The sequence below is a fragment of the Zootoca vivipara genome, chromosome 8 (assembly GCF_965207765.1).
Source record: "Zootoca vivipara chromosome 8, rZooViv2.hap1.1, whole genome shotgun sequence".
Classification (NCBI taxonomy): domain Eukaryota; kingdom Metazoa; phylum Chordata; class Lepidosauria; order Squamata; family Lacertidae; genus Zootoca; species Zootoca vivipara.
Genome location: NC_142591.1, coordinates 46,054,207 through 46,198,385, shown reverse-complemented (window position 1 = coordinate 46,198,385; position 144,179 = coordinate 46,054,207). Strand labels below are relative to the sequence as shown.

Sequence of the window (144,179 nt, the reverse complement as noted above, 5' to 3'; positions counted from 1 at the left end):
CTGAAATATGGTGAATACACTGAACTTCTTTATTATTCTGTAACATTTATTCACCTAAGGTGATGTTATGTTAACAGTTAGGCAATTTCAGAGAATAAAGCAATGTTTAATAAACCATTCATTTGGAGATTGATTACATATCAAAAGTGGAAACATGAATATTCATCTGACGACTGTCCATCTTCTTAGCAGAATTTCACAGTATACCTGACCCAGAGCTCCACATGTGCCCCATTGCACAACCTAAGTGCCTCCTGTACATGCATCCTGCATTACATCTGTGGAGAGGTAGTAGTTCTATGTGTGCAAAGGAATGCTATCTGGATTAACTTCTTCCACTTAAATGAATGGGAAATGTTTTGTGGGCCACAGAGCTGCATGCACATCTCAAAACTCCCACGCCTGCACTGGAACAGAATGCTGGCTTTGATATCCTTGACAATCTCACTCCTAATGACTCACCAGGATGTACTCAGGTAGAAATTTAATCTTAGCTGGAATCATAAAGAATGAGTGTTCCGTGCTTTTGCATCCCAATTTGACAGTTAAGGATAAGAATCTACTAGTCGTAGTTCCTTACAAAGTAAAACTGCCCTGTAAACCTACCTGCTACACATTTTATTATGCATGTTTTTTTAAAATAATAATGATTAGTTCCCTCCTAAAATAAAGTGGATTTTTATTGGGGGGCCCCCTCACATTATAATTGCAACAAAAGAAAGTTTCATATTTAGAAAATGAAGAAATGCCTCCAGTATTTTATTCCTCTGAATTTCTATATTTGAATTAAACATTATTCACAATTTGGGTAGCATTATTCTATGAACTGGTTTGCCCATCATGCTAAACCATACTATGGATTAGTCCAAGTGCACAAATATGCAGGTTCCTGGAGAGGAAACCATGGCCATTGCAGTTCGTTCTTGCCTTCTTTGGTTTACAGCTTGTCAGGAAGAGACAAACCATAAGCCTGGGTTTGGACTACACGCTAAGGGCTCAGCCACACCACAGCTGAACAACCACATTTCCCATGCCCTCTATGCCTCCCTACTGATCCAGTTTGTTTGCTGTTCCCACATGCTGTTGTAGAAGGACCACACATCTGTTTGTTATTATTGTGCAGTTTGTGAAACATTGCCCATTTTGAATACCCTATAACAGGGCTTTTTCCCAGCCACAACTCACCGAAGTTCCACCACCTCTTTGGTGTGTTCCGGCACCTCTTTTTTGTTAGGTATCATTCATCAAGAAACAAGAAAAGGGTGCAGACAAATGTAAGGACGTTTTCTATGAGTTCTGGGTGCGGTTTTCCGGGCTATATTAGGCACACAGGTGAGGTGTATAAAGAGAGAAGAAGTTGCAGTTTGCAACTGCCTGCAGAAAGAGAACACCCACATGCTTTGTGTCTGTTGTTTGTATAGCCGCAATAAAGCTCTTGTTTCAATATTTTACACCAGTCTTGTGCTTCTGTTGTCCGCCACCAGGGAAAATTCACCTCCAATATTTTTAGGGTACTGGCAGCTGTATAGTGGCATGGTGCCCAGAGCTGCATGTTGGAGGCATACCACTTGTGGCTTTGTGTTGTCCCCCCCCCTAAAAAAACCCTCAACATTGGGTTCTCCATAAAAATAAAAATAAATGGGAGTTCCTGCACCTCTTTTTCTAGAAAAAAAAAGCACTGCCCTATGACTTTGTGTAAGCAGCCCACAACCCCACCCCAAACATGCACTTCTTCCAAGGGAAAGAAGGGAAATATGTGCACTACAGTGGTACCTTGGTTTATGAACACAATTGGAAGTCTGTTCCGGAAGTCTGTTCATAAACTGAAACGTTCATAAACTGAAACGAACTTTCCCATTGGAAGTAATGGAAAGTGGATTAATCTGTTCCAGACGGTCCGCAGAGTACTTAAACTGAGGCGTTCATAAACTGAAGCGAACTTTCCCATTGAAAGTAATGGAAAGTGGATTAATCCGTTCCAGACGGGTCCGCAGAGTACTCAACCTGAAGCGTACTTAACCCGAAGAATGGGTGTAATTGGTTCCGGAAGTCTGTTCATAAACTGAAGCATTCATAAACTGATGCGAACTTTCCCATTGAAAGTAATGGAAAGTGAATTAATCCGTTCCAGATGGGTCCGCGGCGTTCGTAAACCGAAAATTCGTAAACCGAGGTGTTCGTAAACCGAGGTTGCACTGTATTCGCGCTCACCCCCAATATTTCCAGTCTTCCTCATCCCCATGTGCATCCTTCACTGCTACCTTGCCTCTTCCATGAAGGCACCTGCACGTCTGGGGAAGGTGGAGGCCACCAACACATCTCTCAGTAAGAGAAAGAACCTTCCGCCGCCCACTGGAGAGGAAGGAAGGAAGGAAGGAAGGAAGGAAACATCTGTCACACGCACACACCTTCCCCATTTCCTGCTTAGAAGGGGCACTCAAAGCTTCCTCAGAGCTGTTGGTGAGAGCCTGGAGATTGTGGGGTGCTAGGGGCTGACCCCACGTTCTCCTCCCCATATTCACAGGTATGTAATGTGAACAGAGTTACAGAAGATCATATATCATAGCCCAAGCTGTATTCCCTGCTAAGGTTTTGTATTCTCCACCCAAAGCCTTGTCCTTGTCACTAGTTTCTTCCTCTTTATAGTTATTCGAGGTAGAGGCATCCTTGTCCTTAGATTCCAGTGTACATAACTAGAAGAAAAATCATTTATTCATTTCCAGCTGTTCACATTTTCCTTTGAACATCTGCACAATGTAGTGCTGTCAGAATCCTGTAACTGCAGTGGGAAAGTTGGCTTTAAAAGAGGTTAAGATTTGTTCATGTTGAGCCTGGGGAAAAATACTGAACAGTGTGAATTGCTCTCCATTTGATTTTTTTTTACCTTCAAAACCCCCCATTTGTAAAAAGCCTGGTGCTTATGCTTTCTTCTTCTTCTCCGCCATCAGTCACGCTGACAAATTGATCGGTGCAATGCAGATTTCAGAAACACAATGCTAAAACACAATACAATGTGTTTGTTTTGTTTTCTTGCTTAACTTGAACATCAGGTGAGTGTCCATTTGATAGAAGCAGGCAACCAAACAGTTCTAGATGTTGAATCAAATAAATCATTGTAAGGCTTGGGTAAGATATACTTTCACCTGAAAATGTTGAATATTTTACAAATGCTCTCCGCTATATTAGATTTTCCATTGGCGTATGCATCCAGAGAGATTAGTCTTGTTGACACAACACATCCTTTTGAAAAAGCAACATAATTTCAAAAGATATACTGTGTTGGTTCATGCATATATTTGCAATGCTCTCCAGGTACTGCCTCTTATTTCAAATGCCATAGGTTCTTGTTACCTGCAGTGCCATTGACCAATCTGATTACAATTACACATCAAAGGAAGAGTGAGATGTTTTAAAATAAGTTAAACATACATTTCATATCCATGTTTTTCTTCTCTTTTTATTTTACTGTTTATTATTATATTTATATCCCACCATCTCTCCAAAGGGCTTGATGCTGTGGCACCTCTGGTTGTGGACACAATCCGTTCTGTCCGCAACCAGAGTGGCTCTTCTGCGCATGCGTGAACCGCAATAGAGCACTTCTGTGCATGCGTGAAGCGCACAGAATGCTTCTGTGCATGCGCGCATGGCGAAAACTGGAAGTAAACACTTCCAGATTTGCTGCATTGGCAAGATGAAAAGACGCATCCTGAAGCGGACGCAACATGAGGTATGACTGTACACACTTCTTTTCCTCACCATTTTATCTTCACAACAACCCTGTGAGGTAGGTTAGGCTGAGAGATGGTGACTGGCCCAAAGTCACCCAGTGAGCTTCATGGCTGAATTAGGGCTTGAATTTTCATTACAAAGGTTTGAATATTGTAACAACACAAATTTCTTATTTTTCCATTTATGGGATCACTTGATTCTAGTTTAATAAAATGGTGTAAGGTCCCACCTTAATATTACCATAAACAGGAACCTCACCACTTATTGCATTTATTTGTTTAAATATTTATAAACCACACTTTTATTCAAAATAAAATAAAATAGAACGAGGCAGTGTGCCTTATACAAAAATGCAATAAGAGCAATAAAAATACAAACAGAAACATAAGTAAAAATATCAATAATTACTGGCTGGTGAAAAGAAAACTTTTCAAAGGCATGGCTGAAAAACTGTTTTTAGGCAATACCTAAAAGAAGGTAAGGATGATTCCTGCTCAGTTTCCATTGGCAGAGAGTTCCACAGGACACGGCCTTAAGGATCAGTCCCTAGCAAAGGTCAACTGAATTTCAGTGAAACAAAAAAGTGCCCTATCAGAGGATCTCAGGGCTCAAGGAGTAAAATATATGCTCCTTTGGGCACATGTTGTTTACAGCTTCGTGAATTAATAAAAGAACCTTGAATCTGGCCTGGTAGCTAGTTGGCTCTTATACCTTATTGAAGGCACCTGCTGCCCTTATGCTTTTATCTTTCACTGCCACTAATTCAATCTAATATTTCCTTCAGGTGCAATCTTAACCCTGGCTGCTGCCCAGCAGGACTTAGTGGAGTGGTAGGCCACTGTTGCATCCACAGCCCTGGCGAACATGGGAACAGGGAAATCTCTGTGCCAGCTTAGAGTTAATCCAGAGGTCAGGCCAACAGTGGGGACAGTCAGGGATCCAAAAGATCCCTGCTGGGTCAGCACCTCCCTGCACCCAGAACATCCCACTTGGGAGGTTTCCATTGGCTGTCACCAGCACTTCCATTTCCACTCAATCAAGCACACACGCACGTCCATTTTTGCAGACCCTCCAAGGGTCCCTATTTTCCAGGGATGTCCCTATTTAGAGAAGCCATCCCAGTTTCTGATTTGATCTCGGAATGTCCTGCTTTTCCTTTGGATGTCCCTATTTTCATTGGAGAAATGTCAATGTGGGAGGAGTTATGAGGGCAATCCTGTATAGGGAAGTTTTTTTAAAAAAAATAATAATAATTTGTAAATGTTTTATTATGTTTTTTTATATATGTTGGAAGCTGCCCAGAGTACTGGGGCAACCCAACAAGATGTGTGGGGATGTTGTTGTTTAGTCGTTTAGTCGTGTCCGACTCTTCATGACCCCATGGACCAGAGCATGCCAGGCACTCCTGTCTTCCACTGCCTCCCGCAATTTGGTCAAACTCATGTTGGTAGCTTCGAGAACACTGTCCAACCATCTCGTCCTCTGTCGTCTCCTTCTCCTTGTGCCCTCCATCTTTCCCAACATCAGGGTCTTTTCCAGGGAGTCTTCTCTTCTCATGAGGTGGCCAAAGTATTGGAGCCTCAGCTTCAGGATTTGTCCTTCCAGTGAGCACTCAGGGCTGATTTCCTTCAGAATGGATAGGTTTGATCTTCTTGCAGTCCATGGGACTCTCAAGAGTCTCCTCCAGCAGGGGTATAAATAGTAAAATTATCATTATGGAATGGGGCGTCCCTATTTTCACTGGAGAAATGTTGGAGGTTATGTTATGGAGTGTGTGTGTTGCATTTAAAATAAACAAATAATCACCAACTTGCATGTTAGGGGGCTCCAAATTATTTTTCAATGTGAGCAGCCTTCTTCCCCCCCCCCCATCTTATTAGAAAATATACCAGTGGCTGTATCCAGAATACAGCAGTTTCACATGTTCATGGCGAATGTAGCTTGAAACTATATTCATTGTCTTGAAAAAAAGATATAAAGTACCTGAGGCTGGTGCATGTGTGTTCGAGTGTCAATTGTACTTGCACACTGTGTGAGCTTTTCAACTTTTTTTATTACATTGTAGATTATGTATCAGAAGGATTAGGACTGCTGTTATTAAAATGAATTTCACTTGCAATTTGCAGGACTTCAGTACCAAATAAAAGCATGCGTAATAAATGCTTTTATGCTTATCCTAGCACAGCTTAGATAAGGAAATTGTAGTTGAAACGGATGTGAGTGGGTGGGACAGAGACTGATTTAAAAAGAGCTATTTGGTGGGAATTTTCCCCTGGGACTTTTGGAAACCAGCAGGCTGCATGAGTCTGTGGGAAAAGACCACATTCACCTGAGAGGATATCGCAGCAAGCCAGTTGGCCAAGAAGTATGTCCAACAGAGGCAAAATAAGCCAAAGGAAAGTTTTCAAGGAGAAAGAAAAACTAATCAAGAGGTTAATCAAAAAGGTTCAACAGTGTGAATGCCAGCTATAAAAAACAAATATCTTAGTTTAATTTAGTTCTTATATGCTTTGTAAACGGAGGTTAAAGCAGTTGTAGCTCACAGTAATAGATTTCATTTTCAATTGCAAGAGAAATAATAATACTTGGCACTTCTCAAACTGCAATGCAAGAAGTCGAAGCATTTACTTATTTGGAACAGGCATTATTAAAAGGTGCACTTTTGTGGCATTGTTCCTGTACATTTGAGGCAATGTACAGAAAACCAATTTCATAGGCGCTTGTTTGGGGTAGACGACTGGGGACTCAACTCAGCCTCTAGGAACTTTTTATCTTACCTCTTCTACCTGTCCAGTTCCAGAAACCTTTTCCCTTTATGCATCTGGATTATTGCTGCAGCATATTTAAATCCACAAACACTTCAAGGAGGAAAAAATGCATTTGTGTGAATGATTTTGTACAGTTGTCCACATGAGGGGTTGTATCCAGGGGATACTCAGGGGAATGCAGTACAGACACCTCTTTCTGTTGTTGTTCTAAAGTGCGGCACTTATGTCATGGTGAGTGCCGGCACCTCTTTTTCTAGAAAAAAAAAGCCTTGGCTGTATCTGAAATGTAATGACAACAAAGCACAAGAAACCAATCAGATTAGGCCAGGGGCGAACGAAGGCTTACCAACACCAGGGGTGGGGCAAACCACCAGCCGCGCATGCGTATGACGCATGCGTGGCGTCACTACGTACAGTGCATGTGTGAGACACTGTGCATGCATTGTACATAGCGGTTTGCCGCCGGCACTGCTTGAGCACCGTACAGACAGTGGCAGTATCCTCTGCTTGCAGTTGCAGCAGCAGTGGCAGAGGGACCCTCCGCTTGCAGCTGTAGAGGTGGCGGACGGATCCCACCACCATCCGCATGGCACTTGAGTGGCGCCGGCGGCAAACCGCTACGTACAGCGCATGCATTGTATGTAGTGGCTTGCTGCCAGCGCCACTTGAGTGCTGTACGGATGGTAGCGGGATCCTCTGCTTGTGGCTGCGGCAGAGCGATGGCTGCTCGTGCCGCTGTGCCCAGGGGCGGTGGGGTGAGCACCCCGTGGGGTACCTTCTTGTCACACACCCCCGACATGGCATCCGGGGCATACCACCCCCTCGCCCCCCATTGCGACTCCACTGGATTAGGCGACATGATGGTGCCAGTAAGGTTCCTTTGCTCTGAATGGTTGGTGGGAGAGACCAAATTATCACTATTAAGGCAACCAGGCTGATGGTTCCAGAATGCTGAACTGCAGCAATGCAGGTGTGGATCCAATTGTTAAGAAGCTTGCTTCTTCCCTTGGGGCCAGTACCCGTGATCTAGTCTATCACCAAGTCATATGTCTCTGAAGAAAAGTCTACTGCCGCAATATACTGTCTCCCATTATATTCTCTTGGTGGACTGGTAAAATGTGGACTAGATTGTGTGGTAATTCTAAGTGAATTTGTAGCTGCTCAGTGAACTGTATCCCAAAATGCTGATCACTGACTTGTTGTCAACCTGGAAAGAAGTGGAGTGATGCAGGGTGCATTTTTGAGTGTTTTCCAGGACCCAAAGTTTTTACAAAGGGCTGGAAGAAATGCTCATCAGATTTGCAGATGACACAAAAATGGATGGGGTAGCAGATAATCTAGAAGACAGAAATAGGATTTAAGATGAGCTTGACAGGATGGAGAAAGGGGCCAAATCTAACAAAATAAATTCTAACAGAGATAAATATAAAGTTCTGCAAGACTCGGGGCTGGTATATTTCCTATCCCTTATTTAGGAACTGGGATGGATCCTTATCTCATTTGATTTGTTCTTAGTAGGCCTCTTTCTCCCATTACCACTTCTGTCAAAGCACTTACGGCAGCACTCCTGGCCAGATCTCCTCCGCTCACAGACCTGCAATATGTATAATATTCCAGGAACCATAAGTTGGAGGTCTGCAATATCACAGGAACCATAAGTTTTCACCATTCATTTCAGTGGGGAATGGAAAATAAACATTATATATTTGTGGGAATAATTCCCATGGCCATTCCATTATGTCCACCATATGTGAAGATATTTTTCTAAAATGTGGAATAAAAACTCCTAAAAATTAAATATTAAACTATATGCTTTTCTAGTTTCTCTTGTTCCTTATCGGTACTGCTGGTTTTATTCAGAAGGGTTTGTGATAGCAGTATTTCTTTTACCAGAGTATTGACAACATTCTGCTCACTTGAATCCTTTCAAATTTGAAACCCCATTTAAAAAAGAACAAAGATACCTTGCAATTATCCAGATACTTTGTATTCTGAAAAAAAAGAAGATGACTACGACAAGCAAATACCAAGAAATTTCGTTAGCAAATAAATTCCTATACCATGGTCATGGCTGTCAGTATTCAACACAGCTGATTGGCATTTGAAGTGCAATTTATTTGAATCACTTATACTGGACACATGAAAGAGTTATTTATCATTATTCTGTGTTAGTGCTTAATTTACTACTCTAACAAGAGGCTGTTGATCAGCTCCTCAGCTGCTACTACAGAATGGAACAATGCTACTATAAGCACACATCAACTAAAGATATGACCTCATAATTTCATATGACTTTTCCAGATGCATGATAGCAGATTCATAGATTTGACAATCAGCTGTCATTTTCAAGCATTCATGATAGCTGTGTCAAGAAGAACTTCAATAGATCTGAAAATACCCTGGAGTTCTTTTGTGGTTGTTGGAACCGCTTAAAATCACATTGTCAGAAAATACATTGCAGGTGTACAACACAATACAACACAAAGCTTTTAGTTTATTTAGTTTATTAACTCCAACAGAAACTACCGTGTTTCTCATATTTTAAGGCATCCCTACAAAATAAGGCACGGCAGGATTTTCCTGAGGTGGAAAAATATAAGGCATACCTTGAAAATAAGCCGTACCGGGTGGTGGAAGAAGGTCTGTGGCAAAGAAGGGTTGCTGCTGCCGCGTTAACCCCCAAGACTTGGCTGCAGCCTCAGCGCGCAGCGCGTGCAGCCCCAGAACCCGGCTGTAGCCTTTGCGCACCGCGCGCAGACACCCGGGACCTGGCTGTAGCCTCAGCGCGCAGCCCCAGGACCCGGCTGCAGCCTTTGCGCGCAGACAACCGGGACCCGGCTGCAGCTTCTGCCTTCCGCGCGCGCAGCCCCAGGACCCGGCTGCAGCCTCTGCCTGCCGCGCGCGCAGCCCCAGGACCCGGCTGCAGCCTTTGCCTGCCGCGCGCGCAGCCCCAGGACCCGGCTGCAGCCTCTGCCTGCCACGCGCGCAGCCCCAGGACCCGGCTGCAGCCTTTGCCTGCTGCGCGCGCAGCCCCAGGACCCGGCTGCAGCCTCTGCCTGCCGCGCGCGAAGACCCGGTGGGAGCAGGTCTGTGGTCTGTACAGGTACCGGTACTTAATTAAAAAATAAGACATCCCTTGAAAATAAACCATGCTGTGTTTTTTTCAGGGAAAAAATAATATAAGACATGTCTTATAATATGAGAAACACGGTAGATGAATAACCATTATTTCAAATTTGGCAATATCAGATAATACCTTTGGGGCCTATATAATAGCAACACAATCACATACATGTTTACTCTGAAATAGGTTCCACTCTGTGCAGTGGGAATTATTCCCAAGTAAGAGTGGATAGGGTTGCAGCCAAAGATATGTACATAGCATTTGCAATAAAGAATATATCCTTTGTCCATCCAATTCAATGTGGACAGAAAACTTCCTTGGAGTGTGGAGAATGAGGGTCTCTCCCAGACATCAAAGAAATGACTGAGTGTGCCCTTGTCACACTTCCATCTCTCTTTATTGCAAGGAGTCCCACATGTGAATGATTCAAGGAGCTGTGATGGGCTCTGGATCCTTGCAGCATCTGTAGAAAGGACTCTATGAACTGAAAACAGAGATGTGGTATGTACCTTTGTTATCCATGAAAATCTTTCAATAAAAGCACACACACACACATTTATATTATATTATATTATATTATATTATATTATATTATATTATTATATACAGGGGGAATACCATGGGCACACACAGAGGCTTGTTGCAGGAACAGGGTTACCATCTCATATGTGAATGTCACGCAACTCCAAATTCAAAATGGGTATACACTGTTTTCACATACATGCTGTTTTGCTCAATGAGCATTTGGTAGCTTCTATTGCTTTTTCATGAACGACTTTATGTATATTATGGGATATATAATTTTTTCTTCTTGTTGTTCTTCTTCTCTGGTGATCATTCATAGCTCAAGATTGTCTTCCATGAACACGGTTTTAAAAGTGAGTCTGTAAGTGACTGTGGAGGCCAATTCTAGTTCCCCACATAATTCCACGGGCGGGAGTTGATCACAGTGAGGGTTTGCCAAACATGCCTTCCTCTTCGCATGTTTCTCTCTTTCTCCCTGCGTCTGAGTGTCTTCAAAGTCCTTGACACCTTTGGTAAAGGCTGTTCTCCAATCAGAGCTCTCACAGGCCAGTGTTTCCCAATTGCTGGTGTTTATGTGTTATATGTGTTATATTTATTATGTGAATCGTTCATATATCTATTCATCAATTCACTTTTTGACAAACCATTGCTCTTTTATGTCTGCATATGAACACTCTTTCTCTCTCTCTTCATGTAGCATTAACACAACCCTATAATATACTCAGAATCTCGGGGGGGGGGGCAGGAGGAAAAGCCAGATTTATTTGATCTAACTCTTTGTCCTTTGCATTTGACCTAACAACTGTCAAACTCTCTGTGTTGTTTCAAACTCTTTTATTACACTCACATATCTTTTTTCTTCTTGTTGTTGTTACAAAGAGAAACAGAAACTCCTGATGATGAAGCTGTGTTTGATCATGTGCACTCATGTAACTGCTCAACCCCAAAATGAAGCATTCAAGTTTGGATGAGACACTGTCACTGGGCAAAACAGAGCAGAGTAAAAGGATTGACAATTTAGTCTCAAAATGCTCAGCTGACACCTTGTCCTTCACTCTGACTTGCTAAAATACAACGGAGAGAGGGGATGGAAAGAGCCAGCATGAATTCCTTCACCATGCTGGTGAACTTGGCCTCCAAGGACTAAAATACAAGAAAGGTTTCAGAAGCGAGGGTTTCTTTGCAAAATGTCTGAGTGGTACCATTATTTCATGTGGTTAACCCATTCAGAGTTTGGAAACCTCAACCATATACAGTTTGCTTCCACTATTACTGAGGGCAAAAGTATATTGACAGAGGTGCAGCTGTGTCTTCAGACATGGTTCGCTCACCAACAAACACCTGAAAAGTGTGAGTGGGGTCATTTCAATTAGAAAAATGTCAAGAAGGAACGGATGCTGAACACTGCTTCAGGTTTTACCAACATTTACCCTGCAATCTTCCAGCTTCAGCTTTAAAAAAATCTGGCCACCTAAATATTTTTTAGAGAAGGCATATTATTTAAATTGTAAGCTCCTCTTTTGTATGTCTGTTACTCTGCAGAGTGCAGAGCAGGGATGAAGAATATGGCTATATTGTTGTTTAGTCATGTCCAACTCTTTGTGACCCCATGGACCAGAGCACGCCAGACACCCCTGTCTTCCACTGCCTCCCACAGTTTGGTCAAACTCATGTTCGTAGCTTCGAGAACACTGTCCAACCATCTCATCCTCTGTTGTTCCCTTCTCCTTGTGCCCTCAATCTTTCCCAGCATCAGGGTCTTTTCCAGGGAGTCTTCTCTTCTCATGAGGTGGCCAAAGTACTGGAGCCTCAGCTTTAGGATCTGTCCTTCCAGTGAGCACTCAGGGCTGACTTCCTTAAGAATGGATAGGTTTGATCTTCTTGCAGTATATTATATATATAATTTCTGGCTCTCTAGACTCTCTCTAAGCCACATACTCTCCCCAGCCAAACTCAGAGGTCCTATATTTTGCACCTTCCTGGAGTACTTTTGCCTGGCTGGAGAATGTCCTTGAATGCTGATAATGCCTCTTGGTTGCCTGGGTAAAGGTAATATGGGGATATGGGAGTGTGAAGAAACCACCCTACTATACAAGGGTAAAAAATCACATGGATTGCTCTGCTCACTTTTATCTGTGTGACTGGCACGAGGCCCCTGGAAGGTTACCCAGGTGGAAATGCAATCCTCAAGCTGAAAAAGGTGCCCCAACTTTTTCCACTGCTGTGGGACATTGCATGCAAGGTTGGAGGTAGTAAAGTTTTTTTAAAAAACAAAACAAAATAAAACCCCAAACCAAAACATAAAATCTCAAAGACTGATTTTATGGTAGATTTTGCAAAGACCAGTAGTACAAAAATGAATCAGTAGAAGCCTTTGATCCTGACATCTGCCCAATGCTAAGGGCAAACTATTTTGTAAATTTGCTTTTCATGTTCAAGGGTTAAAACCTGACAGTGGCTATGCAGCAAGGGTGGCCATCTGCCCTTCTTTACAGAGAACAGCCTTCTTCTGTTTGAAGGGTGACCAGCCCAACTTCAGGTTCAAGACAAATAATTGTATGAAGGGAGAACAGAAGCCTTGAAGTTGTTCTTCAACTGTCCACACCTGTGCAATGGACTGGCCGGGAAGAAAAGGCCCCTTGTTCACAACCTTTCCCACTGTGGAGATATGAATGTATTTCTGTGAAAAATATAGTTATTATTTTTAAATCTGCATCTCAGCATATAGATTGGCATAAACAAATGTTACAGCCTCTTATCTCTGGGGGAGAGACATCTCTGCATTGACTTAGCTTTAATTCCAGCATTGCAAGTGGGGGAATAGATGACTCTTGGGGATACCTCCTAACTCTTTAATTCTTCTATGACTTGCAGATGGAAAAGGGGTGGGAAAACGGAATAGATTCATATGAAAAGCACACACAGTTTTTAATGTTTCCTTCAACACGCCCTTCTCCTAGTCATGTTGATTGGAGTACGCTGGGTAAATAACTGTGATTAATATCCAGAACTGTCAGACAAAACAAAATATTTCCCCTCCTTTCCATCCTCTGCCCATTCCAGTTCATGGTGTTTCCCTAGTCAGGTTGCTTTTGATTTTTTATGCCGTAGTCACTTTAAAAATGCTGTAGTTTTGGGGGCCCTGAATCCACAGAGTGACTTTAGGGAGTCTCTGATCCAACTCAATATGCCTTCCTAAGAGCACAATCTGCAATATGAGCACCTCAACCAAATGACCCCCTTTTGTCTCGTAGTTCAGGAAGTACACAGCCCTGATTTGTGAAGCATCTCAGACTTGTTATACTCCCAATTTGGAATTTCCAAAAGCATGTCCTTTCAACCTCTCACCTCCAAAAGCATGTTTCATATTCTCAGCAGGGAACTTAATATTATCTTCCCTCTCATCGCGATTATTGTTGACTAATGCAAATTTATTCATAGGAGGTACACGAACTTCGGAACGTGAGTGAATTTTCTGTGAAGATGAATGAAAAATGAGCCAGAGTCTTACACTCGGGAGATTCTGAAAGCTATTTTATTTGAGAAACTAGGGTGTTGTTGCTGTGCCCCCCCTCCCTTTACTCCTGAAGCTTAATGAGACCAATAGGCTTGGCAAGCTCTCTCCTGGCTCATGTAGCTAGAGGGAAGCATAGCTGTTACTGGAGCCCATCCATTCTTGCTTCCACTCTCAAAGTTAACAGCTCCACCAGATGTGCTAAAAGAAGAGCTCTGCCAGCCCATCTGATAAGCTTTTTAAAATACTGAATTATTCCTGTTTTCCTTTTAAAATAATAACTTATTGATTTTCAAGAGGGTTACTTTAAAGCCCAGTGGATCTCACAGTGTTAAAAAGCTATTTGCTTATCCTCTACAAATCCCAGTTCAAGCCACACTCTTTATTAAACTTGGTACCAAGGGGAAAAAGGAGGAGTAACTCTCTCCAGCAAAAAGCTCACGAGCGATCCTTTTCATATTAAAGCTATGTTTCTAAATTCTCTAGGTTCGTTGGCCACTCGTAGACAGCAACAATAATATAAATGAGGATCAGTGTTGACATTTTCCTCCTAAGTCTATTGTCCCTTGAACCATTTCACTGACACAGCAGGTAACCTTTAAAAAAACTAAAGACTCGTAAATGGCCTTGTATCCTAACAAGCCCACTTAGGGACTGTTTCCAAGTTGGATTTTAAAAAAGTTTTAAAAAAGGTACTATAAAGCTTAATCCCTATGTAAAATACCTTGAAAGTAGGAGCTGTATAAACTATAACAATTCTGTTATAGTTCACTGGCACCTCCAGGTGAGTTTGGAAAATATTTGTGTCTGAAACTCAAGGGAAACTCTTCATCACTTTAGGCCAGGATAGTCAACTTGTTGCCCTCCAGATGTTGTGAACTACAACTCCCATCTTCCCTAGCCAGAAGGATCAATAGCCAGGGTTGATGAGAGTCATAATCCGCATACACCTGGAAGGCACCACACTGCCTATTCCTGCTGTAGGCAATACTTAGCTAGATTCCAATGGAATAAGGCAGCTACCTACATTGCTGTGTATTTTAATCTCACAAGCTATGTCGCAGCATGTTTAATGTCCAGTAAGTTGCACAGAAGATATGTAGGGTACAATCCTATTCATCCTTACATAGAAGTAAGTCTTAAAAACAGTTATGAGTCTAACATCTGGGTACATATTTTAAGGATAGGGTTGTTATATGTTAAATTTCTTTTCTTTTTTTATCTCAGAAATATTTGCAAAGTTTTGACAGATCTGATAGTAAATCAATCCTGAACTGGAGTTTATGCTTGCAAAGTGAAAGTAACAGTTGGCTAATATCAACATGATATTCTGATATGTGGTGCAGTACTGTATTTCCTGTCCTCCAAAACAGTTGTTTTCTTGTGCGGCAAACTTTAGAACTTAGTTTTTTTGAAATTTCAGTGTCAAAAATCCCAAGTCTGAAAACTTGGATGGAATGCTGATCTAACTCTGTATTGATCTATCTGTATTTCTAAGCAGTAGAAGGGAAAAACAAATGCAACACAGTTTTATCCAGCCAGTTTTCACCAGCATACCTCATGTCTTTTCATGTTAAATTGTGCTTTATAAGATATGACTTGACATGTCTTAACACAATCCTGGAGAATATGACATTAAATGATGTGACATGGTGGAAATTTGCAAATGACAACCAGAAGATCCACTTTGCCTGGAGGACCTGGGTAATCTCATTGTATTTCTTCTAAACCATTTACTACATCTTTAACTCTCAGAACCAATGGTGCATCTTTCCAACATCAGTTGTCATGTTGTGCCTTGACCTTCACGCAACCATGACAGACTCAACAGGTCAACCTCATCAGTTTCTTCTGTATGATAAACATATATATCCCGTATAGTTTGTGTGTAAGAAATATCTAGACTAAAGAAAAAGGTTATGTTTGAATAATCACCTTATTTTGATCTTAACAGATGATAAGACAAGACATGACATGCTTATGGAGACAGCAACCCAATAGCTGAGATAATCATTATATTTTTACTTGATATCAAAGCTACAATGTCCTATTTTCCTAACCAGAGCTTACAGAGTTACAAAATATTCTGTAATGGACAGGGTGGTGGGATGATACTGCTCACCTGACCTCTGGTCAGCATACCTGCCAAGTCTCCCGCTGAAAAATGCAGGATCAGCAGCGGTGCGGCACTGGAAGTTGCATAGAAGCAACTTCCGGGGCCGCTCTTCCCATGTGTGGGCACCGGAAATCGGGCAGAGCGGCACCGGAAGTCGCTTCTATGCATGCTCAGCAGCCATCTTGGTGGTGGCCGCATGGTGACAGCCATCTTGGTAACGGACGCCGCCATGCGGCCACCACCAAGATGGCCGCCGGGCATAGGTAGAAGCGACTTCCGGTGCCGCTCTGCCTGATTTCCAGTGCCCACACATGGGAAGAGCAGCACCCAAAATGGAGGCTCCCTGGCAGGTAGGAAATCCGGGGGATTTCCGGGGTTTTTCTCCATTCGGGAGAACAGCAGGAAACGGATTAAAATCCAGGGGTCTCCCGCGAAAAACGGGATACTTGGCAGCTAAGCTGGTCAGTCATGTTGCTGCTGTTTACTGGATAGTAGCAGGTGAACAGTAAGGTGGTGGCAAGATCAGGGCGGAGCAAATGCACCAATGGAGCAAATCTGACACACCTGCCTCATGTTTGCACCACACCAACCTTCCTACTTCCTCCTCTCCATCCCTTCTATCTGGCAGTAAGCAGCAGCAACACAACCAACGGGATGTCAGGTGAGTGGTTGTGCCCCACCATCCTGTCCTCTACTGAAAAAGTTGTTACGGTGATGCAGACTGGAGGACAACTTTATAATAAATGTAAGGCCTATGATACATTCATGCTCTGATAAGGTAGGTACTAACACTTCCCCCCCCAAAGTGCAACTGGATTATTCACCAAAATCATCTCCATTTTTAAAACCTCATTCCCGCAACTACAGCTGCTAGGTTTAGGTATGAGAGAACCACTTCTGGATGTACAAAGTAAAGAAACACACAGCTGGGTGTCATCAACCAGGTGTTTCAGGTGGAAAAACAGCTGTGCTTGTAAAATATTTATGAGTGAATCTGTTTAGGGTCAGGATGGAATGAACCATTTCACAAAGGCCATGGCATTCACATTTACGGAGTTAGTGAACAGCATGGTTTTTTGCATCCTGATTCACAACGTTGTTTAAGGTGTGGAAGTGTTGACTTTAGTCCTTGACTTCACTTAAAATTGTGGACCAGGCTACAGGCAGGCTATTTATGATTACACTGGAAATTGCATTTCAGATACTTTTCTTTTTAAAATTTATAGCTTAGTTAATTTTGCCAATTTCTTCTTTCTTGCCCTCCCTCCCTCATTCCTGTTGTTGTCTTAGTGGAAATTGGACCAAGACCTGGATTAATATGTTCCTGTATATTATATTATCCCACACACTCTAATTGATGAATTGCTGGGATTCTTAGAAAGGGAAACATAAAACCAGCTTTCCTAAACATAAAACAGCTTTGTCAGGCCTTCATTTGAAGGTGGAAATTAGATCAAAAGTTGCTGTTGAGATGTTAGCAAAAAATCTGAAAATGATACACACACACACACACACACACACACACATATTCATATAAATGTAAAATAGCACTGCTTCTCTTTTGTCAGTCAGTGTTTTCTCCACCCCAAAAATTCTGTATTTATTCTTGTAAAAATACATCTGGAATTTTTTTTTTTGGCTTTTCAATATTCATTTAATTTGCTGTACTATCTTGGAGTGAGTAAGAAAGGCAGGTTTTGTTTTTTCTCTAAATGCATCATTTTAAGCTTTACAGCTTGGTGCAGGAAGCAGAAAGCGGATGGAGAATAACAAAGAATGCAAATAATATGAGGTTTGCTATACACAAAAGTGAAGGTCTAATTAAGAAGAGCACAAAGGTGTATCAAGGTTAGAAAGGAATACTTTTTCTATATGCTGCATGCAGGTGAGAAAACATGTATTTATCTGTTAGAATACAAAGCAATGTTCATTACATTTTTTAAATGTTCGAAAACAGTCTCTGTTTTCTATGTGGTGGCAAATTCAGTTAACATGATTTGTTTCATCAGTGCATTTTTATAATTTGCTTTCTGCATAATTTGTTGGAAAAGTGAGAAAGAAAAGACTGGAGTGAAAGGATGGTTACTTGCAGAAAGCCCAATTGTAAGGATGAGAGCAGCTGAGAGAATGCAGGGTGATATGATGCTGGGACAGAGCTTTAAATAAAGAACAAAATTAGATTGTAAGTGTGTGTTTCTGTGTTTGGCCATTTTGGCTAAGCCACACCCACCTGCCCATCATATGACATCAGGGGTGTCAGGGACTGGACTGAACAGGAGGAATGGGAAATGAAAAGGAATTGGTTCCTTTCAGAAGAGGAGGAGAAGGAGGGGAGTTTTGCAACGCCTGTCTCCAGCAGTTTCAGAAGGAGAGGGAGACAGGGATGGTGTACAGCTGAATAAGGAGTTGCCTAGTTATGAGATACAGGAGGAGGAGGAGGAGGAGGAGGAGGAGGAGGAGGAGGAGGAAGTTAGAGAGCAGACAGCAGAGACCTCCCTGGAGAGTTCGGGGGACCCTCCTAGTCCAAGGGCTCAAGAACAGAGAATGCAGAAGGATGTGACTCCTGTGACTTCCAGGTTTCCAGGATGTTGTGGGAGACGGAAGAGGAGGGACTCAGAGTAGCCAATGTCTCCTATGCGTGGAGACATTGATCTTTTGTCTTGCAACAAGATGACTGAATAAAAAGTCATAAAACACAAACTGTTTGTTCTTCTTGCCTCTGAGGCTACTGGGGGAGAAGAAGATACTCCATGCCTGACCGGGGGGGGGGGGGCAGCTAAAACCTTGCTGTGCTGAAAGAGAGTTTTCAGGCACCTGAAAACCCCAATGTAACGCTATGAAAGGTGACACTTTGGAAAGGGGATTTGCAAGAACCAGCATTCATATTAAGACTTGCTGAGGACAATGAAAACAGACATGATAATGTTTTACATTTGCTTACATACAGTTACATAGGCAAGAATACCACAACCAACAATCTAACTAAAACATATATCTTGCAATAAGACTGCTTGCATCTGAAATATCTTTAAATGAAAAATACTTTATATCTTATTTAGCATATATGAAAAAAAATATTGTACAGCAAGGCAAGAGCAGTTGCAGGGTTTAGCATTTACAAAATAGATTTATAAACACATTATGACTAATTGTGGTGCTATGAAGTATATTTTTGTCCTATCAGAACAATAATGTCTGTTTTTTCCTGTTTCCTTTATTTTAAAAAACTGATCAAGTATATTTTTTTATAACCAGGGCCCCTCACAATCTGTGGCCCCATGTGCATAAATCCATCACTGAATTAGCTAGTGGTTATCTCTTGCTAAGCCCCTTTTGAAGTGCTGCCTGGTGGAGTGCTTGAAAAAGAGCTTCTCAACAATGTCTTGCAAAGCACTTTGCAAAATGCTCAGATAGATGCATGCAGGGCAAAAAAAAAAAAAGTTACCTGGCACCACTGTGACATCAGGTGACTAACAGGTGGGTGGCCCTGCCCACCAGTCTAACTTGGCCCACGAGGAGTGAAGGAAAATAACAATCTGGTGTGCCAGCTGGATCCTGCCTGTGTCCTTGTCCCCATTGTAGGACTCCCCATCCTATTAAGGATGGAATAAAGCAAGCCAGGTTACGTATGGAGTAGAAACAACATAGGAAGCACTGTGAAGACACCAAATCTGTATTAGAGCACATAATCACACCTACTACATGGCACTTAAGGCAGTGAAGAAGGCATATGCTGCTTCCTTCCTTGTTGGATCCTGGATAATGTGTGGACCCTGCTGCTTTCACGTGTTGACAGCAGGTTCGATCTGGACTTCTAACTGTACCAGTATGGGAGATGGTGCAGTAAAGGTCCATTTCCTTGCCACCTCCCTGCCCCATATCTTCTGCTCTTCCAGTGTGAGCACTGGAGCTGTGGGTGCAGTGCTAGCTGCACTACTTCAGCAAACTCCACTGCTGTTGGTCAGGAGTTAGGACTGCAGTCTACATAAATAAAAAATGCAAATGGGGGGAAATGATTGTCGGAGGAGGTAAGGTAAAGGTAAAGGCACCCCTGACAATTAAGTCCAGTCACGAATGACTCTGAGGTTGCGGCGCTCATCTCGCCAAGGGAGCCGGCGTTTGTCCGCTCCGTAGACAGTTTTTCCGAGTCATGGGGCCAGTATGACTAAGCTGCTTCTGGCAAAACCAGACCAAACAGAGCAGTGCACAGAAATGGCGTTTACCTTCCTGCCGGAGCGGTACCTATTTATCTACTTGCACTTTTTGGCATGCTTTCGAACTGCTAGGTTGGCAGGAGCAGGGACCGAGCATCGGGAGCTCACCCCATCTCAGGGATTCGAACCACTGACCTTCTGATCGGCAAGCCCTAGGCTCAGTGGCTTAGACCCCAGCGTCACCCATGTCCCCCTTGTAGGAGGAGGTAGGAGGAGATAAAACCACAAGCTACCACTCTCCTTTTTTTGTTTTGCCTTTACTGAAATAAAAGTGTGCAATCCATTAAAAGGTGCCTTCCAAGAAAGCTTTCCTTGTAAAATTATTATGTTGAAAGTGAATATAGATCTGAGAGTATTAAATATTCCAACAGAAGGGGAAGAATCACTTGGCAATATGTCTATCGAAAGACATTAGGTGGAAATGTTTTGACAGTGTTCCTGTGTGTGTGTGTGTGTGTGTGTGTGTGTGTGTGTGTGTGTATTTAAATAAAGCATTTCCAATTAAAATTCATGGAGGAAAAGATGATTTAAACATGGCATATCTGACTAGTCCCTATAGTGCCTTTCTGAACCTCTCCAAACACTTTCAATACACTTCTGGCAAACAAAGCAACCTGGGTAAGTAGTATTGCAGGTAGGGATGGGCGAAAATTTCTATTCAGTTTGCCTTTAAAGGTGAAACTGTCAAATTTGCATTTTCAAAAACAGTATGAGGACCGAAACACAGCCATGCTTTGAAATTTGTACTTATCTGAATTTTGTGATGCAATTCTCCAACCATATAACGTTTACAAAAAGGCATATAATAGGGAGTAGTACCCATACAAATGCATAATTGGCAAAAATAACATGCAGGAATTCATTATATTCAGATAACTTGCTTGCAAGAATGTGTAGCCAAAACAGCACCCCAAAATATGTTTATTAGTAGAAATTCTCACTAAAATGTGATGGATTTTCATGAGGATTTTTTAAAACAGCCAATAGCTGTAAAAAATATGGAGAACTGGATTTAAGATTGGATTAATGAGAAACTGAGAGAACCAAAATTAACAAAATCTCCCATGCCTAGTTTACGGAGCTCCAGATATGCATAATCACAGGCAACCCTGTTTAGGGAAGTTTTTAATGTGTGGCATTTTTTTTATCTTTGTTGGAAGCCGCCCAGAGTGGTTGGGGAAACCCAGCCAGATGGGTGGGGTACAAATAATAAGTTATTATTATTGTATTACATTCTTACTTAAAATGTTTGCTGGAGGTCTATACAGGGGCAAATTCAATAGCATTTTCTATAAGTAGGAATAGGCAAGTACATTGACACACAAGTACATTGACACATATAGTAAGCCTGAGTTTTAGATTGGAATCTACTGTGGTCAGCCTTGAGATTCACAGTGATAGGTCAGACATTACAAAATCTCAGCTGGCACCATGCATATGACAATGAGATAAGTGTTTATGCCAGGGTGGAGACCTAATAACTCCTTTCACAGATACTGGCCACTTTACACTAGATAACTATTTATTTCCTTATCTGGTTGGAGTGATAGCTTTGGGGAAGTGAAGTGAAATGAAATATATGTGTTGGGTATCTTCTCTCTGAGCTTCATCTTGAGGTGAGCAGGATAAGTTTCTATCTTTTCTGTTACAGATATGCTTTTCAAATAAAAGCTCATTGATCATTATTCCTACTGTGTTGATTGAGTAATTACAAAAGGGCTCCTCTACTCTTCACGAGACCTAGCATTTAAGTTTCTCAGGGTGGTCTGGAAGGAGCCACTTGTGACAGGAGTTAATAAATAAATCCAGCCAAATCAGGTACTCCATTAGGAGATAAAACCATAAATTATCCTTCACTGTTTTAGACGTCATGATTCAAAGGAACTATAGTGCATGTGGGTCTTAAGAACAATTGAGAAGACTTGTTCCACTCTTCAGTTACCATCCTATTTCCAAGCTTTTCACCAACATAAACTTTATATATTTGTTTAAGCAAGTTAATGCTATAATTGCTGCAGTGGTATAAAGCACAAGAGGTTTTGTCATTTATTTTAAGAGAGGGCACAGTAACAAAGGTTCTGAGAGATACAGCTAAGAATGTGTGTGTCTATGCAAACAGAGCAATCTTAAATATTTACATTTTAAAGTGCATATAGGGAAGTGGCTTCGAACTATTTTTTTTTATTTAAATGGCAAAAGGATCATACGCAAGTATGTCACTAGCACCTTGTATCCCCCATTCCCGCATACAGAGTTCCAGAAGCTTTGCCTCTCATTCTAACCTCTGCCCTTTCAAATTTCAGAAATGCATTTAGAAATGGAACATCAGAGGCAGCCCTGCCAGACAATTCCAATCAAAACAAAAATGGGGGGGAGGGGCAGAAATTGCTATTGTTCGCATATGCATTCATTGTCAGGACCAGATTAACTTCATGCAAATGCAAGTGGCAATTGTAGACTACAATCCTAAACCTGCTTACTTCGGAGCAGACACGGTTCGGATTGCAAACTTTGCAATACTGCAGGGACACCTGAGGTTGGGACTTAAAAGGTAAAGGACCCCTGACAGTTAAGTCCAGTCGCAGACGACTCTGAGGTTGCGGCACTCACTTCGCTTTACAGGCCGAGGGAGCCGGCGTTTGTCTGCAGACAATTTTTCTGGGTCATGTGGCCAGCATGACCGAGCCGCTTCTGGCGAAAGTAGAGCAGTGCACGGAAACGCCGTTTATCTTCCTGCCGGAGCGGTACCTATTTATCTACTTGCACGTTTTGGCATGCTTTCAAACTGCTAGATTGCCAGGAGCTCACCCCGTCACGGGGATTCGAACCGCTGACCTTCTGATTGGCAAGCCCAAGAGGCTCAGTGGTTTAGTTCACCACCCGTGTCCTGAGGTTGGGCATCCAAGTGTTGAAGCAGCAGCCTATCGTAGCATAAAGAAAAACAACATTTGGCCCTTAGAAAGATGTGCATTTCTCTTAACAAATGATTAGTACAAGCAAGTTATTTCATTGGTCTCAGAAAACATTTGGAAGAATATGCTTGGCATATACTTGGCATTTTATTTGGGGGTTCCATCTAGCAAATAGGGGTTATTGGACCTTTGTAGAAAATGAAATAAAGGCAGATTACGTTTGATCTTTAGAGTATATAATTGTGACTTCTGGAGGAATGCTAAATTACTTTTTTTTTTTTTTGGCAACATGCAAGTAATCACTTCTTTCTTTAAATCGATATATGGTGACAGCTGTTAAGTACATTTTGCCAACAAGTTTGCCTCCAATATTTTAGATGTAAATGGGATTTTCCACTTCATAAATTGGTTGAGAACCAAGATGTAAATCCAGACCATTCATAAATATGAATGATACATGGCTATTTCATAACAAGAGATGGAGTGACTCAAATAAAAAGTTGCTTTTCCATTAGGTCACAGTGCTTAACATTTGCATATTATTTTCTGTCAGGGCTCTTGTGTCTGAAACATACATATGTCAACAGGCTGAAATTCAAAATAGGCAGCTTTCCCCACCACTGCTTTGCCATCAGACTGTATGCCACTATGTTATAATTAGTCACAGGAACCGTGTCACACCAAAAATACAACAAACCTACACAACTCAAGTGTAGCCCACTGGACATTTAATGCAGACTCGGGTCAGCTATTGACAAGGCATGTGTTAGTGCTATTGCAGTGGCTAGCAAAGCTTCGCTCCACCCACAGCAGCTGGTATAATCTGACCAGTATCCAAAGGATTAAGGTTACAACACCAACCAAGGAGATTCCATCCTTCCCAAAATGTAAGCAAAAGCACACCTCCTCCTCTCTCTTTAGTGTGCACATTAAGGATGGCCCACACTGGTTCAGAACCAAAGCACATGGCACTGTCACATTCCAAAGCTGCATTCAGACAGCACTTTATTCCCTTTCCCGGCTGTTTCCTGACCTGATATTTTCCACATTTTATGTGATCTTTCACACAATGTAGAAGCTGCTTCTGGAAATTCAGTGAAATCCAGCAAACATTTAGAGCTTGTTTCTGTGTTCATTGCTTCCATTAAAAAAATATGTTAGCCTGGGAAAGTGTGGGAGTTGTCCTCTGTAATTTTTCAATAGCTTACATGGGATGCGGGGTTAGCTTTGCAGCCTAACACACAAAGGCAGAATTGGTCAAGTAAGTGTGTATACTTACTGATGAGCATAGTAGTCCCTTTTTATATTTGGAATATCTGCAACAAAATGTACTCCTGGACTTAACCCCTTTTTCTTCACTTCACAACCAACTGAAAAGAACAGACGTTCTCGTATTAAATACTTGCTACTTATGCCTTTCTCTCTCCCATTGCAGACATATAAATTGAAACATCATTGGGACAAAGGCTTGTTCTTTCTGCAGAAAAAGGTTTTAGCTTCAGACCTAACAAAATGTAAATGGAAAGAAGCATTTCCCTCTCCCTTCGCATTAGAATTAGAAAGATACTCAGTTACTACGTTTTAAAAAAAACAAATGCAGAATATGCTAGTTGTGGCTGCAATTTATTAAGTGTGTGTGTGTGTGTGTAATATGTATCCTAGCATTGGTTACTTGGCCAAAAATAGTGGAGTGATATGCCAAGCTGACAAGAGGCGATTGTGTGTGATTGCCTAAGTAACACTTACTGTGTGTGCCTTGGTTTCCCATCTGTTTAACTAGGGGGAAATGTAGATTTTTGCTGTCAGTAAACTCTGGCTTCTCAAATCAACTGTAAAAAGGAGAGCGATTTGAACATTAAAATGACAATGTTTTTAATTGATTAATTTTGGTCGGAAGCCAGTTAACAGTAAATTAATAACCAAGGGAGAGAGAATACTTCACCTTGAAATGTGGTCTGGTGGCATAAAAAGCATTCTTAAAAATGAACCCAGTCTTCCTCATGACTCTGAAATCTACTAGATGCAATTTAAATTCCAAATGGCCATAATCTGTGGCCGTCCATTGAACCCAGAGTCATTCAATGAAGCTGAATGCTGGTATATTCAAGGCAGATTAAAGGAGATACTTATTCACACAGAGCACAGTTAAACTATGGCATCTTCTCGCACAAGACGTAATGATGGCCACTAGCTCAGGTGGATTTAGAAAGAGTTTAAATTCAAGGTGTAGACAGCTAACAGTGGCTACTAGTCATGATGACTGTATACTACCTTCACCAATGGTGGCCTCTGAATACCAGTTGCTGGGAACCACATCATTGCACTCTGGTTCTGCTCATGAGCCTCTTGTTGGCAAGTGTAGGAACAGGGTGTTGGATTAGATGGGTCCATGGTCTGATCCAGCAGGGATCATCTTGCTTTTTAAATCATGTATGTCCAATACTCAGATTCTCCCTCTCTTCCAGTGCTGCAGTTGCAGAATGGAGTAGCCTGGAGGAGATAGGAAAAGAGGGGACTCCCAGATAATGCCATGCCTGCTGTTGATAGCGCAGGTTGGGTTGGAGGAAAGGAAGAGCTGCTGTGCTATGAGTCACAGAAGTAAACGAAAAGTTGCAAGAACTCGGGCCAGAAAGGATAATTTCAAAAAGGCCCTGATGTTGATATTTACTGGAAGTTATCCTGAATAAAACTTTGTGAATATTTTTTGAAATTATCCTTTCTGGCCCGAGTTCTTGCAACTTTTCGTTTACTTCTGGACTTTACCAAGAACTCCAATTTCTACTGTGCTATGAGTCACAGGCACAGTGCAGGTTGGAAGAAAGAGCATTGGACGGTTCTCCATATACTTCAGTTTGGCTTGTTTTGTGATTTCCTTCCCTGCCCTCAGAACAATGGGTGAACACCACCTTTCTTTGAAGACTGTGAATCTAAACCTGGGGGTTCAGCTCAGCCCTTTTTAATAACAGACATGCACAATTTGTGACCCATCAAGCCAAATGCATCCCAGTAGCCATGTACTGTGATCCACAGTACCTCTTGTTTTGCTTCTTGACTGGAACTATACAACTCAGGAGAGGGGACTGTAAAGTACCAGTGAGGCCGAGTCACATGTGGTGCAGGCTTAAGCTACAACAATAATTGATTACCCAAAATACACCTCTCTCTCTCTCTCTCTCTCTCTCTCTCTCTCTCTCTCTCTCTCTCTCTCTCTCTCTCTCTCGCACAAACACACACACACACACACACACATTGCAGCATGGGAGGGATGTTGATCTTGTGGGAAGAATCCATGTTAATGATTCTAGTCAGGGAATGCATCCTCCTTGAATGCTTTTGCTTTGCTTAAAATTGTCCTTGAACTGAGATTATGCTTTTTGCTCGCCTACATGGAATCATAACATTTTAGTGTTGGAAGGGATGTTTGTGTGTGTCTTTTGTCTCCAGGCCTGCCCAACACTGGGATGCAACTTCTGGAATGTTTTCCATAAGGAAATGTGTTGCTTGTCTTGATTGCTAGTGGGAGACTACCAAATCTAGATACTACCTCTGATTTACAGTAATAGCACTTACTATTGGTGTGCCTAAGTATTTCCTGTGGCAAAATGGATGTTTGCGCTATTCCAGACCTTGAAAAACTGTTTGGAGTGATGGCTTGTCAAACCATAATCTACTATCATAAAGTCTCACAAGTCTTCATCACCCAGAGAGAACTGGGATTCCCCCCCCCATCATTAAATATTCACACACAGCCCTGATATTGGTTTAAATGGTTCTCCATTGATTTGAGCTGCATCAAACATGCACCAGGAGCTGTGGCCATTAGTCATGATTTTCCCTGACAAAAGAAAGGGATTCTTGTCAGTTTCTGAAATTAAGACATTTGTTCAATTATAACTCTGCCTTCATGTTCTGTTGCAAAGTGATAATAAGAGGAGAAGTACAATTCTACAAGAATGGAAAAGGGCAAGTGGTCGTGGATTTGGCAAAGTAACCATTTCTGCCTGCTTTTGATCAAAGGGCAGCTCCCAAAAGGTACTTTACGGGTTCCCCACTTCTTTTTGTCCAGCAGGGAGACATTCCAGGGTTAGCACTATTTTGATTTCCTTTGAATGACAGAGTGTCACTTTAATATATGCTTACTGTACAAATATGCAAGCAGAAAAGCAACAGATCAGCCAACTCACAGCAGATTTTCACAGAAACATCCACACCACTAAAGTCCACCCCGGTTTCAGCAATCTTCAACTATCTCTCAGTCTGACTTTGTTCCGGAATTCCACATTGCTGTTTCTTCACAACACACCTAACACCAGCTGATCCCCATCGCTAAAGGCAACAAGGGATAGACTGAGCAGCTTAATCCCTTCCCTTTTCAGTCACTCTACAACTCTCTCCCATCTCATTTTGTGCCAATTTTTTGAGAGTGCACAAAAAGTCCACATTTAAATTGTATGTCTTTTGTATGTGCTTCTTATATGAAATACCGGTAGGCACTTTTGGTCATAAGATAGTTACTGTTCAATGCTTTTTAAATTCACTTATCCATAAAATTCACATTCCCATTTCACATAAATTAATATTTTTGTGTGCACTTTTGTATACCAAAACTGAATTGCGAAATCTAGAGAAGTGCAAAATCTGACAGAGTTCTGTCCTGATTTGCAAGTGAGCTCAGTAAGGTCCAATCAGCTTGGTGCGCTGTGAAAGGTGGACTGAATAACTCCTCCCCTGTTTCTAAAGGTAACTTTCTTCAACCACTGATGGCTGCTTCATTCAAACACCCAGGAAGGCTGCCAACTATCACTCAGCCTCAGCACCCATCAGTCAAACTATGTGGGTTATTAGCCAAGATAACAACCGAAAAGTTGCTCAACAGTATAACAATATAACAGCAAACATGCCTGAACAACTTGTATTTTCCTATTTTGCATTTGCTAAGCAGAACTTTTGTCTCTTTGCCATTGTTTTGTAAGCCTTTCGAAGCCACAGTGGTAGCACAAAGTTAACTGGGAAACTCAATGATTAAGAATTTAACTGGGTGAAAATTAGGAATACAACACAGTTCATTAAGAAGGTGTCATATCGGAGCTGTACTGTATTTAGACTAATTTGTATATTTGGCAAATGTGGATAATGGATTATCATCTGTTGTGCTTACTCATTTACATCATTATTATGTTCTTTATGGTATCAAAATGAAACACATCAAATATAAGCTGGAGGGGATGGTTTACTAGTCAAAACATCCATATGTGTTTTCTGGAATGGGAGCTTGTAATTCCATACACAAGAAGTTCAGGCTATAATCCTTCCAGTGACAACTCAGACATGTAGGATGGTTCTACCACTTAGTATTTATTCAAACCAGAACTCCCAATATATATGGTGGCATTATGATGTAATTAAGATCATAGCTATGACTGTCCAACCCCCCCCCCATATATTGGAATAATATGCGAGGGGGATGTGGGGTATTCAGCCAGCATGTGAAGAGGTTTTAAGTATATACTGACAAACATATGGTGGGTGGTAGCATTTATGAACTACTAGCTGACCTGGCCACGCGTTGCTGTGGTTCTTTCCTGTGATTCCCCCCCCCGGTCCCGATCCATTACGTATCCTGCCCCTCCTCCCTGGCTCATCCCTGTGTTTTGGTAGGATACCCTTCCCTCTGCTGCCCCTGGGGAGTGTTAGCCCCTCCCCCATGTATCTCCATACCTTGGCCCCCACCCTTGGAGAAGGAACTGTCAGCTTCTAGGTTCTATTTCCCAGCATGCACTTTTGTCTGAGCCTTCTGTTGTCCCTGGGGAGTGTTGGCCCCTCCCCCATGTATCTCCATACCTTGGCCCCCACCCTTGGAGAAGGAACTGTCAGCTTCTAGGTTCTATTTCCCAGCATGCACTTTTGTCTGAGCCTTCTGTTGTCCCTGGGGACTGTTGGCCCCTACCCCCGGTATCTTCCTACATTTGCCCCCACCCTTGGAGAAGTAGCTGTCAGTTTCTGGGTTCCATTTCCCAGTATTTACTTTTGTCTGAGCCCTCTGTTGTCCCCCCCCCCTGTATCTCCATACATTGGCCCCTGCGCATGCATCGTGAACATTTCTATATATTTAGATTAAGGATCGGGGGTGATGATGTGCCCTGGGACCCAGAGAACTATTTAAAGAATCCCGATGGGGGGGGTCAAATAGCGAAGCCCCACAGCCCCGTAGCAAGAGACAGGCCAAGAGGGGGGCCATATGGGCCACTTGGCACGGGCCTCCGAATCCAAAGGGGGCCTCGGTCAGCATATTCACAATCAGTAAAGTGAAAAAAGTAACAAAAGGGTTAAAAACCCTTGCAAGGGCCTGGCAACAGAAGACGAGTTCTGAAGCACCCGAATTGTTCAGTTCCATAAAAAACCCAGGAAGTGGCAAGAGGAAGGTAGGGGATTGTAAATGGGGTGGGGGGTGGGGTGGCCACTGCAAATATCTGAGGACTTAAACTGGGGAGAGAAAGTGCATGATTGTTGTTTTTTTTATTAAAAAAAGACACAGAGGGTTGCAATCAGTTGTAGTATATAATAATAATAATAATAATAATAATAATAATAATAATAATAATAATAATTTATTATTTATACCCTGTTTCTCCTAAAATACGACATACCCATAAAATAAGCCATAGCAGGATTTCTAAGCATTTGCGCAATATAAGCCATACCCCGAAAATAAGACATAGTGATAGGCGCAGTTCTGGAGGGCCCCAAGGAAGAGGCGGGGCTGGACGCGTAATAAAAAAAATAAGACATCCCCTGAAAATAAGCCACTTTGGTGTTGTTGTTTTTTTGAAAAATAAATATAAGACGGTGTCTTATTTCCAGAGAAACATGGTAAAGCCCTCGCTGTGCCCACAAGTGCGTGTTAGGAGAAATGATGAATGACTGCCTAATGCTGCCAAGCGTTTATTAATGCAGCCGCCGGGAGAGGCTTTGGGCTTGGGCTTTGGGGGTGGAATGGCTGTTTTGGTGGTTGTTGGACAGTTGCTCCCCCCACCCTATGTCAGCCCATAACCTATTTGGGCTCCTCCTCCCCCCACCTCCCACCCAGGGCTCCATTCAGGATAGTATTTAAAGGGCTGTAGAGCTGAGGCCTAGTCTGTAAAATGGAGCCGAGGGAGTGGGGGACTGGCAGGGGCCTACATAAAACAGAAGCCGTGCTGCGGTCTGTGATCCATGTGCTTGTCCTCTCCCCCCCCCCCGGGCCTAGTGGGGGCCTGGCAGGGGGCCGCCTTGGTGGTTTCAGTTGCTTGGTTGATGATGTCATTTGGTTTGTGGCTGTGGCTTAGATTTCACAGGAAGGGAGGGGGTGGAGGAGGGTTTAACACCACTTGAGGGCGCTGTTTGACTTGGTGGAAAACCAGGTCTATACCTGGCCAGGTGTGTGGTTTGAGGAATTTTTGTCCCCAGCAAAGCTCAGGGAGTGGCCTGGATTGTTGTGTCAAAATTTCAGGATGATCGGTCAAGCGGTTACGGAGAAAAGTGGAACACACACTTTCACGATTTTTACATTTATATATATATATAGATTGTGTCCTGATGAGAGCCTGTGAGGTGCATTTCTTGAATTGCTATACCTGAATTTCTAGGGGGATGCCCCTGATTGAGAAGTATGGCAATGTGGAGCATCTCAAGGTGGTGGGCATGGTCCTAGACCTGCCTTACCTGCGACCTATATATTGAGATGAGACAGCCCCTCAGTATGGCAACATGCTGTCTTCATGCTTCCTCACCTTTATAGCAGTATGATATTGTCAGGAATCAGGGACAGGCCAACAATAAAGCACCCAGTGTCAGTGAAATTAACTCTTCAAAAAAACCAAACAACCCCAAAACAACATAGGCCTAGTGATTACAGCAACTCTTCCTGGTAGGTCTTGCCCCAATGAAACAGTTGTGAAGACTGAAAGTCCCAGCCTTCCCACCACTCTCTGTGGCTCCTCCCCTGGTTCCTCCCCCAGCAGCCTTAGGTTCCTTCATCTTGTCTCTCTTTGTTCTGCCCTCTTTATTTATCGGCATCTTCTGGGAGACTAGCAGGCATAGCTGCCAAGTTTTCACTTTTCTAGCGAGGAAGCCTATTCAGCATAAGGGAAAATCCCTGTAAAAAAGGGATAACTTGGCAGTTATGCTAGCAGGGAGGCGAGCTGGTCATAGCAGGAGGGAGTGACTCCTTGGCTTCTTCAGCAGCCTGCCTCCACTCTGCCTCTTGACTCCAATCTGCTTCTGCTTCTGAGCCTGAACTGTTCTGTGCCCCAGCCTCTTCCTGTTCACTAAATTCTGTTGCCTCTTCAGCTGCCGACACCCCATTCTCCCAGTCTGCTCCCTCTTCTCCCTCTGACACTCATCATTATCCCACAACCTATCTCCTAGTTCTGAGCCTTCTCCTGGGGTTCCCTTGAAGGTTCCCCAGCTTGTGCCTCCCACCACTCCTCAGCATCCAGCTAGTCAATGACTTTACCCTTTTACCTTAGTCCATGACAGATGTGCTGCTTTCCTGCTTTGTCCTAGACTTCATGCCTTATAGATTCACACATCGAGGATATACTGTAGAATGGAAAATCACTTCATGGAAGTACTGAGGCATTGATTACCACCTTCACTGCATCCTCTCCACACCTACCTTTATCCACATATGGTTACATTTTGCAAATGACATCCTCTAGCCACTAGATTGATATTTTCTTGCTTTTCAATAGCAATTTTAATGAATTTATCCTTTCTGACATTTGCATTTGTCTTTAAATGCCACCAGATAACAGGGTTTTAATCATTCCAAATAGCTTTTTAATTATAGACCTAATTACTTTTGCAGAAGGTTAAGCTGCACAAACAAGAATAAAACTGTTTGCTTGCGCTGTGTGTGGAGAATGATGTAGTGTTTTCACATTAGGTATTCTGTAAACTTCCTCGGTCAGTTTTACGTGACATTTTAAAAAATCCCCCCTGTACTTCAGAAGGAAAGAATTAGATTTCAGGACAGTTTAACATTCAACTATGTGCAGAGCCCATTAATCTTTTAATTAATTATGAAATCAAAGCCAGCCATTCATTTCAATTGAAGTCAATGTGCATCTGTGTATGTGTGCATTTCTGTGTCCGTGCATAGGGAGATACTCATTTAGTGAAAAAAGAAATTTAGTCTGTAGATTCTATTTTTTCCTCATTTATTTTCCTCTTACACTTTCCCAAACGTCTGGGGTGTATCCCCCCCCCCTTGGAGAACATGTTACACTGAACCACTGTAACACACCTTACTAATGGAATGGTAAAATTATTATTATAATGGCATTATTGGAATTAAGATACTCTGCATAGTCCGTTAGCATGGGAAACACAAAGTTAATTTATGCACCATTTCCCTCTTTAATAATATACTCTATATGGGCTGCTTGTGGAGTGTGAAAATGAGGGCAGATTAGACCCATGTGGGTTGGCTCATTCCTTCCTGTTGAAAAACACTTCAGGTGAATTTATATTTTATGACATTATTATTATACCAGAACAGCTGCCTAACAGCATGGCTTACTTGCATCTATTTCTACAAATAGTATTTCTAAAATGTACGTTACTAATTTTATCTCAGAACAGACCAAGATACTTATAAAAAAATGCAGCACAGATCCAAACATGCCCATCAAAATGTAAAAGCAAACTCTTCACTTCAAATCTGTAGGATACATCAACCTTCCCAAATGTGGTGCCCTCTAGAGTTCCTCAAACTCGGCCCTCTAGATGTTTTACAACTCCCATGATCCATAGCTAGCAGGACCAGTGGTCAAGGATGCTGGGAATTGTAGTCTCAAAACATCTGGAGGGCCGAGTTTGAGGAAGCCTGCTCTAAAGGCTTTGGACTACAATTTCCATCAGTTCGAGTCAACATGGCCGGTGGTGGGGGTAATGTGAGTTATATTCTATAACATATGGAGGTGCCAGGTGGGAAAGGCTAGGTTATATTGTGCTAAGTTAGAGGGGAATTTTCAATATAATCTTCTTGCTGTAGCAATTTTTTATTAAAGTTTTTTTAAAAAAAATAAAAATAAAACAATAAGATAAAAGAAACTAAATAAAAAGGGGGGAGCAGAAAAAGATAAGGGGGAATTAACAAATCAATCTGCAATTAACAGAAAGTGGATCTGCCCTCAGTCCCCAGCAGGCAACTGACTAACCCCACACCGTCAGATCCTGGGGTCAGTGGGTGGGATTTCCACTGTGTGAAAAATGGTGGAGGAGCAGGAGGAAAGGCCTCCTTTCGGAGACAAGCTATTTCTTACTCCTGATTGAAACACACCTTAAAGGGTGAAAGGTAAAGGACCCCTTGGACGGTTAAGTCTAGTCAAAGGCGACTATGGAGTTGTGATGCTCATCTCACTTTCAGGCCAAGGGAGCCTGCATTTGTCCACAGAAAGCTTTCTAGGTCATGTGGCCAGCATGATGAAACTTCTTCTGGTGCAATGGAACACCATGACAGAAACCAGGGCGCCCAGAAATGCTGTTTACCTTTCCTCTGCAGCGGTACCTATTTATCTACTTACATTGGTGTGCTTTTGTACTGCTAGGTTGGCAGGAGCTGGGACAGAGCAACAGGAGCTCACCCTGTTGCGGGGATTCGAACTGCCAGCCTTCTGATCAGTGAGCCCAAGAGGCTCAGTGGTTTAGACCACAGCACCACCCGAGTCCCTGTAGAACACACCTTATCCAGCAGTTGGAAGGGGCAAATCTGCCTCTTATGCCAGCCGTCGACTGAAGGAGCACCATTACTTGCTATAACACTTTTCAGACAATGGAAATGATAAAACAAACAGGTAATTTTTATAACACATTCAATTGATTAAAGGGCTATAGGGTCGGACGAGCAACATTTTCAGGATCCGTGCCAATTATGGAATCTTAGGGTGCTTGCAGACATGCTTCTGAAAAGCTGGCTTCAAGCAAGGCTGAGTAATGTTGAGCAGACCTAAATGAACCCCAGACCAAGAAGATAATGAAGTGACATGTTAGGGAACACTCTTTGTAAATAACCTCAATTAATTTCCCTGATGTTTTTCTGAGTTTGAGGTTTCGTCTTGATGGGCAAATTGCAGGTTGCATGGAGGCTATTTATGGTTCTGCCAACTTGTTATGTTTTAATTGAAGTAGGATGTACTTGTCCTTGCTTATGCAGCACTGTTGCCCTTTCAAGGGTGAAGGCAGGGTGGCATGTGACTTCAGAATGTGCAGTCTGAGGAACACAATATTAAGTGACACCCCCCCTTCCATTAAAATATGTAACTGAGGAAGAAGACCAAAGAAAGGCATACATTGCTGTTAGCCTGGGGGTAAGCAGCAGGGTTCTTATTAATTCAGCAGCGTTGCCATCGGCTTCAAAATCCTGTTGTTTCTAACATTCTGCATAAATACATTACTGTAACTTTTTTAAAAAAAGGTAAAGTCTCTGAATCTTTGCTAGTTTTGTTTATCCATGAAAAGTAAGTTGACAGCACATGAGAAATGTGTTGAAACCAAAATATCAACAAGAGAGCAGGATGTCCTTTTTCAGAGGGATCCACAGGAGGAGAGAACACTCTCTCATTTGGGACCTGCTTGCAGAATTCCCACAAGCATCTGGGTGGCCACTGTGAGAACAGGACGCCAGACAAGATGAACCGTTGGCGTGATCCAGAAGGACTCACTTCTTATGTTCTCACAGAGTTGCGACTAAGTGCCATATGCAATGTATTTATTCAAAGATGTGGGTGGCACTGTGGTCTAAACCACTGAGACTCTTGGGCTTGCCGATCAGAAGGTTGGTAGTTTGAATTCCTGCAATGGGGTGATCTCCCGTTGTTCTGCCCCAGCTCCTGCCATCCTAGCAGCTCGAAAGCATACCAGTTGAAGTAGATAAATAGGTACCACTTCTGCGGGAAGGTAAATGCCATTTCCGTGCACTCTAGTTTCCGTCACGGTGTTCCGTCACACCAGAAGCAGTTTCATCATGCTGGCTACATGACCTAGAAAGCTGTCTGTAGACAAACACCGGCTCCCTTGACCTGAAAGCGAGATAAGCGCCACAACCCCATGGTCTCCTTTGACTGGACTTAACCATCCAGGGGTCCTTTACCTTTTTTTTTTACCTTATGCAAAATTTGATGTGCAAATGCTGCTAAGGCAATGTATCCAAGGAAATCTGAAAAAGTTCCAAATTTCAATAAGGTATTAGTCAGAGAGAGGAGGGCGAGCAAGAAAAGTCTCTTCCATAAATTCTCTGTAATCCTGCTTTGGGGTTAGGGTGAGGTACTTGGAATTTTATTGTCTGAGATAATGATAAAGGTAAAGGTAAAGGGACCCCTGACCATTAGGTCCAGTCGTGACCGACTCTGGGGTTGCACGCTCATCTCGCATTATTGGCCGAGGGAGCTGGCGTATAGCTTCCAGGTCATGTGGCCAGCATGACAAAGCTGCTTCTGGCAAACCAGAGCAGCACATGGAAACACCATTTACCTTCCCGCTGTAGCGGTTCCTATTTATCTACTTGCATTTTGACATGCTTTCGAACTGCTAGGTTGGCAGGAGCTGGGACCAAGCAACGGGAGCTCACCCCGTCACAGGGATTCGAACCGCCGACCTTCTGATCAGCAAGCCCTAGGCTCACTGGTTTAACCCACAGCGCCACCTGGGTCCCTACGGCTGCATTTCTGCTTGCTTACTAGGACCTGCATTTGAATAAGCATGTATAGGATTACACTATAATAGGGGCAGATAGTCTTGTTCGGGTCTTTGCGAAAGAAAAAAAATAGATTCCTTCAATGAGTCAATCCTGATGAAGCATATGGCATAGCAAAGGGATGCAGCTCAGTGGTGGAACATTTGCTTTGCCTGCAGAAGGTCTCACTTTCAATCCCCAGCATCTCCAGGTAGGAATGAGGGAAAATTGGACTCAGTTCACATTTAAAGATGAGCTTCACCAATTCGCACTTCCCAAAACATTATGTGAACTGAAACACTGTATCCTAAATAGCGTACAGAAATTCTTACAATTGGGGGAAATTGCTTTGCAAAAGTGTGCAAATTAGGAGAAAAGCACACTAAAATGCTGAAGTATTTTCATGAGGACTTTTAAACAAAATTCACAAACTGATGTAGAAATGTGGGGAATTGAATTTAAGACTTAAAAAAACCCAAAACACTGAGAAAGCATAATTGACATATTTGCTCATCTCTATCTCCAGGCAGGGCTGGGAAAGACCCCTGCCTAAAATCTGGAGGGCCTCTGCCAATTAATGTAGACAATACTGAGTTAGAGGGACCAGTCTTTTGGCTCAATATAAGGCAACTGCAGACTGTACTGTTTGAAAGTGCCCCTGCATCAGAAGGTGACCACACAGGGAATGATAACACTAGGCCTTTCTAAATAAAACACCAGTTTTAAATGCAGCTTTGTTTTCCGAGAACCAACATACCATCTGAAATTGAAAAATTCCCTCATAGGATTGTACCAATATATATAAACTGGGTCACGGTACCTTTCACACTTTGGGGAAGTGGGATCCTTACAGTTTAGAATGCCACTAAAATATGGTATGTGTGTTCAACCTGGCAGAAATTTCTAGAACTATTTCCGGCGTGGACTGCTGCCATCATACTTTGCATCTCACGTCAACACACTGCTGATAGTAGCTGCCTGTGGGGGGCACAAGAATGCCTGAAATTATAGTAACAGTCCATATTACTAGCTGTAGAATGTATAGCCAGGACAGGAATTACACATGGAGGCCCATTTGGGTGATAAATGTAACCACTTGCAGTTCTATTCTGGTTGCATGTAACACTCGTAAAATAGAGGTACTATCTCAACAAGGAAATCAAACCCAGGTATTTTATCAGCATTCACTATGCTGAATGCAGTTTTTTAAAAAGAAAATTAACTAAAGTCAAACAACAAAACTATGCTGGAAATACTGGTGTCTGTGCCTCTGGGTTTCTTCCAAAGTATTTGCAAAGCAGTTATCGAAACTGTAGCGGCATCTGAAATATGGCAATAATCATGGAAGAGGTGGCTGCATGAATTGCTTTTGCAACATTATGATTTTGCCTTAAAGATGAAATAAGTATTGCTTTGAGAAATTGCATTTTGTGTGGAGTTCTTTGCAGCTCACATTTCCTCTTTTAAAGATTGCAAGAGAAAGGAAGAGGAACAGAGAGCAGGAAATGGAGCCGACATGTAATACATCTTTCCCCAAGCTGATGCTCTCCAGAGGTTGTGGTACTCCAATTCCCATCAGCTCTGATGGTCAGGAACTGTAGGCCAACACACAGTTGGGAAGGCTGATGCAGAGAATTGAGACATCATTTCCATTTCCAACTTGGGAAGATGCTATATTATGTTATATGCTAAATCCACACTAAAACATTTGCTGTAACAACAACAAAATTGTGTAGAGTATGAGCAGTCATTTATTATTGTATTTCATTTCAATAAATAAAACACTGCTAGCAGCATGAGAACATGGAATAGGAAGAGCTTTTAATAGCCAATCCCACACATATTTCTTCAGAAGTAAGCCCCACTTCTGCTCCTTGTGGCATGGTCAGGCAAATGCTGGGGCACACATCGCATACCTTCCAACTTTTTCCAATGCAAAACCGGGATGCATGTCTTCTGGGATGTGCTTCTAGATGAGTCATGTGACCCATGTCTCACTTCCCCCTGAAAAAAACAACACTTTTGGTGGGTGAGATCTCACACACTTCCCAAAAACATGTGTTGTGGGTGCTGTGCAAGATAATAGCCCCCCCCAAAAAAAACATGCTTTTTCAGGGTGAAAGCTTAGCACGAGACCACAAGAGACCACCAACATGGCCACCAACATCTTGCAAGAAAAAACAGGATGTTCTCTTTTTTCCAGTACACTTGGAAGGTACTGTATAACTGATACTTATTATTACTGCCCACGACTCTCTACTTTGGTCTTTTCAATGGCCACAATTGTGACTACCAACTTTATTTTCCCAGAATACAATGTGCCATGTGTTCCAGTTAACTCTTTTGGCTTTATCAGATTAATATTTTATTTTTTCATGGTCATTATTTTCTAATGCCTGTGGTATAAAAAGGACCTGAAATCTAAATGGATTTGTATACCATTTTAAAAATGCATTACAATTGCTTCTACCAAGAATCCCTATAAAGTTTTTTCTATGACATCATACATTCCACTCAATTTTGACACATTTTTAGGTTGGGGTGATCATCTGTCAGTTTCCTGAACCATGCTGATGTCACAAATTCAATACTTGAAAGAGGTCTACAGGGCATCAAGATATTGCAAAATCCAACAAGCATGCTTTTGTAGCTGTTAGTGTTGGAGATTTGTAGGGACTCTTTAAATGGCTCCTGGCTTAAAATATAGTAGTACTTTTGTGGTAAGATGTTCCAGATCAGTCCTTGGCACCTTCCCACAAGCCAGAATTTGACACAAGGAGGTTCCTCTGAAGCTTCCGAGGCAGATGATGCAATTATTTGGCCTGATGCAACTAATGCAGAAGTCGAGCAGCAACCATGGCTCAGGAGGCAGAGAGGGGACAGAGCTTCTAGGAGATAAGAGACATGACTTCTAAATAATGTAATTTGCTTCTGATTAGGTACTTCAGCTGCAGTCGGTATTCCCTAAAACTTAGCACCAATTATTCACAGGTACCCAAAGCCTGAAGCACCTTGTAGCCCTGAAGAAACATGTAATCTAATGAATATGGACCTTTTTTTTAAAGAGTTGAACACATGACATTTCTCCTGTGGAATAATAGAAGTGACATATTTCATGTTAAGAGGCAACTTATCCATTGCTTCTATCCCAAAGAGATGAGGACTAATTTACACTTCATAAAAGTGTCTTGCAATTAGCAACACCTACATTACATTTCTATGAAGGAATCTTCACATTCTGTAGGGAACGCCAGCTGCTAGAGAGCTTCTCTTGAAAAGCCTGCTATAGAGCGTAAAAGATCAACATTCCCAGGGATATTGCACAGAGGGCAATGATAAAGAAGCCCCACTCCCATGCTGTAGAAGAGTGCTGGGAGAATTTATGGTCCTCTAGATGTTGTTGGATTCCACCTTCCATCAGTCTTATCAACATGGTCATCCAGTGGCCAGAGAGGGTGTGAATTGTATTTTCTCCTTCCATCTGGTTTTCTGTTCCTCTCTCTCCACAGTTAGTTGTGGCCATTCAATGTTCTCAATCCTCACTGGAATATTTTTTTGGTTCTCCCCATTGTTCCCCTACCAATATGTCTTTATAGTTTTCCAAACCTTGGGGTTCCCACAAACCTCTCTTCTTCGTGGTTGGTGCTGTTTTGGCTACATAAGCAACAGCATCAGCAATAGAGGGAATAATGACTAGATGCAGCAACGCAGATGAAACATTTCCTCCTCTGGGAATTTCTCTGATCCTTGAGGAAATGTTGCAGAGGACCTAGCTGACGCTACCTTGGTCCGAAGAAAGAAGATGCAGCCATGCCTGAGGCAAGGTTTTCTCTGTAGCAACACCACTGTCATGAAATAGCTTCTCTAGGGAAGAGGAGCATCAGCTCAGCTCATTCTTAATTTAAATGGAGAGCTACAATGTGTTATACACACAAGCATTCAAACTGGGACTTATTTGGGATGCTACCTCTTTTCTATCTATCAAATCTATCTATCTACATTCACAGTGAAACAAAGGCAATAATACAAAAGTATAAAATATAAATAAATCAGGGCAAGAGCAGACGTCCAGCAGTGGACGATCAGTGGATGCAAAGAGGTAGCAAAATCAAAAGGAGCACAGAGTGAATGAACAGATAATGAACAAAGGGAGGTGGGAGGATGAGAGGCAGTTGAAATTTGATGGAATATGCTGAATTAGCAAGATTAACTAGTAAAATGAGAGAGCAGGAAGAGACTGTCTTCCAGGAGGATTAGAAAATGTTTGTAGATTTTTTTTTAAAAAATATTGTAAACGTTAAAATGCTAGCAGGTTTGGAGTAAGCTTAGCAGTAAAAGAATAAAGTGGGTAAAAGAATGTACAGTTTAACTATAATATGCAGCAGCAATAGATAATCTGAGGAATCTGTGGAAGGGTGGATGTAGGGTTGCCATATTTCAAACAGTGAAAATCAGGACAGAACTTTTTAACATAGTTGTGTGTGTTTGGGGGGGGGGAGGGTTGGGCCAAAGTTGTTGAGTGTTTCTTAGTTTTGCCCAAAGTTGTTATGCCTTGGGGGGGGGGGCGAAAATACATAAGACATTGCCGTCTTTGAGCTTTTAGGGGGGCAGGGGGGAGAGATTGCCAAAAATAGCACTGCTGCCATGAACTGCCGTACGTCCAGATTTTCTAAGACATTTTGCCGATTTCCGCCTGGACACTGCTGCCGACTACAGTGTTCCAGATATGTCTGGGAAATTCAGGACATAAGGCAGCCCTGGTGGAAGAGAAGTTGACTATCAAGGAAATGTTTATTGGAAAATGTTTGACCAATTGTATTGTATTTTTGGAAAATTTATAAATAAAATAAGGAGGAGAGGTGGGAAGTTTTTCAGCCTTTCTTCCGCAGTTCATCATTCACTGATAGATTACTTCTGTAAATACTAAATACTAAGTAATTGAATAGAGAGTCTAAAGGTTCAGGTCATAGTTTATTCCCTGTTAGAAGATGCAACATTATCTAGATCAGCTGTTGCCAACCTAGGTGGTATCTAGACACATATAAAAAGCACTGTGAAAATGCTTTTAAAAAAATATTTTTTAAAATATTGAATTTGCCATAAGCTTACAATCACCATCTAGTGTCACATTTGTATAAAGCACACTCAAAACATTATATTTGCAGCTGTATAGCTGAGTCCCTAGTGTAGTCCAGATATTTTGTACTATAGCTCTCATCAGCCCCACCCATCACAGCCTATGTTGGCCGGGGCTGATGGGAGTTGGTCCCAAACATCTGGAGAGCATCGATTGGCAAAGGCTGAATAGAAATTCTCTGCAACTTCTCTTGGAACCATAGAATACTACTATTGTTATTTTAAGTACTGTAGTGCAATGACCGAACACATCATGGAAAGTCACAGGAAAAACATAACTTTGGCACACTCCTTCATATTTTCCATTCCTAACATTGTGGGATATGGGACAGGTATTTTGATCCTTCATACAAGGATATGCAATGCATTCTGAGCCAAGGCCTCAGAGAGATTTGGGGCTTGTCAAAGGCAAAGGAGAAACTATATGTGGCAGCATGAGTCCCTGAAGCACTTTATGGCATCTTAAATATTCCAGATCCCCCCCCCAAGATGCAGACAAGCAACTACTCAAACAAAACTAAAAGGGTAGATTCCAGCATTTGGCATACGAACTTTGGTTTGCACCATGACTTCACCACTACCTTCCTGAAGTCACACATGCACCCCTTCAAATCTACTTCAGAGAGTCCCCCAAATTCTTCAGAGAAGATTTTGAGGGTGTGCTGGAGACTGGGGAGTGGGGAAGAGAAGCTGTAGTAGTAGTTTATTAATTAAATTTCTATACTGCCCCTTATAGGAGCCATCTCCTAAGGGCTGAGGTGGCTCTGGTTCCCCCAATAAAATATCTGTGAGGGTCAGGCCCTCCCAAAGTTGATAGGTATTGTGATCAATTATGTGGGGTTGGGCTTACCCAGCCCCCCCCCCCCAATATTTTATGCAAGTTGGCACTCCTGCTGCCCTTTATCCGAGGGTCACAGGGTGGTTTACAATATAAAAACTCAAAAATGCATGCCATTTTTGTTGTTGTTGTTGTTCCTGCTGCTGCTGCTGCTGCTGCTGTTGTTTAGTCGTTTAGTCATGTCCGACTCTTCGTGACCCCATGGACCAGAGCACGCCAGGCACTCCTGTCTTCCACTGCCTCCCGCAGTTTGGTCAAACTCGTGTTCGTAGCTTCGAGAACACTGTCCAACCATCTCATCCTCTGTCGTCCCCTTCTCCTTGTGCCCCCCATCTTTCCCAACATCAGGGTCTTCTCGACTCATGAGGTGGCCAAAGTATTGGAGCCTCAGCTTCAGGGTCTGTCCTTCCAGTGAGCACTCAGGGCTGATTTCCTCCAGAATGGATAGGTTTGATCTTTTTGCAGTCCATTGGATAGTAACAAACAAATTCCCTACCACAGTTTAAAAGGCCATAAATTGTTTAATTAGCTAAAGACCTAGGAGAAGAGGAATGTTTTTTTCCTAGCACCTAAGGATATGCAACAAAGACACCAGACAAGCCTCTCTGAGGGGAACATTCAACAAGTTGGGATCCACAAGAGATAAGGCCCGTTCTCCTGTTGCTACTCTCTGGTCTTCTCACAGTCGGGGTACATGAAGAAGGACCTCAATGTCGGAGATTCATTCCCCATGTTTGCATTATATTGGATTGTTGTCTATCACATGGTGATACATGTTTTCATTCCACAGTGGGAAGTGACGAAGACAGGATGTTTGTGTTACTGTGTTTCCTGAAGTGGGACTGTTGTCCTTTGTTCTTTCTCTTTGTTGTCTGATGCTAGAGAGAGAGGGAGCCATATTGCAGTGCTCCGTGTGTTTATATGGAAATAAACATAGATTAGCCAAATGCTGAGTTGCTGTGGTCTGTTATGCAATTGTGCAAACTCTGCGGATCCTTAAGTGTGCTGATGTCAGTTGGCATCAGTCGCTGTGATGTTCAGGCTGGAGAAAGCTTTTGAAGCTCCCAAATGATCGACCAGGAGGGAGAGAACATGCCAGTCAGGCATGTGTCTCTGCCAGGGTCCTACTTGTGAGTAAGAGCTCCTAACATCGATTATGGGCCCAGGGATCGGGGGCACAGACCCAGTGCCAACAGAGGAAGCACCGGGGGCTAATTTTGTCCTGTTTGGGGTCTCCTGGAACCAGCAGCGTGAGGCAAGCCTCTTCAGAGACGAAGGGAAGAAAAGCTGCAAGGAGACAGACAGTGAGTAAACTGAGCTGCCTAAAAGTGAAAGTAAATAAAGCAGGCCAGACTGTTTGAAGTACTTGCCTGGCAATTTGGCCAGCAGAGGACAGCTTGATTTATGGCCGTCTGATAAGGACAGAAAAAGGTTCCGGCTTGAACTAAGCTGTGGAACGGACCTTTTGGGAGTCCCCTGAGGTATGAGAATGTGGGGGAGCAGTGCTTTTGTTCCTGAAACTGCAGTTTGATGCTGTGACTTAGGTGAACAGCCAGAGTGTGTGTTGGCAACCAGTGAACTCAGGCCAGGATTGGCATTATATACTAAAAAAAAGTCACAGAAATAATAATAATAATAATAATAATAATAATAATAATAATAATAATAATATTCATTTCAGCCCCTTCTATTCTCATTTGCAAGTGAGAAGTGAATAATAAAAGCCTCATCAAAATACTAAATGACAAAGTAAAGACAATATCAGAGATGGCCCTCCAGAGGTTGATCAACTCCCATTAGCTCCAGCCAGCATGGCTAGTGGTTGGAGATGATGGGAGTTGCAGTACAACATCTGGAGAGCCACAGGTTCCTCATTCGTAGACCAGAGGGAGAAAAAGACATGGAAATGTCAAATTGTCAGCTTAGTAGTACTAGTAACAGTTCGAGCACGTTTTCAGGTGATCTTTGCTCATATTTTGTGGCTTTAACACTGTGGAAAGATAAAAGCCGGAAGAAAAGTCTGCTGATTTTCAAGTTCATTTGAATGCTCTTAGCACCTGTTCTTTGGTTTCTTCTCATTATGTATTTACCTTGGGAAATGTAACATTTCATTCTTGGGAAGAGAGCGAGCGAGAGGAGAAAGAATTGTATGAGAGGCAGAGGGAGGTAGAGATAGCCTTGAGGAAACAGCTGTATCCACTGAATATTTTCCCTTATAATATCAACTTTCTTATAATGTCACGTTCCATTTCATCATCCTCAGGTAAGAGTTGTCATAAAAGCTTTATATAACCTGAAACTGCAGTAGTTTCACTTTATGCACATCTTCTCTTTGTACCCATCCTCAATGGTTAAATGCTGTCAAGGTTGCTTCTAGTGTAGCCCATATAGGTGCATCTTGAAAGACGAGCTCTCTCACACAATAGCTTGCACATTCATTTCATTGCATGTCTGTGCATTCAGTGGATTAGGGTTCATAGAGGCCTGCACACACAGAGCTGTATCCATATGACAGAGAACTCGGATTGTGCAGAATTCCTGCCCTTGTGGAAGCTGCTGCATGTGTACAGTTGCATACATGTCAGGACTTTTTCTCATGTGTTCAGCTGAAAGCATGGGCATCAGGGGACATGGCAAAAGGAGCAAACTATACATTAACCTGATGGTGGTTGTGCATGGTTAGTAGATTTATTTTGTTTTAAATTGTACTTGTTTTTTTATATATATTCTGCCCTGGGATCTTATGGTAAAGAGTGGGTTAGAAATCTAATACAGTGGTACCTCGGGTTACAAACGCTTCGGGTTACAAACGCTTCAGGTTACAGACTCCACTAACCTGGAAGTAGTACCTCAGGTTAAGAATTTTACCTCAGGATAAGAACAGAAATTGTGCAGCAGCAGCAGCAGCCGGAGGCCCCATTAGCTAAAGTGGTACCTCAGGTTAAAAACAGTTTCAGGTTAAGAATGGAACTCCGGAACGAATTAAGTTCTTAACCAGAGGTACCACTGTAAATAACAAACAGCAGCAGCAACAACATTGTTTCTGAATTTTATAGCAGTGCAATGCTATACTCAGAATTAAGTCTCATTGAGTTCCGTTGAACATATTCCAGGCTGTGTACATAAGATTGTTGCCTAAGGCTATAATCATAGCCAGGCCCATCCTAGCCATAGAGGTTAGTGGCGTGGAGAACCACGGTGCCTGGCCGGACTGCGCTCCACTAGCTGAGAGGCTGTGCCACATCTCTCTCCTTCTCCGAGGACTCCGTGCTGCGCCTCCTTTCCGTTTCCCCAGCACTGGGTTCCGCTCAGTCGAGCTTCGTCACCAGCGCGCGCACAGCGCCCAAGCAGCTCTTGCTGGTCCCGCGGTGCGCGCGCTGGTGGCGAAGCTTGACTGAGCGGAACCCAGCGCTGGGGAAACGAGAAGGAGGCGCAGCGCGGAGTCCTCAGAGGTGGCCTCCCGCTGCTGCCATGGTCCGCTTGGCACTCCCGGGTCCTTGGAGGGGCTCTGGAGGGGGGCTCTGGAGGGACCTTAGCGCCAGGGCGCTGGATGGGCTTAAGACGGCCCTGATCATAGCTATACTTACCTGGGACATAAGCCCCATTGAAGTCAATAGGACTCCTGGGTAGATGTAGATAGGTTTGTGCTATAAAGCAGGTAACCATTGGAGTAACAAATACATTTTATTTGCCTGCTTTATTTTATAAAGTAGATGGGATAATGATACGTCCAATTCCATGACTCCATTCATAAACCTTTGACTCTCTATGTGAAGGACCCAGTGCACTTACTGAAAGCTTAGCAGATGCTTGATGTGCTTTCTTATCTGTAGATGACCTTATAAATGAATTTGAAACCAAAGATTAATATGTCTTCATCTAGCAAATGCTGTAAATCGTCACTGGATTACACTGGATTGAGACCGAGGAAATGGATAGTGTAATACATTTCATTCTTGGTGAAACATTGTTTACTAATTATATTATGATTCCATCAACTGCCTACTCACTTTCTTGGAAACTCCTCAGGCAGAACACTATAGCAGGCATAGGCAAACCCGGCCCTCCTGACCACTGGTCCTGTTAGCTACTGATCATGGGAGTTGTAGTCCCAAAACATCTGTAGGGCTGAGTTTGCCTATGCCTGCACTATAGTCTGCCAATTTTGTTTTATTTTGAGTGGTCTTCTATGGTCTAAAAATCAGCAAAATCACCTTTTACAGATTTTATGTTTTAGAGCTATGTTACAACAAGCCCCCAGTAGATTTATAGAAGAAAATAAACAGGCCACTAGTTTATCAGTTTATCAGGCTGCTGTTAGGGTTGCTTTGGACAAATGGTTAGATAGCAGAAAGTAAATGAATTTTTATTCCTCTTTCACACAACAATGGCATATCTGCCATAGCTGCCAAGTTTTCCCTTTTCTCACGAGGAAGCCTATTCAGCATAAGGGAATTTCCCTTAAAAAAAAAGGGAGAACTTGGCAGCTATGATATCTGCATGGGAATCTTGCCCTCTCTCATTCCAGTATTTTATATGTGATATTTTGAAGTATGGGAAGAGTAAGGGTGAGGGAATCTGTTGATTTTGGTTTCTCTAAAAATTCACGAGTGTTTTAGTGCATATTTATCTTAATATACCCATTTCAAATGCAATTTTGCCTAATATAATACATTTTACATGCCATTTTCACTAAAATATGGGTTTATATGCACACATTAGCCTAGTACAGTGGTACCTCAGGTTAAGAACTTAATTCATTCTGGAGGTCCATTCTTAACCTGAAACTGTTCTTAACCTGAGGTACCACTTTAGCTAATGGGGCCTCCTGCTGCCGCTGTGCCGTTGCCGCACAATTTCTGTTCTCATCCTGAAGCAAAGTTCTTAACCCAAGGTACTATTTCTGGGTTAGCGGAGTCTGTAACATGAAGTGCCTGTAACCCGAGGTACCACTGTATGTGCATTTTTGTACATGGTACTTGGCTGGAGCACTGCATTGCAAAATTCAGAGAAATGTGAATTTGTAGTTCATGTACAGAAAGTTCACCTTTAAATGTGAACTGAATCAAAAATTTCCACCAAGGGGAAGAGTCACTCCAGAAGATTCAAAACACAACAGCAGAACTCAAAGCGATAATTGTGCCTTGGGTCACTTATACAGGACAGCTTGTGCTAGCTCTGTTGTCATCCCCATCTACTATGAAAATATGAGAGCGCCTGCATGGTTTGTAAGGTAGCAGGTTCTTTGAAAACCTTATCTGAAACCTGGGAGCATGCCATGATGGAATGACATATTGGGCTGCAGTCCATGAGGTTGTGGATAGTCATAGGAAGTTATTACAATCCCTGAAGCACAGGTGAACAATTTTCAGGGTTCTGCAAAATCTAGAAATTTAATTGCTGGGAATTAGCTTAGCTGGGTGATCGGGACATGGGTGGTGCTGTGGTCTAAACCACTGAGCCTAGGGCTTGCTGATCGGAAGGTCAGCGGTTCGCATCCCCGCGACGGGTTGAGCTCCCTTTGCTTGGTCCCAGCTCCTGCCAACCTAGCAGTTTGAAAGTGCGTCAAAGTGCAAGTAGATAAATAGGTACCGCTCCGGTGGGAAGGTAAACAGTGTTTCCATGCGCTGCTCTGGTTTTGTTTTGCCAGAAGCAGCTTAGTCATGCTGGCCACATGACCTGGAAAAACTCCGTGCGGACAAATGTCGGCTCCCTCGGCCTATAAAGCGAGATGAGCACCGCAACCCAGAGTCATTCGCGACTGGACTTAACTGTCAGGGGTCCTTTACATTTACCTTTTTAGCTGGGTGGTCAGGAAAGGGCCAACAACCATGGGCCAGTCTTTCATGTAACCAAGAGCTGACTATATTCCCCTCACAAAGCCACAATTCCCGGTGTTCCCTGGGAAGATGGATTGATTGTTAATCCATCCTGGGGATTGTAGCTCTGTGAGGGAAATAGGGAGCCCATAACAACACTTATACCCTTAACAACCTCCCAAAATTCTTTGGAAGAAGCCATGACTCTTCAAAGTTATATCAGAGTGTGAATGTATGGTGTGAATGCGGCTAGTGACCACAGGTAAGGAGCTTCATGATGGAGTGGGGATTTGAACCTTGGTTTCCTCAGGTATGGTTACTGACCACATTTCTCATTCTTATGTTATTGACAAGGCCGTGTGTGTGTGTGCTGGCTACACATATTTTCTGTGTGGCTTCTTGTGCCAGATAAAAACTGGGCCCTAGTGAGTAATACAACATTACCTGATAGAAATAAAAATAAAATAAAATAAGGAAATCCAGGGTGTATTCATCTCAGGAAAAACAGTGGAGGTCTTTCATTTCCTCATGCACAAGAGGCCTCAGGCAGGCATCTTGCCATTTACTGTTAACGGATGTTCATAAATGGCAAATATACATCCTACAATCCCAGATCAGAAGTAGCCCCAGACATATTCTGGGAAATGTTTTATTTTCCCTGCACATCTCTCACAACAATAGACCCTTTACAGCTCTTCCTCTATTTTGGAATGACATGCAACACCACAATCACTTGTTCTATCTACTGCCTGTATGAAATTATTTATTTTGCTTTTCCTTCAGTGCTGAATAATGCCTGAAGTTTTCAATAACAACTAATAAATCTTGTATTTATATCAGCATGAAAGGTCACACTGGTAGATTTGTTTCCTATAACTGCTCTTGAATAAATAAAATAATAAACAGTGACACTGTATGGAGTTTTATAATGCAATTTGTACATGTTTTCAATTCTCTTGCTCATCCTTGTTTTACAGATTAAATTACTGGAATAAGCTGGCCATCCTCCAGCTATTAATAAAATCCCTCCAGACACTCCACTTTATAAACCTTGAAAACAGCATCTGTAGCAAGCTGTAAAATATTAATCCAGAGCTCAGGAACAAAAGATACTGGTGCTGTTCTGAAAATTAAAGTGCTAAGAACAAATAAAAGCATATTCACAACATCATATTGAATAGCACTGGCAGGCATGTACACAAGTTCATGCACACATCCTCAGAAGGTCTTGCTCAGTAGAATTATAGACCAAGTTTTTGTTATTATTGCTATTACAAGCAAGCAGCTTCTACAGAGTCATCTCAAGGCGTGGTACAGTAAAAACAGCAAAAAAAGTTTCAAAATGGTAAACCTTTACTGATCCAAATGGACCAGAAAAACACATTAGGGCGAAAAAAGTAGATGCCCAGAGGCACATCCATTGAGGAGCATGCTCAAGGGTTGGGTTGCTTGAGAAATTTGATCTTGTGGAGTGGCCTGATTTGCACCCCTGTGGAAATCTGTGGGTCAGAAGGTAGTTATCCTTTGGATTCATTGGAATCTTTACTTTATTAAGGGTGCTGAGAGTTGTTATGAAATCCCTATCCCCCTACAATTCCCAGAGTAGTTTAAAAAATCAATCCTCCTTCCCAGGGAACTCTGGGAATTGTATCTCTCAGCACTCTCCGCACTCAAAACCACCTGGGAGGAAATGAGTAGAACCCACATCCATTTTACTTATTCTCGCTAGATGCTTGAGGAAGTTGATCTTTGCAGAATTGGATAAGGACAGGCTGGCCCTCCACCCTCCATGACTAATGTGCAGGTTGGAACATAGCCATCCATTGGAGTTTATGCTTAACAGATGTAGTGACACAATTCCCGGCTCAAAATGCACATCAATGTGCATTTTAAAATACACTTAGAAATGAATATATCTAGTCATTTGTATTCTAAGAGAAAATGTGTTTCAATGTGTATTTAAATATATATTTAAATATGTTTTGTGCAGGGTTTTTTATTTAAAAAAACCACGTTGCAAATTATTGCAGACATGGTGTAGAACCAATTTACAAGTGACATATATGAAAGTGGTATTAAACAGAAATAAACTGATGTACCTGTCCCTACTATTCTCCCTGGCCATTGCAAGAGGAAACAATTTTGTCACTTTCCTTGCTTAGGGTCCAATGCCTGGTCAGCCAACATGGCCAGAAGCTGAATATTCCCCTGCTGAGGGGAACCACATTTGGATAAGAGGCAGTTCTGCTTTATTTTCTCCATCTTTCAGTATTTACTATTCACAGGAAAGCCATTTGTAGAAAGTGTGTTTTCACTTTCAACCATGAATCACTTGAGGGGGGGGGGGAATGTTTGGAGAAATGTCTCTTCCTGAGAAGTCTACATTTTAAGCATTTAAGAAAGAAAAGCTCTTCTGTCAAAATGGCAGGGAAGTGGCTGCTCATTTTCCCTTGTTATCTTTTATAAATTGTGCTTTTCACATGCTTGTACTGACAAAGAAGGATGGGGAGGGAAAGGAGACAGAAAGGCAAGCAGGTAGATTGAGGACATCTGTTGGAAATCTTGTTTACTCTGCCCACTTACTTGGTGCCTTGCATTCCTCAGAAAAGGCAGCACTTTAATTGCCCATTTCCTACTGACATTAGATGTGCTTAATTGGCCTAGAAGTGATTCTCTGGGAGTGCTGAGACAGGGGAAAAAGCCACCATCCTCTGGGATAAGAGCAGGCCTGTTTTTCCCCCTTTTTCCTCTTTCTTCACTGTAATGGGACTGCAAAATAGCATTTTTGATCCTGACACGCGTGTTTGATGTCTGCTTCAATCGTGAACAAAGGCTTCTTCTCAGTAGATCTAGTTTTCAGAAGCTGTCTTTACTAGCTGGAGGGGGAGGATGTGGATTTTTTTTTCTTTACAAAAAGAAGGAAACATTTCGATTTTGGGCTTCATAGAGTGTGATTATTGTCAGGCCTCGATGAACTGTGTCATTTCCAATGAGCTGACTAAGAGGTTTTTCCTCTGCAAAGAGTCGCTGAACGAAAAGTTTGTTCTGGCAACTGCTGGCTGTTGTTGCTTTCCTAATGTATTGTTTGAACACTCGCATGCATGTGACACTTTGACAATGCAGCGGAACATCACGCTTGGCATGGCGAGGCAACTCAAAGCTTTGTAGTCCCCCCTCCCCTGGTGTGTGGATCCTTCGCAAAGGGATTAGAAGTTGAAATGTTCTTTCACAGCCCAATGATTGCAGGCAATCTGTAAATACAGAACTCTGCAATGCCAAAGCAGAAAAATTAATGGGAACAAACACACACAAACAAACAAAACACACACACACACACACAAGCACAGTTTCTGTAGATTTCTCACTCCATTCCTATTTGCCCTCAGACTACCGTGGCCTGGAAAAGGGGGCAAACCAATTTTATTCAATACAAATTACAATTGAAATTTGGATATGTTTTCCCCTACCAAGATTTCCCAGCAAGTATACATTGCTTTGTTATGAGGAGTTGGGAACTTTGCTGTGAGATGGGGTCTGATGCATGAATTGGGTCAAAAATTCATGTGATGCATGAATTGGGTCAAAAATTAAGGATATGGCTGCTGATCTTGGTCTAGCTAAGCTACAGCCAGGGATGGCTCTACCATTAGGCAGACTGAAGTAGTTACCTCAGACAGAAGTTTTTGAGTGTCGGTAAAGGGAAACATACTGTTATTGATTTATTATTTTTGCATATTTACTGTCAGGGAGAAGTGTCTGTTGGATTACGTTCCTCTGGTGTGAAAATCAGTCTGTCAGAAAGGGTGCCATTTGCTCAGTGCCAGATCTACAAATTTTACTGTAGGGGACAAAAGTCTGCCCTGCTGCCCTGCTTTTCTCAAGTTTGTGTTCATCCTGCCACCCTCTTGGTGGCAGTGGTGGAGGGAACATGAAGGGGAGAAGGTATTTCCCCCTTTATGTCCCATGCAGGATTCTTTCTCTCAGTTCACCCACTGTCACCACCACCACAGATAGAAAGAAGCCTTCAGGTTCATATCAAATTCCACTATTGTTGCTTTGTTGCCTTCCTCTTCCTGGAATGGCCAAGCAGGTGGGTTTTTCTACAGCCACCCACCTCATCTATGAAGCTTATTAGAAGAGGTAGATGGGCTGTAGCAAGTCATTAGGGCCTGTCTCCTTCTTTATGTTCCTGCTGGTTCAGGTGCGGACAGCAGTGCAGCATGGGAAAGAGAAGACAGAGGCATGACATAGCCATGGCTGCAGCGCATGCTTGGTGACTCCTGGCTTTGTTCCACTTACCAAGAGAAATGGGTGGCAATCTATTCACCTCTTCCAAGAAGCGGAATCTGGCCAGAACGTAAGGAGTCACAAGAAAAGGTGATCAGAATCGAAAAGGTGTATGTAACTGAAGAAAAAAGGATATAAAAGATGGTGGGATATAAAAGATGGTGACATACATTTTCTTGTCAAGTATGACCCACACATTTAGCTGAAAGATGGAGACTCAAGTTACCTATACAATGTCCTATATGATGTCAGCATCGTAGAAATATTGCTACCCTGATGCCTACTGAAGAAAAAATGACATGCATTGTACTGTGTAACATGACAAACAGTTTGTGATTTGATCAGACTGTTCCTGTAGTCTTAAAAGAGGAGCAGTACGGTAGTTAAGAAGTGATGTGTCACGGGGGGGGGGGGGTTACTGGCTACTCCAGAGTAACGGCACCTCAGACATCCGTGTCTTTTGGATTTTTATTGTGCATATTATTTACAGTGCAGCAGAGCCTCATATCATCACGTCTAGCTACTGTCTCCAGATTCACCCAATGCCTGCTTCCGGGATCTTTGCCAACATAACAGTCTTGGAGCTCCACCTCTCCTTTCCTTGTGTTTGCATGATGCAAACCTCCTGAGTTCTGGTAGGAACTTGAAGGGACGCCCCTTGGCTTGCCCTCCGCTGGAGTCGCCCGAACTCTCTTTCCCCTCCCTGCCAGCCTTGGCAGCAGGACTGACTCTCTGATGCTGTCAGAGCCCCGGCACCCTCTGCTTCCCAGCTTCTCTCTGTCCTCCTCTATCTCACTGGAGCCTCCCTCCTTCCAGGCACCTTGCTGTAAGGGAGGTGGTCGGCTTCTGCCCGACCCCTCCGGTACATTCTACTATGGTGGCCAGTTTATATCACAGCAAGGCCTTTGGGAAGTAATCTCCCAGTACGGTATATGCAGTGCAAAAGTTGTAATCTGTTTAGTAAATGGGCTATTTTTTTCATGTTGCCTTGTTTTGCTTTCTAGAATTTACACACACACACACACACACACACACACACACACAATCTACATATATTTAAATATGCAAAACAATTTTTTGGAACTATCTGTAAGGTCATGGGCGTAGGCAGGGGGGGCAGGAGGGGGCAGCTGCCCCCCCCCTAGAAGCAAAAAATTATTGTATTTTACAGACCATAACCAGCACTTTTCCCCTCCAAAAACTGAAGTGGAAAGGGCTTTGCTTTAGCGAGAGCAGCTCTCCACTTGCTGGGGGGGGGGCGGGAACACAGCTGTAACAAAAACACATCAAATAAATAAAGCAAAGTGGCTACCGGTACTTAAGCAGTTAAGACAATGGAGCAGAAAATCCCTAATCCCTTCAGGCAAGGTTTGATAGCTGACCAATTCACCCTATTGTTCTTCAGTGGTAGTTGTTAATGAGCATTCAGGGATCGCATTAAGAGTTCTATTGGCGATTTAATGAGGGTGCATTGACTAAGGTGGCTCTGCAAGGCTAAAAGGAAATGAATAAGAAAAGGGGGGGGGCTGTAGCTTTTGATAGACACAGTGATGTTTATAAAAAGCAGAGGTGTTCCAGTCTGCCCCTCCTCCTGCATCTGTATACTGTAAATCAGGGGTGGCCACCTCCCAAGAGACTCTGATCTACTCACAGAGTTAAAAACTGGGAGTGATCTACCCCCTTTTGGGGGGTTCAGGTCAAAGCTGTTGAGTTTTTTTAAGGAAGGGAAGCCCTGTTTTTTTGAGTTTAGGTCAAACTTGTTGAGCTTCTTTTAGGAGGAAGGGAGGCCCATTTTTGTTTAGGGCTTCAGGTCATAGTTCAGCTTTTTTTAGGGAGGAGGAAAATTTTGGGTGAGCTTTTTTTAGGGGTGCCAGTGATCTAGCAGTGATCTACCACAGACATCCAGTGATCTACTGGTAGATCACAATCTACCTGTTGGACGTGCCTGCTGTAAATCAAGCAGAGAGAAAGCTGCTTGCAAGGCTCCTGTACAGGCGTACCAGTATCTTCCTCTTGCTGCAGAGTTCCAGCATCACAGCGTCACCCAGAGGCACCCACAAATGTGAGTTATCCCTCTCTCTATTTCTTCCTTCCTTCCCTCCCTCTTCCGTCCTTAATACAATACGGGGGGGGGCAGATAAGCCCCACATAGAAAGCCCATCAACATGGGGGGGTGACTCTTTAAAATACAGTATTTACCAGTAATTGGGGGGGGCGGCACCTAGGCCTCTAGGAGTTGGCTGCTATGCCTAGGACAATTCAAGAAAGCAGATTGATGCATATGCTATGGTAATATATCAATAGAATCATGGAATTGTAGTCGGAAGGGACCACAAGGGTCATCTAGTCCAACCCCCTGCAATGCAGGATCTTTTTCCCAAGATGGAGCTTGAACCCACGACATGGTTGAAATATTATGCTGATATGCAAGAACACCTCGGAGCTGTCGTGACTGCGGCCGTGCCTTCCCTCGCCCTCGTCCGCCCTGCCACCCCCTCTCGCCTGCCTGACCCTCCCGTCCTCTTACTGCAGAGTTCCAGCATCACAGCATCACCCAGAGGCACCCACAAATATGAGTTATCCCTCTCTCTATTTCTTCCTTCCTTCCCTCTTCCATCCTTAATAAAATACGGGGGGGGGCAGAAAAGCCCCACATAGAAATCCCATCAACATGGGGGGGGGTGACTCTTTAAAATACAGTACAGTCGTACCTCGGGTTGCGAACACCTCGGGTTACGAACAACCCGGGTTACGAACTTCGCAAACCCGGAAGTATTCTCGCCGTGCGCGCGTGCGCAGAAGCGCCGCATGCCTTTGCGCATGTGCAAAGCGCAAAAATAGCGGAAATAGTGCTTTGCGCATGCGCAAAGCGGCGGTTCGGGCCCTTTTCGGGTTACGAACTTTTCGGGTTACGAACTGCGACCCGGAACGGGCCTCTAGGAGTTGGCTGCTATGCCTAGGAGTAGGACAATTCAAGAAAGCAGAATGATGCATATGCTATGGCTATATATCAATAGAATCATAGAATTGTAGTCGGAAGGGACCACAAGGGTCATCTAGTCCAACCCCCTGCAATGCAGTAATTTTTTCCTAAGGTGGGGCTTGAACCCACAACATGGTTGAAATATTATGCTGATATGCAGCAACGCCTTGGAGCCGCCATGTCTGTGGCCGTGCCTTGCTTCGCCCTCGCCCGCCCTGTCACCCCCTCTCGCCTGCCCGACCCTCCCGTCCTCTCCAGCCAAGCAGGGTAGCCGCCGATGCTGCCAGCCCCAGAAGCACAAGGTGGCCGCTGCCGCTGCCGCCGCCACGATCTCATCAGGCCAGCTGGCCCTGTAGCCCCGCCCACATTCCCACTTCGGGGCCCCGCCCCTGAACGACCATGGCTTGCCCCCCCCCCCCCTAGTTTTGATCCTGGCTATGCCCCTGTGTAAGGTTTATAATCAGCTGCACAAATTTAACTGATCTTTCCCTTTCTGCTTCCTTGTCTGCCAGCTGTAGCTTATCCGTAGTTGTAGAAAGAGTCAAACAATGTACAAGCATGAGTTATGTGTGCATAATGGATTCTGATTGCAGATGCACATCGTAAAGTAAAATAGCAAAAACCTCTGTAAAAAGGTTTGTGGGCTTCAACATAATATATGCTTTAATATGGAATAAATATTCATGCATGCTGTGTATAGATGAGATGCTCCAAGCTCTGCTAATTATACATTTTATTAGTCTCCTTGTTTCACCTTTTTCCTGAAAGCTGTGACCTTAACAAATCCAGCAGAATAGAAAAATAGATGGACTTGTGGGGACAGGGAATGTGTTCTTAACCATTCCTGTTTAAATTTCTTTTGTACATTTTGTCAAGGTAATACTGGAAGCCAACAACAAGAGCTAAATTCAGTATTCTGACTGCCTGCTTTTAATAATCATTTTAACTGTGCAATGGATTTTATCTTGTTTCAAGCATCATATTTTTTTGCAATGGCTTCGGCTATGCAACTTATAATATTCTTAATTCGTATTATTCCCAAAACAGATTACTGTCAATATTACCCTGACAAAATAATAATAATCAGTGGGCCACAGAGCACATGAGTAAACATAGGTGTATGTAAAGGTAAAGGGACCCCTGGCCATTAGGTTCAGTCGTGACCGACTCTGGGGTTGCGGCGCTCATCTCGCGTTATTGGCCAAGGAAGCCAGCGTACAGCTTCCAGGAAATGTGGCCAGCATGACAAAGCCGCTTCTAGCGAACCAGAGCAGCACATGGAAACGCCGTTTAACTTCTGACTGTAGCGATACCTATTTATCTACTTGCACTTTGATGTGCTTTCAAACTGCTAGGTTGGCAGGAGCAGGGACCGAGCAATGGGAGCTCACCCCATCGTGGGGATTCGAACCGCCGACCTTCTGATCGGCAAGCCCTAGGCTCTGTGGAGAGCACTAAATCAAGGTGGGGGGGGGGTTGTGGCCTTTAAATGTTGCTTGACTCCAACTCCATGCAATCCCAGGCACCATGGCCAATGGGTTGAGATGATTGGAGTCCAGCAACTTTTGGAGGATCACAATTTCCTGATCCCTGCTGTAGATGATAGAAGCAACAATGCCAGGCTGCTTACTGCAGATGGGCTTCTACTGTTCCTGAAATATTAATTTAGGAAAGGATTGCACATGCTGAAGGATTTTAGGAGCCTGATAGTGGTGATGATTTCACTATCTGTGGGGGAGGTACAAAAATACATACCAGTTCTGTGGTCTTGTAGAAGAAGTAACAATAAGGATTTTTCAAACAGAATTATTACTGGACCTTTTCATATGCTTACTGCATTCTGTTAAGTAGAAATTACCACATGCCTTTGGAACATGGATCCTGCATATATTAGCAACCACAACCCAGATACCACATGTACTGTACTAACCATTTCAACAATTATGTATGCTAAGGCATAGAGGAATATGCAATTGTGTGGCAATAGCCCTCCTTCCCATGTAATAAAGACTCATGACACAGTGATTAAGATTTAATTGGGTGGTTAAGGCCACAACTTTATTAATTATGCATGTTGAGCGGAATTGGCTTAGGCGTTGGAACCTAACAGACTATATCCGACTCCAACCCGTGTGTTGAAGTCTGTGAGAAGTTAACCACCAGAAAGGAGCCCCGCGACGTAGATCTACTAGAGCTCCTCCTGTGGCCACCGAAGGGGCGTGCCTTACGGCCCAGGCAACTCCAGGCTCAGGACCAAGCCTCGCCCCCGGAATCCTTTAACGGAATTACTTCTCCAAATTTGGGCAGCTGATGACGTAGCCTGCCCCTCCTCCATCTAATTGTTATGCAAATTTCCAACGCCTAACCGCCTAACCTAAGTTGTGACGACATGCTACGAGGTAGGCGAAAAACCCATCATGGCTAGCCCAGTATGGGAAAAATCCTACCCAGCCCCCTGGCCAACCAGGGCGACCAACTGACGTCCACAGCAGCGTCCCCTTACCTCTTTTTAAGGGGTGGGCGGGCGGGTGAATTGTTCGCTCCGGCGAAGAGGGACAAAAGAGGGAGCTTTTCCCGCCTGCAGAGTGCTTAAAGTTGGTGGCCCCGCCCCGACCGACCTCATTGGCTGGTCGGGGGGTGACGCAGGCGGGAACCTACCATTGCGTAGGGGCTGAGCTTGCAGCCCCTACGCGATGGTACAGTCGGGCAGCCCACAACCCCACCTCCGTCGCAGGCGCGGAAGTGGCTTTGTGTGGCAATAGCCCTCCTTCCCATGTAATAAAGACTCATGACACAGTGATTAAGATTTAATTGGGTGGTTAAGGCCACAACTTTATTAATTATGCATGTTGAGCGGAATTGGCTTAGGCGTTGGAACCTAACAGACTATATCCGACTCCAACCCGTGTGTTGAAGTCTGTGAGAAGTTAACCACCAGAAAGGAGCCCCGCGACGTAGATCTACTAGAGCTCCTCCTGTGGCCACCGAAGGGGCGTGCCTTACGGCCCAGGCAACTCCAGGCTCAGGACCAAGCCTCGCCCCCGGAATCCTTTAACGGAATTACTTCTCCAAATTTGGGCAGCTGATGACGTAGCCTGCCCCTCCTCCATCTAATTGTTATGCAAATTTCCAACGCCTAACCGCCACTCGAGCCCCCCCAGGCTCGCCGCCAATCCGCTCACATGTAATACCACCCTAATTTCCTAATTCGAAAATTAATTATTTAATTATTCAAGCACTTCTAAATTATTAAGGGGCCGTGATCCTAATCTCTTATTCGCCTAGTTAAGCTCTCTAACACGTAACCAATCTGTCATTCCCGTAATTACGTTCTCCAGCCAGATATCATTCCCCATAGGCGACAGATGTACACCGTCATAGCGATAGAGGGCTGCTTCACTCTGTTTCAAACTGGGATGCGAGATAACTTGGCCATTCAAAGATAACACTCTGTGGATCACAAAGGAATTCAGGAGCCGCCTGGTTCCGTTCAAAGCGATAGGGTAACATCCATCGCGCCAAGAGCGCCTCTCCAGCAAGGAGGACCAAAGCAGCGTCATCCCCGGGCAGGTGTCCATGAGGATATCAAAGTCACTGAATATTTTCAATTTTAAATCCACTGCATTACGGCAAGCAAGGTCATTCTCACCGAGCTGCACCACCAGCAGGTCAGGGTAGCCGAGTGAAGCAGCCCGGTTTTGGATGGTCGGCAGCAACATCATGCCTCTCCTTGCAATCCAAGACACTTTCACAGATTCTGGGAGGCCCCAGACTGCTCCCCAGGCCCGCCACTATCGCCCTTTCCCGGGCCCAATGGACTATGCTGTGCCCGGATGGTCGGCAGCAACATCATGCCTCTCCTTGCGATCCAAGACACTTTCACAGATTCTGGGAGGCCCCAGACTGCTCCCCAGGCCCGCCACTATCGCCCTTTCCCGGGCCCAATGGACTATGCTGTGCCTGGCTATTCAAACGCGCACAATCTGGCCACCTGGAAAACAAAGAATGACAACTGGGGATCAGCGATGGTGACCCGGTCGACGCTACGCACGGATGTACTTATTTGTACGCGTTCAATTTCCACCTCCCCAAGTCCTGAATTCTCTCGGATGAAAGGCTCAAGTGCATGGCTGAAGTAGCTGCGCCAAACCTGAAAGAGTGGGCAGAGAATTCGCTGGGGCTATAACCGCAGGAGGCAATGGCCTTGCGCAGGACCATGGCGAATTGGTGGACATGGACCTGCAGTGCCTGTTGCCGGGAGGCGTATAATAATGCCTTTTCCTTTCTGGTCAGTCTTAGAGCATCGGATGTGCACCATAGCTTGGGAGTCGGACAGTGGCACATCCCCTATTATAATGCCCCGTGTGATGCCATCAGGGTGGTCCTCGCAGACCACTTCACCTACTCTGAGCGCCCTAAAGTAGGCTATCGAGAACGCTGCTGAAAATAAACGCGCTTTGAACTTTGTCCAGCAAAGGGTCCTCAGCTGCTTGTGTATCTGAACCAACATGTCAAACGTAATAGGCCGCCTAGTATCACTGGCAGGTGGCTGGAGCCGACGCCAGCCCTCCATAGCACTGCGTAAGTGGAAGTTATCACGCGGGTCTGTGAAATAGAGTGATTTAGAGAAAAAAGTTATGGCTGCTGGGTGGATGTTAGGGGTCTTTGCGGCTCGCCCAAGATTCCTTAAATGCACTATGTATTGCATGACCTCTTCCTGAGTAGGCAGGCCAGGGACGAGTCAGCAGTTCCTTTTTTCTGAAGTTAGTGAAATCCGACCAAGCCCGTTTATAAGAGCTAAGGGTGGAAGGGGCAACCGACGCAAATACTCCCTTTAGGATTTCATGCTCCCAAGGCTCCATAGGTGTTCCGGGAACGGCTCTGGCCACTGGCGCGCCTCTGGTGCCAACAAGCGGAAGTGGTCCATCTGGAAGCGAGACAAAGCATCTGCGATGTTATTATTAAACCCCAGCACAAATTTGGTCGAAAAATGCATGTTGAATTGCAAGCTCAGTAAGACAAAATGGCGTAAGAGGGTGACACTCTTGCAGATCTTGAAGATTGCAGAGTTAGGACGCTGACCACCGCTTGATTGTCGGTTCTGAAGCAGACTCGTTGATTCCTGAATTCCTCGGACCACAAATGCACGGTTACCACTATAGGGAAGAATTCTAAGAATGTTAAGTCGCGTGTAATGTCTGTACCCTCCTAGCTGGCCGGCCAACGCTGTGCACACCATTCTTCTTTGAAATAGACTCCAAAACCCAACGTACTTGCCGCGTCCGACTGCACCTGAAAGTCGGAACGCAAGACCACGTTGTCCTGCCACAGAGATACCCCATTGTAATTTGCCAGGATTCTAGGTCGGCCTTTACCCCGTGAGGGAGTCGCTTCCTGTGGAACGGTTTAGTTAGACCTACCATGAGTCTGGCTAATCGCAGGCAGAAAGGGCGGCCCAGTGATATTACCCTACAAGCGAAATTCAGGTGACCCAGGAGTGATTGGATTTGTCTAAGGGTGAGTTTTTTACAGGGGATGAGCTGTCTAATAGTCTCCTTGAGGCCGTTAAGTTTGTCCACAGGCAAACGTCAGCACATGCTCCAGGAAGCCATACTAGCCATCAACACTTCATTGTTTTGGAACATCGTATGGTAGTAGCAGCCAGGCTCTATTTTTTTTTTTTTTTGGAACTCAAATGTTTCCTGATTAATCTGGTATGCATGTGCATGAAATGGCATACAGGCATTCTAGCCATCAACTGGGTGCCATAAGAATGATGCATAATAGCCTACTATGCTAACCTAATCAGGGATCTCATACTGATAAGCTGGAGAGGTCGTACAGTATAACCGAGGCCAATACCTGACTCTTTCAGGAAACCCCAGAGATTGAAAATACCTAAGAGTTGAAGTATTATTATAATTATTATAGCAGTTATTATCATTATAGTTGATATTATACTTGTTGTATATATTATTCTTATTATTGCTATTATTATTAGTGTGGGGGGGAAATAAAGCCCCCTGCCACCTTGAAAGGACTGCTTACCCCTGAAACAAGAGGACGCCGGATGGTTCCCTAAATGCTTCTCACAATCATGCACATTCTGATATACTATACAAGATAAATTTCATACCTCAATAAGCTGCTAGTGGTTCCGGAACCTTTATAACTGATACCTCTGGTCACCTAGCTTTTGAAGCAGCATGAAATATGATGTCCCAGTTACAAATATATACTGTTAGAGAGCACTTAGAAACAAAAGGCATAGCTTGGAAACAAAAAAAAAAAAAAAAACATTAGACCCCCTAGGATATGCAGCTGCCCCGCATGGGGATCAAATTGCAACCTTGGCATTATAGGCACCATGCAACAGAGCATTCAAGATGGGGGGGTCTGGTACAGTACAGTGTACACTGGCCTAGGCAAGCCTGACTGAGGGCCTTCTCGGTAGTGGCACCCGCCCTGTGGAACGCCCTCGCAGCAGATGTCAAGGCAATAAGCAATTATTATACTTTTGGAGTGGAAGACAGGAGTGCCTGGCGCGCTATGGTCCATGGGGTCACGAAGAGTCGGACACGACTAAACGACTAAACAACAACAACATACTTTTGGAAGACAACTGAAGGCGGCCCTGTTTAGGGAAGTTTGTAATGTTTGATGCTGTACTGTTTTTAATATTTGGTCGGAAGCCGCCCAGAGTGGCTGGGGAAACCCGGACAGATGGGCGGGGTATAAATAATAAATTATTAATATTATTATTATATAAATTATGCAAATATTACCACAATAGCAATGCATTAAAGGGCGGCGCCCTAACTCAGTATTGTTTATACTGAACCGCAGCCGAAAATAGGGAAGCGTACATATAAGCAAAAGAGAACATATGATTAAAATTAATGCCATTAGGACAATTAAGCTAAAGTGAATTTCATTTAAATATTCATTTATTATTATTATTATATGTCAATATGGATAGTAGTGGATCCGAAAATGTATCCCACAGGAGCAACAAACGCTTAAATAAATTCAGTTATTTTAAAGAAAGCGACACTAATGAATGCAATGAGAGTGTCAGGCTTAATGCTAAAACAGGCCGAAACAGTTAATGCAATTAGGACAATTTAAACTAGAGTGAGTTTTATTTAAGTATTCATTCATTTATTTTATTTTATTATTATTATTGTTATTATTGTTATTATTATTATTATTATGTCAGGAACAATATAGGTAGTAGTGGATCCGAAAAATGTATCCCACCGAAGCAATGAAAGCTTAAATTCAGTTATTTGAAAAAGCAAATAGATAGCCTTCAACTGAACGTAATGAATTCCATGTAAATTAAGTTGTGGAAAATTGGTTCCACCAGCCCCTTTCAAAATGTCTATTAACTTATAGTAACTGCAGAAAAATCAAACGGAATAATGCCCACTGTGTGAACAGGCAACACCAATTAGCCAAAACATAATTGAAGTAATAAAGGTATTTATCCCAAGGTCATGAGTTCGGATAGGCAGCAGGTGAACAGGATGACTCAAGATTAAATGGCATGGTCACCAGTAGAATAGAATATTTTACTCACGCACCTCCTGCGCTGGCTAGGCTAGCCCTTAAGTGTTAAAAATTAAAAACCCTGACCCTGTACCATTAAATTCTTTCACCAAAAATATATTTCTTTAATTACAAAGAGGACAATACAGACCTCCAGCATAGTTCAGTATTGTTTATATTCCCTATAATCAGGACTGAAATGATTTCAGAGTGTCCTACTTAAAGACACAGTTACAGTTATTTAGTTTCCACATAAAGACAATCCAATAAATTAAATACACCTATTATAAATCTGGTTATTGTAAGATCAAATTATGTTAGTTTAATCTTAAGGTTGGCAGATCTAGGCTACATGTGCAGGTCACCGTGGTAAAGCAGCACCAATAAATGCAATATATAAATCTTATGAAGTAAATTTGAAGGTATCCCCCCCTTTTTTAATGCAAGGGACAACTAAAGATAATGAATGGTTATACGTAAGGATGCTAGCTATAAATCTATAGCAGCCTGCTGTCTACGTTTCACAACCACAGCTTGCAAACTTTCAGCAGCATAACACTTGTAGCAGTCACAGATAAGAGAAACACAAAGTAGCAATGAAGTAGCCTGCTGAGTTACGGGGACAATGTAACATTGTTACAACTACCGCTGCTGGCTCGGAAAATGCCCAGAGAGAAAAGGCATCCTCTGGTGCAGCAACAAGGTTGCAGCCCTCGAAAATAGAGCAATTAAAGGCTCACGAAGCCACCAGAAAGGCAGAGTGGAAAGTGCCGGTCCTAACGACCCCTCTGCCTCAAAGTTATAGCTGCAGAAAATGCGGGGGTGGGGGTTGTGAGATAAGTGTAAAGATAGTAAAGGGGAACATGAAAATAAATCCCTTCTTACTTCCAACGGGCATGCAAAACTTGCCAATAAGCAAATGAACTGAAGGCAAAGCCCGCTTGTAGATTGCAGCTTCTTTAATTGCAATTTGTTATTAGTAATCCCCAAACAGCCCTGCAGTACTGGAGGGACAGTGCGTGCCTCTCCTAAGATGGCCGCTGCTGCCAGGCCACGTGGCCACACTTAAAATGGAGACCGGCAAGGAGTTGTAACCATGACAACGATACAAACACCAGGAACCATGCTCCAGCGCCCGGGAGTAAATAAACTGAACGCAGGAATTAAAGGAAACGATGGGGGAATTAAGAAGAGGGCTCCCAAAGAGGCTGAAAGGCAGCAGCGGATGAATGAGTTGGGGGGAAAGGTGGGTTAGGAAGGGAAGCTATGGGCAGCAAGCACAGGCAGGAGCTAGCTGCAGTGCTCAGTAATGCTGAAAAAATATAAACCAAGCATTAAAGATAATCAAGCACAATCATGCAATTAAAGGGAGCTTGGGGGGAGGGAAAGAAGCTGAAATCTCAGCAGCCCAGTCAGACACTCTGCAGGAAAGGGAAGGGGAGCACTGTCGGAGGGGATTAACAGCCGATCGGAAAGGTTAGATAAGAGAACGAGCCTGTAAACAACAGAACTTTTACCCGAGCACTGCAATATAAAAAAGGGGGCAGCCACCAAGCCTGCACACCCACAGAGGGGAGAGCTCTGAAATTCGCCCCCCACGCACGCTCCATGCAGAACACGCTCCCCTACAGTAACGAGGACCCGCCTCCCAGCTGATTGGGGGTAACAATCGCGGCCCTTTTAAAAACCCAGCAAAAATGCCCCTTTTCCAAAACTTTGCAACCCATTTCCCAGGTGGGCAGTGGAGAGCGCACAGCCACATAACAATACGATACCGCGTTATTAGTGGCAAAGAGCGAAGCGGGAGCAAGTGGCAGCAGCGGTGATCCCAACAAAGGCAAGGAACGCTAGCGGGGGAACGGAGGCCAGCGAAAACGATGATCCGAGGCGTGAATTGTTCGCTCCGGCGAAGAGGGACAAAAGAGGGAGCTTTTCCCGCCTGCAGAGTGCTTAAAGTTGGTGGCCCCGCCCCGACCGACCTCATTGGCTGGTCGGGGGGTGACGCAGGCGGGAACCTACCATTGCGTAGGGGCTGAGCTTGCAGCCCCTACGCGATGGTACAGTCGGGCAGCCCACAACCCCACCTCCGTCGCAGGCGCGGAAGTGGCTGAATCAAACAAGTTAGATAAAATTAGAAAGTTATGGGAGCTATAGTAAGATAAAATCAGAAAGTTATGGGAGCTATAGCAAGAATATATTATTTATTGGGAATATGATTAAATGAACAACTATGTTGCAGAATAAGGATATGTTGGATAAAAAGAGTTTAGTAACTAGATATGTCAAAAAGGATTTGGGAATACTGAGAGGAACGCTGAACTTTTTGTTGTAAAACGGAAAAGGAATTATAAAAATGCTATTTATGGTATATTATAGCAGAAATTGTGCTAAGTGCATATTTTTTAAAAATGAACATCCTTCCTAACTTTTTATACTCACAGCGTGGTGAGCCTTTTGAAGCCATCAGCTGATTTGTGGGAGGGCATGTTGGTTAGCATGGTGGGGGACAGAAAGGGTTGGATCTTGTGGGCTCCAATCTCTTACAAGATACAGAGGGATTTCTTGGTGCAGTGGTACCTTTAAATAGGCTGGGCCACGTCTCATCTGGCCTCCTTCGTCCTTCCATTGTGTAGAGGGGGAAATTCCCAGCATCCCTCCCCTCACTTGGTTTACTGGGGTTTTTTTTAATAGTGAGAAGATGTGGATGCATTCACCAGTCTTCATCATTGTCTTGAGTAATTGAATAACACCACCTATCAAAAGCCTTATTTTTAACAGGTAGTGCTCTGGGCATGGAACAGCTCTACATAAATATGCTGAAAGGTATTTGTTTTCCTCTTTAAAAATTGAATTTTAATAGTGATAAAAGGTTGCCGGAAGGAATTGCTTACTCCATCTACCTGTCTGATTGCTCAACTGCTTTTTCCCTAGGTTTGAGGTGTGTCACAATAATGTGTCAATTGAGCTAGACAGATATTGTTTTAAAAGAGAATTAAAATGGACATCAATATTTGAGAGTCTGACGAAAATGCAAACTCCAGAGATAATAGAAAAATGAAAACAAGAAAATAGGCCAACACAGAGTGTCTAGAGAATTAGTCTGTCAGCAACTGGGAACTTTACCATCTATATTCAGATGCAATAAAGATCATTGGTGTCTTACTCTTTTCTACCGGAAATATAACAATAAGAAATGAAATCACATGGCGGGGGGGAGGGGAGCAGGGAGAAGAGCATCTATTGAAAAAGTCACAAGGCTAATGATTTGGACATGCTGAACCCAATATTACACAGAAAGAGAACCAAAGACCAATTTATGACATTAGGTAGATTTCTGCTTGTAGGCTATTCTGCTTTCAATGTGCCTTAGAGCAGGAGTATCAAATGAAAATGGGATGCATCAGCAAATACAGGGTTGTCAGCTCTTGAAACAACAGCAACCGCAACAACCAACCTGATATGTGGATGGCCAGGAGTGAGTCCAGGGAGGAGCACAGCACTTTGGCATTAGTTTGAGGTGAAGCCCAATACAAAAACAGTCCACCTGTCAGGCTTCAGGAAATCGGTTTCCTCCCCTGTGGCAGTAAATAAGAAGATCAAATGAAAGGAATGTCTTACCAGTTAGATTCTATAATAATCACAGTGAGAGACAAAAGAACATGTCTACCTAGAATGGTGGTGGTCTCAATTAAGGCTCACCCCCTCTGTCCCTATTAATTTATGTCACTGCTACATCTTGTAATTTGAGCTTGTAACCTCTGTGCTTTCTGTTTTAACACTCTATGAGCTCTCCGTGTCTTTGAGGATAGAGGTTGAATGCTGCCCAGAGACTCTGAATCTGTTAACCCTCTCTCTACCAGTGTTTCTTCCCCTAGCTGTTCCCCATCCAGTATTTCCCAGCCTCTGCCTTCTGAACTATGCCCCTCTGCAAACCACTGTTCCAAATCTATACTGTCCTCCTGCTCCTGGGATGATTCAGGATCAGGGAGAAGGAGTGGCTCCCACCAATCTTCTTCAGTGCAGCCCTCCTCAGCATGGTCCCTGACATCACCTCATGCAAAACTTAAAAGAGGCCCCCACCCACACCTTTCTTTCCCTTCCTTCAGGAAATGCAATCTTGCATTCTACACATCATCTAGTTTGCCCCTTACCCATCAATTCCCTTTTGATAGCCTCTCAATCCCATGTGACACTCCTTACATGCCATCCAAACTGCTTCAGATGAGCACTACTGTTGCCATCTTCATATCCTGAACTCTACAGTCCTGAGCAGTATCCTGCATTTCCTAACTCCCCATTACCTATGGCCTGTTATAATGTGGCTACAAGCACGTCAATGCAGCATGGGTGTGCCTGTTATTGACTGTGCTTCAACTGGGGGGAGGGACACCCAAATCATCCTGATTAACCTCATTATTCAACCCACCCCCTGGTGCTCCTGCAAAGCCCTAATACAGTCTCTATATTTACCTCTCTTAGGGTGTGGACCAAAGATTATAAGAGCATATTACTGTATCACGCATATATGTCTGGTGCTACAAAGTACAACAGGAGATGTACCCAAGATTGGACTTGAAATAAGAGAATCAATTCTTCAACCTATAAAGTGAGAATTTCACCTTGAAAAATGCAAATCCCATACTTTTTTCTTTTCTTCTATAGTTTCATTCAATGCCTTTAAGACTTTTCAGCAACTGATAGAAAAGAATTAAAATGATGCATTGCCTTTGCATTCATTTTTTCCAACAGCCACCTTAAAAAGAAAAAGTAATAAAGCATAATACAATTAAAATCAAATAAAGGAGTACCTGATCCTTGACAAGTCTGTGAAATGGAGGAGTTGCACCAGAGAAAGAAAAACAGAGACTCAATAGCCCACCAGCTCCCACTTTTCGTTGTGATACACACAGAGCAAACAAATCCCAAAGCAAGAAGTGAAAGCTGCACTGGCATAAAATTGACCAATTGCTCAGCAGGTGAATGACTCATATCTTTTGAGTACGAGTAATGCCCAGGGCAAGGCAAAACTAACAAAATGAAAGTGCTGCCTGATATACCAGCTTGCCATCATGGGCTTTGTTTGGCCTGCATTAAAATCAAGGGAAATTTTTATTAGAAAGTTAGGCTGGACTCCTTTGAACAATTATTTAGGAATAAATCCCACTGATGTCTGTGGACTTAGTCCCAAACAAACATGCATATGATTGTGCTGCACACCCTTCTAAGGCACTCACTTCTGAGTGAAAACGCTTAGAATTGTGCTGCGTGCAAAATTCAAGAAGATACTGGAAATGTTCTGAATGCTTGTTTGAAATCATGAAATCGAAAGTTCAGTTAGTCTGGCAAGGTTTCCCTGAAATATTGCATCTTTTGTTAATAAGGAAAGCATGAAAAATGGCGAAGCTCAGAATTTGGATTACACAATGTTTACTGGAAAACTAAATTCCACTGAGTAGAAATTTTATCACTGTCTGTTAAAATTAGGAAATATGGAAAACAATTGTTAATGGCATCATCACCATCCTCTAAGTTAGACCATATGAATAGCAGAGTTGACATCCCACTCTGGTTGAAATTCATCTTAGATCATATGCTTATTATGCTTAATAAAGTTATGTTGCCCGTTCTTTGTTCAGTTCCTTTTTTTCCTCTTTAAATGTATTTACTTCTTTTTTATTCTTTGTGACTGTTAAACAAACAAATAAATGCCAGTCCTCATAGTTAGTTGCAGTCATGTAAACATAAAGATCTTTGATTCTGCCCTACTTGCCGAGAATGTACCCAACTGCTTTTAAACACACGTTTGCAATCATGCACTGGTCCCTTGTCTTTTCTAACAACAGGCTTATAGAATAAAAAAACACATTGGGCAGACATGGATCTTTGATACCACTCTTTCTATGCTCCAGCAAGTCCCACTTCCCACTTCATAGAACAGTGGGCCATCTTTGCCAGGTGGGTGGGACATCTAATCCAGACATAGCCTATGTGGTGGCCTCCAAATATTGTTTTTCTACAACTCCTATCATCCATGCTGACTGGGGCTACCCCTTTATGTAAAATCCTGTGCTTTAATGCTCTCTGACAGAAGGTCATCCAGCCCCTCCTTAAATGCTTTCAGTGAAGGAGAGCCCTCCACCTCTGAAGGCAGTAGGTTCTACTGTCAAGCAGCTCATACTGTTTGAAATGTCCTCCTAAAATTTTGTCAATATCTGACACCTTGACATTTCCACGCTTGGGCTGTTTTACTCTTGCCCTCTGAGCTATCTATGGGGGTGGGGGGGGTGAAGGGAGTTTTGTAATTGGTGCTTAGAATACGGGTCATGCAATCTCAAGAACACATCGTGAACTTTGATAGCCAATTGGTTACTAATTCCCCCCATTTACAAGCTTCACTTTCCCCCCTGTTCTTCTGTTTGGGGAGCTAGGGCTTTTATGAAACTATTCTTAACAGTGTTACCATTTTCTGCAGTTCTCTATCCTCTTGTGCCACTTTTGATTTTCATAACAGCACAGACTCCCTGACTTCAGAGGTGAGTAAATAAATATTGTTTCAGCACTAACAACCCTCCAATCCAGGCTAAGTAGTCACTTTCTTGAAATCATTTTGATTGTTTTTGAATGACTTTACCTGCAGCCAATAAATTGGTTCTGTGGTTAACAACACACTTCAATCTTCAGAGCTGTCAATTTGGCACTTTTTATTAAAATTAAATTCATTGCAAAGGAAGAAAATTTTTTTGTTCCTTGTTTTTTTTAAAAAAAAAATTGAAGTGCTACTGGATTTGGACATCTGAAATTGATGGCTGTGTCTAAATGACGTATAGCACAGTTTTCTTTTCTTTTTTCCTCTTCAGAGGGAGTCATCTTGTGAATCTCTTCTAAAAAAATTGTAATTTTTAATCAAAGATATTCTGTTAAAACCAACAGGATTATTGAGATGAGTAGCTGTGATCACGGGATGATTTTAGCCCAACCATTTCTCATAGCTAATGTTTCTTACGAATAACCCCCCATTGGGTGGCAGCCTGTGTTTAGTATGTCAAGGCACCTATTAAACTTTCAAGTCTTTCAGGTGGCATCGTAAATACCAGCTGTCACTAGAATAACCAACAAGGAGAAAAAGGTATTCCCAATAGACACTACAATGCACCAGCAGTGATTAGATATAGATAAAGAAACCAAAATATTTTTCAGATTGCTTTGCTTTCTGCCAACCCACCCACCCCAATCAAAAAGATCTACCTTCAGCAGTGATACTTCCGCATATCTCCCACTCTTATAATCTTGTTCTTATGATCAGCAATCATGGTTTTAAGGGCTATGTCCTCCCCCCCCCCCAGCGAGCGTAAAATAAATCACACAGAGATACAGCAAATGCAGAATCAGGTTACTTACTGATTTTATATAACCACAATCACCACCTGCCATGTTCCATTTTCAAAGTCCAATTTACCTTGCAGGCATAAACACCTGCATGCATGCAAATAGCCATATGTTTGAAATTTCCAAAACTAATCCACCAAATATGGATGTCAGGAGTAGAATTTGACTCACCCCACATGTTTCAATATGACTTCCATGAGACCACTGGGTAATCTTAATCCAGGATTACAGTCACAGAAACCTACTGCAAATGTACAGTGTGTGTGTGCGTGTGTGTGTCAATTTTTAACTCTCCACCCTCTGTCTCTCTGACATTAGATTATTTAAATGGTATGTATGTGGATCCTCCACAGCTCTTGGGATGCAAGTAAAATTATGAATGATACCAAAATGGAATTCATACCATAGTATAGAGAGAGAGCTATACAAAATGAATATATGATGCAATATATGATGCAATGGAGTAAACAAATGTGTTTACTGCACATGGAACATCTTTTCTACTTCTGAATTGGAGCCCGGACATTAATAGAGCCTCTACAGACTGGCATTTTATTGCAGGTGTATCTGCAACATATTCTTGAGAAAACTATAAAGCATTAATGGTGGTTTTATTCTGCTTTAGTTTGTGGAATGAAAAGTTGCAGCATTTCAGCAGCAAATTATGGATATGCACAGATTGAAGCAGCATGACTGCCCCAAAACTTTTGCAGCTGCCAACATTATTGAAAGCAAGATTACATGTGACTGTCTCAATAACTTAAATCACCATGAATGTACAGTAACAAGAATGTCTGCCACAACAGGTTTCAAACTACAGAATTTTAACCAATCTATATACCCAACACCTGTCCCGATACATACTTGTTCTCTCCTTGGATTCTATAATAATATTCTGTCTCAGTGTTTGTTGTAAAAGTTAAAATCACTTGATGTTTTGACAGTGAATATATTTGTTCTTTTGTGAAGAAGTGAACTGACAAGCCTATCATATCCATCTCTGGCTACTTTGAAGTTAGATGGTGTTCATCATGTGAAGAAATTCTTTTCATCAGCCACAATATTAGAGTGAACTGGAGTGACACATGTCACTAACAAAGAGTTGCATAAGAAGACAAGCATCTTAAAAAGTACTGTATTGGGTCAGCATCCTCCTTCTGAACGCAGCACATATATGTTGTGTTCATCAACAAGAAATAGTTTGGAAGAACTCAGAGTCCTTACAGCGAATAAAAGGGAGAGAGGGAGAAATAGAGGGGAATTATATGATTAATACTCTAATGGCACAATCTTGTAATGTCTACTTAGGAGTTTGGTGGGGCTTATTTCCTTGTAAATGGGAATAGGATTGAAGCCTAATAGCGATATCTGAAACCTTCATGGAAGAGGGAAACAGTATGGACCATTCTCATAATGATGTCTCCTAATCTTCCTCATGTGGAATATGAAAATGGTCACATAAGAGATGAAATCATAGCAAGGAAACATAAAGCCCTAGGATTCCACAAACATTTCTCTTGTGGCTACTTCTATTCTGGTGAAGACCTAAAAGCCACTGGGATACTAATAGATTGTGGAATATTTTCCTTCTGGTGAATTCTCCTGGCATTATACTGAAGGCAATAGGGAGAATGGGCCATTATCGACTTTCAGGAGGAAGGGAAAAGCATTCTTATTTAGCCAGGTATTTTATAGCTGGAAGATACTGTGCCTGACGACCCCGAAATCATTGGCTGAGACTTTTAAAAAACTGTTTTTATAACATTTTAAACTGTCTTGGAACATCTTTAAGTGTTTTTAGAATGTTTTAATGGTATGATTACTGTTGTGTTTGCCTCCCTGGGCTCCTTTGGCACGAAGGGTAGGAGATAAATTGAATTAATAAAGTAAGTCTACATTTCTCAAATGTAGAAGCAGAAGACATCAAGAAGAGGTGGCAAGAATACACAGAGGAATTATACCAGAAAGATATGGAGGTCTCGTACACCCCAGGTAGTGTGGTTGCTGACCTTGAGCCAGACATCTTGGAGAGTGAAGTCAAATGGGCCTTAGAAAGCACTGCTAATAACAAGGCCAGTGGAAGTGATGATATTCCAGCTGAACTATTTAAAATTTTAAAAGATGATGCTGTTAAGGTGCTACACCCAATATGCCAGCAAGTTTGGAAAACTCAGCAATGGCCAGAGGATTGGAGAAGATCAGTCTACATCCCAATTCCAAAGAAGGGCAGTGCCAAAGAATGCTCCAACTACCGCACAATTGCGCTCATTTCACACGCTAGCAAGGTTATGCTTAAAATTCTACAAGGCAGGCTTAGGCAGTATGTGGACCGAGAACTCCCAGAAGTGCAAGCTGGATTTCGAAAGGGCAGAGGAACCAGAGACCAAATAGCAAACATGCGCTGGATTATGGAGAAAGCTAGAGAGTTCCAGAAAAACGTCTACTTCTGCTTCATAGACTATGCAAAAGCCTTTGACTGTGTCGACCACAGCAAACTATGGCAAGTTCTTAAAGAAATGGGAGTGCCTGATCACCTCATCTGTCTCCTGAGAAATCTTTATGTGGGACAAGAAGCTACAGTTAGAACTGGATATGGAACAACTGATTGGTTCAAAATTGGGAAAGGAGTACGACAAGGTTGTATATTGTCTCCCTGCTTATTTAACTTATATGCAGAATTCATCATGCGAAAGGCTGGACTAGATGAATCCCAAGCCGGAATTAAGATTGCCGGAAGAAATATCAACAACCTCAGATATGCAGATGACACAACCTTGATGGCAGAAAGCGAGGAGGAATTAAAGAACCTTTTAATGAGGGTGAAAGAGGAGAGCGCAAAATATGGTCTGAAGCTCAACATCAAAAAAACCAAGATCATGGCCACTGGTCCCATCACCTCCTGGCAAATAGAAGGGGAAGAAATGGAGGCAGTGAGAGATTTTACTTTCTTGGGCTCCTTGATCACTGCAGATGGTGACAGCAGTCACGAAATTAAAAGACGCCTGCTTCTTGGGAGAAAAGCAATGACAAACCTAGACAGCATCTTAAAAAGCAGAGACATCACTTTGCCGACAAAGGTCCGTATAGTTAAAGCTATGGTTTTCCCAGTAGCGATGTATGGAAGTGAGAGCTGGACCATAAAGAAGGCTGATCGTCGAAGAATTGATGCTTTTGAATTATGGTGCTGGAGGAGACTCTTGAGAGTCCCATGGACTGCTAGAAGATCAAACCTATCCATTCTTAAGGAAATCAGCCCTGAGTGCTCCCTGGAAGGACAGATCGTGAAGCTGAGGCTCCAATACTTTGGCCACCTCATGAGAAGAGAAGAATCCTTGGAAAAGACCCTGATGTTGGGAAAGATGGAGGGCACTAGGAGAAGGGGACGACAGAGGACGAGATGGTTGGACAGTGTTCTCGAAGCTACGAACATGAGTTTGACCAAACTGCGGGAGGCAGTGCAAGACAGGAGTGCCTGGCGTGCTATGGTCCATGGGGTCACGAAGAGTCGGACACGACTAAACGACTAAACAACAACAACAACATTTCTCAAATACTATCAAAAGTAAGATCACACATATCTTAGCACTACTTGTACACCACCTAGATTTATTTAGTGGTTATTGGTTGATATATAAATATTATCGATATATCAATAAGACACAGCTGAGTGTATTTGATTTGTTTCCTCTGGAGAGATTAGGTCAATTCCTTTGATTCCAAATGCATAAAGTTTTGCCCATTCCCGCCCAGTGCTGTAGTGAGGCCCCAGCTCAGATGTGATGTACAAGATACTACCACCAAGATCCATCTATAGTCATACCTCAGTTTAAGTATGCCTCGGTATGAGTACTTTCAGTTTAAGTACTCCGTGGACCCGTCTGGAATGGATTAATCCACTTTCCATTACTTTCAATGGGAAAGTTCACTTCAGGTTAATTGTGTGGCGATACCCCGATCCCTCCCAGAGTAAATAAAGACACTGGACAAATTGCATAAGGTTAATGGGCGTTAAAAGGCCACAACTTTATTGATTATGGATGTAGAGAGGTATTGGATCTAACCGTCTATATCCGACTCCAGCCTGTTCTGCTGGCAGTCTGTGAAGGGTTAACCACCGTTGGGTGAGTCCTGCGATGCACATCAACCAGGACTCACCCTGGGGCCGCCGCTGGAGGTGTGCCTTTTGGCCCTCACCTACCACAGCTTCGGACTTGGCCACGCCCCGGACTCCTTAAGGGAGTACCCTTCAGCATTTTGGGGAGGTGATGGCAGCAACCTCCCCCCACCACCTGTAACCTTTCGGAGATAATCCAATGCCTACTGCCAAAAACCAAAGTTGTGACGAGTTGCTATGAGGTAGGCGCAAACCACCAGGCCACAGCCAATTTGCCAAGTGGGAAAATTCCTACCAGGCCCCTCAACGGCGACCAACCGAGGTGCATAGCAATGTCAAAAAGAAGGGCCCTGCCTAAAGGGAGGGTGGGCGGGAAAAATGAAGCGGCTGGGGGTCAGGAAAGAGACTGAATCCCAGCCATGTGCGCGCTTAAATTAGCGAGCCACGCCCCCTGGAGCATCCTGATTGGACATGCCAAGGGAGCGCCGCGCCTGGGAGCCAGCCAACGGGCTAGGAGAATGGCAGCCATTCTCCCAGCACGGGCTCGGCCTCGTGGCCCGCCCACAATCTCACCTCCTTCTACATCAGAAGTGACTGTACGCTTCAGGTTAAGTACGGACTTCCGGAACCAATTACACTCATACCTCGGGTTAAGTACGCTTCAGGTTGAGTACTCCGCGGACCCGTCTGGAACAGATTAATCCACTTTCCATTACTTTCAATGGGAAAGTTCGCTTCAGGTTAAGTATGCTTCAGGTTAAGTACAGACTTCGGGAACCAACTGTGTACTTAAACAGAGGTACCACTGTACTTCCAAGTAAACATGATGTTACAGTACATATTCTGCATCCAGAAGGTTCCAGGCTCAATCCCTGAAGGAGATGGTCATGATCTTGATGGACAAATCTTCTGACTTGATTGGTATAAGACAAATTCCTACATTTGCTAAGCCTTCTGAAATCCATTGGTGAAAAGTTTACAATAATCAAATGACAATTGGTACCAGTATTTGGATGAATGGCAAGTAGCATTGAAGTATAGTATGACAAAATAACTTCCACATTGCAGTAGATGTATATGAATACGGCTAAATGTCTCAGCAGCTTGGGATAATAGGTTCTAAGCTATAAAAAAGGTAATAGTCAAAATTAGCAGTACCTACCTTGAAGCCTCCCTTAAAGTTTCACCAAACTTGTCTTATATGGTATTAGGTAAAGGTAAGGTAAAGGGCCCCCTGACCATCAGGTCCAGTCGTGTCCGACTCTGCGGTTGCGGTGCTTATATGGTATTATTTCACTATAATAAGCATTGGCATATAGAAAAGTAAGCAGAAATGTCATATATGTTGTCTATGTCACCCTTAAATTCAGAATGTTAGTTTACAATAAATGAACAAATACAGAAATAAGATATATACGCATGCTGCTATCTAGCTGGGCCACCATATATTTAGCGAGGTAGCTTGGTGGAAAGCCAAAGTCTTTTATTTCCACAGCATATAAATAACCGCATGTCCCTAATTCCTTAATGAAAAGAAAGCATACAAAATACATCTCCATGCTTACCTGGTAATACCCATTGCATTCAATGGAGCTTTTTTCTAAGAAGAGATGCATATGATTCCATTGTTAGAGTCTTTTGTATGTCCCTCTTGATGGGCTACTCTCAGACCTTTTTCCATTCTAGGAACATATGCTTTTGAGTGTAATGTGACTCAGACTGGAAAGAGTAACCCATTCATTTTAAATTGCCTCCTCCCTTGAAGGTCAAACAGTTCTGGTGCTGACTTGTAAACCTTGTTGTTTGGACCTTCTATACCTTATCATTCAAATTCCCATACTTCCTCTTTCTTTTCACATTTTTTGTTTTCAACCCCACCCCACCCCCACCTGCTCCCTGCTCTTAGATAGCTTACTGTATGGAGTATTTTAGTATTTCTGAGACAATATTTCCAACTGCACTGAAAGTATTGAAGTAAAAGAACAAGTTTATCTGTAGCTGTTAAATACAGAGCGAACTGGCACAAGTCCTTAAGGATTACGCCAGTTCAATTTCTGCTCCTTCATCTCTCAAAATAATTCCCAGTAAAGCACAGATATGAACAAAAGCCAGTCCTTCTTATGAATTTTTATTCCCAGCAGAGACTTGTGGTGCTATAAACCAACCCTACTATCAAGAAGATAGCATCATCTCCCTCTCTTATTAATAAGACCAAGAGGCAAGAGAACCTCCTCATCTGCTCGTCATGATATGAGCAGTTATTGGTACAGGTAGGTATTGTTCATTCCAGGTCATTCCAATAGGGACTTTGATTATCTATGTCATCACAAAATAATGATATTCATTACTCTTCACAATCTGTGTCAGGGTGACAATAGCAGACTGTAAAATATACAGCGGTGCCAGTGTAAACAGAGTACAAGCAATCTCAATGCCATATTCAAGGGCTGTATGGCAACACTCCAGAGAATCAACAAAATAAGAAGCTGAACTTGTAAAACTAAGCCCTTAATCTTTTGAATTAGAGCAAGCAAAGGTGGACAAATCAGATAGGTTCTCTTTCTCTCCCCACCTACATTTTTTTTTGTCATCTCACCTTACCCAATGAGATCTTATTTTTAGGATTAAAAAGAGAAGCATAGAGGAAATATTAAGGTCATGGCCTCTCTGTGTGATATTGCCATTATATGCAGAACATAATACCAAACTTCAAAATAAGAGCTATATTGCTTGAGAAGAGAGAAAAAAGAAGAAGCTCTTATTATTGTTCAGTTTGCAAACAGAACCTCAAAGCTATTTAAGCTGATTGGAGGTTTACCCTTCTGCTGATTCCCCCCACCCAACTAGAAAGGAACCGCTGTCAGCTAAACACACATGAAAAATGGCTTCTGTTTCCCATTTCTCTAACAACCTTTTAAAAATATATTTAAGTATATCAGTTCTTGACTCATAATAACTAAAACTGCAGCTGCAACAGTTATTATACCACCTTACCATTAAACTGTGGCACAAAATATACTAATAATTATACCTCCATTCTTAATTTGTACGGTTGGCTCCTTGAAAATGGTGACCGAGGTTTCTCTGGTGACTGACAAGACACCTGCGTCAACAAGATGGATGGCAACAATTGAAAAACTCAGAAAGAGATACCCCCAAGACCTCAACCAGACTGTGACTGCAACACAATAATTCTAGTGAATGACACGGATGACTTTCAGGTAGCCTTGACTGTATCCCCATGGCAACCTGAGCCTCAGAAGTCAATGCTACATTCTTCACTTATTGTTTGTTCTCCAGCAGAAGCATCCACCCTCCCAGCAAGAAAGAGAAACTATTCCCACCTGGTATCATCTGTGTCTAGATAGACATGCCATATAACATCATCTAGGAAATAGCTCTGTTTGATAATAAGAGAGCACAATACACCGGAAGGAACACCGGCAGATTTTTCTTTTGCACTCTTACTGTTCAGAGTACCCAAAAGTGATCTTCAGGGTCCTGAAATGGGATTCAATGGGGGAAATGAATGCTAGGAAAGAAAAGAAAGAAAGAAAGAAAGAAAGAAAGAAAGAAAGAAAGAAAGAAAGAAAATGTAGCAGGTAAGGGTGTACAAAGAACCATGGTGTGTGTGTGTGTGTGTGTGTACATATGAGAGTGAGAGTGAGAGAGTGAGAGTGAGAGAGAGAGAGAGAGAGTCTAAATAACAACAACCTATAGTCAATTAATTACACAGCAGACTTAAAGTGGTGGTGGGAAAATACCAGGGCAGATGAATCACCAATTTGAGAGGCTTGCTGGTTCACACCAGTCAGGGCAGAAGGTGGTGTGGGGTGGGGGCTTTTCTTGTTCTCCCCTGTCGTCCCCCCCCCCCCAAAAATACTCTCCCACTGACATTAATTTAGAACTCATTCCCACCCCACTACACCTACACTGCTCTCTATATTCACAAATTCCTTCAGTAGCACCTTAAAGACCAACTAAGTTTATATTTTGGTATGAGCTTTCGTGTGCATGCACACTTCTTCAGATACAACTCTATCTTTTTCAACTCTATATTCACGTTTGTGACACCCATTTTCTTTTTCTCCATTGTCTTCCCTCCCTCTCTCCACCTCCATTCTAAAGGTAGATTCTGGGAACATAGGAGTCAGGCCATCCAGCTCACAACTATCAACCCTGATTTGTAGTGGGTCTCCAGGATTTCAAACAGGGTACATTGCCAGCATTATCTGGAGATTGATCCTGGGACCTTCTGCATGCAAAGCAGATGTCCTACTTCTAAGCTACACCCTTCCCTTCAATGTAACACCATTAAGGCAGAAAGCATTCTTTTTACCATAGGGGACTTTCCAAAAATTACTTCTGCTTGAAAATATATATGAGGAGAGTTATGTAGCCAAATGCACACTCATGTACACAATAGAGTTCCTTGCCAGTTATATATTGTTACTTTATTTAAATATTTTACAGCACACTTTTCATGAAAACACTAAAGTGCACAGCGTACAAAATTACAGTAACTTTGATAAAACATCAATAAATGCAGACCCTCCAAGTGTCCCCATTTTCCAGGGACAGTCCCGGATTTACAGAAGCCATCCCAAAATTTGGTTTGATCCCAGAATGTCCCGCTTTTCCTTAGGATGTCCCTATTTTCATTGGATAAATGTTGGAGGCTATGGAGTTATCTGACCCCCCAAGTCATCTGAAGGCAATCACTGAGCATGCAAGTAGCAAAGCTGCTTCCTGGAGGGATTGGTTGTACCCTTAAGTCTCCAGCAGTCTTGAAGTCACCACTCATCAAGACTGCTTTCTGTAGGACCAGCTGTGTGATTGAGTGCCTCATGGGGAATTCAGTCATGCAGCTGATCTAGATGTGTTTTTACCAATCTCATGTCTGGCATCAGGTGTGAGGCAAGAGGCCATGGTTTGGGGAAAGTAGCCTTGTGGGCTACACCAGTCTTCCCTCCCTCTCTCCACCTCCATAGGCAGGAGTTTTCCCACTCCTGGGATAAACTGAGATTATAGCCCTTCTCCCATGATCATCCAACTGCCTACAATGAAAATGTGGAGTAAAAGTGGGGTTATATCCAGTGAATTGTCCCTAACCTCCACAAGGTGATTGTAGCTGTATGTACAAAGCCTACATCCATCCATAGCTTAGCCTCTAACATGAGTGATTACAAACCTTGCAAAAGCATGGGAGGACCATTTGAAAATGATTATCACCAATCCCTAAATCCAGGTATTTACAGTTGCCATCAGGCTGCTGTTTTACACCAGCTAAGAGGAGGCCACAGTCACGGAACCAAGGCAGGGAATCTAGACTGACCATTGTTACTATAAAGCTAGAAACTATAATATCTTCAAACAACTTATCTCCTTAAACGCTAATAGCACGGTGCTAGTCTTATTTTAGGACTTAAGGGAATATAAAGTAGTTATCCCCTGGGAAAATGGCTATATTTTACCAAGAAAAGAGAAATAGAGGCACAGAATTAAGCCCCAGGAAATGAAAAGGAGCACATGGGTGGTCAGAACATTAGAGACCTGCTGTATCTGATCAAATGCCTGTCAGGTCCATCATCCCTTTCTCACAGTGGCCAATCAGATGCCTTTGGGAAGCCTGCAAGCAAGCAAAAATGCAACTACTCTGTTATGTACTGAGCTGAATCCTAGAACAATAGGATTCAGAATCAGCGGGAGCTACCCAATCCAACTCCAGGTGGAAGTGAATCCGCAACCTGATTGGCCTGCTGGAGCAGCCAATCAGGCGGCTGGCAGAAGTGAATCTGCTACCTGATTGGCCTGTAGGAGCAGCCAATCAGGCTGCAGGCAGAAGTCAATCCACAATATAATTGGCCCACAGGTGTAGCCCTGAAGTAGCCAATCACGCAAGGCCCATTGTGTAAATAATGTATATAAGCAGATGGTTTGGGGAAAAGAGCCATTCGTCTTCTCTTCTCCTCCTTGATGACTATGAGCTGAATAAAGAGCATGAAATTCACTCTAGACTCCGAGTATATTTCATACTCTATCTTTCCTTGTGCTCCCCAGCAACTGATATTCAGAGGTATTTGATCTCTGATACCTGAGGTAGTTACACAGCCAGGATGATTAGTAGCAACTGATAGTCTCATCCTTCATGAATTTGTTTAATTTTCTTTGAAAGTCAAACAAGCTGGTGGCCATCATTGCATCTTGTGGCAGCAAATCCCATCGTTTAATTATCCACCCTGTGAAGAAACACTTCCTTTTGTCTGCCCTGAATCTTGCAACATTCAGCTTCATTGGATGTTTTAGTATTGCGAAGGAGAAAAACACCTCTTTCTTCACGTCATACATATTTTAAAGTCCCTCAATCAAGCTTCCCCTTCCTTCTCTTTATTGACCTTATAAGACCAGAGACCATAGCAGTAGGCTTTGACAAGCAATGGCTGGACTCATCAAGGCACTTAACTTTTGCTTCCAGTTTACCCTTCAAATTAGCCATTAGTGATTTTTTGCTCAACAAAGAATGAGATTTCCTATTAACATCTCTCAAGGATCACAACCCAGATGTCAGGTTTCTTCCATTATGGACAGAGTAACCATCAGTGGGGGCATGGAGATTCTGCTCCAGGTTGTTAGGGTGGCGAGATATAAATCTATTGAAATAGGTTCCTCACTACTACTTGGTGTTCAGTGATTATGAGCAACATTGCTGCCAGAGAAAATATTTCACATTCTGTAACATTGGATTCAAGTCCATTCCCTTTGATTTGCTGGAGGTTTAATTCTTTTCAAGGTCAAATGTTTTCAGAATGCAACATACAACATTCTTCTAGATATACATTTAAAATGTCAACCTGCTTATAGTTTACTATAAGCAGAAGCAATCTCCTAGTGAAGTGTTTTGGTACCTCTACTTATAGGAACATCAAAAATGTTGACTTAAGGTGACCTAGAAGCAAAGTAACCGGCCAGCGGTGAAGACTGGATAGCAATTAGAAGAAGATGCCAGATGGTATGTGAGCATAGGACTGGCACTGGAAATGAGAAGAGTAGGCAGCCGTGCTTTCTTTGATGACAGATTTACTGCCTGGAAAAGGTTTGAATGCTCTTGTGGCATTCTCCCCAGTGCTCCAATGGGAAGCAAAGAAAGTTCTTATTAAAAACTTCCCATCCACCACAACCTGAAGAACTATAATCCATGTGAAAAGCAACCTTGTTTTTCTCCCAATATCTGGTATTTCTGTCAGGCAAAGTTAAACCTTTTGTTTCCTAAACTCCAATTCGGCAGAAGAATTGAGAGTTTGAAAAAAAAATTACAGAAGGCAACTATTGGCTGAATGATAATGCGGGTTTACCATCATGGTGAGCACGATTTGCAGTGGGGGCTTAACAAACCACTCCTGAGTTGCAAAGGTGGGGGAATGAGTAGTCACCGTTTGATAGGTCCCTGGCTGCTGTTGGGCAAATTAGTATGTTGGAAGTTGGTGGGTCAGCCCCTTGGGTATTTAAGCCAAAGAGAAAGGTTCCTCTTTCTCTTTGGCTGCATTTTCGGATCCCCACCCTCCCTCCGCTGTTTTTAGGCCTCTGTGTTGACATTGCTGTGCCTCTCAAGGGGTCGCCTGTATTCAGGGGCCTGGTAGGATTTTTTCCATTTGGCTGATTGGCTGGTGCCACCTGGTTTTTGCCTACTGCATAGCAAATAGTCACAACTTGTAAGGTTGGCGGTTAGGCATTGGTTATTGGTTGTATATGGGGTCTTGTTGACTGTGTTGGCCCTTTAAGTTAATGTCTGCGTGTTGGGGAAATTCCGGTCAGGAATGCAGGGGCTCTATGCAGTGTCCATAACCCCAGTCGGGGGCCAGGACCGCGCAGGAGCCCCTGGGAGCCTGAGGGGAGAGGGGAGGGCCAATGCACCCGGCTCCCTGTGTCTCCCTGTAGGATTTTTGATGGCTTTCTGCTAGCTGTATTTGCCTGCTAGCAGAAAGCCATCAAAAAGGGATGCAGTCAAACATCCTTTGTCAATAACAGCTGGGGAGATTCCCCCCAAGAAAGTGCCTGGACCAAGCCCATGAGTTATGTTGGTCTTGAAATAAAGTACAATTGATCCATTTTAAAACTTCTACACCATCTTTGGCCGGCCAACACTGGAATCACACTCAGATTCTTCTGCACTTTTGCTACAAAATATCCTCCAATGCAAATACTCAGTTTAACAAATCTTATTGCACTGTGGAGGATAGCACATTATTATAATCAGCAAAATATTGCTTTTGGAATCACTAATGTTGTTTCCGCCATCGCTCTGCACTGAACACGGTCCCCACATTTAATTATTATTCCTTTTTCATAACAGCAACCTTCACAGAAGAGCTATATGACTTTCACTGGTGGGTAATCACTGGATTTTCAGAGGAAATGTACTTGGGCTCATGACAGAATATAAATATGTATAATTTTCCTCAGGAATCCGAGCCTCAGATTACAAAAGACACAGAGTAAACAGCAAAATTCCCCTTTGTCATTTAGTTTTGGTTCTTCGGGGGAAGCTGTGACTATTAAAGGGGCATGATGGCACTTTAAGTTTACGGTGCAGATGCAATTGATGTAATAATAGTGCAGTAGTGGGGGATTTATACTAGATCATTCCACTTTGTTGGTTTTTGTTCTGCTCAGTGCACTACGTCATAGATGCTCAGCAGCGCCCCCTAGTCTTGGTGCCCAGCAACTTGACAACTAAAAACGGTTTCCTACCCATGCTATGGAAAAACCTTCCGTATAAGATAAGGCAGGCAACAATGGTGTTTTGTGTTAGTGCCTGCTAGAAAATGATTTATTCACCCAGAGACCTTTGCTGGCCATATTTAGAAATCAGTTTATGGGTCAAAGACCTGTCCTTCAAAGACCTGTTTTGCACTTGTTGCTGCATTTACTGCTTCCTTGTACCTTAATGGATTTTCTCTTGTTCCTGTGAAGCACCTTGAGTTTGTTTTGTTTTTTTAAAAGGAAAGGCAGTATGGAAATGTTTTAAATAAATGAAATAGATGATAAACAAAGCACACAAGAAATCCCCCTAACAAATCTTGTAATGAAAGCAATTTGATGAAGTGTAGAATGTGAAATACAAAAGCCAAGAAGTCTCATGTATATTAACTCTCCACTGATTCTGAGAATCATTTATGTCATCCAAAATGTACTGCAGTGAGACAGCACTCCCAATTTCGAAGCACTCCCAGAGCCTACCCCCCCCTTTTAAAATATCAATTGAACAACTATTTTCCTTTCATCCATTCCAACCAACTTTCATAGCTCAGTTATAGTAGGCCAGACCCAGTGAAGTGGATCGTATTATACCAGTGCTCTTCAGTTAAATGGGATTAAATCAGCATGAATGATCTTTGAATTATACTCTCAAAGATTGCAAATGTGAACATTTAACCTGGGAATAAGTGAAATTTATTTCAAGTGAGACAGGTTAAGAACTGGTATGTAAATAAGTAACTTTTTCTAAAAGTTTTAAAGGATATTACAAAAAACAGCTAGTTTCTCTACCAGAAATTTTCACCTTGGAAATGTCTCCAAGTTACAAGACAACCACTCTAGCTCAAAAGGACAAACTCCGAGAATCCCTGCCCTGCACTTTAACTTAGTGTGTGACAGGACATGGTGAAAGAAAGTCATAATGTATTGAAGTTGCATTTTAGTACCGTAGCAATTCCATTATCAACATTCAAGTCTAAAATTCATTTCCAAGGCACCATCATCCCTAACAATTTCTGTGGCTGATGTCCAATGACATCTGGAGGACCACAGTTCCACATTCCTCTCTTAATAAATAGTCATAGGCACCTCAGTAATTTTCAGACAGAACTGAGTATATTTTAAAATGAGGTTGAATAGTGAATCCTCATTTGGTGCATCTTATGACCTATAAAATCAGGAAGGATTTAGGGTTGTTTTTTTCTCAGAAGAACAGCATAGGAACATAGGAAGCTGCCTTACTCTTGGTCTATCTAGATCAGTATTGTCTAGTCGTTTGTGGCGATACTATTGGGGATTGAATGTGGGACTTTCTGCATGCAAGGCCGATGCTCTGTCACTGAGCTATGCCCCAATCTATTTGTTCACAGTAAAAACAACAACAACATTTATATGCCAATCATCTGTCTGGGTTGCCCCAGCCACTCTGGGTGGCTTACAACAAAATATGAAAACACAAAAAAACCCTCAAACATGGCTGCCTTCAGATGCCTTCTAAAAGTCAGATGGATGTTTATTTCTTTGACACCTGATGAGAGGGCATTCTGCTGAGAAATAGAAAGAGTTATTTTTAGATGTCTCAATAAACCCAATTTTACTTTCACCTACAGGACCTAATTCATGGATAGGGACCCGGCTGGGGTTGGCAGGAGTTGTCAAATCCATTTCTGTTAAATAAGGAAATAATATATTTCAATTTGATTTTCACTCCTTATCAAACGACAGAGTGGTGCCTCAACTGCTTTGGCAATGCTCCCATAGAAGTGCAATGTGACCATTTTAAAAAGTGTTATATTCATAGTTTAAACTTGCTAGGGATTTAAAGAGCAAGCCAATAGATTTGGATTTCGAAGCTGCAGCCAGGGAATTTGTATTGATCAGTTCCAAATGAGCAACTCTTAAGAGTAAAACAGCAACCCCTCCCAAAAAAGCACTTCTTCTGTTCATAATTAACCTGATACCACCACACAGCTTTGCTGTTGTAGTTTCTTGGCATGCAGCCTCCTAGCATATATGGGTTTTGGCTGCTTTTATGTTTAAATTTGCATCTGAAACACAACATCTGCCTTGAAATATTAATTATCTATAAGTCCTTTATGAAATACGTCAATACAGAAAGTCTTGATTAAGCTTTGTTAATTTATTATCCCTCTGATGTTTATTTAGTACAGCAGTAATGCTTCACTATCGCACAGCATTCACCATTTGATGGCAGTTGCCAAGACTGAGTTCTTTAGCTGCATGGGGCTTCACATTAGAATAATCAGGTCTATATGTCTGATTAGAATTCCTCACATCATGTCCATTCTCCTACAGAGTTCAAGGAGCGCACTAATCAGACATGTTCCTATGCTGTTGGTCATGGAGAATTCATCACGAGAGACTGGACAAATGCCAGAATCTGTCTACAAGCATCCCAAAAACTCATGCTGCGATTATTCTAAAGACATTTGTGCTGAAACTTTGGACAAGGATTTTAACATTGTGTAATATGTGCAAAGGGAGCAGAGGAGGCAATGAGACAAACAAGACCCATGTATGGATTAAACAAGACCACGACTTCATTGAGTGTGGTATGCAAGCATGGTTAGCATGGCGTACCGTAGAGCAATGATCCTGATTCAAACAACATGCCTGTTGTTCTAAGCCACACCCAACCCACCTGTTGGGCACACTCTTGGGAACTGCCTGAATAACATTTCCCATTGTGGCATGGGCAAAACATTTGAGAACCTGAGGTGAGTGAAGCCAGGTCTGTCCTTCCACCTTGGACCACATTGTATGCTATCTCCACAGGAGCGGGTGGCGCTGTGATCTAAACTACTGAGCCTCTTGGGCTTGGTGATCAGAAGGTCAGCAGTTTGAATCTGTTCTACACAGTTAGCTCCCTTTACTCTATCCCAACCCCTGCTAACCTAGCAGTTCAGAAGCACACCAGTGCAAGTAGATAAATAGGTACCACTGTGGCGGGAAGGTAAACAGTGTTTCTGTGCACTCTGGTTTCTGTCACGGTGTTCCATTGCACCAGAAGCATTCTAGTCATAGAATCATAGAGTTGGAAGAGACCACAAGGGCCATCCAGTCCAACCCCCTGCCGAGCAGGAAACACCATCAAAGCATTATAGAATCATAGAATCATAGAGTTGGAAAAGACCACAAGGGCCAATGCTGGTCATGCTGGCCACATGACCCAGAAAGCTGCCTGTGGACAAACGATGGCTCCCTTGGCCTAAAGCAAGATGAGCACCGCAACCCCATAGTCACCTTTGACTGGACTTAACTGCCCAGGGGTCTTTTACCTTTTTACCTTTATGCTATCCCCATATCCCATATCTCATATGGGGGCGCTCCTGAGGCTGATGATCCTGCCCAATGCCATTGTCTGCTGCAGAAAAGACAAGGAGTATTATTGCACAATACTTCTAAAGCCTATTGCTATACAATCTTAGCCATACCCATGAAAAGGTCTGCAACCCTTCCTGTTAATCACATTTCCTCCCGATTTGGTGTGGTCATGACTCCTAGGTTTCTGCTGGCAGCAAGTTCTCCCAAAGCCATGGTGTGCAAATGAAGTAGTCTGATCTCATCTGCAAAATTGAACTTAAGATAATATTTCTGAAATGATACAGCTTGTGACACTTGCATGTTTACAGGTCTATCCTCTCAGTTCTCACAGATGGTTCTTTTGAAGGAGGATAAATGGTCATGATAAAACAAGCACAATTGGATTTGCAGCTGTGAAACTTGGAAGCATGCTTTCGTTATTTTTATCCTTTTCAAGCACCATGTTTAGTAGGCAAAGTATTCATGTGGTCTGAAAGCCTCAGTGCAGCTCTAGGAGGTACTGAATGGCAGTGTAACATGCTGGAAAAAAGAGAGAGATTCAAGGACTGTTGGGACCTTTAGAGTCTGACTAACGATTTGCCTTGGCAACTAATGAAGTATAGAAACAGCTTTCAGTACTATGTATATGTGTTTCACATGCATATATACGTAGGGAGGTCTAATAATGTTGCACCATGCTTCTTTTCACTTTTAAAAATTGTATTTTACTGTGGTTTTGAAATATCCATACCTCCACCATATTCAGCAGTTCCGACATGTAGAGATCTTGCCCTTAGTTCAAGGATGGGCAACAACTCATTCAGCACAAATAGGAAGGTTGGAAAACATGCCCGGGGTAAGAGAGAGTTCAAGGTAATTTGAAAGCCAATATACTCAAAGCAAGGACAGCAGACATGCTATTATGAGTTGCTTTTGTGGTGAGCTTAGATGTGTATTATCAGCTGTTTGAGCCTTCCCTTTTGACCATTTGTAGATTTGGGAATATTGGTCTACAATACATATTTCTACATTGACACTAACTGAGTTCTTTCAGTTAGCTTGACTATAGTACATGCAGTACAGTCCTAAGCATATATACTCAGAAGTAAATCTCACTGATTTTAATGTTGCTTACTGGGGAGTCGGTAAGATTGTAAACAAGTAGCTAGATCCCATGCATATTTATTCAGAATCAAATCCTTACTGGAGAATATAAATAGCATAGGATTATAATCTTAAATCAAGTTGTTAGCTTCATTAATACTGTGCAATGAACCTCGGTGCATTTGAATCTTTAGTATCATTATCAAGAAGCAAGGCCAGAGGCAAATAATTGCAGAGCATATGCTTTCAGTAAGCTGAATGTTGCTGTTTATGATTTTCTTAAATACAACTGCAACTTGTACATTAATGTTGCACATTGAAAAATGAGTAGCATCATGTAGCTCAAATTTTCAGAAGGCCACTGGGAAGCATCTGCCGTAATCACTGAAGTCATCCCGTATCTTTCTAAACATCATATCTTACGGAGTTTGTTGAGGTAAAAGGTAAAGGGACCCCTGACCATTAGGTCCAATCATGACCAACTCTGGGGTTGCGGCACTCATCTTGCGTTATTGGCCGAGGGAGCCAACGTACAACTTCCAGGTCATGTGGCCAGCATGACAAAGCTGCTTCTGGTGAACCAGAGCAGCACACGAAAAAGCTGTTTACCTTCCCGCTGTAGCGGTACCTATTTATCTACGGTACTTGCACTTTGACATGCTTTCAAACTGCTAGGTTGGCAGGAGCTGGGACCGAGCAACGGGAGCTCACCCCATCGTGGGGATTCAAACCGCTGACCTTCTGATCGGCAAGCCCTAGGCTCAGTGGTTTAACCCACAGCACCACCCACATCCCAAGTTAAGGTGCTGGTACTGGTACTGGTGCTTAAAGGACATTCACATGGATGGCGGCTAACAGATTGAGGTTGTAGTTACAGGTAGGTAGCCGTGTTGGTCTGAGTCGAAGCAAAATAAAAAAATTCCTTCAGTAGCACCTTAAAGACCAACTAAGTTTATATTTTGGTATGAGCTTTCGTGTGCATGCACACTTCTTCAGATATCTGAAGAAGTGTGCATGCACACGAAAGCTCATACCAAAATATAAACTTAGTTGGTCTTTAAGGTGCTACTGAAGGAATTTTTTTAGATTGAGGTTGAATCCTGACAAGACAGAAGTACTGTTTTGGGGGGGGGCAGGAGGCGGGCAGGTGTGGAGGACTCCCTGGTTCTGAATGGGGTAACTGTGCCCCTGAAGGACTAGGTGTACAGCCTGGGACTCATTTTGGACTCACAGCTGTCTATGGAGGTGCAGGTAAATTCTGTGTCCAGGGCAGCTGTTTACCAGTTCCATCTGGTATGCAAGCTGAGACCATATCTGCCCGCGGACTGTCTTGCCAGAGTGGTGCATGCTCTAGTTATCTCTTGCTTGGACTGCTGCAATGTGCTCTATGTGCTCTTTGAAGGTGACCCGGAAACTACAACTAATCCAGAATGTGGCAGCTAGACTGGTGACTGGGAGCAGCCGCCGAGACCACATAACACCAGTCTTGTAAGACCTACATTGGCTCTTAGTACATTTCCAAGCACAATTCAAAGTGTTGGTGCTGACCTTTAAAGCCCTAAACGGCCTCAGTCCAGTATACCTGAAGGAGTGTCTCCACCCCCATTGTTATGCCCGGACACTGAGGTCCAGCGCCGAGGGCCTTCTGGAGGTTCCCTCGCTACAAGAAGGCAATAGGGCCTTCTCGGTAGTGGCACCCGCCCTGTGGAACGCCCTCCCACCAGATATCAAAGAGAAAAACAACTACAGTGATGCCTCGCTTTACGAATGCCTCGCACAACGAAAAATTCGCTAGACGAAAGAGTTTTGCATTGCGCGAGGCATTCGTAAGACGACAAAATTTTCTATGACCACCGCTTCATCTTACGAAGCGTGGCCATAGAAGGCGGCAAAGGAAGATCAGCTGTCAGCGCGGGAAGCTGACAGCTAGTCTTCCTTTGCCGGGGGGGCGAAGCCAAAATGCGGCGGTGTGGCGGCTGCCCCTGCCTGTCTTCCCCTTGAAGCCACCGCACCGCCGCGCACCACCGGGGAAGACAGGCGGGAGGTGGTGGGGGGAGAAGCGCTTCTCTCCCCCGCCGCCTCGCCGTGCACCAGCGGCATGAGACAGCGCTTCGGAGAAGGTCTCCGAAGCGCTGTCTCATGTCGGAGAAGGCAGGCGGGAGGCGGCGGGAGAAGCTTCCCCTGCCGCCGCCTCTCGTCGCGCACAGCCGGCATGGAGTGCAACTTCGGAGGTCTCCAAAGCTGCGCTCCATGTCGGGGGACTCAGGCAAGGCAGTGGCTGGGAGAAGAGAGCTTCTCCCCCAGCCGCCTCGCACACAGCCAGCATCGGACGGGGCTTCAGAGACCTTCTCCGAAGCCCCGTCGCATGCCGCCGCCAGTCCCCCAGAGCCTATAGGAACGCATTGATTAAGTTTCAATGCATTCCTATGGGAAACTGGGACTCGCTAGACGAAAAATTCGTTACACGAATTGACCCGTGGAACGAATTAATTTCGTCTAGCGAGGCACCACTGTACCAGACTTTTAGAAGACACCTGAAGGCAGCCCTGTTTAGGGAAGCTTTTAATGTTTAATAATTATTGTATTTTAATATTCTGTTGGAACCTGCCCAGTGGCTGGAGAAACCCAGCCAGATGGGCAGAGTATAAATAAATTATTATTATTATTATTATTATTATTATTATTATTATTATTATTATATCATCAGGGCAAGCCAATAATTAAAACATTTAAACAAGAAACCTAAGGCAGCAGACGGTTGGATCTTCCATTTGCAATTATGTTTCGTGGGTCCATACCATTGCATATTCACTAGTCAATATTTAATCACTGACAATGTGTGGAACAACTGAACTTCCTCCGTGAAGGAAGTCCACAAAAGGCATTGTAAGTTTCTTGGGGGCAGGGACTTGCTCTTTAATATGCCACAAAGTGTCATGCACACTGATTGTCAGTGGGGAGGCAAAGGCACTGTGGCATTCTGTACCTGATTTCCCAATAACAAGCATTGCTATCACTTGCTGAGAGAGCGAGAGAGAGGCGAGGTGTGGGAGCATAACAAGGCCAATAAAATGTTCCTGTAACTCTGCCACTGCCCCCACACTGCACTTTGCTCTCCACACCTCACCCCTTCACCTCTCAGTAAGTTGTAGAAGTGCTTCCAGTCCAAAAGCCAGGTACACAATGCCACCCTGCTATATTGTGCTATATTGGTGAGGATGGTAATGCGGGTTCTCTATCATAGAGAGCACGATTCGTGGTGGGGGCTAGCAAACCACTCCTGAGTCAAAGGTGGGGGCATGAGTGGCCACCGTCCGATTGGACCTGGGCTGTTGTTGGGCAAAATAGCATGTTGCAAGTGGTAAGTCCAACCCCTGGGGTATAAATGGCTAAATGCTTGGTTTCTCTTTCTCTTTGGCTGCGTTTCTGATCCCCACCCTCCCTCCGCTGTTTTTAGGCCTCTGTGTTGACATTGCTGTGCCTCTCAAGGGGTCGCCTGTACTCAGGGGCCTGGTAGGATTTTTTTTCCATTTGGCTGATTGGCTGGTGCCATCTGGTTTTTTGCCTACTACATAGCAAATAGTCACAACTTGTAAGGTTGGTTATTTTGGTTGTATTAAAGGGTCTTATTGATTATGTTGGCCCCAAGTTTATGCCTGCATGGTTGGGGAAATCCCGGTCAGAAATACAGGGGCTCTATGCTGTGTCTGTAACCCCAAGGTAGGGGGCCAGGACGGCGTACTGAGGCCCCTGGGAGCCTGCAGGGAGAGGGGAGAGTTCATTGCACCCGGGTCCCCGTCTCTCCCTGTAGGATTTCCCCGTGTTGACAAGGCAAGTTATTATTATTTCTGTCCTTAGGTGACAGTTGAGAACCAATGCCTACGCAACCACTCACATGTTTTGTATTCAGTAAAAGTTGTGGCCAAAATTCATGCCAAAAAACCATTAAACAAAAATTCTGTCTATGTGGTGAGTTATTTGAGGGGTGGTTTTGGGGACCTCCACATGCAATCATCATCTTCCCTCTGAAACCAATTCCATCATTCAACAGGTATATAACTGGTAAGTAGCCCCTGGAAGATTGCCCTTGAGGGAATGTGGCCCTTGGGCTGAAAGGGGTTCCAATCCGGTATTTGTGGAAGTGGATTCAAGCCTCTGAAATACCTTTACACCTTTAAAAAAACCTTCCCCTCTCTCTCTCCTTCTCTCTATCCCTCTTTCCCTCTCTCTTACACACACACAGAAAGAGAAAGAGAAAGAGAGAGAGAGAGAGAGAGAGAGCTTTCCATTAACAAGGGGGCCCTATCTGCGTGCATATGTTATCAGACATAGACCCAAACGGTGCACCGCTTGAGTGCCGTTCTGTGTCCATTGATTATTTAATACTGAACATTTTACACTTAGAAGTCATTATTTCAAAGCATCAACTCCTTACCTGTAAAACAGGGAATATTAATGAATTATCCATCCGTTTTATCATGCAGATTAATGAGATATGAATTATGAACCATATTAAAAGTGATATAGAAATGTTAAATAATAGATCAGTGTCAAGTATTAGTCCAAACATGCCTCTCCTCAATTATTTTGCCCTGTTTTTTGTAATCTGGCTATCATCACTAAAACAATTTGAGATGAATTCATACGGCAGAGCTAGGGCCATTTATTAGACTTAATTAAGTGCATTTTTCTGTAGAAATGATGTACAATAAATGCAATCCCCATCAACATGACAAATAAAATTGCACATTGCACCAATAGAAAATTAGCTTTCCACTCTCATTTTTATTCCAATGAGAGCCACGTTTCAAACTGGAATGAGGGAGACTGATTTAATTGAAAAACTCAGACTGCAGTTAATTATTCTTTTGTTCTTTGGATGCACAAAGAAATGCTGGCATACCATGCAAAGTTTCTTTGATGCATCCTTTCGTTTTCTTTTTTAAAGAAGGAGGGATGAGAAAACAGCCTAAATTATACTCTGACATTTGTTATCATAATCAACATTGGATTTTTTTTTAAAAAAAGAAACACACAAAACCTACCCCACATGCACACAATAGAGTTATACAGACATTAATACATTATTAATGAGCAACCATCTTTTGTTCATTATACCCTGAGGGAAGATTTCACTTCAGTATTTGTCAATGCATATGCATCTTGGAAAATAGCAAGATATTTATTAAAATCCACAATAGAGCTCTAAATATTTTATAGCTTGTCATTTTTCTTTTCTTTTTTACCATTATATGGAAATTGAGACTTGAAATTGAGTGTATGTCCTATTTTTACTGGGAATAATATTATTTTATCATGCTGTTTCCAGCGTGTACACCTGAGTGGTAGGAAGTTTGGGGCAGCTTTTACACAGGGTTAGGTTCCTGTTGACTTGTGGCTTACAGGCAGATTTAAAACTGTTTATTTACAATTGAACAGTTATTTTGAGAGTACAGGAGCATGCATAAAATAGGCAATAAAAGTCCTCATTCAGAACCAGAACCCTATAATCCCCAAGCCTTTCTGAACACCTCTTAACAACTGTTTCCAGCCAAAATAATCCAAACTTTCTCTCTCTCTCTCTCTCTCTCTCTCTCTCTCTCACACACACACACAGGGGCGTACCCAGGATCAAAACGGGGGGGGGGGGCAAGCCATGGTCGTTCAGGTTGTGACATTTCAGCACAGAAAAGGCGAATGAAACCAAAATCTTAAGAAAATTATATATAATTATAGCAGTGCTTCATGACGGTAGTTATTACAATTATTTGCTTGAAAAATATTAATTTTTATTCTAGTTACATGTCTTATACTAATATCATTTTTCTTGGGTTTGAAGAAAACTTGTTCAAAACTTCCATTTCAATCCAGTCCTGATTTTCCTTGAAGAATTTCCGATGGTTGCTCATCAAACACAACCCAGTCAGTCTGTCCTCCCCCATTGTACTTCTGAGCCAGGTCTTTACCCTTTAAAATTTAATTTTCTACAGAAATTACTTAACTTACCTTTTTGGAACCAGTTTATTATATCCATTTAGGCAGCCTCAATGTCTTCTAAATGTAAATAAGAAGGTAAACTAATAGCGGGCGGCTCAGTTTAGTGACGCGGAACTCACTAGACCCCTCTAGAAGATTCCCGCTAGAGCCCGCTAGAGACCTCCCTCCCTTGAATCCCAATGGTTGGCTGACATAGATTCCTCTACCAGTCGCTAGGTGGCTCTAGATACTTCTCGGTTTTTACACCATTTTAGTGTGGTAAACAACTGATTATTCGCCATCACCCTACTTAATTTTGTTTCGTTTCATCACTTTATAACCATTTACTTTTTTTTGCTTCTAGGGGGGCAGCTGCCCCCCGCCCCTCTTTGGATACGCCCATGCACACACACACACAGTCTTAAGCAAAAACATTCCTTTTTCTTCTCAAACTAGAGGTAGCTTATTTTTTCTGTCTTCACTTGGATGATAGGTGTGACTCCAGTACATTTCCAAGTGGCCTAGACAAAGAACAGTGCACTTTCAATGACTAGATTGCAGAAAATAGGCATTTTGCATAATGCTTCAGCACTGCCGTAACAACAGTCCTTCTTTATTAGATTTGGAGTTTTGGAATTTACATGGCAAAGTCTGATATTTGACTGATTTGTCCAAGGACTGGGGAGCTAATAAGACAGGCTGAGCTGAATGCCTATGTATTAAATAATTTCATGAGATATATATTAAAAATACTTCTATTTGCATTCCCAGCCTCTATGTGAACTGATTGAATTGATCACTGCATCACAAAATTGCTACAGAATGGAAATAAACCAAGAGCAAAGTAGAGATCATTACAACTCCTTGATGAAAAATGGTAGAGCAGTTTATCCGAATGATTGCTTCCTGCAATTCACTTAGCCATTTTTATGTTGGATTGCATCAAGGATGATTAGATCAAATGATTACAAAGTTTTAAAGGGGAATTGGTAATTAATAAGTTTGTAAAAAAAAAAAAGAGTATATAGCTAGAGCGTCACTCACTACATTTCAATCATGGGGGAAGAGACACATTGATGTTTCTTAACAATGAAATAAGTGGAACATATATGTATCCAATATGTATTTCGTGTGCTGATAGATGTAAGCAAGTGGATGTGCCAGCAATAATAAACTCCCTGAGAAGGAGGGTGGATGAGGGGCCTTTGGATATTGCCAAGCTCAGTTTCTGCCCATGGAGATGGAAGTCCACATGTGGAGAAGGAGGTTTCCCACTGTAAGCCTTGGTGGAGAGCAGTGGAGAACTCTGTTGCCATTGTAGAGAACAAAAGGGGCATGTCAGCAGTGGCTTGGGGATTGATGATTTATATGCTGCATAATGCATTCAGTATTACAAAAGGGGGGAAAATATAGAGTTAAATACATAGGTACAAAGCAGAAAGAAACAGAAAGTTCATAACAATAATATTCCAGATGCTGGTTTTGCTTCACTCCAAACAGCCTTAGCAGCCTAGCTTAAAAACAGTTATTCTCACCAGGCTAGATGAGTTACAGCTGGCTCCCTCATCTCTGCTCCAGAGCAGGCTAAAAGCAGCCTCCCTTACTCCCCCCCCCCTTCCATGGACAGCCATGTATGCCTTTTTCTTTAAGAAATATCTAAAACACAACCTGGAAACTTAACATTAACCAATGTCTTCTCTTGGTAGCTTCAAGAGGAGGCTGTGAGGAGATATGATAGCCATCTTCAAATAGGCTATACAAGGTGTAACTGGAAAGTTCGGTGAATGGTCACAGAAATCGGACAGTGAGAAATATTCGAACATACATACCTTACAGGCCTTCAAAGTAGGCCCCCTCTGATACAGTGCACCATTGACAATGTTCGTAGAACTGTTGGAAACTTCTGAAGAAGTCCTCTTTTCGTACTGCTTTCAGTTCCCTTGTCACAGCAGGTGGATGTGTGAAATGTTGGAAAATATGTGCCCTTTCAGTGCAGATTTCATTTTTTAATTTTTTTTTAAAGAAAGAAATCTGGTGGGTCCAGATTGGGAGAATATGGAAGGTGGGACAACTCAGTAACCTCAGTAATGATTTCACGCGGAATATGCCATTCTTCGGCCATCATCTGGACAGACAAACGCCAATCCCACATCAATAACTCAGGAACTCTGTCAACATTTGCCGCCACTCTGCTCATTGACAGTCTGCCAGACCGAGGGTCATCTTCAGTGGTTTGCCACCCTTCACGGAAATGCTTAAATCACTCATACACTGTCTTTCGAGTTACAGCTTCATCTCTCTACACAATTGTGAGCACTTCGTGGATTTCCGATGCCGATTTCCCCAATCTGAAACAGAATTTCATACTGACTCTCTGCTCCATTTTCAGTCACAACACACTGCACTATTAACAGCTACTAAACGCTACCACATGAACATAGGCCTGTCAACAAATGCCAAGACACGTGCATATATGTTAGCTGCAATACGGCCAAACGCCTCCCATGTGTCTCTGCGAATCCAGCAGTTTCCATTATCGCATACAGGGGTGATTCACCCGACTTTCTGGTCACACCTTGTATAAAGGGTTGTCACATGAAAGATGGAGCAAGCTTCTTCTGTCCAGCTCTGGAGGGTAGGACCCCAACCAATGGATTTAAGTTTCAAGAAAGGAGATTCTGACTAAACATCATGGAAAGTGGTTGATTCTCCATCCTTGTTTTTTTTTTTTTTTTAGCAAAGGTTGGATTGCTACCTGTCATGGATGCTTTAGTTGAGATTTCTGCATTGCAGGGGGTTGGACTAGATGACCCTCAAAGTCCCTTCCAACTCTACATTTCTATGATTCTGTGATTCTATTGAAGCTTATACAACTTGTGATTCAGCAAGCCAAACACAGCCCAGACATCATGTGTTGTGACCTATCATGTGCTTGGCAACCACATCTTAACTTCAAGGGGCTTAATTAAGCATGCTCCTAATTCTTTGTTGGATTGGACTGAGCTGCAGTGTTTATTATTGATTCCCCTTGCAGGCTACAATACATGGCTGGTAAGCAGCATTAAACTTAATGGATCACTAGTTGTGCAGGCCAGAATAAAATCAATCCACCCTGCAGCCAGGTTAGTGCTTTTATAGATTCTGGAAAATGGTCATCTCTCTTCTTTCCTCAATTCCAAATCTGGGATATAACAACGGCTTTGTATTCAGCTGGAACTCAGTTCTGGCACCTCTCAGGTGGGTGCCATTGCTACTATAAGAGAACAAGGGAGGCGTTCATGGTGAATTCCAGCACCTCTTTTTCTAGGAAAATAGCACTGGATATAACAATGAAAGTAAAGCCCAAGGGCTTGCAAAAAGTTTCTTTCAATGAAATGTTTGATGATATGCTATGAATATTGTTGAGCAGTTACCTATGATAAAGCATAAGAAACAAAACAATTTAATTCACAGGTGGAGCCCATATTTGGAGGAGCTGATATAAATTAATGCTAATATTGCTTAGGATATATTTTTAAAAAGCAATTTCTAAATCATGGTAAATTCATGTTCTTGTAAATGTTTTAAGACTGTATCCGGCTAAAGTCACACTCTGGGTATAAACATTTAAATCAATGTTTAATTTAAGCCTATTAATTTCAGTGAGCCAACTCTGACACCTTTCAAGTGGGCACCATTGTGGGCCAGTGCTCCCATTTCCTGTTTCTTTCTTTACGTACTTCTAAGAAGCCCCAAACAAACATTTCACGTCAAAACGGAAGCTGGCCAGCATGTGTTTAAATCTATGACTCCACCTAGCTCCTAGCCACACCCAGCTGCGATGGGTTGGGAATAATTTGTATTTCCTTTTCTTCAATCTGTCTCCCATGTAGTGTCTTTAGTTTGCAATATTTATACCTCTTATAGTCAGCTGAAAACACATCAGTTCTTCTTCTTAGATATATGTCTTTTCACGCATATTTATGTGAAGCAATTGTTGATTAACTTGTTTGCTTTGCTGGCTAAGCAAATTTAAAAGATTTATTATATTTTTAATGAGTTTTAAATAAACGTGGTTTTTAATAATAATAATAATAATAATAATAATAATAATAATAATAAATACCTCACATCATATTAAGTAGAAAAAAAGGTTTTGATACAAATATCAGGCAAACAGGCTTGTGATAAGCCAACTTCCAAATCAGTTTGTCTCAGCATTTTCTATCCTCAAAATTTAAATGCCTATAAAACAAACACAATGCCTGGATTACTACGTTGTTGTTGTTGTTTTGCTTCAAACTCCTCCTCCCTCAACCCTCTTGCTTTTATAAGTTGTCCAGTGCAAGGATCCAGACAAGTCGTTATACAACATGAGCAAGGAATGTGCCATTTTGGAGATTTGCTCTTCAGTGCTGCAGATCACAAAGAAGCAGGGGATAAAGTTCACAGCTTGCCAAGGATTGCCCGAATGAACTGGAATGATTAGCCACATCAAGGATCACCATCATTAGATGAAAACCAACCTCAGTTTGCTCGCCAAGTTGCCTTGGGCCAATTTTTCAAAAGGGCACAGAACCAGCCATTTCTCATTTAAGGAACCTAAATGGAGTGGGTAGCTTTCCAAAGCATTTAACAACAAGCAGTTCCCATTACTGTGAGGACAAGCTGTTGGGATCTGAGGACTCCTGAAAACATGGCCTGTAATTTTGTTTCTGTCTCAAAGGGGAACATTTTTAAAACATTACTGAAAAATAAGCCTCCCCTCAGCCAAAACCCAATCAAAAGCAACAGCAAATCAGTTTATAATCCTGTAACCTCCCAAGCCTCTCCTCAGATACAATTACTGTAGTTGAAGTCTGATAAAGATAGATTACTGCCATTCCTTCAACTTCACAGTATTTAGGAATATCCGTTAACACTGTGGTTCCTCAGCCTCCCTGGGCTTCTCATTGAATGGGTTGAATTAGCCGCAAAGGAAAACTGACTGATGGGGATCATATTTCCTGTTAGGATATTTGTTGTTGCTCTACTGTTCTGGCCGCAAAAGAGACAAACAAACAAATAAATAAAGGATCTCTGTCATAAAATATGTTTCTGTATCTCAACCGTATGATACAATATTTCCCTGAAAACATTTCATCGGACAATCTATACCAAACATTGTTGAATAAAAGCAAAGCAAAGCACAATACAAAAGAAGTCACATACAGTTGAAATTATTGAATTCTTTGCAGCAATATGAAAATATTTATTTGTACAATTTATAATCTGTCTCAAGTTTTCCATGTGTCATTAATCTCTCAATATAATTCCAGTAAAATCAAAGAGGAGAAACGTAGAGAGTATGAATGATTGCAGTTGCTCCAGATTCATCCCTAACTCAGATTCTGTTCCTGATCCCAGTAGCACTACTGAACTCCTCATGTAGATATGGAGGTGACAATGGATTACACATGGTTTCCCCACCACAGGTACAGAACTTTGCTGTGCATGAGCATCTCAGCCCTGGAGCTCATGACATTAGAGATATTAGTTTGTTGCGGTTATTTTTTTACCTTATGTGTTTGAACTCATTTCCACATTTCTCTCATATCTTTCAAAAGCATAGAAAGAAACAATTTCTCCCCAAACTTTCAATTTTACTGAAAAATACAGAACACCCTACTGCTCCACCCAGTATAGCAAGTCATACAGATTATATATTTCTAAGGCATTTACTGCTGTGGCCTCAAAGATAAGTGAATGCTGCCCAAACAATCATATCTATATAACAGCAGTGCATTCTGATATTATACAAACACTGTGTTTCTGTGATGCAGCAGAGTAACACTGTCGTTTGCATGTGCCTTTTGAAACCTGAATTCCGACAGATAAACAGTAATTTACAAAGCTTGTGAAATTTGTTGCTGCATCTTCCCCTTATATAATAAAAAAAAACACATCCAGTCCTTTTTCTTCTAAAACTCCCTCTAGCCAAAAGATCTCAGGTAAATCAAACATGTACCAGTGAGCGAGGAAGCAATATATACATACCGTTATGTACTGATATTCAGGTAGTGGCCTCCAAAACCTCTTGACTCCAATGATAAGGAATGCATGGATATTGATTGTATTCTTTTGCTCTGAATGTCATTGTTGCTTTTCAGGGAGGTGTGTTTGCCCCCATTCCCCTCACTTATTGAAAGATGATCAGTAATTTTCGCTCCTGGGGGGAGAAGGGAGATAAGCTCCCAGGGGCCTTTTGGCCAATAGGAAGGAATCTTGAGTTTGGCTCCCCCCAAACCCCCTCCTCCTAGTGGTTTATTGCACCAGGTTTATTGCACCCTCGCTCCCTATAAGCAATGTGAGCATCTGCTGGTCACTGTTCTCTCATTTTTTGATGGGACTCCTCTTCTACACTGCTGGGACTAAATGGATCGACATTCGAGATGGGATGGCATGACAGCCAGATTGGCATAGAGTCTAGGCTTTAAAATTAGCCAATCTTGCTATTTTTCTGTAAAGCACAAGTATCACAAATCCGCACAATGCTATCCGAAATATATATGTATCATCCAAAATATCCTGTCCTTTGTTAGAAGATATTACTGTTCCATGTCTTGCTTTCCACACTATCTTCACACTATTGAAGTCCTTAATCCATTGCTAATTCATCTCGAACCAAGGTGTGAACACCTTTGCATAGGGTAAAGAGGTGCCTGCCCCATCAACACCCCCTGGTGTGTACACAAACATAAATGAATTATAACTGTGCTGATGTGAATAGCTGGGGGCGGGGAAGAGTTGCATCGAAAAAACAACTTCATAGAATCACAGAATTGTAGAGTTGGAAGGGAATCCGTGGAACATCTAGTTAAACCTCCTGCAATGCAGGAATCACAACTAAAGCATCTATGACAGATGGCCACCCAACCTCTATTGAAACTCATTTTGTTAGTTTTGCTCCATTTCTCCAGTCTGTTAAGGACATCTTACAGTAACTCCTGATTCTCTCTTCTGTTGCACTAGCTACCCCACGCAGTTTGGTATCATCTGCAGATTGATGAACATCCCCTCAAATCCATTATCCAACTTGTTTATAAAGATGTTGAACAACAACTAGTTTATAGACATCACTGTGCTCTATGGTAGCAATGTGAAGACAGCCTAAGATTCTCTTAGCAACATTATGCTTCAAGTGGATCAAGTTTTGTATCATCTTAATAGCACCCAATTTCTAAACTCCTTTGGTAATTAATGCTGCAGTCTTTTGTGAAAAATGCATTGCAGTAAATGCAACTGTGTATTTTAAAAAGAATTCAACAAACTGAACATTTAGAGCTGAGACCACAAAAGAAATTAAAATGTCATTTTCCTCTTCCAAGAAATTGCAGAATTTTGACAGACTCACATCTCTCAGTGGGAGTGTTATAACTTAGAATAATGTACAGGAATCCTGTGATGAAGGGCATAAGGGGGCACAGTTTGGAGCGACACACAAGCATTGCCACAGAGACAAGAATAATATGGGGGTACAAAGTGCTTGCTCAGTGGAAATGTCACTTCTAACATATGCTCACAGTCCCCAAGGGAGTATTCCGAACAAAACAGAATGTGAGAAGAAGTGAATGATATTTTCCTTTTATAGCTAAACTAGACTTACAGGAAGATGTGCAGTGCATACATTTCTTTGTATGTTGATATTATTTTGTGAGCTATGCTTGACTTCAGCCCATTCAGCATTGCAGCCAGAGTCAAGAAAGAACAGTGTTAGAGTGTTAGGCATTATTCAACCCTGCTTGCTACCCCTTCCTCAGGTTCAACAGACAGTCTGCATGCCCACAATATCCGTTGCTCCTTTAGCTTCGCTTTGTATTGAAAGCAGAAAGCTTTGATGAGTGCACAGATGAAACACACCATGGCATACACTAACTGTCCTCATTAGTAGGATGCAAACCTGTTATTTGTGTCTGCCAGGAGCAAGAGCTCTCAGTGTATGTAAATGCCTAACTCTGCACCTAATCTAGATAGTCCTCAGTTTTTGCAAGGGGACAGGGCTGAGCAGGTGCAGATGATGAGCTGATTGGCAAATCCTGCTTTCAGCATGGATTTGACATCAGGTACAGTATAGGGAAGGTGGGTGTGTTTTGGCTGAGATGCCCTCACAGGCAAAATAGGTAGCTCTGGTAGGATTACTTAGGCCTGCGGACTGGAGCTTCACATAACTGACATAGTTGGACACAACCCTCTGTTCCTTGCCTAGAGTGACAGTTTTCTGCTATTTTGGATGGTCTATTTTGTTGTTGTTATACTTCCTATACGGATAGAAAAAATAAGAGCCGGCACACATTTTAAAAAATCAATATAAAACATGCATTCTTCATTATGTGTACAGATCACAAAATAATCACCAACTCCTATAACTAAGCACATGAATGCTGAATACTAAATATTATTAATTCAATTTACAATTCTCCGGTTAATGCAACACAATTCATAAATCATAGGATGACGCTGCTGCAAAAATTAAAATGAACTAAACTTCGAGTGTTTTAGGGTTATACAGAGGTTCTTGAAGCGCAAGTACAATGTCCATATTGCCCAATATTCCCTGAATTCTGTCCAACAGTTTTGCACCATTGGTTTTTATAGAAGAGAGAACAAAATAGGATGGCTTTAAATGGGTCTTTGGCAGAGTCATGGGGAACCAGGCTATCAATGGCTACTGCTGATAGCTGTGTGCTGCTTCCAGGGTCAGAGAGGCAGCCTGTCTTGGAGTACCAGTTGCCAGGGAACAAAGAGGAAGAGAACCATTGATATCATATCCTGCTTGTGGGCTTCCTAATAGGCATTTGCTTGGCCACTGTAGAAACTAGGACGCTGGACTAGATAAGTTATTGGTATGATCCTGAAAGGCCCTTCTTATGCTTTTTAATGAGAGCAAGGGGTAAGGGATATACAGCAGACAGCTTCTATGCATGCACCTAGAAAAACAGCTGTCTTTCAGCACCTCTCTCCTAAATTTAGATAGAAGCTGAACTTCTAGTTAGAACGGAGGTAGAGCAACGGGAAATAATTGTGTGCAATTTTTATATCAACTCAGCATTACAAGCTGTCTGAATTCTGTCATAGCTAATTACGCACTTCTTACCATCGCAATGATATTGTAGAACTGTCAAGCAGGGGTGAGGAACCTCAGGTCTGAGGGCCTAATGTGGACCTCCAGTCCTCTGTATCTGGTGCTCAGAACTCTCCTCAGGCCATTCCCCTTCACAGGCCTTGCTGCGTACCCCAAGTTCTTTTTGCCTGGCTAGAATGTGTATTTGAATTTGATAATACCTTTTGCTTGTCTGAATGGAGGATAGAAAGCAGTGTGAGAGTGTCTGCAGAATGTCCCTATTTTATTTGGAGAAATGTTGGAGGGCACAGAGTTATCTGCCCCCCGAGCCGCCTGAAGGCAATCCTGTATAGAGGAGGGTTTTTTGTGTTTAATGTTTTATTATGTATTTATATTTGTCGGAAGCCTCTCAGAGTGGCTGGGGCAACCCAGTAAGATATTGGGGGGGGGTGCGGTTTACAAATAGTAAGATTATCATTATGGAATGAGATGGCCCTATTTTTATCAGATAAAACTGTCGGAGGGTATGCTAGCCTACAACAGAAAAGTAAAATTCACGTTTGTTGTTCCACTCACTTTGGGCTGTGGCTGCACTCACCATTGGCACATGACCCTCCAAAAGTAGCCTAGAGGGTAATGTGGCCCACAGTCTGGAAAAAGGTTCCTGACCCCTGAACATAGTACTAATTGGATGACCATGAAGTAGATCCTGTGACTGAAATATGAATGCTTCCTCATTTTTAGAACAGAATCCTACAAAAAATGTGGAAGCCCAAATTTTGATTGAAATGTTACTGTTGGGGAGTTTCACAACCCCCCCCCCAACACACATGCACCTCAGCCATTACACCCACACATCAGCTTTCTGTTGCTTAATGTTGTAGGTGATGCCCTTTCAACTTTATCAAGACTGAGTGCAAATTCTCCAACTGGGATTAAGTGTCATGTTGCTTTTTCAGTAGACCTAAAGTGATGCAAATAATTATTTTCCATACATCCCTAAACAACCTTCAGATACTAATGATTTTCCTGGTGATTCTGGCTTAGGGCAATTCTCCTTTTAATTAGACTGTACTGTAGATTGATCTGAATGAATGGATGCTTAATTCAGGTTTAATCTGTGCCGTGTCAGAACATACAATGAAATAATATTAATCTTTTGGAGGCTCAAGCAAGAAACCATTATTTACCAGCTGTGAAGATGTTGCACAAAATGGAGAGCTATGCATGAAATTAGAAGCTTTTACTTGACCTATTTATAAAAAGAATTATAGATATTACCTTGGCCAGTGTTTACTCCTTAGTTCATTTTGGCAGCATTCCTTATTTAATAAAACTGATACGCACAAAATGTCTAATTGCACACTTCCTCAAGAGAGCATAGTGAAGGAAGGGAAGCACTGGAGCTAAATATACTACACTGGGAAAACTGTGTGTCTGTGGATTTGTGGAACCCACACACCATTCTCCATGTTTACCTGAACTGTTTCATACATTGGGGAAGTGGCATTAACATACTGGAAGGAACACTTACATCAGAGGTGGCTAGAGATGGGGGAGAAATTTGATTCCATTTCCATTTTTACTTTCCAAACCGAAACACAGACAGCCTTTGAAATGTACATTTCTCCAATATTGCAGTGCAGTTCTCCAGCCCAGCAATGTGTAAAAAATAATAATGCATTGTATTAGGGAAAACTGCTTTGCAAAAATGTGTATATTGGGAGAATTTGGCACTAAACATACTGGTCAATTTTTATGTGGATTTTTTAAAGCAACAACAACTTCAGACTCAAAACCCAGAAAGGAAGAATTCTCAGTCATCAAAGGATGGGATTCTAGGTGTCAAACACAGCTCCCTCATCTTCACTTCTGGCTTCTTTTTAAGAATATAAGATCAGGTCCATCTAAGAAGTCCCTTCTGAACAAATTACAATTTGTTTCAAAAATCCAAATTGTGAAGGCAGGGGAATACAAAACAATGGTCCATGCAAATTGAATATACAAGTGAAGTTACAGGGAACCAAGCAGAGGGCCTTCTCAGTAGTGACGCCCACTCTCTGGAACTCCCTCCCATCAGATGTCAAGGAGATAAATAACTATACAACTTTTAGAAGACATCTGAAGGCAGCCCTGTATAGGGCAGTTTTTTTGTGTTTGATGCTTTTTATGCTTTTATATTTGTTGGAAGCCACCCAGAGTGGCTGGGGCAACCCAGTTAGATGGGCAGGGTACAAATAATAAAGTTTATCATCATCATCATCATCATCATCATCATCATCACGGTACATTATTTGTGTTTCCCAGCATAGTATGTAGGAGTTTGTTTCTGTACAAAATCCATCTGATAGTATGTTATGGGTCTGATGATACAAAGCCCTTTGAAATGAAAGGCTACCCTCTCCATCAATTTCAGTGAGTTTATACTAGCTATTTTCCCTCCCTCACAGTCTGAAGCAGCAAGTCTTCATTGCCAGCTTGTGTTTTATGCGGTGATCACTGGGAAACAAAACTCCTCTTTTCAGCAAGGGGGAAATAACACTGTACTGTTTCAAATAGAGGGAATACCACACAAGCGATTTCTGTGAATGCGTGCAAATATAAATCTGTTGTGTAAAGAGGTTCATGCACATCCAAAATCCCCTTTTATAGGTGAATTGAAGGATTGCCAACATAGTGCCAACAGGTGCCTATGCGCCCACCAGTACCTCCTATGGCACCTTTGAAAGGTATCAGAGATATCCCCTTGAAAATATACAATGCAGAAGAGGAGATTTGCACTTCCTATTTCGACAGGCTCAACCTCTCCTACAAAATGCCCAAATTCCAGTACATGCCAGCATTAGTTGCCAAACACCCCATGTTAAAGGTGGGTGGCACATTTAGAAGGTGTTCCCAGCAGGGAGGGAGCAATGACAGTGAAGGATCAGCAGAAAGACTGACTATGGCAAGCCTTGCCGCACCAACTTAGGACACAGCATGGGAGGAAGAAAAAGGCAGCGATTTGGGGAGAGGGTGGACAAAGGATTAACTGAAGGAAGGGAGAAGCTTTTTGTATACCTGATGATCAAGGAATTTATGAGGAAGCAAGACTGCTTAAATAACCAGATCACAGAAAGGCTCTGAGGATGAGAAAAGTTCTAAGCTCATCCAGGTGGACTCTCCTTCCTTGGAGGTTTTTAAGCAGAGGTTGAATGGCCATCTGTCATGGATGATTTAGCAGAGATTCCTGCTATGCAGGAGGTTAGACTAGATGACCCTTCGGTCCCGTCCAACTCTAAGATTCTATTACTATGATTCTAAGTGAATTACGGTACTTACTATGGTATTCTGATTGTTGGTCTTTAAGTTGCCACAAGATTTTACTTACTATGGTACAGTATGAGTTTTCTGATTGTTGGTCTTTAAGTTGCCACAAGAAGTTGCCACAACAGGCTAATATGCCTCTCTTTGGAAAATGCAGACATACTGGAAATTGAACATGGTGGTTTTAGCACATGGATCAGAATCTAGTCTTCCTGATTTCACTCCAAAATATTCTTGCCACACCATAAAATTGCTAACAGATTTAAGGTAAAGGGACACTGACCATTACGTCCAGTCGTGACTGACTCTGGGATTACGCACTCATCTTGCATTATTGGCCAAGGGAGCCGGCGTATAGCTTCCAGGTCATGTGGCCAGCATGACAAAGCCGCTTCTGGCAAACCAGAGCAGCACATGGAAACACCGTTTACCTTCCCGCTGTAGCGGTTCCTATTTATCTACTTGCATTTTGACATGCTTTCAAACTGCTAGGTTGGCAGGAGCTAGGACCAAGCAACGGGGGCTCACCCCGTCACAGGGATTCGAACCACTGACCTTCTGATCAGCAAGCCCTAGGCTCAGTGGTTTAACCCACAGCGCCACCTGGGTCCCTTGCTAACAGATTTAGACCAAGGCAAAATCCAGTACAAATCGAAGAGGACCTCCTTGTTCACCATACAACTAGATCTTACACATAATAATTCAGGGTGATATCCAACTAAATCATAATCAGATAAGATTAATTCATTAGAAATTAAGTCTGTGAGACTTAGTCCCAAGTAAATAGCATAGATTTGCAGCCTTTGGCTGCAATCCTACACCTTCTTACCTCAAGGTAAGCCCAGTTGAACTCAGTCAGGGTGACTTTTCAACAGACATTTATAAAATTGCACTATAAGTCACCCTGAATTAGCAAAGAAAAGAGACTTGCTCACATGTACAAGGTGAGAAATTCACCATTAGAATTCCCTTAGCGATTTTTACAGTTTGAAAATCTGTTTTTGTACGATGGCTTTTAACCAAAAAGAAAATGGGGAAGTATATAAGGAGCTATCAGTACTCAGCTTTCTGCTCAGCCGCCTATATCAGACAGACCAGTTACGGTTGCTGTAGCAACAATTTTTGATAGTAAGTTTTTAGGCATTTTAACCTGGAAAATGCTTGTTCGCTCCCTCCCCTATCTCCAGGATGCCTCCCATCCTTCCAAGCAGATACCAGAAATGATTTTGCACTTCATGCTGAATTAAAATCAAAATCAGAATTAATTAAATATCCAATATCCGTGTTCAGTGTGTGTAGGTATGTTTATGTGTGTTTCCCTCCAAGTTTGGCTAAACGGAAACATTTTTACAGAGAAACTACAATGAGTAGTTAAACAACATAAAAGCACAGAAATGCATAACTCCAGTAGTATAATTTGCACCAAGTTAGTTGCATTTGTTGCATGCATGACACATGTAGCTACAGTAGAAAGATTGCTGGTAAGATACAAAGGACAATTGTGGTCTTGTGTTTTGATTACTGGAAGACAAGACCACATGCTAAAGTAAGCATGCCTAAAATGAACAACTGCATTTTCCATACAGCTCTTGCCTTCCAATGAGAAATGATAATAATTTCAGGGGACACTTATACATGTTTGGTGGACCTGTAAAAAAATCAAAAGCTTCTGGAACACAGTGTATGACAAGCTTAAAAAAATGTTTAAGTATAACATTATGAAAAATACAGAAGCTTTTCTACTAGGGATATCGGACACAGGTATATCAAGAGAAGATCAGAAAATATCCCTCTATGTCACAGGAGCGGCAAGGATCCTAATTGCTAAAAACTGGAAAAAAGAAACTGCGCCAACAAAAAAGGAATGTTAAGAAAAACTGTTAGAGTATATTGAACTGGCTAGATTAACATAGGCAATTAGAGATCACACTACACAAGAGTTTCAAAAAGCATGGGGGAAATGCAGAGAATACTTCACAAAACAAGGCCCTAAAATACATACCTGGACTTGTTTTGATTAATGTCTGCAGGAGACTTTGTGGATATGTAAGTTATAATTAGGAAAAAAAACCTTAGTAATTATTCATAAAGGAAACAGTTTATAAGAAGTAAATTAGGAGGCCAGATAAAGGATAAAGGAAGTCTTTTATTTGGTTGAAACAAAATAAAAAAATCCTTCCAGCAGCACCTTAGAGACCAACTAAGTTTCTCATTGGTATGAGCTTTCGTGTGCATGCACACTTCTTCAGATACACTGAAATAGAAGTCACCAGATGCTTATATATAGTGAGAGGGTGGGGAGGGGTATTACTCCCTCCTTGTGGTGGGAGTGGGCGATTGACTGACTGATAGCTGTTGATGACTGTTAACGACTGCAATTGGTCTTACAGGAAAAAGCAAGGGGTGAGATGGCTAAAGATAGCTTTATCATGTATAATGAGATAAGAGTCCAATGTCTTTATTCAGACCTGGTCTCTCCATGGTTTTAAGCTTCGTAATAAGTTGCAGTTCAGCAACCTGTCTTTCCAGTCTATTTCTGAAATTCTTTTGTAATAAGACAGCTACTTTGAGATCTTGTATAGAATGTGCTGGGAGATTGAAGTGTTCTCCTACTGGTTTCTCTGGCTTGTGATTCCTGATGTCAGATTTATGTCCATTTATCCTTTGGCGTAGGGTTTGGCCTGTTTGTCCAATATAGAGAGCTGAAGGGCACTGTTGGCATTTGATGGCATACACAATGTTTTATTTGGTTGTTTGTATTGTTGTATGCTATGTCCACTGTATGTTATGTTTACGTTTAATGAGGGTGGATTTGTGTATTGGGGGTGGGGGGTTTGTGTTATGTTGTAAATAAAATTCCATAAATAAAAAAGAATAAAAAAGAAAGAAATGATAATAATTTCAAAAACAAATTTATGATATTTCACTATATCTGAAAACACAATGGTCTGTATCCAACACTGCAGCTCTGTTTCAACCACAGGCCCTCAAAATTAGCTCCAGACTGTTGGGGGACCTCAAAGAGCAGATATTGGGGGCACATGGAAAGAGGAGAGGAAATAGAAGTTCACTTGCACTAGTAGAACCCTTTGACACAGCACTGGATACAACCCAAAGACTTAGCACCACAGAAATTTGCTCTGGGAGAATGTTCTGTACTGAAAATTCCTCATGCATTTTTTGAACCATTCTCCATCAGTTATGAGAAAAGAAATTGATTTTTCAATCATTAAATTGGAGAGAAAATTTCAGGTAAATTCCCATGGGAGAGAAGGGCGGTATTCTTGCATTTATCTTACTTTCACAGTGTCTGAGGGGTTTTGTGAGTGTCCAGTCATTCATTCCATAAGCCACTATTCCAGTGGACTACATTCTGCAGCCTTCCTAGGTGCCTGTGGTTCCTAAAAACCTGATGGTGTCCTTGGCTGAATTTTCCTGGTAAGCCAGTAAAAAAAGCTGAGGAGAATATTGTCTACTGCTCTTCTGACAGATGTTCATTGTTCTTTTTTTTAAAAAAAGAAGAAGTAAAAACTTCAATGCAGAAGGCTTTTCTTGAAACATATAAATGAATATACTTTGCTTAGAAATGCAAATCAGCTAACACACCAACCTAGGTGCTTGGTAGCCAGCCTCTCCAGCTCTCTGCAGTTCAGTTAAAGCCCAGGATAAGGTATAATGTTCCAGGATGCTTTTTAGGAAGGAATTGTGTGAAACCGTGGAGGGTGCAGAGCACTGGATAAATGTTTAATAGACAGAAAAACAACACATACCACTCTCAGTCACCTCATAACAATAAGGTAAGCTCGGCCCTACATGTGCTGAAATTATAATGAATTTCTTAAACACCCCCTCTGAATGAGGCAGAAAAACAGAAGTCTCTTTTTAGGCACCAAGTATCTGAAAGAGTGCCATCTTCCCTACAAACCCTATGAAGTGTGAAGGTTTGCAGAGGGTGCCATCTTGGTAGCTCTGCTCTGCCACCCTTGAAAGTTCAGGGGATGGCAGCCTGGGAGAGGGCATTCTCTGTGGCACCCTTTAAACTGTGGAATTCCCTCCCCTTAGGAGGACAACTTTTGGCACAGTGCTACATGCTGTCTTACAGGATCCTGCTGTTGTTCAATTGAGCAAGAGAGATGACCAAATTTCAAAAGGCATTTTGGCAATATAGATTTCTAGCATTACAGAGATTATGGAGTGGGTGTAAACATGGAGGGTATTGATCTCTTAGTTCATGCTACCCAATAGACCATTTGACCTTCAGTGATTATCTGCCGAAGCAAAATACTGCATAAAGAGCCACACAAGACGAAAAGCATATTATTAACATGATAATTAGAAATAGGACAGGTTAACAGTACCCAAAGTCACGCAGAAACCACCTCCATTTTTCAATATGCAATCAATATGCAGAACTACCACTTTATCACTGCTGAAGGCACAAAGCCAGTTTAATTAGCATTGGTGGGCATGCTTTTGTGGAGTAAAAAGAGCTCATTTACTGAAAGACAGAGAATGAAGGCATTATTCCATCTGCTATAAAATGATGATGATAATAATGACAATTATGATAACAAAAATAAATAATAGCTATCGACAAGTATCTCTAGTATTCATACCAGTTTGCTAGTTTCTTTTCTGTTACTTTGGTTATGTGGTGCTGTATAGAAAATTGGTGTGCCAAATAAATGTAAAACAAAAAAGTACTTCAGTGGCATAAATCTGGGGCAGTTAAGTGCTATACCAAAGCTAACCCCCTGGAAACAGAAAGATTGTGGCTTTCATTGACCATGGGACAGATCAGTTGCTACCTGCTTATCTACAGGTTTTGATTAATGCCACATTTTTTTTTTTACAATCTTACAGGGCCATCCTCCATCCACATAACCCCACAAAGTGGGTCTCATTTACAAAATGGGAACTTAAGCTGAGAACTAGAGGTGCCCTAGGGAACTCACTAAGTAAAATAGATCTTAAACATGCTATAGCAATATAAACAAATGGCAGTGTCAGGAACATAAAGAACCATATTTAGTTGTGTTATTAATCTCATCTGTTTACAGCTCTCTCTCTCTCTGTGTGTGTGTAATGATAAAGCGGGTTATCCTTCAAGGAGAGCCCGTGTTGCAGTGGGGGCTAACAGGACACCCACCCTTCTGTTGGGTGGGATTGTCTAGATGACCAGAGCTGCAATTGGTGGATTCTGTTGTGAGGAAGATTTGGATGTTGCAATTTGGGGACAGCCCACTGGCCTTATATTCCTGCTCGCAGCGTTGGGTGTTCTCTTTCTCTTGCTGCAAACTTCGGATCACCCGCCCACCCTCCTCTTTATTTAGGCTGTTGCGTTTGACCTTGCTGTGTCTGTCCTGGGGTCATCTGCTGACCTTGCTGTGCCTGTCCTGGGGTCATCTGCTGTTGAGGCAGGGGCCTGGTAGGAATTTTTTCCATTTGGCTGATTGGCTGGTGCCACTTGGTTTTCACCTACTGCATAGCAATTCGTCACAACTTGTAAGGTTTGCGGGTAGGTATTGGTTCATAAATTGGTTGATGGAGGGATCATGATTGGTTGTGCCGGTCCCTCCTATGTTGTTGGTTGGTGGAGGGGCCAGAATTGGTTGTTGGTTGTGCAGGCGCCTCCAATGCTGCTGCTGCACGGGTGAATTCCGTTAAAGGAATCCAGGGGCTCAACATGCTTTAGTCCGTACCCTGAAAGGGGCTAGGGCCACACAAGAGCTCCTGGGAGCATTTGGCGGAGAGCCGAAGGGCCAGCCTTCCGGCTCCATTCTCTCCCCAAAATGCTTTCCCCGCACTGACTTCAGGAAGCGGGAAAGTCAGTTAGTTCTGTCTTAGTGACAGATGTATGTTGTATGATGTATGTATGGAACCAATGCCTAAGCAACCACTCACATTTTTGTATTTAAATAAAGTTGTGGCCAAAATTATGCCAAAAACCTTAAACTTAAATTTCTGTGTGCTGTGTGAGTTATTGGGGGGGGGGTGTCCTGGGGACCTCGACACGCAATGCTTCTCTAAAACATTTCAACCCAATTTGCCAGTGTACCTGTGGATATACTGTGATATATTTATCAAGACTCCACCATATGACCAAATCTTCCACATCTTTCTATGGAATCCAAGCTGCTTATCAGCTTCTGAGAATGAATCTAAGCTCATAGAAGAACATGCTGCCATTTTCTCTTCAGGAATTAAGCTCTTAGAGTTATCCTGAGGCAAGGGAGCATTAGGCCCAGGAACTGCAAATGAAGGCTCTTTGAGGGTATTGTGAAGAATAAGCAGCTATATGCTGTGGAACAGTTATGTGTATCTCACTAGTGTGTTGGGTAGTTTTGGCCTGAGGAGTGTTTATTTATGTTCCCAATGGGAGTGATGATTTCTGGATTAAAAGTTATCTGTATTACTTGGGAACAAAATTAATCCATTCTCCAGAGGGGATGTGCCTGATCTCACATCTGTCGAACATGGTGACTCTGATGATAATATTACCTAGGTATGGGAAAAATTTGAGGGGTGACTAGTTACTTGCATTGAAACCTGTTTTCTTTGCCAGCTTGATTGAAACATGTACCTTTGCATGTACCTGACATGTACCTTTGCCAGCTTGATTGGCATTTGAAAATCTCCTGAGGCTGTTATACACTGAGCCAGGACAAGTCTTTACCCAGGACCTCAATATTTGTTGGGTAAATTTGGAATTACAAGCAACTGATCTATGTTGGCAGCACAATTTAGAATTCAAGTAATTATGCATCAATAATCCTGGCTGGACTCTCATATAGCAAAACCCGATGAGCTTTTTTAGGGGTTGGATTCATAATCCCTTGATTTGAAATGTTTGAGTGCACACACTTTTAAAACACTGTTCATGGAAGCAAACATTTTTGAAGGGTATCAAGACAAGTCAATGCTTATTAACAAAGGGACTTAGTATGAGTGGAAGAAAAGATTACCTCAATCATTAGCAAATATGCCTTCCACAAATAGATTAAAGGAGGAAAATGAGATGACTGAATGTTAGACATATGGAAGCAAAACCATTTGTTAACAGCGTGTAGACTTCATATGGGATATAATATTCTATGAACATTTGTTGTGTCTTCACTGATTAAAAAAAACTGAATTGGGATGGAGATATAGAACAATGCAGGCAAGAACGAGCCGTCTCAAGAACAGTTTCTTCTCAAGAGCGATTTTGGCCTTAAATGGAAAGTCTGGACTTTGAAGTCATCTTATTTTACTTGTTCTATTGTATCTCATTGCATTGTTTTAATTAGTGTTTTGTAGTAGTTTTGGATTATGTGGAATATCTGAGCTTTATCTGAGTGGATGTGGTAACCGAGTAATTTCGTTGTTCCCGCAAGGGGACAATGACAATAAAGATTATCTTATCTAAATTAATAAAATACTTGAAAAAATAAATAATTGAACAATAAAGCCTATGTAAAACTTCAAACAACATTTCTTATTGATTTGGTGTAGAAATATGCATCAAATACAATTTCAGCTCAACCTCCTCTTCTTTCTTCGCCCAGACTCTCAAAGTGCTGACACAGGATGAGGACTGAGAGAGAGAGAGAGAGAGAGAGAGAGAGAGAGCGTGCAAGGAAGTTGGTGTCCATTTTGACTGGATTGTGTATTATGTGTTAGTTCATCTTTATTCACTTTTGTGAAATGCCAAATAGATATTTTCTTCCATAAGCATCAGATTGGACTCCCCTGCCAGAAGCAAGTGAGCATTTCTGAGCAAGGTATACCATTTATTTGCGAATTAAATTTTTTAACTCACCTTTCATTGCAACACGATACCAGGGTGGGGTACAATAATATACATTAAAACAAAAAACTGCAGTCATTCACAAGGTAGAGAAAAGGAGTAGATAAAACCAACAGCAAAATCAGACACAGTAATAATAAATATTAGTTATTTTATATAATTATTATATGTAATAAAAATCTAACCAGGTCAATTAACCTCCCATAAAGGATTGCTAGAAATGATGGGTTCTCAGTTGGTACTAGATGCCAACTGTCATCAGGGCCATTGCATTTCAAGGAGGAGAGTGTTCCACACAGAATACCTGTAAGGCTCTCCCTGGTTGCCGCAGAACAGATTCCTCGTGCATAGAGACCAGGAGTTCCATGGGCCAGTTGACATGGGAAGAAACACTTCTTCAAATATCTAGGTCCCAAGTTGTTTAGGAGTAAATAATTATTAGCACCTTGAATTTTGCGCAATGGCAAATTGGTAGCCCGTGTTTCTCTTTCATGAACAGTGTAGTAAGATTCCAAGAAGAGGAGGCAGTAGTAATCTAGCGGCCACATTTAGCACTAGATGCATCTTCTGCAGCAACCTCATGGGCAGTACCATAGAGAGTGCATTATAGTAATCCAAGTGGAAGGTTAACAATGCATAGGTCATAGTGTTCAGGCTGCCCTGTACAGAAGCTCTCAGAGCTGGCAAACCAGCCAAAGTTGGAAAAAAGGTGTCCCTTGGTGCTGAGATTACTTGGGCCTCCAGAGACAGCAGTGGATTGAAGAGTACTTCCAGACTATAAACCTGTTATTTCAAAAGGAATGTGACCCCCATCCAGAACAAGCTATCTACATAATTCCCAGACCTACAAACTACTGGCCCACAGGACTGTCATATTGTCAAGATTCAGCACTAATCTATCCCATCACTGCATTGAGACACTGGTCCAGGACTTGCAAAGCTTCACCAGATTCAGATGAAATCGTGAAGTTAAGCTGTGTATCATATGCATCTTGATGACCCTTGGTTCCAACCCCCCGCTCCAATGACTTCTCCCAACAGCTTCCTATAGATGTATAACACTTGGGGGGGAGGCAAATTGGAACTCTGTGGTACTCATAACAGTAGTTACCCAATGGTGCCCTCTGAAACTAACCCTGCAGGTAGGAATGGAGATAATCAGGATGTTTACAGAAAATAACAATATGTCCAATAAATTATACCCAGGTGATTCCTTTTCAAGTTTAGTCTTCACAGAAAAGCATGGTTTTGCTGCAATAGTATATCCATTTACATGTGACTAAGATTCGAATCCCCATGACAGGATGAGCTCCCGTTGTTCAGTCCCTGCTCCTGCCAACCTAGCAGTTTGAAAGCATGTCAAAGTGCTCCGGCGGGAAGGTAAACACCGTTTCTGCGCACTGCTCTGGTTTGCCAGAAGCGGCTTAGCCATGCTGGCCACATGACCCAGAAAAACTGTCTGCAGACAAATGACGGCTCCCTCAGCCTATAGAGTGAGATGAGCGCCGCAACCCTAGAGTCGTCCGCCACTGGACCTAATGGTCAGGGGTACCTTTACCTTTAAGATGTGTTGACTTACTTGTGAGTTGAAGTGTGCAAGATTGTATTGTTAGAACATTGTTCTCTTTTCCATGCAACCTCTGTTTAAAAAGAGCATATCATATCCAAAACTAAAGAAAAGCTATAGACCAATTAGAATGACAATGTGTCCTGTTGCAGAAATATTTATAATCATGATTAAACTACCTAATTTTAAGAAAATGGTAAACTGATGTGCCAGTTCTGAACACATTAAATGCAAACACATTCCATTAAAATCAAGGTGACTTAATTTGACAAAAGGAAATTTATTACAGAGGAGTAATGTTGCTATTTTCAGCACATGGGATTTTCAGTGGAAATCAGATCCAACCCTTTGGCTCCAGCCCAATGCAACACCCTCCAAATCTTTTCTAAATCAAAGAAATGAGGAATTCAGTGCCACAAATCTACATTGCTGTCAAGGCATGGATATCTGAATTCACTTTGGATTAACTTGGAAACTACTCAAACACTTCCATAAACAACTGAAAGAACTGTGACACTTTTTCTTGAGTCAATCTAAGATCTCTGAAAAATTACTGCATATACTCTGTACCCAACGTTGCTGAAGACTTTTTCTGCCCATCCCTATAGAAATTCATGTAGCAGAAGTATTCCATAAGTTTGCATGGGACAGGTAAAGATGTTGTATGGGCTAAGTCCAAGGGTGGGATGTGCAACCTATGTCCTATAAAAGACCTACAATGAGTCGACTTCCCCTCTTGGATATTGCCCCATAGTGTTTTTACCCATCCACACACCATCTAATAAAGCAGCTTTGCTCACAATAATTTGGAGTACTCAATGATTAAAAAAATCCACACAAAGCACATCCCTTATACAAATCAAAAAAAATGATAGGTGTTTCTGCTTTTCAATATAATTCCTCAGCAGTAGCACCAACAACACCATGGCTACATGCAAAACACTTGGGATGTTTATGAGCACCAAAAATCTCTTATACCCAGGACCATTTTGAAAGTCACAACTACAGTGCAGTGAGAGATTTTACTTTCTTGGGCTCCTTGATCACTGCAGATGGTGACAGCAGTCACGAAATTAAAAGACGCCTGCTTCTTGGGAGAAAAGCAATGACAAACCTAGACAGCATCTTAAAAAGCAGAGACATCACCTTGCCGACAAAGGTCCGTATAGTTAAAGCTATGGTTTTCCCAGTAGTGATGTATGGAAGTGAGAGCTGGACCATAAAGAAGGCTGATCGCCGAAGAATTGATGCTTTTGAATTATGGTGCTGGAGGAGACTCTTGAGAGTCCCATGGACTGCAAGAAGATCAAACCTATCAATTCTTAAGGAAATCAGCCCTGAGTGCTCCCTGGAAGGACAGATCGTGAAGCTGAGGCTCCAATACTTTGGCCACCTCATGAGAAGAGAAGAATCCTTGGAAAAGACCCTGATGTTGGGAAAGATTGAGGGCACTAGGAGAAGGGGACGACAGAGGACAAGATGGTTGGACAGTGTTCTTGAAGCTACGAACATGAGTTTGACCAAACTGCGGGAGGCAGTGCAAGACAGGAGTGCCTGGCGTGCTATGGTCCATGGGGTCACGAAGAGTCGGACACAACTAAACAACTAAACAACAACAACAGTGCATAATATATGGCAAAAATGAACCGTTTGCCAGTGATCACTACTTGGAAATTTAATCAGCTGAATTATTCAGTGGTTACTGTCAAAGGGCAAATATTTATTAAATAATTGAAGAAAGCTTTGCAAAAGTCAGTTCCTAATTAAAAGTGGATAAAAAATAGAACAATTGGTTTGGTTAAAGAGCTGGTTAACTTTATAACACAGGATGAATTCAAGGTGACTACCAGAAAATTGACTTCCCTTGTGGTCCAGAAAGCTGTAATAATATACAAAGTTATTTTTACCTCAATTAAATTCAATCACAGGATGAACCTATGGAATGCAGGTTCCCTTATCCTTTTTAATTCAAAAAAGTTTTGTTTTATTCTTATCCCCTTTCCTGCTTTCCCTTCTCACTGTGTCAATACTATTTGGGTGTCAATACTTTAGAAATTGGGGACCCAGGTGGCGCTGTGGTTAAACCACTGAGCCTAGGGCTTGCTGATCAGAAGGTCGGTGGTTCGAATCCCTGTGACGGGGTGAGCTCCCGTTGCTCGGCCCCAGCTCCTGCCCACCTAGCAGTTCGAAAGCACGTCAAAATGCAAGTAGATAAATAGGAACCACTACAGCGGGAAGGTAAACGGCGTTTCCATGTGCTGCTCTGGTTTGCCAGAAGCGGCTTTGTCATGCGGGCCACATGACCTGGAAGCTATACGCCAGCTCCCTCGGCCAATAATGCGAGATGAGCGCGCAAACCCAGAGTCGGTCACGACTGGACCTAATGGTCAGGGGTCCCTTTACCTTTACCTTACTTTAGAAATTAAGCATACAGTCTATTGGTCTTTGGAAATTTGTTGTGGGAGCCACAGCAGGAGTGGCCTGTCCTGTTTCACTGACTGAGGCAAAATGAGAAGGTGTCACCTCCCGCTGCCGAAGCCTTGCTTACAGGGGCTGTGTGGTGTGGCAGCGGCTTCCAGTGACATCTCACTGCTGCTTCCACTGCACAATCCTGATGGTGCTTGCTGAGGTGGCCAGGGCACCCATAGGGGTACCACCTCCACAATATTCTGCTACCCCAGGTGGCTGCTTCAGTTCATATCATGGGTGAGCTGGTCCTGCTTGCTTGCCACAGTCCTGGGCTACAGAGTAGATTTCTTTGACATGAGAAAAATAGCTTCCTTCCCTGTCATCACTGGCTCCTCCAGTTCTAAGCACCTAACATTGGTAGCGCCAAAATGGAGGCGTTCCAACAGCATTCTGGGAAGGGTCCGAAGGATCCAAAGTCCTCCTGGGTTACTGGTGTCCCCAAACTTGGGATATATTAGTCATATTTAGTCATGTCATCAAGTGGAAATAAATGACCTTCTGCTCTACTGGCTTGATCCCAGGAGGGCAGGAGATGAAGGCGAAAAACAGCCTCCTCCATCACTTCAGTTTGCACTGCAACTATATAGATATTTAGTTACTGCAACCTAGCTAGTAATTGTTTTAGTGAATGAAATAAACAGTAAAATTGACTTAATACTGGAGGGGGGGCTTACTTGAATACTATAAAATCATATAATTTTGATTGTATAACTAATTGACATTGCAAGAATAAAGTTATTGATGAATAAAGGTAAAAAAAGAGATTAATGAAAGCAAATTACAAGCAACATGAGTGGTTGTTTTAGAAAAGAAAAGAAAAAGCACATATTTTTTTCTGAAAGCTATATCATGATGACACCACTGTTTAATGACCAAGTGGTCCTTGACATATATGGGGCAGGGAGGATAAAAACAAGTGTTTCTGTCTTGCCTTCAGATTCTAAAAGTTATTACTGATGGCTTTTGATTATTCTTGAAGGCAAAAATAGTCTAATACGGGCATGGTAGGAATGAAGTAGTAGACAGCTGTGTTGGCTAGGTTCCAAGTTGAGTTTTTAAATTAAAAAAAATTTAAAAAGTAGATACATGTTGATAAAAACAGCTTGGAGAGCGTCCATTCTAGATTCTGTATGGCCCCACCTGCACTATACATTTAAAACATTGCGTGCCAAGGCCCCGTGGTCTGCAGTTCCCTAGTGATTTAAAAACGGAAACAAATATTTAGGTTTCTGGGTTCAAATAGGCCACAACTTTATTGGTTGCACATGTGAGAAGTTTGGCTTAGGCACTGGGTGAAGCCAGGCTATATCTTGACTCCAGCCCGTCTGTAGAGAGTCCATCTAAGGGTAAACCACCAATAGGGGGACCCCTATAACTTACATCAAATAGAGGCACCCTTTGGGGTTGTGACATGGCCCGAGCCCACATCCGGGCATTGGACAGGATCCACACCCCCGGATTCCTTTAACAGGATACCCTTAATGAGGAGGGGCAAGTGGAAGCTACAACCTCCCCTCCATCCAAATAAAGGCTTACCCAATACCTAACCTTACAAAGTTGTGACGGTTGCTTCGAGGCCAATTTGCCAAGTGGAAAGAATTCCTACCCAGTCCCAACAATATGGCGGCCAACATTTGTCCATAGCCAGGTCGTGTCAGAGCAAAGCATGAAAAGAGGGTGGGTAGGTTGGGAGATCCAGCAAAAGGGTAAGAAAGCTGTGCCATGGTTAAACTTCTGTGACCACTCTCCCTACCTGGGCATTGTCCCACACTGGGCATTGTCCCACCCAGTGCCGCTCATGCAACTGGGACAACATGAGGGGGACGTCAACTCCCTGCCCCCACATTGGATCACTGCAGGGGTCCGGATGCCTGGCCGCAACACCACCCACCAAAACAGGTGGGCGGACCTATCAAACCATTTTAACAGTCATGGCTTCCTCTAAAGAATTCTCAGTGATCAGTGAGAAAATGGATTGATTGTTTTTTTAAAAAAACTATGAGAATTGTAGCTCTGTGAGGGGAATAAGGATCTCCTAACAACTCTTAAGTTCCCTTTACAAACCATTTTCCCCAGGATTCTTTGAGAGAAAGCATGGTTGTTTAAAGTGGTATGATATAGCTTTAAATATTTAGTGCAGATGAGGCCTATGTTGCTTTTATGCCATTGTGTTAATGCAATACATTCCACTCACATTAATGTGAGTTTCTTGTGGTTTCATTCTATTTATTTATTTATTTATTTATTTATTTATTTATTTATTTTATTTATTGAATTTATATACCTCCCTATACCTGGGGGTCTCAGGACGGTTCACAAAACAAAATCATTGAAGTTTCCACAGGGCTGAAAAGCAATCCCCATGTAACACCCTCTGGGAACAACCATCCAAATAGGACTGGAGCCACCACAAAGTGGTGCTACCCACCCCTAGTTCGGAGAGTCGCTCTAGGAGGAAACCACGGTTGATGGTATTGAAAGCTGCTGAGAGGTCAAGAAGAATTAACAGGGACATGTTTCCCTTTGTCTCTCTCTTGACAGAGGTCATCATACAGGGTGTCCAAAGCAGTTTCTGTGCCAAAACCAGGCCTAAACCCTGATTGAAATGGATCCAGAAAATCAGTTTCTTCCAAAAGTGCCTGGATTTGGTCTGCAACCATTCACTCCAGTACCTTGCTCAGGAAAGAGATATTAGCAAATGGCCAGTAGTTAGGCTTTCTGAATCCAGGGAAGGTTTCTTTACCACTGCTTCCTTCAAACAGGAAGGGACCACCCCGTCTCATAAAGAGGCATTGATCACCTCCCTGGCCCAGCCATTAAACCATTACAATTATCTTCTTTGCTTTGTGGTGCCTTCATTTCAGTTATTGGCGGGTAGCTCATCAAAGCACATCAAAATTCACTGCTTGGAAACGCAAGCCTCATTTTCACTGAAACATTCCCTTTCATGTCCTTTCAAAAATATTGTGGCCTCCCATCATCTGACAAAATAAAAGGGACCTGCTTAGTCACCGAGGCTGTATTTAGCTTTTATCAGAGAAATAATGTTTACTGAAGAAGACAGCAAGCAGGTTTTCCACAGCAATGTATTTCAAGTTCTGGCAACTTTGTCAAGAGTCCCTCACATGGATAAAACTAACATGAAGGGAACCTACCACTCCAGCTGATCTAAGAGTACAGTTTGTTAAGAAGGATGTTGAAGAGCCAGTAGGAAAGGGGTTCAAAGATGACTGTGCTCAAACTTCTGCAAAGCGGAAACCTTACAGAGAAAATATAACGTTCTAACAAGATATTGGGTGAAACCTTGAAGGCCCCTGAAAGTAACTTTTCTGATGCAGGAAAGATAAGAAATGCGCACAGAGCTCTACTTTTCAGATCTTTGCACCCAGGACAGAATATGCCAGGAAAGAAAAAGTCCCTAAAGTCAAAATCTGTAGCTTGTGTCGCACACAAAAAAATGACTCCCTGATAGCTTTTTGGGGTACCTTGGATACCTTTGAATTCTATGGAATAAATCAGAAATAAAAGAACCAATTGAATGCAATTAAAAAGCAATATGGATATTAAATACAATGTTTATGTACCAGAGAACCAGTGTCATAAGGTAGAAGTGTTGGACTGGGACCTGGGAGAGGAGGGCTTGAATCCCCACTCAGCCATGAAGCTCACTTGGTGACCCTGGGCTCTATTCCATAAGCACTTGAGTCAATATAAGTATATCAACCTCTTACATTGCTACAAGACATAAGAACGCAAGAAGATTCTGCTGGATCAAGTCAATAGTCCATCTAGTGCAGAATCCTGTTCTCACAAGGGACAAACAGAGGCTTCTGGGAAGCTCACAAGCAGGGCCCTAGAGCACAAGAGCACTCTCCCCTCCTGCTATTTCCAGAAATTGGTATTCAGAAGCTTTACTACATGGAAGCAGACTCTGTTGTTTTGGAGTTACTAAAATCTAGCTGACATAGGGGAATCACATTTTTGTCATACCCAGCAAAAAAAGATGTAACTGCAGGGTGTTAAAAAATAAACCACTCAGGCACACCAGCTATACACCCATAATTGCAGCTGAGTAAAAATCTAGGAAGATCTGCAAGAAGCAAATGCACAACCTCTTCAAAAGGTGCACTTACATTGTAAGTCACATTGATTTTTGTGGAACGATAACTTATTTCAACCTACGAATGCTTGAAACCACAACTTACATGTAACAGTGGTCAAAGAGAATACTTTATTTCATGTTGGGATTCCTTCTTTATTATGACTTCATCAAATCCAAGACACAGACATGACAGAATTTAAATGGACGCTTTGAATAAGGAGTACAGTGTTGTAAATGAATTGTATCAAATTATTTCAACTACAGAGAAGGGCTGTTGAGGATTATTTTATGTGATGCCATGTGAAGCATCTGTGGTCTTTGAACTGTGCCCCAGCATCAAATTCAGAATTGGAAATGAATGTAGATTCAGTAAACAAGTGGGCATTAGCATCAGATGACCCCATCAACTAACAAAAAAGCACACACATTCAAAACTCTTTTTGTGCTCAATTTGAGTTATCCATCTCCAGCCCTAAATATTTAACTAATAAACACAAATATAAACTACAGAAAACACTGGTGCTCTTTCAGCATTAAACATATCACTGGTACTGAAATAATAGGCAGATTATTCTGTTTCACTCTTCTTTTTGCTTCTTGTTGAATGGACTGATGACATTTTTCATCAAAAAGAGAGGGTTTGCTGCAAGGAAGTTCATTCTAGGACATCTTTACACTGATAAACTTACTGCAATTCTGTGCAATGGCCTGGTATCTTGATCAGTGTTTGTTTCTTTCCTTCTCTCTCTATTTTTTTAAAAAAGCTTGAAGCCCCAGTGTGAACAGTAAGACAGCAATCAAAATGCAAGGGCAGGCCTGCAGTTGTGACTTCAACCTGTCCATCATCAGGCACTGCCTTCATCAGGCTGTGGTGCAGAGTGTTAACATTGCACAGGCCCTGTGTGATGAGCTGAAATGAACTAAGAGCTGACGGAGCAGCCTCTGTACACAAGAGCCCTGGAGACATCTGGAAGATGCTCTTAGGGCAGTTTCACATCAAGTGCCTGTCTGTAGTACTTCAGTATGTTCCCAGCAGTAAAATAAAACTATCTCATATTATGTAATGCTTTCCGCACAGTCTGCTGGGTTAGGCGGCTCGCTACATCTACAAAGCCAACAGGAGTGTCATTTCAAGTTCGAGGGAATCAAGGCTTCCAAGTTGGGTGGGCCACATCCACAGCAATGTTTATAAGGGCAACGGTTTAGATATTTCAGTTTCATAATGCCCGCAGGTTATACCTTCTTGCTGGCTCAAGATTGGCAAGCCACTAAATCAATACATGGTTGTGATGGATTTACAGTAACACAAGGTTACCATTGGGTCAACATTATGCAACGTTGCCATAACTGCAATGCTGGTGGCACACCACATTTTTCAAGTGGGAAAAAGAGGCAATGAATAGGTAGGGTTTTGGCAGAAATCTGCAGTTACTCTGAGGTTGAACAAGTTCTCTACAATGGTATAGCATTATGGCTTCAAAAGAGGGGGCAAAAGAGCTAAATTTGAAATGCAATTAATTTTGTTGGATGGGGGGGGGATTTGATGCTAGGAGAGAAGGAATTAAACTCCCCCTCCCCCTTCTTATGGTCCCAAGGCCATTTATGCTGTAATGTAGCTGCTATTAAAATAATATAAAACATACATGTTAATTGCATCAGTGCAATTAACATACATCACATTCAACACCACAGTATTTTTTAATACCCCACTTCTACTGAAGTAAATGCAGTCATTGGAAAGCCCAAAATGACTCCTTTCCTTCCACCATCTCTTCTGCCCAACCCCCCACTTCAGTCCAACAGAGGATTGGAGTCTAACTCAGTAGTAAATCACAGCAATCCACTATCATATATAACCCCCCAAAAGATAACAAAGTTCATATATCAAGATGAAGCTTCATCACTCTGCACCCATGTCTAGAGCCTTAGGAAGACACAAGTAGGAACTTAATGATGAGAACATAGGGAAGGAACACTAAGCAGTTTGTTGATCATATCAAGTAGGAATATAAAATGGTTAATTATTGTTGTTTCAGAACTCTTACAGGTATACCGCTTAATCACTCCTGTTACAAATACCTTGCCCTAGCACCCCTAATTAATACAGTAGAGTTGACATTCCTCATGGGTATCTCACATAGATAAGTCATAAGTGAGATCCCAGGGAAGAGGGTTGTTCTTCACAGCATGACTCCTGTAGCTCTTCCTGCATGCCCTTTTTGCACCCCAATAAGAAAGATGAATGCCCATGGCCCTATGGCAAACTACAGTTCCCAGAGATCATTTCCTTGGGAACTTTGCCTCCTAGGTTTTTGAGTTTGATAAATGGCAAGGAGCAACTCTGCCTTTGTTAAGGGCAGGGGCTTATAACCGTGGGGAGGGTAACTAGCAGCAGGGATATATGGAGACAGTAGAAGGCTGCTAGAGAAGTATTTGGAATGTTGCAGGTTATCTAAGGTTTCAGAGAACTCTTGGGGAAACCCCACATTTTTCTGAGACTACACCAAGAAAAACCCCAAGCCATCAGAAATAAGGGTTCCATTCTGAACTGAGGTTTGGATGGAAGTGTGTGTTTCTTTAGCTTAGATAAAATCTTATTTAGAAGATAATTTTCTTGATGATCTGAATCTGGAGTATTTCCTTCTCCATCCATATTTTCTTACAAAGTGCATCTGTTTATTGGTCTTTAGAAGATGGTTTGCACTTTTAAAATTAATCAATTAAAGCCAAATATAAAGCAAAGAAAACAGAGCACAAAATGAGAACAGAATTTTCAGGAGATGATCTCTCCAGCTGGAAGCTTTTCCTCCAGCAGTCTTGGCAGGATTCCCAAAGCCTTAGTTAATAAAGGATTTGGTTCATTAAAATACAAGACATTAGCTAATTAGGGAAGTCTCTTAATATGAGGCTCTGAGTTTGAATTTCAAATTAGAAATATAGAACCTAAACATTTGTCAGCTAATCAGCAACAACATAGTACTCTTTAGGCATCTCTAAGGTGGCCGCACATCACCTGAAAAAATGATATGAACTGCTGAAAAAAAGAGGCCAAAATTTGCATAGAATTAACATATGATAATTTATATGTACATATACACATTGAGAAATAATTCATACAATTTATTTTCCCCCCATTTATGGGAGTCTATTAATTTCCTGTCCAAATGAATATTTGCATCCCACTCCAGATCACTCAAATCAGGACTTCACTTAATTTGCCCATTATCCGCTATTAAGTTCCTATCCAGTTAAACAAATCCTGTTCCAAAATCAATTTCTTTCCAACTCATAGACTTCACTAAATAATCATTACATTCCTCACCCTGCAAATATGATGTGTACAATTCACTTTGGGTAGTGGGGAATTCTTACTACAAGATGAGATAGCTACAATGGGCTCCATCTCTCCCTGCTTTTCCCCCTTAACTTTATTATGTCAAAGGCAAACCAAAAAAGAATCACAGGGACTACAAAGGAAGGGACTACAAAGGTCATCTAGTCCAGCTCCCTGCAATGCAGTTTTTTTTTGTCCATGCTCTACCAACTGGGCTATCCTCCAGCTGAGTATCAGACTATCTGCTGTGCTGTGTGTGCAAGCACCAGCCTCAAATGCTCCAGGAAGGGAAGTCATATTATTTCCATTTCCTTTCCAATGACATTTGTATGGGAAAAAAGAAAAGCTTGTCCACATGCAGGGAAGCGAAACAATGTTATTTCCCCTCCCAGGGGCATTTGAGATTTTGATTGGTGGTGGAAGTGCAGAAGTCAACTGGCAGCTCAGTTATTGGCTTTTGGGGTGGGGGTAAGTTAAGTCAAACAACAACAGCTATCAGTTACCCATCTAATTCTGTGTGTCCAATATCAGACATACAGAAAGATGACATCATCCCAGACAGTCCTTGAAATGCCAGTCTGTCCATTAAGAAAACTCCTGGATGCTCCAGGCTTTACACCAGTGGTTTTCTGCAAGTTCATCCCAGGGTGTTGCTGTGATGTTTGAGGACCTGTCACCATGTGGAAAGGCAGGTTACATGGTCCCTGTCCCACAGTGCAGGCTGGTAATGATTACATTACATGGTAATAAACTGTGGACACTTATTATTTTTATTTTATTTATGCATCACTTTCCATGTGGCATACTGGAGTGATTTACAATATGATAGAGACATATTTGATAGAGTTACATTTTTTTAACAGTTAGAAAAATTGTATTATAGATAGATATAGATATAAATATAGATACAGATATAGATATTAAAAACCCACCTCTCTATATATTCATATATCCTACATTCATATACACACAGAACATTTGAAACAACAGCACATGCATGGAAGTAGTTCAAATCCCATATAGAGACCAACTATGGTACGCTTGCTGAAAGAGGATCATCTTTATTAGACACTGAAAAGACAGGAGAGAAGGTGCTTGTCTCATATATAATTGGAGGAATAAGTTCTGAAGTGTAGGTGTCCTCTCCTGTAGAACTGTGATCAGAATGTGTGTCAGGGTTGAGACAGGAACATGAGTAGATGTCTCCAGGAACCAATGGGGAAGCTCCAAGTTACCGCCTGAGCAATATCCCCATTTGTGGTACTTGGATGAAGAGACTCACAAGAAAGCAGCAGCTAATGATATGTAATATTTATAACAGGCCTATGCTTTTGACAAAGAAATCACAGGAACATTTCAGTCTGTAGAGAATGTCAACCAATTGAAATAATTGAGCACACATCTGGATATTCAGTGAATTTGGATAAAATTAATATATGTGAAGAGGATGTGCAGTATTTCTTGGGTTCCGGAAATATGAGACAAATTACCTTGAGACTGTTATCTCTATGCTGTGGGGCTCATGTGTTATCAATCAAGATAAATGAGATGGCTTGTGTGTGTGTGTTGAATGTTCCAGATTTGTCAGCAGAAATCTTAACATTGTTGAAAAGATCAAATCTGGCCATATCGTTGCCTCAGGCCATTGTCATCCCTACAGCAAAGTATATGGGTCTGTTATTTCTTGCTATAATTAATAAAATGTCTGTGTTTCACCATGGCACCACACATTTCATATACCCAAGAACTACATTTTGTAAGGCTAGGATCAAGATTAGGAAGCAAGTGCTCTCAGCATTGTCTCTAGACAGTTGCTTTACGATTCAAGACGGGAAGCATAAAAAACACCACTACTGACAGCACAACAAAGAAACTTGTGATGAAAGTTGACAACTAGCAGGTGCCCTTTCAGAAGTGGTAAATATTTCTGTCTGTTCAGCCTTGATAGGAACAGTAATTTTTCCACGTCTTGAATACAACCTGTCTTTGAGCAGGAATCGGTAGACTTTAGAAGCTGGGTTTCTTGAAGTGTCATGGTATGCTGTTTGTAGAACTGCTTGCAACTAGTGATGTTTCAGCTTCTGTGGACTTGATTTGGAATGAACTCAGAATTGAATCCAAGGTGGGACCCAAATCAACCTATTTTTGCCAGTTATGAGCTCCAGAACTCATTGTGCTCCTAAGGATGCCATTTCCAAACATAATGAGCTCTGGAGCTCTCATTCCACTTCAGCCAACTTATGAGACCCCTTCCCATTCCCATTCTTGAAATACTCTTGGTAGTTGCAGTCAAAAGAGTTATCACTGCAGCTTTGATTAGGCCCTTGGATTAGGTCTGGTTGTCCTTGGAATTGCAATTTTGTATTACTTCCCAGGTCCATAGAAATGACTGCCAATACAATAGCCAATACCCACAATGATGATACCTAATGAAGACCATGGTAGCAGACCTTATTGTGACTTGCACAATTTAAGTTTCAGGTGGAAAGAGATAAGGTGGATGATGTGTTGGGCTAGCTTGGTGATCCAAGCAAACTACTTATAATTCGGGGCCAACTTCTGAGCACTTGTTTAGGGGTGGGGAAGAAATTTAATTTAGTTCACATTTGGATATGAATCTATAAAATTCACACTTTCCAAAACTACATGAGAACAAAAGCACATCTATACTTCAAACTCACCCAAATTTTGCAATGAAATTCCCCCACCAAACAATGGTTACATAAAGGGCATTAATTAGGGAGAAATGTGAATGAATATATTGGTGCAAATTTACTAAAATACATTATATTAGGAGAACACGTTGCATTATATTAATGTACACATTGCAAAAATGTGTATGTTAGTCAAGACTGCATACAAAATGTTTTATTAGAAGAAATGTGCACTAAATGCTGAGGAATTTTCATAAGGATTCTTTTTAAAAATCACAAATTCCTGCAGAAATGTGGTGAACTGAATTTAAGATCCTTCTATACCTCCTTGTGCTTCTTACAGTAAGGTCAGTACTTTTGAACTGGGGAAATGCATACTCCCCATTTCTCAATTTTAGCTACATTACTTACTGCAGTCATCAAATGGTGAGTAACCTTAACTCTTTGAGCATGCTTCTCAGTAATTAACCATACAGTATTTTTCCCCATGGGGCAGATCCAAGATGAAATTTCTGTTCTGTAAAATAAAACCATTGCCTTTAATTCCAGATCTGTGGGCACTAGTTGTGATTACCAAGAGGTAAAGAAAAGGGGCTGATAAATGCAGTTGCATAATTTTATTTTTAAAGATTTGAAAGTCAAAATACACTTGGCCAAAGTTTCATATTTTTTGTAAATTGATAGTTTATTGAGCTACACTTTTTTTTCGTTCATCAATAATAGGTTGATTACATATTTTCATTCACATTTCTTATTGTATTCCTGGTCAAATGTATACAACTCAAGGTTTGATCATATTTTTGATGGCAAACTACAGTTTCTAGCTTTGTGGGAAACAACTTCCACCTTCCAAGAGTTAATCAGAAAACTGCATGTGATATTGGGAAAGGGGAGGATCGGGTATTCCAAATTTTGAACTTTATAGCCATAGAAATAGATTAGCAGCTATTACAATACTGAAAGGCAATCAGGAAAGGTCAGGTTTTTAAAATACTAGATTGCTATTACAAAAGGTTTTCTGGATATGTAATGCCAAGTGACAAACATATTGTTGAAAGGACAACCTTACAGAATTGCTTAGAGGAGGGGTGGCTAACCTGTTCACCTAAAGGTGTTGTTGAACGCCAACTCCCAGTAGTTCCAGCCAGCACAGCATATGGCTGGGGGTGATAGGACTTAAAGTCCAACATTTGAAGGTCCAGAGGTTCCCCGCTGCTGGAGTTAGAAAAAAACCTAGGAACTTCTTAACCCATTAACTGCATATCAACTTGTGGCTATGCAGTATCAAACTGTAATAGAGGTCTGAACTGTTGTTCAATGTACAACATATTATTCCCTTTTGATAATATGAACTTGCTGTCAGAGAAGCTTTGAGCTCACCTTCTTTTTCTCATTTACTGCAGTGCTGTTTTTTATGTTGTAGTTTATGTTGTTATGTTTGTGGTTTTTAAAAATGAATGCTGCCCACTGCACATCTTTGAAATGCCCAGGGTGTCTGTGGTAAACACATGGAGGGGGGGGCACGTTAGCAGACAAATATATGTGGGGTAGGGTTACATGAGAGTCAGGCATTTCAACTGTAGGTAAACATATTCTATTTCTTTTTTGAGTCTGATCTATTAAAAAAACCATTATAAACCAGAACTAATTCTGTTTAATACTGAATGACTCAAGAAAAGGAGCAACTGTAATGGCTGAGCTTAAGTGCTGATTGCTTGCCTAATTGCCACAGACAATGCAGAAAGTCTCTTATAGATTCTTAAGCAGAATAGAACACATTGCTCTAGAATGGAAAGCCTTGCTAATCCCTCTCAACTTATTTCTTCTCATTAGGATCCTAAATTTTACTCAGTGACCTCGAAAGAGCTAGGCCTACTCCCTAAGGCCTTTTTATTCTGATAATTAGGCCACTTAAGAAAAAAAAAACCATTCCAAGACTGCTTATGTGCTCACTGGCAGACACAGCCAGCATATTGTAAAATAATAATATTGCATACACTTGATTTTTAAAGAATAAAATGAGTCTAGTCTTCTTTCTCCTCATATGCTTAATCTGCCAGGTCATAATATTTGCCGTTAGTTACCACTTAGGAGTAATTTTAGAATCTTGTTGAGGATTTACAGTAGTTATGCAACTCCCATTAATGTTAATAGATATCATGAGGATAACTTGCAAAGCACGATACTTAAAAAGACTATTTCATGTCAAGAACCATCAAGCTCCCTGTACATTTGGAATTAGTTGGGGGAAAATTTGAGGTAGATTTAATGTGGTCAAGTCTAGTCAGCAATGGTCTCCAATACAAGGAGGGGGCATCTTTATTACACACTTGTGTAGCGTAATGGAAATGTAGCTGGAAATGTGGGTTTAAATTCCATCAGAGCCATTGACTTATTAGGTAGCATTAGGCTAATCTCAGCATCATTGCCTCATCAGCAAAAAAGCGGAATTATACTGACCTACTTCAACATGCGGTTATAAAGATATGATAAAACTTGAAAACTACTCTGCATATTAAAAGAGTTATGTGCATAAACGAGGTTGATCTTAACATGCATTTGGTATGACTATAGCTGGAGAACTTCATATGTTTCCCTTTGCTCCTTGGAGGTAAGGCGGAATAAAAATAAATGCTCTATCATTCTCATATAACACAAGTCTCAGGAAATGACTAGTAATGCAACATACACTGACGTGTACCTATCGACTCCTTTCATACATTTTTTACCCATGTATCAGTACCTGAAGGGACACGGGTGACACTGTGGGTTAAACCACAGAGCCTAGGGCTTCCTGATCAGAAGGTCAGTGGTTCAAATCCCCGCAACAGAGTGAGCTCCCGTTGCTTGGTCCCAGCTCCTGCCAACCTAGCAGTTCGAAAGCATGTCAAAGTGCAAGTAGATAAATAGGTACCGCTACAGCGGGAAGATAAACGGCGTTTCTGTGTGCTGCTCTGGTTCGCCAGAAGTGGCTTTGTCATGCTGACCACATGACCTGGAAGCTGTACGCTGGCTCCCTCTGCCAATAACGCGAGATGAGTCCCACAACCCCAGAGTCGGTCACGACTGGACCTAATGGTCAGGGGTCCCTTTACCTTTTACCTATCATCTGCATATTGGTGACACTTCACTTCATATCTCCTTATGACAGTCCTTAGTGGCTACAGAGAGTTGTGAAATAGCATGGGGGACAAGGTTGAACCCTGCAGGACACTACAGGAAAACTCCAATAGTATTGAACCGTGCCCCCCATTGTAAGGCTTTTCCGGTATCCAAGCCGTGGCCCGGCCCACCGTCCCTCAGACCATGTGGTGGACCAGACTATACTTTGGGGGGGGGATGAACGAATTCCTATACCCCATAAATAACCCAGAGATGCATTTTAAATAAAAGCACACATTCTACTCATGTAAAAACCCTAGGCAGGCCATACAAATAACCCAGGCCATACAAATAACCCAGAGATGCAATTTAAAGAAAAGGACACATTCTACTTGTGTACAAACACGCTAATCCCCGGACCATCCGTGGGCCGGATTGAGAAGGTGATTGGGCCGCATCTGGCCCACGGGCCTGAGGTTGCCTACCCCTGATCCAATCAGTGCTACTCATTACTCCCTCTCTCCCAATAAGAAGGGTAAATGTGCTTAGAAGAATTGGCAAGGAAGGCTGAGAGCAACCTCCTCAAGGCTTATTTTTCTCTAGACTTTCTTGGGAAAAGCTTAGAAAGCCAATACCCACACTCTCTCTCCCCACTTTTTTTCTTTAAAAAACTAGAGTAAAAATGAATTCATTACAAGGCAAGCTGTGGTGAGCTCGCCCATCAGTATTTGTTAAAGGAATTGATACCATGCAATTATTACTCAGTGTTGACTAAAAAGGAAATTGAAATGATCCAATAACACTAGGGATATATTATTGCAATTTCATAAAGCAGCTTAATTTTGCATCCATCTGACAATAAAAGTAAATTATTCAAGTTTAATAGAAAAACTACTGTCAAAGGGAATGAAATATACTATTTACAGCTATGGAAAGAATTTGCAGGGAAGAGAACAGAAGTATGGTAATGTTACGAGAACAAGACTGACAGGAAGGAAATTATTTTATAGTGTTAGATTGTTCTTTTTTAAGAAATAAAAAAAGAACCAAATTAGCCATTGGAAGAATTGCATCAGTCTGTGCTTTCCATCACACTAACAGAATAATTTGTATCTTGAGTTAGCACAACAGGCCACCATGCCTTTTCATTTTTACCTTTAGCCCACACTTATGAAAGCATTTTCATGTATTTTATTGTTAGGATCTGAACTAGAAAACAGTAGACAGCCATTTTAATGATTGTTCTGTACTGCTTTTAATGGTGTGTGTGTTTTTTATATTTCTGTATATTGCCCTGATATTTTATGAGAGTGTATATATATAATTTTATAAATAAATTAATAATGGTTCTTTTTTACTTTTTTAAGAAAACTGTGCTTGACAGAATGAAAGAAGGGTCTGGTTTCCATTGATCTCAGGGAGACTGCCACAAAAGAGTTTCCTCAGAGATTATGTACAGAAGTTGCTAACATTACATGCATTTGCCTCATTTTCTTGCGCATTTATTGCACATTTTTATCTATCATCTAACTATCTATCATCTTTTTTAAAATAAAATAAAAACAACAACACACAATTGTTTTGTTTTCAGCTGTAGGCCAGGCTGGGTCAAAGGGAATTTCCATGGAATTACTTTTTAAAAGTTATAAGACTTTTAAGAAGTTATAACTTTTCTCTATAACTTTCAGCTATCACTCTTTGAATAGAATTGTGCATTGTTTAAAAAAGCATAGTGCAATGTACAGAACCAGTTGGATACAAACAGGGCAGGAAGGATTGGAAAGGACCTACTGGAGGAAAGATAACTCGATATGTCAGAGAAATCATAGAGTTCCAGTTTGAAATCACCAAAGGGGCAGACTCCTCCACAGAATGTCTGTGAGTGATAAATACCAACTCCCAAGAATAATTTAGTACTGGGAACATGCTGTTGCCCCCTGATGCTCCCAAAATGGCCTTGATGACCTTGAGATGGAGAATGAAATCTCCAAAGGCATCCAAAGTACAGGATGTTACTAGGATGCCAATTAACCTCACACAGATTAGACAAATGTATATTCCAGTTATGACAAAGAGGTATAATTTCTAGAACAGTTGGTCATGGAACCAACCAGAGAATTGGGATGCTGGACTTGATCGAAAATGGTACCCAAGACGGTGTGAGAGGTATGTGTTGTTGAAATGATTGGAAAACAGTTATCACAACGTCTATCTAACAGGACAATTTCCAAGAAAATTCAAAACCACAATAATATGAACTCAGCTAGAATATATAGTGTGTGGCTGAGAATGCTTTTTATCTAAGCCACTTCTATGACCTTCCCTAACATGCCCCCAAACCACCCCTGAAATTCACCGCTTTTTGGTCCTCCTGACACTGGATCTCTTACGTTGGTAGGGCAAGAACATAGGAAGTTTCTACAGTGATGGGATGTGGGCATCCAACATCTAATCTCCTCCAGCATCAGAACCCTGCATCCATGTCAAAGTAGGAGATGTAATGTTTCCTATAGCCCCTGAGATTGTCCTCCAAGGAGCTATAAGTTTGCAGCCTAAAACTAGTTTCTATGGTTCATATTACACTATTTGTTATACCCATCCTAAGAAGATGGTACACTACTCTTTTACTCTAAACTTTTCTATTTATGAAGTTTATTCCTATAAAAGTTTACCACTTGGGAAAAATGAAAGCTTTTATTACACAATGACCTTGCACCTGTCTGCTTATCAGTTACACCATAAATATCTCTGTCTCCAGCTAGTCCATCTGTTACTGCTCAGATTCACATGGTGGCAATTGGTAATACAGATCAATGTTCTTACTGATTCTGTTCCTGTCTCATGTGGATAGTGTGCTTTTCTAAATGACATTTTAATATGAGGATCTACATTTCTAGATTATATATTTCTCTTCTGCATTGATAGTGTGTGTGTGTGTGTGTGTGTGTGTGTGTGTGTGTGTGTGTATGTGTGTGTTCAACTATTCTATAATTGGTGATTGTATGTTTTCAGGAGTGACAAATGCAAACCACTGCTCTTAGAACAGCTGTAACACTGTACCAGTGTTTAAACTTTTAAATGATTGCTTCCCCCCCCCCTTTGTGCATCCAGAGTGCAGAATGGTTTCTATATTCCCATAAGCATTCTGGATGCCCCCAGCAGGACACACCTAAAGGTTGGGATGTGCTAGGCTTCTTTAAAAGGTACACACACACACACACACACACACGTGTGTGTGTGTGTGTGTGTGTGTGTGTGTGTGTGTGTGTGTGTGATGGGGAGTGGGAATTAGCACTCCTTTAAATAAGGTAGCCCAAACCCTTATTCCATCTGCTATAAATTCCTTGAGCTCAGGAAATTAGACTGGTGTGAACTAGGCAGAGCCTTTTGCTTGTGGCACCTAACCTATGGACCTACACTTTGTGGAGTGAGATCCACTACTATACTGCCTCAGGCAGCTGTTGAAGATTGCCTTTAGTTAATTATGAAATTTATTCTGACTCTGCTTTCTGTTACACATGTGCTGCTGGGATTTGTTAAATGGGTTGGATATTGCTGGTTGGATTAATCTGAGTGTATACTGGAGTTTCTTAGGGATTGTGTTCATTTTATTCCCTTTTGTTTTATTACTGTTTGTTAGCTACTCTACGTCCCAATGGAAAAATAGGTGGGATAAACTTTTTAGAAATAAATAACTTGGGAACACTGGTGTAATGCGTTCCCTGATGGCAGTAGCTGCATGCTTCATCAGATTCTAAGGAGTGTTCAAGGTCAGTCTCATAGCAATCTCCTTACAATAATCGCGTTGAAGGCATGGATGTCAGAGACCCAATCTGAGAAAGGGGGGAGTTACCTACTTGCCAAGAGTGACATTTCAGGTCCTTAATTATTATTAAAATGAGCTACAATCTATTATGGAGCAGAGTTACAAAGAAAATACCTGCCATATGAAGAGAAATATATTAGTGTGAGGAAAGTGAGAAGAAATGTGCTCATATTATTGTGGAGAGCAGGGACTACTCTTGAGTTCATTTTCTTTTTAAATGTACAGGTTTCCCAAGTTATGTCAGGCACATAAATGGACTTGTTTACTGAAGTTCAATGGAGCATGTTAAAGTCAGCCCCAAAAAAAGCAGGCTGATTTCGTGCGGGAATGGCTGTCATGGCCTAATGTCAGTCAGCAGAGTATCTCAAGGTTATTCAAAATGCACCGAGAGAAACAAGGAAAGCTATTAAGGCAAATGTTGAGAGGGGAAGGCAAATCCCGCTCTTTTCTTCTGGTCAGACTAACCATCTGGTCAGATGGTTGCTGTACCTGGGAGATGCATTTGTTCAGTCACAAAGCTATCAGAAAGCAGATGTCCATCACAGCAAAAGAATTGTCACTTTCTGTGATGTTATTATATATATATGGAACATGTAGGTGTTTCCCATTCTGTCATCAAAACAATCCCATGGGGTTGATTATTATACTTGAGAAATAGTGAGTTCCCCAGAGCCATTCGGAAGAGAATCCATTGATCCCTGAAAGAACATCCCATGTCTCATAGGATAGAGCAAACCTCCCTCTCCATTTCCAAAGAGATGAAGTCTTCATCTCTTCCCCCCATCCTGCTCTGCAATGGTCCATGGGGATATGATGGGATGGAAATCAACTCAGCAAATATCAGTATTCTCTCTTCTTGCTTTCACACTGTAAATGACCTCTCCCCACCACTACCACCACCAAATTTGCATTACATTTCTTTTGCGTTGAAGCGAATGAGGTGGAGTAATGTAATGACATCACAATTAATTATGTAAAATTTTGCCAGAGTGACATCAAGACAAAATAACTGCAGCGGAACAGAAAGAGTGCTGCATTAAAGTCTTCACTTGCATAAGAATCACTGTATTTTATCTTCCAGAACTTTGGCAGGCATAATCTCCTTAGAAGGGGCTACCATGCTTGAAATTTGAATCCATTTCTGCCAGGAAATTAAAATATTAGAGGGTTTAAAATATATACAAATATATAAAGTTTCCCTGAATGGATCTGTCCAAAATCTGGCAAACTTAATGTACTCGGTAGGGGATCCTTTGCCTGTGAATTTCATCCACTTATTTTTTTTTGGGGGGGGGGAAGCTATAGCCATTTTAGTCACATCACATTTGTATCCAAATAACAAATTGAACTGGAATGACACAGAATACATCCAAAACACAGGTTGGGTTGTTGTTGTTGTTGTTGTTGTTGTTGTTGTTGTTGTTATACCCCACCCACTCTGGATGGCTTACAGTGCATATAAAAACATAGTAAAATGTCAAACATTAAAAACTTCCCAATACAAGGGTGCCTTCAGATGTCTTCTAAAAGTTGTGTATTTCCTTGACATCTGATGCGAGGGCATTTCACAAGGCCTTCTGCCTGGTTCCCTGTAACTTCACTTCTCAGAATCAGGAAACCACCAGAAAACCCTCGGAGGAGGAGCGCAGTGTCTGGGCTGAGAGATGGGAGTGGAGACACTCCTTCATTGCTACAGATACGAGGCAAATCTTGTGGTCAATGAACATCTGCATTATCTAGGTCTCTTTGCTCTTCATTCACATCCCCCCCCCATTCACCTGTTTTCTGCCTTAGGAATTAGTGAATGGATAGTCTTGCTGTGTCGCAGGGTGTGCTGAATGTGATAATCTTTTAGTTCTTTCCGACTATATTACATTTTGGATGGATGTATACCAGGGGAAATACATTTTCCTTTAAAGGGAATGAATGTGATCCACAGTTCCATATGGCTACCGGTATGATGTGCAGATGAAATCTTGTGGCAGCAGAATTTCCCCCATTAATTACAATGTCAGGAAAACATTCCCCAACACTGACATAAATGAGGATGTTCTGCTTGCCCAGAGTTTCATGTGCTCTGGAGCTGCTGGATTGAGATTTGTGATTTAAAAAAAACAAAACTATTAGAAGCCCATTTTTTGTTCACAGTATATCTGACACAGTCAGGACCATCAAGCAGCAGAACTATTAACAGAGCAATGGCTAATTGCACTGGTTAATAATGTGGTCCAATGCAAAAATCAATGGACCGCCACTCAATTTACATGCTACCAAAGGGTTTGAAATAGCTTAGGCCAGCTAGAGTAAGAATTGGGCTTTGAGAAACTTCATCAACACTTTGAGAACTAGTCAGCTCAGTACGAAAAGCAAAATCGGGGGCAGTTTTTCAATCCCATTTGAAACGAAAAGAGAGTAAAAAAAATCAATAGTAATCTACAATTTATGAGTTTTGTATGTAGTAGTTCTTTCAGCTATTCAAAAGCTCTCTCTCTCTCTCTCTCTCTCTCTCTCTCTCTCTCTCTCTCTCTCTCTCTCTCTCTCTTGTGTGTGTATTTCCCCACATTCCATACACCTTTTTAAATGTTCTCTCAAATTTCAATTGGAAATGCACTATGTTCATTTATTGATGAGATGACTCCTGAAGTCAGAGGACAGTCTGGCTCCAGACATATGTAAAGAGCTTACTAACAACAGCCCGAATGTCCTTGGTAATAACTTTATCTGTAGGCTCATCTTCACTTAAATGTTGTGTGTGTGCTTGCTTAAGGCTCCTACTTCTGCCAGGTTGTTTGTTGTGTGTTTTTTGTCCTTGCAAGCCAAAAAATAAAATAAAAATGTTCTGGATAAGGCAGGTCAAATTTGAAATCAATCCCAGGTCATATGGCAGCTTTACAAAAAGTAGAATTTCAGCCAGAGTACAATTGAGTATCACTCCAGAATCCAAGGCCTGATGAGATAATAAGTTAGGACCCCTCCTAATGGTGCTTTCTGATGCTTTGAAAAGTTCTACTGCTAAATCAGATGTGCTGCAGCTAGGGATGCTGGGGAAGCTTCAATTGTAGCAGTCTTAGGGCATGAGATATACTGTGCAGTTCACTCTCATGGATCATGAATCATTGTCTATCATAGAATTGTAGAGTTGGAAGGCACCCTGAGGGTCATCTATTCCAACCTCCAGCAATGCAGGAATCCTCCCAACAGCTGTCCCTGGGTGGGCTCGAACCACCAGCCTTCTGGTTAGCAGCCAGACACACTGACTCATTGTGCCACTGCGGTTGGTGGCTTGCTAGAAACCACTGGCTGATGCCACTGGAATTTTACGGCTACTGAGTAAGTCTTCCAACAATCTCACTCCTCTATTTGGAAGTGGAGAATTTGTGGGAAGCATTTCAAGGGTGGGAAATATTCAAAGTGCTTCAAGATAAGCACACATGCTTATTTTAAGCACAGAATGGTAAGTTGCAGGATTGGCTTACATGCTTTGGTGGCTTAACCAGCAACAGCTCCTCTTGCCAGAAACTGACAGCAACCAGATTTCCTGCCACCAGTGTGATGTTTCATAGCATGTGAATATAGCATATATTGCCGCAGAATGAATTTTAACCATAGTTCTAATAAAACAGGCCTCGCTTTTTATGCAAATCAGTAAGTACTTCTGTATGCTAGAATAATGGGAGGAGAACATAAGAAGAATAGCAGTTTAGAGAGAGATGCAATTAATGCAGACACCAACAAAGCCTTATTTTAGTATCATGGATCAGGAACACACAGCTTGAAGGTACTTCATAGAAAATTACATGGATGGGGCACATGAGCTTGTTTTGGTTATTTGCATCTTGAATATTATTTTCATAAAGACTGCCCAGATCACCAAGCTTTGTAACTCCTTGGCTCACAAAACAAGCTTCAGCAGTGGAGCTTAAAATTGTGGTGTCAGGGGAGGGGTGATGTCTTTAGTGAGGGACACATCATGCCCCACCTTTGGTCCCTTCCCTGAACTCAGCTCTCACCAATGGCTCCTAGATGCTGTCAGCATGCAAAAGATGCCCCGCCCTGAGAAATGGTTTTCACTTACTGGCTAAACCAGGTGAGGGTAGCTGATGCGTCTCAAACCCTTAGTGAGTTAGGGACTTCCCCTGCATGTAAAGATAGGCTCTGGTAGATTGAACAGATGAGATCAATAGTGGGTGCAACCTGCCTCCAACCTGGTGCCAAACATATTGCTCTGCTTTCCCTTGGACCACATCAGCAAGGTGGAGGGCAAGGTGTCTTGTCATCTGGGCAGATCAGGATTTCCATACACAATGCCCAGGCTTCCTCCCCCCCCCCCAGGAAATCACTTTGGAACTGCTAATGCAGTGGTTTGACTTCACCGCCCACCCCAGAGGCACACTCCATTGTCTCTTGAGATGGATGGATAGCAACAATTATCCCTCCACCAAGTTACTCACCAGGTTGGGTTTTAACCTGAACAGAAAAAAGAATGTCTCACCCTCTTGCAAGCGTTCCCTCCTTCCCATGTGTGCAGGAGGAAGGATGCTTTGGATTGTAACTGCTAGCCCCAATCTGAATCAAACCCTCCAGGGGGGAACAAAGCCATGTCTAATAAAGAAGCATTTCCACAAGTACTTTACAAACATAAAGTCATTCTATCCCAGACTGATTGTCTGAAAATGGAGAAGAGAAAGAGAGAGCAGCCTTGTTATTCATCACAATCTCCATCTTTCAAATATCGTGGAGTCTCTGAGGCCAGCCTTGCTTCAAGCACTTTTCCCTCCAGTGCCTCTGTAGACTGCCTTTTGAAGGTAAGGTGAACACCAAAATGTTACCTTTTGTTTTCCTTTAGATTTTTGCTATGTACCACGAGATTCCCACGTCTTTTCTTTGAAGATTACACTGACTGCTGCTTCTGTGTTGCTTGTATCCCCTTCTAGTCCTCCTTGCTTTTTTCAAACTCTCTTTCAGCTTCCCTCTCCTCTCAGTGCTTTATCTGAGCAATTCCTTGGAGCTTCATGCTGAAGAGGCATGACTTGACTGCGAGCTTTCAAGAGTCACAAATGAAATGAGCTCAGGAACTCGACGTTGTCTCTTGATGCCAAGTGTGAAAAACTTTCCTAAATGCTCAGTTTCAATGGTCAGCTACCGGAGCCTATGGGGAAAGAATGGAGTGATAAAATTAAAGGGAAGGCAGAAAATGCGAAATCAAGGGCCGTCTTGATTTAATGGACAGTAGTGGTATTGATTCAGTTCCACTAAACACAGTTTGAAAGCACATAAAATCCATTTCTTTCAATGGTAGGCATTTTGAGAGACTGCATAATGTTTAAATATCCTATCAGAGTTGCACTGTCTCTGCTGTAGTAGATCTCCATCATGACAGGGCATATCATTCTGCCAGCTAACAATTGTATTAGTTCCATTCAATGGCAGTATTACCATTTTATTCAGACTGTCATCCTGGAAATATTTTCCCAGCTCTGCAGCAACTGGAAATGAAGCCTCGCAAAGCTGTACCAAGCAGAGTTAATTATTGAGCAAGGTTTAGTCTGCCTTTCCTCTGTTTAAGTTAAGGGGCTGCCAACTCAACCCACAAACTAGTTAAGCCAAAGCAACTCAAACATAATCCTGACATCATAGTTCTTTGTATTTAGTAAATTAACCACAGTCCAAAGTTACTTGGATTTCTAGCACAACAGTACCTAGACTTCAGCTTTGCAGCTGATGCAGCAGCCAACCAGAGCTCCCTAACCCATGATCCCATCCCCATTAGCAACACAGAAGCATAAGAAATGCATTGATACTTTTAAAGTTGGACTGCCTTTACAGTATTTTCCAGTTTTCTGGGTCATTGCACAACAAGCCAGATTCCATGGACATAACAATCAAGCCCTGTAATGCACTGGTCAGATATAGGAGATTCCCAAAAAGGTTGTCAGTTGGTTCCTGCCACCATTGATCAGCACTGATCACCCCATTTTCACACCTCCATAGTCCAAGCAATTCTTTGGCAGGTGTGTTGCTGCACAAATTCTTTGTATCCCTAAGCTTTTGCTTCAACACAATTTTCTTCTGTCTGTACCTAGTTCCCTCCAGCCTGCCTACAACATAAAGAAGAGCACTCTTCTGATATGGAAAGAAATGTGGAAGAGAGGGGCTGCCATCTAATATTTATGCTACTGCAACTACTCTGAACATAGAAAACGGGCAATATTGTTTTTGGTTTGGGAGGGGGGGAAATACCTATTTAACCCACATCCAGATGTTCTGTGCCATACATTAGAGAGATGCTGTTGTTGTTGGATACTGAATCTTTTAATATAAAGCAGAAGCTTCACAATTACAAACCTCAAAATACATATATCCCCCTTTCTGTGAAATGAGGCCATCTATTTTGGGCAATCACCCCACTCACAAAAGGGCAAGAAACTGTCCACAAGTGGACAAGTACTATGGGAAACAGAGAATCCACCACTCTTGATTGGCAGGCAGGCTGATGCTGCTTCACAAGAAGATATATATTCAGATAGGCATCCCATGGAAAGAAGGAGCATCATATGCATCAAAACTTTTAGGTTAGCCAGAAATTTGGCTTACAGGTCAGCACTGGTTGGCATTTTAAGAAACATTTTCTGAACAGAGTCTCCAGTTAATCTATTACATGATTTAACTATAAGGGATTTTGATGAAATACTGTGCTCAGTGCATGATTAAATAAAAGGGGCAAATGGATTGGGGATTTTATCTTTTCCAGTAACTTTCATCCCAAGTTTGCATTTATCTTTTTGCAAGTTTGCATTTATGCATATCACATTGCATGATCTTGAAAAATGTGTCTCACTGGAGATGAGTAGTCAGCTTTCTATAGCAGCACGTGGATGCAGATCTCTTATCTGGATTAGGGTGAGACCATGAAACCGCTCTAGGCTTTTTTGGCATTCATTAGACCGCTGTCCAGGCAATCTGTTTTTCCCTATATACACTTGTCAGGAGGAATCTTCAAGGACGAGAAAGGAGGTTACATTTAACTGCTGAACTTTCCATTAAGTAAAACACACAAATGCACACAAAACAATTTTTTTATATGTGCAATCTCTCTTATGAATGCCTCAGCTGCAAGAAAAATAATAACAAAATTGAATGGTGGGAACAGAAAACTGTGACATAGGCAAGCAGTTTATGCACTGCAATATTTAAGAGCCCAGAAATCAAAATGGAAATGATGGTGAGGGGGGGGGGGGGAGTTGCAGCTTTGTGACCAGACCTTGGTTCTGAAAAATTGAGGTGAAAAGGTATTTTATAAGTATATTGGCTATGATCAACTTGTAACATATAACAGGTTGCTCTCACATAGGAGATGGACAAAATGGCTCAGCAAATATGGCATTTGTCATTACAAAAGGACCTTACCCAAGCAGATAGGCTGGTATTTCAATGGCAGCATTCCTGGGGGAGTTAAAAATCCCCCACCAATTCACACTGGATCACCTGAAACCATTTCCCCACCCTGTATGGCTGATTTAGTTTTCGTCAGAAAACAATTCTTCTCCTTTTCTCCAACCCAGAGAGTGTGGTGTTGCTTCCAACTCTAGAGGGGGGCAAGATACACAAAAGTTGGTGTGCAGATATACACTATATCTCCAGCTTCTCCTGCATAAGGGTAGAGCTTAAGAGGGGCTATATAATCCCAGCAGCTACCCCTAGTCAGCACAGTTTAGGACCCTCCTTAACAAATTGGGAGAAGTGGGTGAAGGATGCTTTTGGGGGGGCACTATTGTACTGTTTACTTTGAGGTGGATTGGAAATTAGTGCATGGCAGATGTCAATGCCAGATGGGTGGGGACAGTCAGCACATTGCTGAAGGCCATGTCAGAGCACCCTTGCTTAGGCAGAAGTGAGTGATCACAAAGTTGACCCCTGTTATTGACAGTGCTAGTGCACTGTAATCATTGCAGATCTCCTTGTTTGGGCTCTATGTTATTAAGTTGTGGCACTAGTGAACCCAGTGAGGAATCAGGCTACTACAACACACATTATTTGATCAGCACCTGACTGATCACCTTTCCTGTGCACCTGCACCTGCATCATCAAACAGGATACATGCCATTTCTCAACTCACCAAAACTCCCACATATACAATAGGGAACAGAGCTATCATAAATTAGGGCTGCGATACACCCAGATTTTCCCAGACATTACCAGGGTTTCAGAGGCAGAAATGACATCTTGGGTGAATTTCTGAAATGTGGCGCTTTGTCTCATCTTTGGTATTTTTTCTTTTAAAAGGCTCAACAACTTTGGGGATGTCCTGGTGACTTTTTGAACTATGGCAACCCTATAATATATGGGACAATGTTTAAAAGTTGACAAGAAGGGAATGGGAGATCATTTGGAAGTGTATAAATGAGGGTGTGAAAGAGAATACAGGACAACAAAGTAACTATGGGTTCTATACAGCTACGTTGTCCTGTTTAGCACAAGGTTTTCTGCTTGCACAATGAGGCAGCCTCTCCTCTCCCTAAATATGTACTGGGTTTTTCCCCAACCCTCTAGGGTAGACTTGGGGGGCACAGGGGGGCACAGGAGGAGGAGGAGAGAGAGGAAGTCCCCTTGTGCAGGTGGAATACCTTGTGCGAACAGAATGACTTTAATGGATACAACCCCAAATCTGCCATTTTTCTTTGATTAAATCATTTTTCTTTCTTGGGTTTTGCTGCTCCACCTGTTAAAAGTACTAAACTCAGAAACTAATTCCGCTCAGCCTGTTCCCCACAGCAAGCAGATTTATTGGTGCTTTCATGCAACCAGGAGTTCTCGGTACTACATTTCTTGTCACTTCTTACAAAGAAGATAGAGCCATTGATATAATGGAATGTTGCCACCCCTTCTTTCACTGTCTGTGATCAACACATCTTATAGTTTCTCTTGTTATAAGATAAACTGTCTGAAACCTTCAAGTCTTACCCCAAATAAATTCTGTTTTCATAACTCCATTTCTTGATTCAATTTCAGATGGGATCTTAATGACACCAACAACTTGGAAGTGACATTACATGGCTGACCTGCAAGAAACAATTACTCTCAGTGTGAGATTTATGAAGAATGTAATTCAGAAGGCCATCAACAGCTGGTCCCCTCTCAGTATCTCAAAACTGGAGAGAGTCAAATCTATCAAAATTGTTTTAGCTCCCTAAATTAATTGCATGTTTAGAATTCTTTCTGATTAATTATCTCCGATGTCTTCAACATTTGAAGTGTCTTATTTTGGAAGCAGGGTGAAACAAGACTCTTGCAAGCAAACCTTGGTTTGATGGCCAGTTGTTGGAATGGGATCCAAAACAATAAACGTGGGAAATTCAGTCATATTTTCTGTCTCTCTTTGTGAGGCTGTGTTCTTGATAACTGACAAAGTCTGAGTCATTAAACCCGGTGATAAAAACTGCTTGAAAACTGGCCATTTTCCTTGTTAGAATATCATACTTTATGGTATCACGCTTCAAACTTCTATTTATATAGTTTATTTTCCAATCCCCACAAGGAAAAACAACCTACTTTTTAATTTATATTTCAAAATTGCTTGAAATGCAGTCAACAAAAAAGACAGCACATATTTAACAATTACTTATGCTTCCTTGCATGGAAAATTGCAAATTTAGTGAGGATCATGTTAAGTTTAAAAATATTGGTAGGTCAGTAACTCATACTGAGACAATTAAATGAGATTCTAATTTCAGATATCACCAGCAAACCAAATCAGCATCCAGTCTACAAAGAAGTGTTACCTGTGCAGAGAAAAAACAAAACAGTATGACAGTGGTAGGTACCCTTGGGACTGGGGAGTAAGGGGTGCATAACATTGGTGGAAAGATATCGGGTTAGCATGCTAGTAGTGGGTGTAGCAAGACCCGCACAAAAGCAAAGGAGCTCACAGTGTAAGATGGGCTATTGCCAGAATAGCTGTTGCACTGTTTTAAGGTGATAATAACAGAATAACAAAAATACAGCATCTTGATTTCCTTATACAGTACCACCATAACCTGGAGTTCCAACAGTGTGCAGCAT

General features: G+C 42.1%; 1 long non-coding RNA gene across 1 annotated transcript; it reads left to right on the top strand.

Annotated features, from left to right (window-relative positions):
• Positions 1-42,112: 42,112 nt before the first annotated feature.
• Positions 42,113-143,559, top strand: LOC148684834 (uncharacterized). Its single transcript, XR_015951463.1, has 2 exons — positions 42,113-42,898; positions 143,130-143,559. It is a non-coding gene; the product is annotated as an uncharacterized LOC148684834 (long non-coding RNA).
• The last annotated feature ends 620 nt before the right edge of the window (positions 143,560-144,179 follow it).